The following is a 120,020-nucleotide window of genomic DNA, read 5'->3' as shown; positions in this document are numbered from 1 at the left end:
ACAGTGCTGGTAGGTAGAAAGATGCTTGAGTCTCTTCAGAGAAGGCGTTACACTAAGCTAGACTACTTGATCAATGGCATGTATGCGAACATGTGACAGAGGAAAAACATGAAGAAGTACATTAGTGGTAAATTTGGAAGCTTTATAGATGGATTGGATTTGTCACAGCAGAGAACATGTTATCTTTCCTACAGGGTCAAGTTTAAATGTTTCAGTTCCCTCACGAATGGAGTTCTTATGTGGTATCTTTGCTTGTTTGCAGTGTGTATCATGCGTTGGTTGCATATCGAATCCCCTGCTTTCTGCAACAAGAAGTCTGTGATAGTTTGGCATTCTATCCCACTTGCATAATAAGGGCAACATTTACATTTAGCCAGAGCAGTTTGTGCAGCAGCCAGACTGACAACCTCTTTCTCTGAATGGTTGTTGAGAATATGGCATGCAGGAAGGGGGTAATCAGTCTGCCCAAAAAGAGTGGTGATGTTAGACGTTACGGAAACAGAAGGCAGAACTTAGTTTAAATACTGTCTGTGTCTGACTGTATTTCCACACACAGTAAAAAATCAACACAAACATCTGTGTGATTGGAGACAAGATGCCACACAGCACACAAAAGAGGCTTTCAGAGCAAACCATTTTCCATTTCGCTTCTCACACAAAGTGCTAAGTATAACACTTAGACCAGGCTTCAGTCAAAATGGAGCAGAGCAAAATGTTAAAAGAAACACGGGGCCTCTGCTAAGAATGGGGACTCCCTGCCATGTTCCTTGGGATCTCATTGCATTGTGTGGTAGGGCCAGTGCAACACGCAGTACAGTGATGTCAATTATGGAGAACTTGAAACAAGCATCCCATTTTAGCAGCAGCCCCACATTAATAGCATATAGCTCTGCCATGAGGGTTTTCTTATGGGAAATATTGCGTCATCATTTGCTGTAACAATTAATTTTGAAAAAATGAACCCAAGCACAATTTAGATAACATTTCCCCCTTTAAAAATAATGTTTAGTCACTTGAAGACTACAGCTGCTTCAATGTATTTTGTAATTAGATTAAAACAAATCATATTTGGATTTTCTAAACGGTTTATTGCTGTTTCTGTATGCTTTAAATATAATCATCTGCTCAAATTCTTGGTACAGATACATTCTCTGGACACTTTGATTCATTGGTCTGCAATTCCTGATATCCTACCTAAATCTGCTCGTCTGCTATTTGAATTCATTGCTTCTTCTCTGTCTACCACTAGATCAGCCAAAATCAGCTTTTCACAGTAATATAGATAAGTGTTAGCTAATGCTTGCAGGAACACCACCACCCCCATATTCTGCTACTGAATGTGGGTTTTTCTACTTTAAATTTGCTTACAGATACAGTGGTACCTCGGGTTAAGTACTTAATTCATTCCGGAGGTCCGCTCTTAACCTGAAACTGCTCTTAACCTGAAGCACCACTTTAGCTAATGGGGCCTCCTGCTGCCGCCGCACCGCTGGAGCACGGTTTCTGTTTTCATCCTGAAGCAAAGTTCTTAACCTGAAGCACTATTTCTGGGTTAGCAGAGTCTGTAACCTGAAGTGTATGTACCCCGAGGTACGACACTACTATTTCTTGAAGGGGGGCCCCTGAACAGCGGGCAAAGTTAATGTTCTATGTGAACACCAGAGGGCAGCAAATATGCTAACATGCAGGCTGCAATCCTAAACCCACCTTCAATGGAGTAAGCTACTAGGTCAGTGTGCTGTGGCACCCTGGGCTGCCTTGAATACTGGCCTCTGTCCCTTTCTCCTTCCTCCTCCGATGCCCTCTCACTCTCACGCCTCTGCCTCCCAAAGGCTTGCACAGCTGTTTATTGCAGCAGCCCTGGCTACAAGCTCCCCAGGGGAATGGTGCCTGGGGCTCCCAACATGGCAAGCAAATATATTCACTCTGCTGACACTGAGAGCTCAGAAAGATTAGCCACGTCCCAGTGAGCTCAAGAAGGAACAATTTATTGCCCCACCATATATATACGGCATTTATATGTGACTAAATCATTAGCGTACATAAAAATAACTCTGCAGAGAATAAAAGAATAAAAGCAAAGCTGAGAATATAAAAAAGGGGAAAGCATAGGTCCATGTTTTCCATTTCAGACAGTGTCCAGTATGGTGTCATCGGTCAACTGACTTCTGCTTAAATAAAAAATAGATTAAATTGCTGTTCTGCATACAGGGCTTTGCTTATGTCAGGGTGGTCAGCAGCCATCTCCAGCAGTGGCTAACGGGAGTCCAATGGTGGAAACGGAGAAATTGTTTATTACAAGAGCTGAAGCAGGTAGGAAAATATTTGTGGCTCTCATCCCACTATCATCTCTGGAATTATGTGGAACTCTGGAAATTGCATTGCCAGATTGATCAGAAGCAATAGTGAGACAAACTGGGTGGTATTGCTTTAGCATTCCACATTGCAATCTTTTAAAATATAGTCTGTCTTCAGACATAATTCTGTTTTTACTGCTGAATCCTTTGTTGTGGCAGGGTGCACACTGCCATGTTACAAGGTACAAATTAATTCAAAACTGAGGAGTTTCATCCACTGAAGAAGTTATATGTTTCATTCCTGTTTTATTTACTGCTGTGACCCTGCCAAATTCTAATCCGTCTGGATTTTGCAAGTAGAAGAAAGCTTCAAATAATTCTGCAATACTTCTGCATCGAACCTGATTAGAACTTTCAATATTTCAATCACTCCTGATTAAAAGATAAAACATTCTCGAATACGTTTGCCCATTAAAATCTCTGAACAGATCATATCCAGTCAGGAGACATACTCAGCACTGTGATTTATGCTACACAGGGAGGTGGAAAGTTGTTATTATTAAATTTGTATTCTGCCCTTCATCCATAGGTCTTGGGGCAGTTCACAGTTTGTAGTCACACAGACTTGGGATATGAGAGATATTGAGATATTGCTGTGAGATGCTGTAGAATATAACATAATCCACTATGTTTTGTCCCCTTTTTGTGTTCAGTTTTCATTTCTGTCACTGGGAACCGAAAACGTGGATAATTTATACTTTTTAATGTGATGTATGTAAAATAATTGGGACGTGGGTGGAGCTGTGGTCTAAACCACTGAGCCTTGGGGTTGCCGGTCGGAAGGTCGCGGTTCGAATTCTCGCAACAGGGTGAGCTCCCGTTGCTCGGTCTGTTCCTGCCAACCTAGCAGTTTGAAAGCACGTAAAAGTGCAAGTAGATAAATAGGTACCGCTCCAGCGGGAAGGTAAATGGTGTTTCCGTGCGCTGCTCTGGTCCGCCAGAAGCGGCTTAGTCATGCTGGCCACAAGACCTGGAAAAACTGTGGACAAACGTCGGCTCTCTCAGCCAGTAAAGTGAGATGAGTGCCGCAACCCCAGAGTCATTCGCAACTGGACTTAACTGTCAGGGGTCCTTTACCTTTTTATGTAAAATAATAGAATCGTAGGGATCCTGAGGGTCATCTAGTCCAACTCCCTGCAATGCAGTAATCTAAAGCAACTAAAGCAACCTTGACAGATGGCCATTTAACATCTGCTTCTAAACCTCCAAGGAAGGAGAGTCTGCCTTTGCCACCTTCTGAGGGAGTCTGTTCCATGGTCAAACAACTCTTAATGATCGTTAGTCAGAATCTCCTTTGCAGTACTTTCTAAGGCTCATTTGACTTCACTCTCCAGGATGTCTGGCTCAAGGTCAGCAACCCCACTACCTGGGGTGTACAAGACATCCATATCTTTCTGGTATAATTCCTCTGTGTATTCTTGCCACCTCTTCTTGATGTCTTCTGCTTCTGTTAGGTCCTTACCACTTTTGTCCTTTATTATGGTAATCTTTGTACGAAATGTTCCTTTCATATTTCCGATTTTCTTGAACAGATCTCTGGTTCTTCCCATTCTGTTGTTTTCCTCTATTTCTTTGCATTGCTCGTTTAAGAAGGCCTTATTGTCTCTCCTTGCTATTCTTTGGAAATCTGCATTCAATTTCCTCTATCTTTCACTATCTCCTTCACATTTTGCTTGCCTTCTCTCCTCCGCTATTTGTAAGGCCTCGTTGGACAGCCACTTTGCTTTCTTGCATTTCCTTTTCATTGGGATGGTTTTAGTTGCTGCCTCCTGTATAATGTTGCGAGCCTCCATCCATAGTTCTTCAGGCACTCTGTCCTTCCACTGTGTATTCATAAGGGATTTGGTTTAGATTGTATCTTAGCGGCCCAGTGGTTTTTCCTACTTTCCTCAGTTTGAATTTTGCTATAAGAAGCTGATGATCTGAGCCACAGTCAGCTCCAGGTCTTGTTTTTGCTGACTGTATAGAGCTTCTCCAACTTTGGCTGCAGAGAATATAATCAATCTGATTTCGATGCTGCCCATCTGGTGATGTCCATGTGTAGAGTGGTCTCTTGTGTTGTTGGAAAAGAGTGTGATGACTAGCTTGTTCTCTTGGCAGAACTCTATTAGCCTTTGCCCTGCTTCGTTTTGATCTTCAAGGCCAAACTTGCCATTTGTTCCTTTTATCTCTTGACTCCCTGCTTTAGCATTCCAATCCCCTATAATGAGAAGAACATCCTTCTTTGGTGTCATTTCTAGAAGGTGTTGTAAGTCTTCATAGAATTGGTCAATTTCAGTTTCTTCAGCACCAGTAGTTGGTGCATAAACTTGGATTACTGTGATGTTAAAAGGTCTGCCTTGGATTCGTATCGAGATCATTCTATCATTTTTGAGATTGCATCCCAGTACAGCTTTTGCCACTCTTTTGTTGACTATGAGGGCCACTCCATTTATTTTACAGGATTCTTGCCCACAATAGTAGATATGATGGTCATCCGAACTGAATTCGCCCATTCCCGTCCATTTTAGTTCACTGATGCCCAGGATGTCAATATTTATTCTTGCCATCTCATTTTTGACCACGTCCAGCTTACCAAGGTTCATGGTTTTTGCATTCCAGGTTCCTATGCAATATTTTTCTTTACCGCATTGGACTTTCCTTTCGCTTCCAGGCATATCCGCAACTGAGCGACCTTTCGGCTTTGGCCCAGCCGCTTCATCAGCTCTGAATCTACTTGTACTTGTCCTCTGCTCTTCCCCAGTAGCATGTTGGACACCTTCCGACCTGAGGGGCTCATCTTCCAGCCTCATAACTTTTCTATGCCTGTTGTCTTTGTCCATGGAGTTTTCTTGGCAGGGATACTGGAGTGGCTTGCCGGTTTCTGCTCCAGGTGGATCACGTTTGGTCCAAACTCTCCACTATGACCTGTCCATCTTGGGTGGCCCTGCACGGCATAGCTCATAGCTTCTCTGAGTTATTCAAGCCCCTTCGCCACGGCAAGGCAGTGATCCATGAAGGGGAACCAAAATCCTAGCATTTATTAATTTCTAGGTTTATCCTGTCTATAACAGTACTTAATAATTTCAAAAGCTATTGTCTAAAGTCATGGTTCCTTGTGCAATTTTCCTCAGCTTAAAGGTATTATTTATAAGAGACTTTAAAAACAATTTATTCAAATGTTGATTAATTGAGTTTATTTAAATGCCACTTTTCCACAATGAGCTGTGCCTGAAGAAGTTTACAGAAAACATTCAAAACACCGAAATACAGAGCATTAGAAATACAGATATACAAAATGCAAACAGGTCAGTAAACTAAAAAATGACCAAAAAAAATGATTTTGTAAAGACAGAATAAATTACAAAAACCCCACATTCTAGGCCCACACACTCCTCCTTCAGAAAAGAGATCCAAATGTTTGTGATTATCCAATGTATCTTGGGTTTGAACTAGTCTTTTTAATATGAAGCATAAAATGAATATTCAAACAAGGATATATAATAAAGCAACACTGGCTGAATGCTGAACAATAGAAAATGGTTAGTCAACTAAGTTTTACTCAAATAGACCTTGAGTAACTTTTTCTGTTAAATTGTGTATATGTTTGTGCACCCCCCCCCTGCTATAATTCATAGCTCATTGTCCTCATTTCAAGTCTGCTGGGTGGAAGAGAGTTGTTCAAAATGAAACTTTGCCCCAATGGGGTGCAGCCCTAGACTGGTGGAGAAGTTACACTACTAGAGCAATATCCTTGTGTGGGTGAGAAGCAGCCACTGCACAGCCCTGACAACCTGGATTTGCTAAGGGGGGAGGGGGGAGGACATCCCACCCAGGGGGGGCAACACTGCAAGTTGAAACATTCCAATGAGAGTAAAGAAGGAGCCCCAGATTGCTGTCCTCACAGTTACAATCAAGGATAGGATTTTGACAGACTCTGTGGCACATAATGGCACACCATCCTACATGGTTGTGTTGCCATGTGCCCGGAATTTCCCGGACACAAGGGGGAATTCCGGGTGTGAAATCGACATCCTGGCGGCTTTTTCTGGTTTTTGCAAAATGTCCGGCTTTGGTTGGCAGCACCGTGGTGACAGCGGAGCGAGGGGGAAGCCCGCAGGCCGCCCCTTCCGGCTCGCCTCTTCCTCCTGGGGGCGGCGAGAGGCGGAGGCGGGCGGGCGGGGGGGAGCAGCGGGGCTCGGCCGAGCGGTGGCCCTTGGGGGGAAGGGGAGGCCCGGGCGGCCAGCGAGGCCGCGTCTCCTGCGCCCCAAGGAGCGCCGCCAGCTTCCCGGAGCCAGGAGGAGGGCGGGGTCGCGATCCCCGGAGCGGAGGGGGCGCAGGAAGGAGCCCCCGCCATCAAACTCTCTGCTTAAAATGGAAGGCTTGCGTCGGGGGGGGGGCGGGGAGTCTGCGCGGAAGGAGCTCCCGGCCGGGGCGAGGCAGGCTCAGCCCAGCAGCCCAGGCGGCCTCGGAGGGGAGCAGGAGGCGGGGCGGGGGCGCCTGGAAACTTGCCCCTCGCGACCCTCAGCGGAGGAGAAGCGGGACGAGCCCGCCGCTCCCCTGCCGAGCCAGGCTCTGCCAGACTCCCCGCCCTCCTTTTTGGTCTGGAAGATCTGGCAACTCTCATCATATGGAAAATCCAGGGGAGAAAAACGGCTTTCCTCCTCGAAGAACCAGAAACGCAGTCCCACTCTAGGCTTCTATGTTTATATGAATGGAACATCTGCCCAGTTGTGGGGCAAGGCAGCACTGGGTGGTTTGGGCAGCGAGTCCCATACTTTTCCCCTCTTCACCTGCAGCCCTGTGGTAGTTTGCCCAAGGAGTAGCCCTGAGACTTTCCTGGCTGCCTGGTTCTATGCCATGTGAGAACTGGGTTAGGTAAAGTCCTGGGTCCATTAGGCCACCATAGTATATTGATGGGTGTTTTCTGCACATGGCTACTATGATGCACCCGTAAACAACATTATATTAGTGGGTGGTGTGGGGAGTTTCCAGAAATGTGGTGGGGCGGTCTGCTGGCACTGCAATGGTGGCCTTTGTTCTGCAGTGAATGCTTTCCTTACTGCTAAGAGAGCACTGGGAATCAGGATTGGTGTGACTCTTGGCATAGCAGCAGACTACTCATAGCAGGATCTGAGGCGCATCCTGTCAATCAGTGTTCTTGGAAAAATCTTTTGGCCTGGCAAACTGCTCGAGGCAGACCTCACTAAGAGTCTCTGTATTTGTGGAAAGTTCAAAAGTAATTTGATTATGAAACATGGACTTGAAACAAGTGAAAATGGTTTGCTTGACATGCACACTCTTAAATCTGAGCAGTGTGTCACAGCATGCGTGTGGTACTTCTAGTCACCAGACCACAGGAACATGCAACTTCCAAATGTCCAAATGAGAGAGGGGAAGAATTCAGCAATGAAAATGCAGGCTATGTTACAAGAAGTTCAAAGAGACCAAAGCTCCATAGCATAAAAGGCATGTGCCAGAGGTAGCTGGAGGGAGTCGCTGTTTCCAGTGGCTTATAATATGCTAATGCTAGAAGCCTCTAAGCCAGAGATGAAGAACCTGTGGCAATACACATGTTCACTGACCTAAGCTCTGTAAAGGCAAGGCAACAACAAAAAATGTTTAAGGTTTTATTGAATTCTAGAACTGAAGGGACCAAGCAAACATTAACTGGAAGAATTAAGACCCTGTCCCATATGCTCACCAGCATAACCAATACCACCTAAGAATCAGATCTTTTTCAAAACAAATATGTCTTTATTTATAAAATCATGATTTACCCAGAAATAATAATTTACACGAATAAATCTGATATTACTAAAATCAGCATCGCAATATATAAAAAAATGCCCAAATTATGTTTTGTAAATTTGAATTATAGAGCATATCATTCCTCTTATAAATCAAAAAGGTCAATTTGTCCATTTCTGCTCATGCAAGACACTTCCTTAGCCATTCCCATCTGGTTGGAGAATCTTTCCACTGCTGCAGTCAAGAAAATCTTTACTGATTCTGCAGATACCTTCTCATTGATCCAATTAAATAAAATCAACATAGGATAGAGTCTCACATTATGCGATGCAAGACTCATCTCCAAAATTCAGAGGTAGACTGGCAACCACACCACATATGTGTTAGATGCATGTTTACTGCAAAACATGTCTAGCATTCGAACCTAGAATCTTTATACATTCCATTCAGCCTGATGGGACTTAAATACCAACAGCAAAAGTTTAAATTGAGCTTAACATATTGATCAACTTGGTGATATCTCACAAAACACTACATCCAGAGTTGTCTTGAGTCTTAGGTGGTGAAATCCAGTTGTCGCTCCCCACCTTAACCTGGCTACTGACTCCACCAACAGCCCACAGGGGGCTTGGGGTTCTTTTGCTAGCAGACCCTTCAACTTATTATTTTTATTAGCACTTCCCATGCTGCCATCTTCATTATCACCCATGTAGGACTTATAGCTGCCAAAAGCAATACTCCTTTGCTGGAAATATTGAAACCATGGTGGTAACCATCCTTCCACAATTTGAGCTATCTCATTCCGGTTACCATTCTTCTGTTATCCTTTAAATCCTTAAATTTATGCTCCCACTTTTCTTAAATTAGCAAATCTGATGGTTAATTTCCTATTAGAAATCTATTATCTAAATAATAATTTGTTTAAATTTCCTCTTGGAAATTTGTGTGTCTTAGAATATATTCTAATAGCAATACATCCGGGCTTACAGTAACACTGATTTGTATTCTATGTTTTCATTATTTGGAATGGTATTAAATTTTGTTTTAGCTAGTCTGTTTCAATTTATATACCCCACAGATGTTTCTAGTGCTTTGATGTTAAACTGTTGTAGCTGGTACAAAGTCTCATACACTCTTCTGTGTTATCCAGAGAGTTATCCAAGCACAACTTAGATTATGGGCAGAGTCAGACATGTGCAGGCTGTCCTTTAGGTAACCTGGTCCCAAACCATTTAAGGTCTTAAATATTAATAGATGCCAATGCAATTGACCCAAAATTGGTGTCACATATCCAGTCCAATCTGCAACCTGCTTCAACAGCTGAAGGTTCTTAGCCATCTTTAGAAGCAGCCCCAGTTAGTTCAAATTGCAATAATCCAGTTGAAAATAACAGAGCAGAGGTGATCAAGGTCAGGTTATGCCACCCAAGTTAGGGCAGCAGCTGGTGGCCACAGGGGATGAACAAGCCTGAGATGATAGAATGCGGTCCGAGCCACTGCTACAAGCAACAAGCTCAAGAGCACTTCAAGCTGCAGACATGGTCTTCGAGGGGAATTGCAGCTCCATCTATAAGATCAAAATTATGCCATAGTTCTTAACGTTGTGGTGAAAAATCAAAATCCCACAACTGTTACAAAGTGCTGATTATATATTTCCCTGTATTCCCGCAAGTGTGATAGACCACAAGTGCCTACAAATCAGTGGGTGAGGGGATTGTTATGAAGCTTTATGCTGAAAAGAAGAAAAACTGAATGTAAAACTTAATTGTTCAAAGGCAAAATCTCTTAATGTGCTGTGATTAAATAGATATTTTGTTCTGTGTAAGCTACTTTGAGATCATCTTAAAGGTATTATGTTTTTCGTAAACACTAAAATGAGAAAAATGAGCAAAAGTTGCTAGAAAACATAATCAAAACTATTATAAGAATGGAATTCTAAGGTTTAGTCCAGCCTCTCAACCTTGGGTCCCCAGATGTTGTTGGTCTTCAACTCGCAGCACCCCAACTAGCAGGAGCAGTGTTCAGGGATGATGGAAGTTGTAGTCCAGTATCTGGAGACCCCCCCCCCCAAGGTTGAGAAAGCTGGTCTAATCATTCATTTTCTCATAAATTATAATGTGCCTGTTTTAATTTGATATTGTGATACATCCCCTGGTAATGACAAGATTTGATTATTGTAATGTGCTCAACATGGGATTTCTTTTGGAAAATGCAACAGGTTCAGAATTCAGTACCCTGAATTTTATGGTACAGAATATAGGGGTTATAGAGGGGTTGCTTTCCCAGGCTCAACTGAAATAGATGGTTTTGATTGTATAAAAAGTTTAGGCCTGTCGACACATGCCTCAGGGTCATGTGAGGCTGTATTTCAGGTGTCTCATATCTAGGCTGTTTCTGCTGCCATCCCCCATAAGTGGAAGCCAATGAAACTGATCCGCCACAGTGAATTTCACAGCACCATGGTGCCATGTCATGTGTTGTTTATTCATGACATTATTAACAGAATGAGTAGGAAGCCAGAAGGCATGTCCAAAGCCTTTGGCTGCTGCTTTGCTATTTTGTTTCAAAAAATAAATGATCACATGCATATGTACATAATATATCTGATGCCCCCTCCAATTAATAAACACCTTAAAAATAATTTCAAAACAGCTTGGAGAGTTGATGTTGAAGAAGAGGTAGGTAGTGTCATGGCACTTGAAAAGATGAGTTCAATACCACCACCACCAGTGTATAGATCTTGATCTTGAGCAGAAAAATGTCTGTGTGTTCCAGGAGTGTGAAGGTACACTTTGGACACTTAAAAGTATCATGTCTGTCTTCACATTTAAACAGTGGGTTTTACTTCTGTAAGGTTAAAAGATAAAGGTAAACGTAAAGGACCTCTGGATGTTTAAGTCCAGTCAAAGGCGACTATGGGGTGCGGCACTCATCTCACTTTCAGATTGAGGGAGCCAGCGTTTGTCCACAGACAGCTTTCCGGTTCATGTGGCCAGCATGACTAAACCACTTCTGCCGCAACGGAACACCTTGACGAGTGCAAGAGCGCACAGAAATGCAGTTTACCTTCCCACCGCAGCGGTACCTATTTATCTACTAGCACTGGTATGCTTTTGAACTGCTAGGTTGGCAGAAGCTGGGACAGAGCAACTGGAGCTCACTCCATTGCATGGATTCAAACCACCGACCTTCCAAACAGCAAGCTCAAGAGGCTCAGTGGTTTAGATCACAGCACCAACATGCTTAATAGGATTGATCTGCAAAGCTGAGAGGCGTGGACTTCCACCATTGTTCCGATCTAAGTATACTACAATACTAGAAATAAATTACAATACATATATAATTATTTCATTTTAAAGGTGGAGTCTACAGTCTCCTGAGATGTGCAGGGCAGAATGTTGAATTCCTCTATAGAGTTCTAAGAAGAAAGCTGTTTGCAGTTGCTGTTGTTTAAAAGGGACTCGCATGATAGTTAATGCAACCCATGTGCTGAATGTTCTTGAATGTTCTGTAAGCTCAAACAAATAATGTTTCAGGGCTTGGTGGTTAAAACACGATCTCATTAACAAACAAAAAAGTATGTTTTGCCAATGAAGCCTAAAGTAATTCCAGTACAATAATAAGAAATTTCTTCAGATGTTTTAATAATTCTGCTGAATAATTTAGCAATTGAAAAGCAGTTGCCTGCCCTACGTACAACTTTCTAGCCAGGACTTTCCTTTTTCAAGCCTATTTCTTATAACCTTTTCTAGCTCTTGGGATGCCCTCCAGCCCTGTGATGTTATAATATAGCTGCAGGAGTGGCTTATGCAGAAGAGGAGGATGGCTAAAATGGGCAATCCAGTTCTTTTGTGAAGTAAACAGCCCTTGCCAAATCTGTTAAGCAACCCCTTCTGAAATGCAAGCTAGTGGCTGTAGCCACTGAAACTAAATAGATGGAGGCATTTTAGGAAGCTGACAGCCAGTATGGCAAAAGAAGCAAGGACTTCCTTCCCACCTCCTCCTGACTGGTTATGTGCAAGAGAGGAAAATAGATTGGTAGTTTTAGGAGACCCAGAGTCAAAAGGAGAGCGCAGACACAAAAGCTGAACCATCTTGAACAGTGCTGGAAACTCCCTAGAAAACTAATGGGTGAACAGGATCTTTGGGGCTGCTAGTACTATGATTTCACCTACATGAAAGAAATGCCATAAACCTTGTGACCTCACTCAAAGGAAACAGCAGGGGTATAGACTGGAACCCCTGAATCTTCTCACTGTTCTGAGATTGGGCCATATATAACACTGGTGTTAGAAACGGAAATCTGACTTACTTTGGCAGTACAGACCTGCCTGCATCTCTCATATTGGGTAGAAGAGTCAATGGGGATAAGAAGAGAGCCTCACCCAGGCTGCTGGCTGCTGGTCCTCCAATATGCTAATGGGAAGCCCGCAAGCAGAACTTGAGTGTAACAGTACTTGCCCCTTTTGCAGTTTCCAGCAACTGGTATTCAGAAGCACACTTGTCTCCAACAGTGGAGGAAGAACATAGCCGTGTAGGAGCAATCCCATCAGGTGGTGCAGGTAGGACTGCAGCCAATAGCCTAAGTCCATGGCCATCCCGCCCCCACCCCACCTGTGGCTGCCCAAAGAGCAGCAGATGAAGCAGACCCGGCATCAGTGCCTGGGCCAGCGTAAGCATCTTGAGGACTTTATTTTGAAAAGCATGTTATAGTTGGAGGGAAACCAGCCTGGCATGTACATGGCAACAGAAGCTCAGTTTATTATTACACATTACATAATAAAAAAGTAAAAAGAAAGTAAAGGACCCCTGGTCCTAGGTCCAGTCAAAGGTGACTATGGGGTTGCGGGCGCTCATCGTGCTTCAGGCCAAGGAGCTGGCGTTTGTCCACAGACAGCTTTTGGGTCATGTGGCCAGCAGGACTAAGCTGCTTCTGGTGCAACAAGTGCCAACCATGACAAGTGTCAGAGCGCACAGAAAAACCATTTACCTTCCCACCACATTGGTACCTATTTATCTATAGTGGTACATTGTTTCTCGAACTTAATCTGTTCCGGGAGTCTGTTCGACTTCTGAAACCGTTCGAAAACCAAGGTATGGCTTCTGATTGGCTGCAGGAGCTTCCTGCACTCAAGTGGAAACCGCGTCGGACATTTGGCTTCCAAAAAACGTTCGCAAACTGGAACACTTATTTCCAGGTTTGTGGCATTCGGCAGCCGATTTGTGTGGCAACTAAGCCATTTGAGAACCAAAGTATGACTGTACTTGCACTTGGGATGCTTTCGAACTGCTAGGTTGGCAGAAGCTGGGATAGAGCAATGGGAGCTCACCCCATCAAGGGGATTTGAACCGCCAACCTTCTGATCAGCAAGCAATAACACCATAAATGGTGTTTATGGCTAAGTAAGGCTACAGTCTTACCCCAGTTTACCTGAGTATAAGCATCTGTGTAGACATGGTTAGGATTGTACTGTAAATCTGTTTAGCATCAGGGCAGCACAAACAATTTTATTTCTGGTGTTTTAAGTAAGTTAAAAATATAGAGCCTTCCTGAATCATGTCATAAGGAAGCCGCTATATAAATTATGGAAGAAGTATAAAGATTTACTGGAACCAAAAACTCCCTGGTGGCTATAACCCTCTGGAGGCCATTGCAGTGGGGAAAAAAAGTATGGAAACAAACTGGGCCACCTATTAAAAGATAATCAACTGAAAGTGAAAAAAAATCAAAGAAATCAGACATTACCTAAAGGACTGGCTACAATATTATCAATTAAACGAGGCTTTTAAAACAGACAGGAAAAAGGGTTTTGCAACGGAAGAATCAAAAGTAGATAAAGAATTAATACAAAATAAGAAGAGTAATATCCAGAATGTACAGGATTCTTTTAGAATGGGAGGCGAAAAATGAAGAGGTGTAAGAAGTAATGATTAAGTAGGTGAAAGATTTTGGTAAAAATATTCAACTATCAGCATGGGAAAGATTATGGAATAAAGAATGGCCTGTCATACACTAAAGGAATTTTTTTGGAAGATGTCCTATAGGTGGTAAATAAACTCCCAGCAAACTGCCTAAAATGTATAAAATTAGAAATCTAATGCTTGCTGGAGGTGTAAACAGGCAGAAGGGACACTGTTTCATAAGTGGTGCGGCTGCAAAAAAATCAAGAATTTCTGGGATACTATTTATGAGGAATTGAAAAAAATGTTCAAGCAAACCTTTGTAAGAAACCAGAAGCCTTTCTCTTGGGCATTTTAGATATTCCAAATGAAAAAAGGAGAATATTCTTATATGCTACAACAGCAGCAAGAATATTAATTGCCAGAAAATGGAAAGGAGAATTAGTACCAACAAAAGATGAATGTCAGGATAAATTATTTGAATATCTCAAATTGGCAAAAATGACAGAGACAATTAGGAGACAGCCAAACCAAAATTTCAGAAAGGAGTGGGAAACTTATAAAACAGTGTCCTCACGTCCTTTAAAAAACAGTGTCCTCACGTCCTTTAAAAAACAGTGTCCTCACGTCAAAACCTGGACCATTGTAATGATAACTGTGAGACTGCATATGGACTGCTGATAACATTTAACATTGGATTTATCATCCAGAGTGTAATTTTTTAGTGAAATTGTTGGGTTTTATATAATTTTTATATAATATTTTAAATGCATTCATATATTTTTCTTAATTTAAAAAAAATCTATTATTATTATTTAATCTTAGTCTTCTTTTTATTATTTTAATTCCTTTTCCTTAATTTTTCAAAAATATTTTTTAAAAAAATCTTTCCCCTTTCCCTTCCCCAAATTTCTAACCTCCATTTTCCCCTAACTCTTAAGAATCAAAAGGGTAGTGCCCAGAAGGGAGCCCTAAACCAACACAGGCCACTTCCTGAGATCGCTGCTTCAGCCCTGACTTCCTATTTATTTTTTATTGCTCATTTTTAAAAATTAAATAGGAAAAATAAAGAAAATAGAAATAAAAACCTGATTCCTTTCTTTTTCTATTTTTATTTTTTAAGGGGGGAGTCCTCCCTCCCCCTGCCCTCCCATTACTATTGTAAGGTGGGAGAGTGGTTGCTCACAAAGATAACAGCCAGGACTCCAGCCTGTCTTTTCAGATTTTATTGAGTGCAAAACATATGTGCAGTGTAGAAGCTTCAAAACCATGTCTCCTTCACTGGCCTCACGAGGAGAGTGAGAGAATCCTAGGAAGGCACCGTTGTACTCTTCTATGTCCTCAAAAACCGCCTCCCAGCCCTCCCACAGCCCCATTAGCTTGGGGTAATCCTTGGGGTGTTCTTCTGCATCAAAGCTTTCAGCGATCTCCTCAGGTGCCCATTCGTCCCTTTCTGAGGGTGGGAAGCTTTCGAAATCCCCCTCCTCCTCTGTTGAACCAAACACTTCCCTAAAGAACCTCCCCGGGGGTTTCGGCGTGTCTGGCAAGAGGGCATGGAACTCCTCCACTAGAAACTCCTCTGTGATACAACCCTCCAGAATCCAAGCATTGTCCGAGCTGGGTGCCCCCTCCCAGGCAACTAGATACTCTAGTTGCTGCCCGTTCCACCTGGAGCCCAGTATCTCCATGACCTCCATTGCATTTCTCCCTCTCCACTACGTCTGGCATGGTGGGCATCACCTGCCCCCTCCCCGGGCAGCCGCCCCCTCCCTGTAAGGCAACAACAGTGACCAGTGGAAGACTAGGTGGATCCTCATGTTGTCCAGCAGCTTCAACTTAAACGCCATGGGATTGACCTGTTGGATGATCTCAAAGGGCCCCATCCTCCTAGGCTTCATCTTCTTGCACCTTCCCCTCTAGGGCAGCCCCTAAATTGACAACCACGCCTTATCCCCCACCTGGATTACCTCCCCCGGTCTTTGATGCTTGTCTGCCTCTGCACACCTCTTTGGCCCTCTCCAGGTTCAATTTGAGCTGTTGGTGTTGTTGGAAATTCAAGCCTTATCAGGAGAAACTGGCCACTCTCCAGGCACCCGGCTTGATCTCCTTGTTGACCTCCCTGTCTGCGTTTCCCGGCAGGATACAGGCTAGGTCGCGATCGGCGATCCTCCTCAGCGTGAGAAGGGACACACCACTCTTCCCTGCTCCCTGCTCCCCCCAGGGAGGGGAAAGAGATAGACAGAAATGTATTTACATGCCTTTATTTCTGTCTTTGCAGCATTACAGAGAAACGCGTCTGCTCTCTTCAAACTCCAACAGCAGAGAGACAAACTCCACCTCGTGTACTTCCTGTACAGGTCAAATTACACTCTGAACTAATTCCGGTGCTCAGCACAGTGAATAGACTGTCCCTTTCTTCCCACGGTACAGTCCTAACATTCCCATCAAGTTTTGCTTTCCAGCCAGCTGCAGCTCGCTGCCGCATTGCTCCTTTTGCGTAACAGGTGTATGGCCTCCATCTCTTCCGCAAATTGTTCTGCGGCCGGCACACTCCACGTCTCTCCCCCCCCGGAAAAGCCCTGAGGTGACATCCATAATTGGCAAGAAAGGGACTCATCCCTATGGACACGTTTCCAGTGTTGTTGTAGGTGAATTCTGCCAGTGCTAACCTCTCCACCCAATCATTCTGTCTCTGACTGACACAGAGCAAAATGGCATTTGCTCTCTCGGCTTGTCCATTGGTTTCGGGGTGCCTCGCTGTTGAGAAGCTCACTTCAATGTGCTCCATGAACATCTTGGCGGTCTCCTCCACTGTCACTGCATGGAAACATGCCACAAAGTGACACATCTTGGTCAACAGATCCACCATGACTATGACTGCCATCTTACCTCTGGATGTGGGCAGGTCCGTTATAAAGTCTATGGACACCACCTCCCATGGCCTCCTGGGTGTGGGCAAAGGTTCTAGTAACCCAGCCGGAGCCGCCCTCTCTCCTTTCGCCCTCTGACATGTGTCACAACCTCACACATATTCCCGCATGTCCTCCCTCACTTTGGGCCACCAAAAGTCGCTCATAAACAACAGCATGGTCTTGTGTTGCCCAAAATGCCCTGCAGTAGGGTTGTCATGGAGCTGTTTGAGACCTTTGGCCCTTAGGGACTCTCCCAGCACATACAGTGCCCCCCAGTAGAACAACAGCCCCCCTTTCTCCTCAAAGCCCCCCTCTGCTCCCACTCCCTCCTTGAGTTTGCTCAGCTTCCTCTGAGCAAAGGCATCATGTCTGGTCAGTTGCATTAGTTCAGCTTCCTCTGCCAGTGCCCCTCCACAAGTCCATTTGTCCTCTGGGAACATGAGCCTGGCCACGGGAGGTCTCTCTTCCTCCCAGTACTACAGTTTGCGAGATAGTGCATCCGCTGTCATGTTCTGCTCTCCCGGGACGTACTGGATCCTAAAGTTAAAGCTGGGCAAAAAAATCCACCCAGCATATTTGCCTTTGGCACAACACGCGCGTGATCCACCAGTACTCCAGGTTCTTGTGATCTGTGCACACCTGTATCTGATGCTTTGCGCTAATCAGGAAGTGCCTCCACTGCTTAAAAGCTGCAAAAATAGCCAGCAATTCTTTGTCATAGATACTGTAGTTTTGCTCCAATTTGTTCAGTTTCCTGGAGAAAAAGGCGCATGGCCTCCAATCTCCCCCCCCCCCCGCATCTTGCTGCAACAGGACCGCTCCGATGGCCCAATCTGAGGCATCAGTTTCCACTCACAACGGTTTGTTGGGGTTCATGTACAATAACTGCCCCTCTGATGCAAAAACCTTCTTCAGTTTCTCAAATCCCCTTTGTGCCTCCTCAGTCCACAAACTTCTTCTTCCCATTGAGGCAATCAGTTATAGGCGCTGTCAAATGAGCAAAGTTCTTGATAAACTTTCTGTAGAAGTTGCTGAAGCCCAGGTACCGCTGCACAACCTTCTTTGTCTTGGGGCTTTCCCAGTCTAACAATGCTTTCACCTTCTCCGGATCCGTGGCCAGACCTCGGTCCGACAGCTGGTACCCCAGGAACTCAACCTCCTGAGCGTGGAACTGGCATTTCTCCAGCTTCACCCACAAGCGATGCTCCTTTAGCTTCCCCAACACCTGGCACACATCCTTCACGTGCTGCTCTTCGTTCTCTGAGAATATCAAGATGTCGTCCAAGAAGCAAGTGCAGTTACGGTACAGTAGCGGGCCCAGCACGTGGTGCATGAACGCCTGGAAACATGGGCTTTCGCTTTGTAATCCGAAAGGCATTACGAGATATTCAAATACTCCAAGGGGGGTAAACATGGTTGTTTTCCATTTGGCCCCCTTCACACCCTGATGAGATTGTACACCCCTCTGAGGTCCAGCTTGGTGAAAACCCTTCCCCTTCGGACTCTTGCCAAAATGTCATCAATTCTCGGCATGGGGAAGGCTACGGGTTCCGTCAATGAATTGATCATTCTGAAATCAACTACTAGGCGGCGTTCTTTCATCCCCCTCTTAGAATCATAGAATCATAGAATCATAGAATCATAGAGTTGGAAGAGACCACAAGGGCCATCGAGTCCAACCCCCTGCCAAGCAGGAAACACCATCAGAGCACTCCTGACATATGGTTGTCAAGCCTCTGCTTAAAGACCCCCAAAGAAGGAGACTCCACCACACTCCTTGGCAGCAAATTCCACTGTCGAACAGCTCTTACTGTCAGGAAGTTCTTCCTAATGTTTAGGTGGAATCTTCTTTCTTGTAGTTTGGATCCATTGCTCCGTGTCCGCTTCTCTGGAGCAGTAGAAAACAACCTTTCTCCCTCCTCTATGTGACATCCTTTTATATATTTGAACATGGCTATCATATCACCCCTTAACCTCCTCTTCTCCAGGCTAAACATGCCCAGCTCCCTTAGCCGTTCCTCATAAGGCATCGTTTCCAGGCCTTTGACCATTTTGGTTGCCCTCTTCTGGACACGTTCCAGTTTGTCAGTGTCCTTCTTGAATTGTGGTGCCCAGAACTGGACACAGTACTCCAGGTGTGGTCTGACCAGAGCAGAATACAGTGGCACTATTACTTCCCTTGATCTAGATGCTATACTCCTATTGATGCAGCCCAGAATTGCATTGGCTTTTTTAGCTGCCGCGTCACACTGTTGGCTCATGTCAAGTTTGTGGTCAACCAAGACTCCTAGATCCTTTTCACATGTACTGCTCTCAAGCCAGGTGTCACCCATCTTGTATTTGTGCCTCTCATTTTTTTTGCCCAAGTGCAATACTTTACATTTCTCCCTGTTAAAATTCATCTTGTTTGTTTTTGCCCAGTTCTCTAATCTGTCAAGGTCGTTTTGAAGTGTGATCCTGTCCTCTGGGGTGTTAGCCACCCCTCCCAGTTTGGTGTCATCTGCAAATTTGATCAGGATGCCCTTGAGTCCATCATCCAAGTCGTTGATAAAGATGTTGAATAAGACCGGGCCCAAGACAGAACCCTGTGGCACCCCACTAGTCACTCTTCTCCAGGATGAAGAGAAACCATTGATGAGCACCCTTTGGGTTCGGTCAGTCAGCCAGTTACAAATCCACTGAGTGGTAGCATAGTCAAGACCGCATTTTACCAGCTTCTTTACAAGAATATCATGGGGCACCTTGTCAAATGCTTTGCTGAAATCAAGGTAGGCTACATCCACTGCGTTCCCTTCATCTACCAGGCTTGTAATTCTGTCAAAAAACGAGATCAGGTTAGTCTGACATGACTTATTTTTCAGAAATCCATGCTGACTATTGGTGATCACAGCATTCCTTTCTAGGTGCTCACAGACTGTTTGCTTAATGATCTGCTCCAGAATCTTCCCTGCTATTGATGTCAGACTGACTGGGCGGTAATTATTTGGGTCCTCTCTTTTCCCCTTTTTGAAAATAGGAACAACATTTGCCCTCCTCCAGTCTGCCGGGACTTCGCCTGTTCTCCAGGAATTCTCAAAGATGACTGCCAGTGGTTCTGAGATCACATCTGCCAGTTCTTTTAATACTCTTGGATGCAGTTCATCTGGCCCTGGAGACTTGAATACATTTAATCTAGCCAAATATTCTTGTACTATCTCCTTAGTTATTCTGGGCTGTGTTTCCTTTGCTGAATCATTTGCTTCAAATTCTTCAGGTCGGGCATTGTCTTCTTTATCGGAGAAGACTGAGGCAAAGAAGGCATTGAGTAGTTCAGCCCTTTCTGTGTCCCCTGTTTGCATTTCACCATCTTCTCCTCTGAGTGACCCCATTGTTTCTTTGTTCTTCCTTTTGCTACGAACATACCCATAAAAGCCTTTTTTGTTGCTTTTAACCTCTCTAGCAAGCCTGAGTTCATTCTGTGCTTTAGCTTTTCTGACTTTGTGTCTACACGTGCTGGCTATTTGTTTGAATTCCTCTTTGGTGGTTTCCCCCCTTTTCCATTTTTTGTACACATCCTTTTTTAATCTTAATTCAGTTAAAAGTTCTTTAGATAGCCACCCTGGTTTCTTTAGGCACCTTCCATGTTTTCGTCTCATTGGTATTGCCTGACGTTGTGCTTTTACTATCTCCGTCTTAACAAACTCCCAGCCATCATGAACTCCCTTTCCTTTTAGTATTGCTGTCCATGGGATCTCACCCAGCACTTCCCTAAGTTTTATGAAGTCGGCTTTCTTAAAGTCAAGAAATTGAGTCCTAGTATGCTTGGCTGCTACTGTCCGCTGTATAGTAAACTTCAGAAGAGCATGATCACTCGCGCCTAATGATCCTTCCACATCTACCCCACTAACCAGGTCATCAACATTGGTTAGGACCAGGTCTAAAATGGCTGTTCCTCTTGTTGCTTCTCCCACTTTCTGGACAATGAAGTTGTCTGCAAGGCCAGTGAGGAATCTGTTTGACCTTATGCTCTTGGCTGAGTTTGACGTCCAACAAATATCCGGGTAATTGAAGTCCCCCATTACTACTATCGGCTTCTGAAAAACTTTCGAAAACTGGAGCATTTACTTTTGGGTTTTTGACGTTCGGGAGTTGAAATGTTCCAAAAGAGAGGTGTTCAGGAGCCGAGGTTTGACTGTACATGCAACTACCACTGTGTAAGGGAAAGAGCTGTACTGCACTTGCTGATTGTGCAGGAACCTACAATGGGGGACTAGCAAGAGGAAGCCTCTCTCTTCCCCTCATGCAATGGTAACAGGCAATACTGCTTGCCTAGGGTTCTGATCTGCTCCCAGCTGGGCTGGGAGAAAAGTGCCTGAAACATCCCCTTTAGACGCTTTGCTTTAGGCACAGAAAGGGCAGGCAGATGGACAACTGTAGGTGCCTCTGCCCCGCCTAGGCTGGCCTTCAGGAGTGCAGCCTCTGGAGACCACAGCAGAGCCCATTCGCTCACAGGGACTTGAGCGGTTTGGCTGCCCCTGCTCCTCAAACACTGCACACACTCTGCTTGGAACAGTTCCTCAACAACCGCACATTTCAGTCTGCAGGCAGTAAACTAACACACATGTCAACAAGAAGCAAATCTGCTCTAAGTGCCAACTGAAGTAGGTCTTTGACTTTGGGTCAGCATATCAGTTCATTTCAGATCCAGGAACTCCTCATCACCCATATCTGGGGAAACTGAAGCACACTGCACTGGACCAGAACAGCAAGAATTCTTTCCTAGCCACTTTCCACTTCACCAGAATGTTTTGGTTGCTTCTTACTTCCCAAGGGCTTGAGAGTGTGACAGAGGCAGGTCAGCAAGTACAAATTGATACAGGCCTATCTCAGAGATATTGGGAATTTGGTTCCAGACCACTGCAATAAAACAAGTTACACTTTGTTGGTTTTGTTTCCCAGGGCATATAAAAGTTATGTTTATACTGTAGTCTATTTAGCCAGGCCCCACCTGGCTGCAGGGTCGGGAGGGGGGAAACCTAGCTCTAGCCCTAGCCAGCTCCACTCCCATGGCCTGAAGAGGGGCAGTGGGGGGGGGGCTTCCTTCCCCTGGAAGTGGCCAGGCTGCCTGCAGCTGTAAGGAGCAATATCTGTGAAGTGCAATAAAGCAAAGTATAATAAAATGAGGTGTGCCTGCATGTGGTCACATAGAGTCTACTGTTGACTTTTGCTGTGAGAGGTGCATATATGGTAAGTGATCTGATGAATGAGTAACTGGATTGGCCACAAGCCTGTCTACTTTATTGCCCCACCTATTTTTATAAAGCACTGGAGCGCCTCAGCTAAAAATATTCAGCCAGAAAACCAATGGAATATTTTTGGCCCCAAAACGGCACCCCATCAAAACTAGACAGGGACACTTCTGGGTTTGGGAGGGATGCTCTTCCTGCTGTGAACTCCACTTGCTCAGTGGCTCCCTCCCTTTGGGCAGTGGCAACTGGGCTCAGAAAGCAAATTCATCACTATCACCTAGAAGAAGGAGGAAGCAAGCAAGCAAGCGGAGGTAAGTAAGCAAGCAATTTGCAGTGGCAGATGCTTTGGCAGGGAGGCATGTGAACAAGCCACAGCAGAGCTGTACGGAGCAGCAGTGGCTCTGACCCCCCCCCCTGCATCTGGGCAGGCACACATGCAGAGGAGGAGGGCCCACCAATCCAAGGGTGCCCAAATCTCCCAGGCAGTCCAGTTGTAATTGATGGTGGCTGGTCCTCAGCAGTGGTTGCCCCAACGGTGTCAGCTCTAAGGCCAGGTCCTAAGCACCAACGAATCCCATCCTACTCCCACATTTTATACGTACGCACTGCCTGTGACTGCCCCTCTTAGCTCTGCCCCACCTCCAATAACAGCTATAGCTTGAAAGGGCTGCATCTGGCACATGAAGTCCTGGGCTTGTTCACGCTTAGCAGGGTCCCACCAGATTATAGTCAGTAAACACAAAGTGGGGGAGAAGGTGTGTGCCTTTAACTGCTCAAGGGAAAACATCTTGTCCACAAAGAACACGGGACTCCCTCCAACTGCCTTAAGACTCCCTGATAAAATCTCTTCTCAAGTTTTTGTCGAAAAACTAATTCAAATCCTGTATTTCTTGGACGGACATTGAGTACAGCTTACCTGCTTGGCCCCTGAAACCAAATTGATTTGGCAATCGTATGGCCGATGAGGCGGTAACGTGTCAGCCTCCCTCTCGCTGAACACCTCCTCAAAGTCCACGTATCACAGAGGGATATTGCCCTTCTCCCCCAGACATACCGTCGCCACCTGGGCCTTCCTTTCCCTTGGTTCCCCTCCTCCCAGACAGTGCTCTAGGCAGTGGGTCGACCCGAAGGTCAGTGACCGCTGGCGCCACGACACCACTGGGTCATGCAACACCAACCAACTCATCCCCAGTATAATGGGTGGCCCTGCCAATGTGGCCATGTGAAAGGTGATGGACTTGGAGTGCGTGGAGATCCACATTCTCATGGGAGGGGTCTAAAGTGTGACTCCTCCCCCAGTAACTCCCTCCCATCAATCGTAGTAATTTGCAGGGGAAAGTCAAGCGGCAGCAGGTGCAGCTGGTGCTGCGCAGCAAAGTCCCTGCTAAAAAAGTTCGCACTTGCTCCCAAATCAATTAACGCATGGACCTCCATTGCATGGCCATTGAGGAGCTCCAGCAACACCCCGACCACTATGCCTGCTTTGGGGGGATCTGGTTGGGGCTCTTCCCTGTTGCTCCTGCCTGGCTATTGCCCCGGTTTCCCACCAGCCAGGCTTTCCCATTTCCGTGTCACTTGGCCCCTTCCTCCTCCTCCTGTGGGATGGCCCCTACTATCCCTTGCCAGCCTTGACACTGCGGACAAACCCTGGCAAAGTGCCCTGGCCTTTGGCAAAGGAAACACTTCTTGGTTGTTTTCCACTCCTTTTCCTCAACTTTTGAATGCTCCCGGGCGTGGGCTGCTTCGATTTCCATAGGCTCTGGCTGAGCACGACCTTGAGAAATCCCGGCTGGCATCTCAGGCATGGGGTTGCCATGGAAACCCTCCCCTCTGCTCTCCAGCACATGGGCTTCCTGACGCATACCGATGGCCAAGGCAGACTTAGTAAGTTCATCAATATTCCTGGGTCTGGAACCCCTTGCAAGCTTATCTTTCACGTCTGAATTTAATCCTGCCTTAAAGAGAGCCTGCATGGGTAACAGTGCTCACGTCCCAGCCCAGCTTGTGCACAAGCATCACAAATTGCAACCAGTAACTGCGGACAGTCAAACCCCCTTGTTTCAGAGTCAGTAATTGCTATTGAGTAACATCACTCAGGACATCACTAGTAAACATGGCATCCACAGCCTCACAAAACTTCCCCAAGTCCCGGAGGGCATCATTATCGGTGGCAATCGGTGGCCATTCTCTAGCAGCCCCTTCTAAGTGATTGACGACAAAGGCGACTCTTGCTGCATCGCTGCCAAATTCTCTTCTCTGCAAATCCAGGGCATGCTATCTTAAAGGCCAAATACTCCTGGAGGTTGCCACTAAACTTGCTAACCAGGGACGGTACCTTTCTCCCCACTGGAATGGTTCTGTCCTCCTGGTCCTGAGTCCTGCGTTCCTCCAGCCGGATTCTCAGCTCCTGAACGTGCCCTTCCAGCTCTTCATTTTTCTTTCTTAGAGCTGCGACCTGGCATCTCGCCTACTCATCCATCACGGAGCTGTCTTTCTCCCTCGCAAGCAACCTTCAAAGACTTCCGGAATGCTGTAAGGTGGGAGAGTGGTTGCTCACGAGGATAACAGCCAGGACTCCAGCCTGTCTTTTCAGATTTTATTGAGTGCAAAACTTATGTACAGTGTAGAAGCTTCAAAACCATGTCTACCTTAATTGCTAGCAGATTCCGGAAGTGCCTTCTTCCTATTTCCCCTCCAGCATAGAAACCCGGGAAAATCCCCTCTCCGCCTCTTTTCCTTATGTGGAAAGCTATGCAACAGAAGCTGCACATTCCCTTCCCTGGTAGCAGTGTTTTGGCTCCCCTTTCTCTTGTCTTCCGTGTCTCCTGAAAGCTCCCCCTTCTCAGACTCTGACGAAGTGCAGCTGCTCAACGGAGGAGGAGGCTCTCTGTACGTTTCTGTCTCTCCCCCCTCCCCTGCAAGCAGATCCCTGACAACTATCATAATCTTTTCTTAAAAAACAAACAAAAAAGCTTTTTATTCCACATTTTTGTTATTTTCCCTTCCTCTCTCTCTCTTTCCTCCCCGCTTACTTTTTCTCTTTAAAGAGAATACACACACACAAAAATTATATTATCTTTTCCTCTCATAGGGGTTTTTAAATATCTTTTTTATTTCTTACTTTTATCATTTGATATAAATATACTTCTTCCTTTGGGGGGGGGAGTGTTACCTTTTGTTTTTTTGGTTCTCTCCTTCTTTCTTCTCTTAAATTACCGCCCAGTTTCAAATCTTCCATATCTGGGTAAGGTAATTGAGAGAGCGGTAGCTGAACAACTTGGTAGGTTTCTGGAGGAAACATCGGCTTTAGATCCATTTCAGTCCGGTTTCCGTCCTGGTTTTGGGACCGGCACGGCTCTGGTTGCCCTAACAGATGATCTCCGTAGACAACTGGATCGAGGCTGGTCAGGACTGGTGATCCTTTTAGATTTGTCAGCAGCCTTTGACATGGTTGATCATGATCTTCTGGACCACCGCCTCACCAACATGGGGATACACGGCATAGCCCATAAATGGCTGTGCTCTTTTATCTCTGGTCGGGGACAGAGGGTGGCACTAGGGAGGGAGATGTTGTCGCGCCACACCTTGGTGTGTGGAGTGCCGCAGGGCGCAATCTTCTCCCCGATGCTTTTTAACATCTTTATGCGCCCCCTTGCCCAGATTATCTGGAGCTTTGGGCTGGGCTGTCACCAATATGCTGATGACACTCAGCTCTATCTGCTGATGGTTGGCCACACGGACTCGGCCCCGGACACACTGATCAGATGCTTGGAAGCTGTGGCTGGATTGTTTCGTGGGAGCCGATTGAAACTAAATCCTTCGAAGACAAAGGTCCTATGGCTTGGTCGGGATGGCATGGGGATGAGGGACCAACTCCCTTCTCTTGCAGGGGCCCAATTAGTGCCATTGCCTTCCGTTTAGAGTTTGGGTGTAATCCTTGACGCCTCCCTTTCCATGGAGGCGCAGGTTACAGCAACAGCCAAGGCGACATTTTTCCACCTTCGCCGCATCAAGCAGTTGGTCCCTTACCTTTCCCGCCCTGACCTGGCCACAGTGATCCATGCGACTGTCACCTCCAGGCTTGACTACTATAATTTATTCTACACGGGGCCACCCTTAAAGCTGTTCCCAGAAGCTCCAGCGGGTGCAGAATGCAGCAGCGAGGCTCTTCATGGAGTCTGCCATGGGACCATATTCACCCAGTGCTTTTCCAGCTGCACTGGCTCCCGGTGGAGTAGAGGGTCAGATTTAAGGTGCTGGTTTTGACCTTTAAAGCCCTTCACGGCCTAGGACCCTCGTACCTATGGGAACGCCTCTCCTTGTATGCCCCACGGAGAGCCTCAAGGTCCATAAATAGCAACACCCTAGTGGTCCCAGGCCCTAAGGAAGTTAAGATTAGCTTCAACCAGAGCCAGGGCCTTTTCAACACTGGCTCCGGCCTGGTGGAACGCTCTGCCTCATGAGCCCAGGGCTCTGTAGGATCTGACTTCTTTCCGCAGGGCCTGTAAGACAGAGTTGTTCCGCCTGGCCTTTGGCTTGGAGCCAATCTGATTCACTCCCCCTTTCTTTTTCCTTTCTCCTCCTGTGATGAGGCTGCATTTTAATATTTGTATTTTTTGTATTTGTTGTATTTTAATCTTGTTTTTAAGTTGTATTCATTCAACTTGTTTTTATTATTGCTTGTTAGCTGCCCTGAGCCCAGCCTTGGCTGGGGAGGGTGGGGTATATATAATAATAATAATAATAAATTCCCCCCTCCATCCCCCCTCTCCTCTCTTTTCTCCCCCAAATAATAATAATAATAATAATAATAATAATAATAATAATAATAATAAATCACATACCTACCTACATAAACCTCCCCACCCACTTTCAATAGTAATGCCCCCCGCGGTGGTCCTTTAAAGGTCAAGGACTCCTGACAGTTAAGTCCAGTCACGGATGACTCTGGGATTGCGGCGCTCACCTCACTTTACTGGCCGAGGGAGCCGACGTTTGTCCACAGGGCAACCCAGACGAGTTGGCAGGGAATCATCCTATAAAGTAGATAAGCAAAATGGCTAGCTTAAAAGCAATTACATTAAATGTGGGGGTTGGGAAACCCTATCAAAAGAAAATGCATCACCTCATATGTAAACACCATGAAACCACACATTGCCTTCCTACAAGAAGTACACAACCCACCCAAAGGAAGCAAACTCCTTAGCGACCCCCTCTTCAGTCAGCAATGGCTCAGGTAAGGCCCACAGAGTTGCCATAATACTCAAACCAAGACACTATTTCCGGTTTTGTGGAGTTTGTAAACCAAATCATTCTTAAACCAGAGCGTTCTTAACCCGAGGTACCACCCTGTTCCTCTCCTCTCTGCATCCAGCAGTGGATGCAGACATGCCTCTACTTGCTCCACTTTAAACACATGCCTGAAGCTGGTTATAGGGTGATATACTGCAAAGTATAAGTATTTTGCTTGCATAGTTTTTACTGCTGCTGCTGTGAACCAATGCACGGTTATAAGCAAGTAAATTATATATTTTTTAATTTATTTATCAAGTTGTTGCTTGATTCTTTGTTAAGTGAAGTAAGAAAGGGAGAGCTAGCTTATTTCATAGCTAGACTTGCTCAAAACAAGGTTTTACAGCCTAAATCCTATGCTTTTAATTTTGCTCCCAAGGATGGGATTTCAAAACTGTGTGCAACCCACGCCTTGGAACCTGGAGGGATAAGTTGCAATTAATATATCTTATCCCATCCATTAAAACCCAAAAGAGGACAGCTGTACAGAACAGGGAAATTCTGTAGATTGCATGTTTACCATTTATATAGCATTTTCAGTACTGTTCAAGATTCATATGCATATATGCAGTAATCCTTACACGGATCCTCTTAAAGATAAGCCAATATTATTGTCTTAATGTCCGAAGGAGGGAGGTGCTGGTCGTGGTTTAAGCCTGAGAGCAGAGCAGCCTTGCTTGAGTTTGGGTAAAGCTGATGCCAAGGCTGCTTCTCCCGTTAGGGTTACCTGCGCAGTACTCTCCTTGAAAGCAACCCTGCCAGGTGAGCGGCTCCAGCCCCCTCCCCATTTCGAAACGGGGCGCTGCGCCCTCCGAGACTGAGGGGGCCGGGGGGGGCAGGCGCTCGGGCGCCCCTCGCAGGGAGGCCTTGCCCGGCGGGGGGGCGTGTGTGACGTCATGCACACACGACCACCCCCCCCCGTGTTGGGCCCCCCTCGGCGCGTCCTTTTTCCGTCCAGTTATGGAAGCCGCCTGCGTGGCTGGCCAGGTTGGAGCCTGAGAGAGAGAGAGAGAGAGAGAGAGCGAGAGAGAGGGAAGCCTCCGCCTCCTCCTCCTCCTCCTCCTCCGCCGCTCTTTGTGCCGCTCTCGCCGCGCAGCCCGTGTCCCCGAAAGTAGTTCCGGCATTCCTCCGGTCCAGAGCGCGAGATTCTGCAGCGCAGGACCTGATTCCCTGCTTCGCAGCGAGAGCGAGCGAGCGAGCGAGCGAGGCGGCGAAGGAGTCCCTGAGGAATGCGGCTGCCGCGTCGCCCCCTTTCCCGGGGCAGCTTCGCGGGGCGGCCTTGGGGGCGTCTCTTCCCAGAGAAGGGGGCCAGGGGCGCCGGGCAGGGGGGCTCTTCGCGGGCCCAGGTGTGAGGCGCTCCAGAGTTGCCGAAGGTGGAGGAGGAGGAGGAGGGATCTTCCCTGGCTTTGCACCGGGGAGCCAGGAGGCGGCGGCGGCGGCGGCCGAGAAGGGGCATCTGTGCTGCTGCGCCTCTCCTTTCTCTGGGCTTCCCGAGGAGGAGGAGGAGGAGGAGGCTGCCTGAGGAGGAAGGAGCGCGGCCCGAGGGCATGGAGGACGAGGGCTTCCCCCCGCCGCCGCTCTGCCCCTCCTGGCCGGGGCCGGGGGCCGAGGGCCAAGCGGCCCTTTAAGAGAAACAAAGAGGGCCAGGTTGGGGGCGGCGGTTCCTTTTGTGCGGCTCCCTCGCTTCCTGCCCGCCTCCCCCCCCCCGCACCCCGAAAGTATGAGAGGGCGGCCGAGGTGCTGCTGCCCCCGCTCGCCGCCCCCGCTGCTCCCGCCGCCGCCTCCTCCGCCTCCCCGCTGCCGCCGGTGAGGGCCCGAGGAGAGAAGATGGGCGCCGTGCTGAGGAGCCTCCTGGTCTGCGGCTTGTGCTCCCTGGCGAGAGGTGAGGCGGAGGCCCAGACGCGGCCCAGGAGCTTCGGGGAAAGGAAGGTCCCCGGCCCGTCCGCGTGTCGTGTGCTTGTGTGCACGGCGCGCATCTCCGGGGGAGGGCAAGGCCTGGCTGGCCTGCAGACGAGGCCCCGGGAAGGGGCGCAGCTCGCTCGCTCCTTGCCCGAATCCTGGAACATGGAGGGATTTGCACAGGGGAGAGCTTGCCAGTGCACACAAACACACGGAAGACAGTTCTCTCTCCTTCAGTTTCATGGAGGATTGCTTTTAAGTCTGTCTTTTAAAAAAGAACAGCATACCAGCCTTTATTAGATTTTGTGGTTTTGGGGGAATTAGATCTTCGGAAAATTGTCTCAATTAATTTCCAAGAAATGTGTGGCCATCTGTCTGCTGGTGCTATTGATTGATAGTGGTGGGACTTCTTTACAATGAATCATGTTTAGAATCGCGGACTGGATAGTCTTGGTTTGGGAGTGTTGATTTTCCCTTAGCAAGGTCTCCGATCCTAGCTAAATAGTTACTTGGGAGTAAGCCACGTTGAAATGAGTGGAACTTACAGCAGTCAACATAGTTAGGATCAGGCTGGAAGCTGTAATTAATAAGGCAATCCTGTACACAATTACCTGAGAGAGGCCTATTGAACTTAATGGAGCTTACTTCTGTGTAGACATGTACTGTATAGGATTGCACCGCTGGCAAATAACACATTTTAGATAGCAACTGTGTGGTCTGATCCACCAAGTTTAATGGAGTTTGCTTCCTTGTAATTGTGAGATAATATTTAGCCAGCAATCAGTTTGGAAAAGTTGAGTGACTCCTGAGCACACCTGTTTTCGGACATAAGTTCTGATGAATAAAGCAAGTGAAATTTACAGCTTGATCATGACCATGCATACTCAGAAATAATATGCAATTAATATCCCTTTATGCAAAAGGTATGAAATGTTCAGGTCTCCTGCAAAGAACAGGTTTTTTATTGCATCTGTGAAGTCTGCATATATTAAAAGTATTTTCAGCCATATGAATTAGTATGAGTTCATTTTGGGCAAAATGAAAAGGCTCCCCATATTTCAGGAAATGTTAATTTCCATTTCAGAGACCAGACTGGAATAGATTTTTATATTTTTGTATCTGAAAATAAAATAAAAATAGGATATATTGGTCAGTTTATTCAGTATTTTATTTCTTTTTTGTCTCTTCCCTCATCTCCCTGTATTGTGGTGAGCAAAAGCTTCAGATACTCTACAGCTGATTTGCTGAAGCTGTTTCACATACTGTTTAGAAGAAATACTTGTTCACAGACATCTCACAACTATTCTTTTTGCTGCAGTGGAAGTAGAAGAATGCTTCTTGTATTTGTGTGTGAAAAGGAATCCTGCCTCAATTTTTTACAATTCCTCTGCATTTGCTTGCTTTGATGAACATTTTGGGGAGTTGAACTGGATTGGAGGGGAGAACTAGAAAGGCATTTGATAAAAACAACAAAAAACCCATGTGCAAGTATATTCTTGAACTTCAAGCTTTATGCATTTGTTTACCATATTGCATCTTCATAGGAAAATAATATGCGCATGTAATACCAAATATTCCTTTGAGGAAGGATAGTTGATTTATATGGCTCTCTGATTTTCAAAGGAAAAATGATTGTTTAAGTTCACTTTTTAATGCATAAAGTTTAGTCTAGTTCTGCTGTGTTGTCCATAATCAATAACCTGACTGAGAGTACAAAAATTAGCAGGATTTTGCCACAAATTATTCTTTTCTCCAAATGTTATGCTATACTTCCATATTTATGAGAATTTCTACAGACTTCCTCATGTATTGTAGAAAAAACGTTTCTAAAGAGGCTTACTTTATAATCAAATATGGATTTAATATGCTTACCTTACAATCAAAACTAGGTATATTGACTGCAATCGGATGATCGTATCTTGGATTAATAATAATAGAATCAGAATCATAGAAGGGGGTCACCCTGAGTGTTAGGAATATAATAAAATATTCATGCTGGATTGCTGCATCCTTTTTCTGCTGTACTGCTAGGGCTGCTAGTTTTAACTTCAATGAAAATCAAGATAGGAAATTGCTTTCAAAAGCAACAGTAATTACTTTGCCATTAAATAAGCAATCTGTTGGGACTGTATTTGCCAGATTGGCTAAAAACAGTTTTTAGACAGTCTTTTTTTCGTTTGGAAAATATATTTCCTGATGTAAGGCACCTAGGTAAACATACCAGACGTGGGAATGCTCTTTACTAGACAAACTGACAGCTCAATCCTAGGTATGCTTCCTTTTTAGTGAGTTCCAGAGTTCATTAGGGCTTTCTGTACTCCAGAGTGGGTAGTTGTGTTAATCACCATAGCCTTGTGGTACTTTGGAGATTAGCATGTATTTTGTGGCACAAGCCTTTGTGCATTACAAACGATCGGATGAAGTTGGCTCTAGTCCATGAATGCTTATTCTGTTAATTCTCAAGGTGTCCACAAACTTAGTTATTCCTTGCATAATTACTTGGAAGGAAGTCTCATTGAACTAAGTGGTATTAATTTGCATGTAAACAAACACAAGGTCAGCTATAAACCTGCCAGGGTAATATATATGAACATAAAAGGTGTATAAGGATAATGTTCCCAGGGGGTAGGATTCTTTCTATCAGTTGTTAATTTGGGAATTCACTGAGATTTTTGTAACCACCTTATTCCTGAGCCTGTGAGTGCTGTTGCATTATCCAGTAATAAAGCCTGAGTTGCCGCTGAATATATGTAACAGAGAAACACAGCAAATCCTACCTGTCCCATGAGTGGTACTATATAGGTGTCACATTCACACTGGATACTATTTTAAAAATATCAATGCTCCAATTTTCCTATGATGGTATGTTGAAAAGGAATTTCCATTATGCCCCTAAATAGTGTTCAAAATTCTGTAGGCTCCAGGTGCATTTTGCACCTGGCTATAAGTTACTTGCGACCAAGTGGAGATGCCTGGGTGCCAGGATGGGGCCTGACCTCTCCACCTGGAGGCGCATGCCTGGGGATCATTGGATCTGGACTGTTTTCACACGCTAATACCACATCCTGTAAAATTCTATCAGTTATATTTTATCTGCACATCAGTGAATTTCAGGAACCAAAATGCTGCTTCTGTGCAGCCTGAGCAGGAGCAGTGAAAAGGTTATTAATGGTTTTCACTTGTCTTCACTTACCCCATCCCACTGACCTACTCACAGTTGTGAATAATACTCTTATGTTATGAATGGACCATTAAGAAAAAGATTTAGGAATCGGCTTGTATATATGTGGACTGTCCCTTGATCAAGTAACTTTTTTAGGTTAAGGTCTTAAAGTTCTTAACCTAGCTCACGCTTGTCATCTGAACTAGCCAGATGTTTAACTGATAATCGATCACAATCAGTCCATAATTTGAAAAATAAGATTCTAGATCCGTCTTGCCCCAAAATGACAACTAAACATTCTGTTTTGGCAACTGCAACCCCAGTTTAAGGTGCCATTTGGCACCTAGCTTCTATATCTGAGTTTCTAACACTGCTCCCAAAGCCCCACAGCAAATTTATAGTAATTAGGTCATTCTTATTCCAGACCTTTTGCTGTCTCCTTGAGGTAGCGGCTTCTTGAGCTGTTACTTGTAAGCATAAGTGGGGAGTTGAATGAAATACCCAAATACTGAAAGTTTCACAGCTAGAAATCATGACCAGACCCTGGAGAGTTTGTAGGTTTCACCTTTTCTCCCCTCTTAAAAGTGCTGCTCATGCAGATCACGCATCGAGAGACTATCAGATATTAAAGGAGCTTGCAGGTGTGGCATTATTTCTATGAGCAGTGCAGCTAGGATGCTGGAGCAGGGATACAAGGCATTAAAATGTATTTCGCACAAATTACTCTCTGGCTATGGTACTCTCAGGCTATGGTACTGTAACAAACATTTTTAAAAATAAAAATGGAATGGCGTTGATTGTATTTACGCAATGTTTTGATTTCCAGCTAGGGGCCAGAGGATGCTCATTTCACTCCAGTTTTATTTCTTTCTTCTACCATTTTAAAAAAGCACAAAATAAAGAACAAAGGATGTCTCATAAAACATCAGGAATTAAAGGTTTCAAATATTGAGTTGACAGATTGAGAGAGCTCCCCTTCTTTTTATCCTGTATGAACACTTGTTTGTATCTGGTGCTGTGTGAACAGAGTTCCACTTGTGTAATGGGACTTCTTTAACCTCTCCTCCCACTGTGTACCCCAAAATCTGCTGCAGTTTATGAGAATTCACAGGGAACTTGGGGAGGATGTTCCATTGCTCAAGTAGAAGTCTGCTGTGCAAGCTGTCACTGCTATTCAGTGATTTAAAGTAGAACTGCAATTTCACTTTATTTACTAAAAGGTTCTGAGATAACTAATGGCAAAATTTAAAAACAATCAGCTTAAAAATCAAAATCAGTAGAACAGCAAAATCAGAAACAGCAATAAAAGTAAAAATGTCTGTGAAAGAACAGCCAAGGTAGCAAAATGCAGCAGTTTATTAAAAGCTTCAGAGAATAGGATTGTTTTACCTGGTGCTTAAAAGTTAGGAACTTAAGTGCCAGCTGAATGCTCCATGATCTTCATGCCACCACCAGAAAGTCCCTATATTGTGTCACCATCCACTTCACCTCAGAAGGTGCACGTGCAGAAAGAAGGGTGCCTGATTAAGATCTTTTAGAGTGAATGAGTTCGTTTGGAACTTTAGACTTCCGTTGTTTAGAATTGTGTAGATGCTTGAACCTTGTGCATGCTGTGTGTTTAGATTTTTTTTTAACAGAAGCTCCATTTTTATGAATATAAGTTCCATAAAACTTAAAATTGTAAAGCAAAGTTTTTAAAAGAAATTTCCCTCAGTATCTAGTTCCTTTCAGGATCAGGGTTATTTCGAAAACACTTCTCTTCTGTCCCCTCCACTCCACCAATAACACCATTCTAATAATTATTTTTATTCAACGTGGATGTGTTTTACTGCCACAGCAGTACAATTTGTCTTGAGTGTGTGCAACTCTGTGTACAGAGACATGGAATTGCTGCCAGAAGATGTAAAGATGGGCCACTGCCAGTTGTAATGGCTTTAAAAAATGAGAATCAGGAAAAAATCATAGAGTGGAACATCCTTTTTCAAACACACTGTAGCTCTCATTACACTTTTGGGAACAATCTTCCTTATCCTTTCTTTTTAACTCCTTTTCCCTCTTGCCACACTTCTCTAGTGATATGGGTTGGAAAACGTCCAAGTACAATATTTTTCCATGATTTTTTCTCTAATTTTTGACATATGTCGTTTCATAAAATTAATTTTTATCATAAAAAATTGAGCACAATGCAAGTCAAATTGGTCAACTGTAAAGGTTAGAATTGTAGCAAAACCTAAAATCAATGACTGACATAAAATAGTGCCATGCAAACAGGGCAAGTTTCAGAGTTATTTGAGACAGCTGTCACTGTCAGCTGCAGCACTTCTTCTGCAGCAACAGCACAGCTTGCTTCTCGGTGACCCAGCTTCCATTTTTATTTCCCATAATCTATTGCATGTAGAGTTGTTCTGAGAAAAATAATCTTGGTTTGATATCTGGGCTGCTTTCAAACAAACCACAATATACTGGTCATGTTAAGAGATTTTCCCACTTCTTAAACCAGGGGTTGGCAAGATTTTCCTTGCCTGGGCTGGTTCACTCCAGCGGAGATCCCTCCGTGGGCCAGATCGTGCGTGTGCATGAGCGCACACGCCCACAATTTCCAGCGGCGGCATCTGTGCAGACACGATTTTCGGTGTCTGCGCATGCGCAGACACAATTTCTGATGCCACAGAGGTGAGTCCTGGCACTGCGCTGCGTCAGTTTAGCACAGTGCACCGGTTAAACGACCCCTGTGGGCCGCTAGGTTGCCTACCCCTGGTAAACCATGTTTTTTGAAGCAGGATGAGTGTGGTGGCTCCGTGCTACTTTTCTTGCCTGTCTCTGCCACTAACCACCACAAAACTACTTCAGCACAGGGATCCTTACTTACATTGGTGCACAGTTTACAATTACATCTGAACTGTGGAATTCTGGTTTAATGTCAGTTAAAAAATCAACATCCTTTCTGATTATCCTGGTTTGTTTATTAAACCAGGGTTTTCTGATTTGGACATAATGGGGAAATCTGTATTAATGTAAGCCCGGATCTCTGTGTCGAAGCCAAGATATGATGAGAAGAAGGGAGAGATGAGGGAGAGGTTTTGTGTCCTTGATGCTTATCCATTGCCTCATCAAACTGGCTTCTGAAACAGGTTCTAAAGACTCTCTTTTTGATAAATATTTTTTATTGATTTTCTAATATTGTTTCAATAACAGCCTCATTATAACAATGCCAATTTTACCCAATTAATACAATTATTAAAACCAATTATTTATATATCAAATTATACAACTTAGTTAAAGTGACATCCTCATGTGCTAGTTTTGATGGGTTTCTCTTTGTTTTTTATTTTATTTTGTGTCTTCTAAAATCTTAATAATTTCAGTTACATACCCTTCAAGATAGTAATCCTTTAGACAGTAGCTACAATCGTATGTTTTCAATTCGTGTTTATATATTAAGTAAGTTATAAAGTTTCAAGTGAAGTACAGTGGTACCTCCAGTTACGAATGGGATCCAGTGGTACCTCCAGTTACGAATGGGATCCCGTCCGTATCCCAAAAATTTTGTAACCGGAGAACTGCTTCTGTACACACATGCGGCGCCGCAGAACACTTCTGCGCATGCGCGAAGCGGCAAACCCACTTCCGGATTCGTCGTGGCCATAATCCATCAACATGAGATAAAGTATCCCCTGCCACTCTCTGAAAACCATTTGGATCCATTAAGTGGTGGGGGCGGACCATCCAAATCAGTCCCACCTCCTTGCAGAGGGGAAGAGTTGCAGAGAAGTCCATTTGCACCAGGAAGTGATCTGACCATGGCACTTCTTTTGTTTCGCTTTTACTTAGTGTCAGATCACCCACATCTGTAGAGGTGAACACCAGGTCTAAGGCATGTCCGTGGCTATGAGTTGGGTCAGACTTATTCAGGGACAGCCCCATGGAGGCCATTCTTTTCACGAAGTCCCGAATGACCCCTTGTAAGGTCGTGTCGGCATGGATGTTAAAATCCCCTAGGATAACCAAACTAGGTATCTCCAGGAGAACATCTGCCACGACCTGAAGCAGCTTGGATAGGGAGTCCTTGGTGCAGCGGGGAAGTTGGTACGCCAAAAGGAATCCTGTATTGCCCCTATTGCCCAACTTCCAGAACATGCACTCTGAAAACTGGGTCTTCCCAATAGGACACCTGGTGCAAGCTAATGACTTCCTAAAAATCTCTGCAACCCCCCCTCCCCACCCACATGACCTGGGTTGTTGTGCTTAAGAGAAACTTGGTGGACAAGCAGCGGCAAGGACAGGCCCATCTGCTTCATCCAACCAAGTCTCTGTTACACATGCCAGGTCAAGTCCTCCATCCACGATCAAGTGCTACTCACAGTATGTTTTTGAACTGTTAGGTTTGCAGAAGCTGGGACAGAGCAACAGGAGCTCACCCCGTTGTGCAAATTCAAACCACCAACCTTCCGATCTGCAAGCCCAAGCTTCTCAGTTGTTTAGACCACAGCACCACCTGCTCCTGCTATTATGGCACCAACCATATTAATAACTTTATTATTGAACAATGTTTATATACTGCTTGATTCCAAGAAACCCTACAAGCAATTGCCAAAAATATAAAATGTTAAAATTCTTGATAAAAAGCAGTTAAAAACAACTATTTAAGAATATTCAAAACATGATTAAAATCAACAGTAGCTAAAAAGAAATAGACAGGAATAACTTCTATATGTCTGGGTAGGATTGACTAAACAAAAACATTGTAATGAAAAAGTACACGAAAGGTCGGTGATGTCTGATGGCAATAGGTAGGGAGTTCCATAGGTAGCTTCTACCACACTAAAATGTCAATTTCTTACAATTGCAGAATTAATATTATGTGGCACCTGTAACTATGCCAGTTCTATAGGTCAAAGCAGCAGACGGGTTGTATATGGACTAATTTGCCCATCATGTGATGTGCTCTTATTACCTAATTGCAAATGAGCTTGTGACATATTCAATGTGGTTCCTGAAACTGGAAAATTTGCTAGGGAATAAAGAGAGCTGTCTAGTTTTGGATGAGCATTGTTTCCAGGCAACCAGGCAGAGAAACGTATTTTGGCCCCAAATAAGATAGGTGTGAGGTTTGTGCATGTGCGCCCTCGCATTCTCTTGTGTGTTGCTAACTTTTGATGACTGCATACAAACAAAATTGCTTTGCTTCATGAGACATTCAGTTTTCATCTGGGGCCAACCAGATGTGTCTGGAAATTCATAAGCAGCTTGTGGGTCATCAGAAGTATAGTGCCTCTAAATGTATAGGCTCTGTTCAGCTATCCTCCTTAGTAAAGCGCCTTTGACAGATCTATTCTCTGTGAATTTATCAAATCCCACTTAAAACAATCTAAGCCAGTGCACATTTTTACTATTTGTGGCAGAACAACCTATCATTTAATGATGTGTGGTGTGAAGAAGTGCTTTTTGTCTTGTTGTCCAGACCCTAGGGCTGGTCAGCTTAATTGTGTGTCTCCTGTGTTGTTACCTTATGAATGGAGGAGAAAGACTATATCCATTCTTACTTGCAAAGCTCTTATAGTGTTAAGAGTGAGTTATTGAAGTTGTTGTAACTATGATCACGATCACCTGTGATTTCAAATCCCTCATATTTTTTAGAAAGGTGATAACACTGGAAGTTCTTTTTTAATAAAAATTAAATATTAACTTGCTAATTACTTCACGTTGTGACTTGATGTCTGTTGAATCCTTAATTTGTGCATAGCCCAGCTTAATGCTTTTCTCTTCTTTCCTAGGTTCTCCTCTGTTGCTATATGCAAATCGGCGTGACCTGCGACTGGTAGATGCTGCACAGATGAATGAGAATGCTACAGTTGTAGTGGGTGGCTTGGAGGATGCAGCTGCTGTGGACTTTGTATTCATCCACAGCTTGATATACTGGAGTGATGTAAGCGAAGAAGCCATTAAGCGAACAGAATTCAACAAATCAGGGAGTGTGCAAAATGTGGTTATTTCTGGGCTTTTATCACCTGATGGGCTAGCTTGTGATTGGCTAGGCGAAAAACTATACTGGACGGATTCTGAAACAAACCGGATTGAAGTTTCCAATTTAGATGGATCTTTGCGAAAAGTTTTATTCTGGCAAGAATTGGATCAACCCAGAGCAATTGCCTTAGATCCTGCAAGAGGGTAAGTTTTATTGTCCTTTAAAACTCTTGGTTGAGTGTGGGGCACCTTTTGCTAGCTTGGTAGAAGTTCCTAGGAAAAGAGTACAGATCAAAATTCATTTTGCTACAGCATTAGCTGCCAAAGCCTATATTCCAGTTGCAGTGTAATGGTGCTTATTACTAGGTGAACCTTTCTTGCAGAATGTCCTCTTTCTGAACTTCTGTTTGTGTCCTGAAAAGCTGTTCAGTTATCAAACAAACTAATACGACTAAATATGTTAGTATATTATTTACTTGAGGGGTTGTCATGCACAGTGTCTATTCTGCGTGTGTCAGGAGTCACGCCTTTAGTATATCAGGACCTGCACTTTGGAACTTCATGCCTATTGACATTAGGCAGGTGCTATTATTGTATTCTTTTTAAAGCTTGTTGAAAATGTTTCTCTTTTGGGAGGCCTATTCACACACGATTGGCCACATATTTTATTGTGTTGCATTGTTTTTATATGTTTTTAACAAGTTTAAAATATTTTTAACATGTTTTGTTTCATTTTTTATATTATTTTTATTACAGGAGTGTTTGCCACCCTCGGCTTCTTTGGTAATAATAATAATAATAATAATAATAATTTTTTATTTATACCCTGCCCTCCCCAGCCAAAGCCGGGCTCAGAGCGGCTTACAAGCAATAATAAAAACAAGATGAATGATTACAACTTAAAAACAAAAATAAAATACAACATTGGAACATTAAAATATTAAAATGTAGCCTCATTGCAGGAGAAGGAAAAGAAAAAAGAAAATGGGGGGGAGGGAATCAAATTGGCTCCAAGCCAAAGGCCAGGCGGAACAACTCTGTCTTACAGGCCCTGCGGAAAGAAATCAGATCCTGCAGGGCCCTGGTCTCATGAGACAGAGCGTTCCACCAAGTTGGGGCCAGTGCTGAAAAGGCCCTGGCTCTGGTTGAAGCCAATCTAACTTCCTTAGGGCCTGGGACCACTAGGGTGTTGTTATTTATGGACCTTGAGGCTCTCCGTGGGGCATACCAGGCGAGGCGGTCCCGTAGGTACGAGGGTCCTAGGCCGTGAAGGGCTTTAAAGGTCAAAAGCAGCACCTTAAATCTGACCCTGTACTCCACCGGGAGCCAGTGCAGCTTGAAAAGCACTGGATGAATATGCTCCCATGGCAGAGACCCCGTGAGGAGCCTCGCTGCAGCATTCTGTACCCGCTGGAGTTTCTGGGACAGCTTCAAGGGCAGCCCCACGTAGAGCGAATTACAGTAGTCAAGCCTGGAGATGACTGTCGCATGGATCACTGTGGCCAGGTCGGGGCGGGAAAGGTAAGGGACCAACTGCTTGATGCCGCGAAGGTGGAAAAATGTCGCCTTGGCTGTTGCTGTAACTTGCGCCTCCATGGAAAGGGAGGCGTCAAGGATTACACCCAAACTCTTAACGGAAGGCAATGGCACTAACTGGGCCCCCTCAAGAGAAGGGAGTTGGTCCCTCATCCCCATACCATCCCGACCCAGCCATAGGACCTCTGTCTTCGAAGGATTTAGTTTCAATCGGCTCCCACGAAACCATCCAGCCACAGCTTCCAAGCATCTGGTCAGTGTGTCCGGGGCCGAGTCAGTGTGGCCATCCATCAGCAGATAGAGCTGAGTGTCATCAGCATATTGGTGACAGCCCAGCCCAAAGCTCCGGATAATCTGGGCAAGGGGGCGCATAAAGATGTTAAAAAGCATCGGGGAGAGAATTGCGCCCTGTGGCACTCCACACACCAAGGAGTGGCGTGACGACATTTCCCTCCCTAGTGCCACCCTCTGTCCCCGACCAGAGATAAAAGAGCACAACCAGTTACGAGCTATGCCCTGTATCCCCACGTCTGCGAGGCGATGGTCCAGAAGATCATGATCGACCATGTCAAAGGCTGCTGACAAATCTAAAAGCATCAGCAGCCCTGACCCGCCTCGATCCAGTTGTCTACGGATATCATCTGTTAGGGCAACCAGAGCCGTCTCCGTCCCAAAACCAGGACGGAAACCGGACTGAAATGGATCTAATGCCGATGTTTCCTCCAGAAACCTACCAAGCTGTTCAGCAACCGCTCTCTCAATTACCTTACCCAGGTATGGAAGATTTGAAACTGGGCGGTAATTGGATAGGTCTAAGGGGTCTAATGAAGTTTTCTTTAAGAGTGGACGCACCACTGCTTCCTTCAGTTCCCCTGGGAATGTCCCCGTGTCAAGGGACAAATTGATAATTTCAACCAGGGGGGTCCGCGCAACATCTGGACACTCCCTAATCAGCCAAGACGGGCACGGATCAAGGAGGCAGGTGGTGGGCCTACCAACTTGGAGGAATCTATCCACATCAGTAGGGAGTATCCGATCGAAATGGTCCAACACTGGACCTGAAGTCAGTCGAGGGGCCTCCAGTAGGAAGGGCGGGATATAAATCTGATAAATAAAAATACAGTGGTACCTTGGGTTACAAGCACTTCGGGTTACAAACACTTCAGGTTACAAACTCTGCTAACCTTGGGTTAAGAACTTTACTTCAGGATGAGAACTGAAATCGCGCAGCAGCAGCAGCAGCGGGAGGCCCCATTAGCTAAAGTGGTACCTCCAGAACAGACCTCCAGAACGAATTAAGTTTGTAACTCGAGGTACCATTGTATTTTAAGACTATTGTATTTTAATATTTTGTTGGAAGCCGCCCAGAGTGGCTGGGGAAACCCAGCCAGATGGGCCGGGTATAGATAAGAAATTATTATTATTATTATTACTACTACTACTACTACCACCACTGTAAACAACTCCTATCAACCAGCAAGGCCAGGGTTCTGGAATGATATTATAGTAGGAGGGCACCACACTGGCTACCCTTGCTCCAGACAATTAATTTTTAAACTATTCAAAGAACGGTGTGAATCCTTAGAGGTAGATTGCCACTACTTTTTAATGAACCTAGAGACATGTTTCTGTTAAAGTCTGCTGGTGCATCAATGAGCTATCTACTTCTATAATGAGAAACGAATGAAGGATTGTTGATTGTGTGTCTAAGGCAGAGCTTTCCAAACTGTGTGCCACGGCACGTTAGTGTGTCGGCTGCAGTGTGTAGGTGTGTCAGGCGAACGCTCCCTGTGCTCCTCTGAGGGCTGGAAAGGGGTTAGTTTAACCTCCAGTTTGCTAGTAAAACTGAATTACTGTGTTGTGAAATGATGCATGTCTAAAAAGTATGTCACCAACATGAAAAGTTTGGAAAACTCTAGTCTAAGGCATACTCTCAGTTCATGGTGACCAGTATGAAATGTGTGCATGCTTTTGCACAGTTCCTCAAATCCTTATCATTGTACAGGGATTCCTTGGCAGAGTAATCAAAATGGAAAATGTTCCATGACATTGGTCAAGATGTGAGTTGCTTTCCATGTATGTTTTTTAATAAGAAGGTAAAGGTAAAGGTACCCCTGCCCGTACGGGCCAGTCTTGACAGACTCTAGGGTTGTGCACTCATCTCACTTAAGAAGCCGGGAGCCAGCGCTGTCCGCAGACACTTCCGGGTCAGGTGGCCAGCGTGACGAAGCTGCTCTGGCGAACCGGCACCAGAGCAGCACATGGAAACGCCGTTTACCTTCCCGCTATAAATCGGTACCTATTTATCTACTTGCACTTAAGGGTGCTTTCGAACTGCTAGGTGGGCAGGAGCTGGGACCGAACGACGGGAGCTCACCCCGCCGCGGGGATTCGAGCCGCCGACTATGCGATTGGCAAGTCCTAGGCGCTGAGGTTTTACCCACAGCGCCACCCACGTCCCTGTAATAAGTTGGTTAGACATCTTAATTACTGAGCTAAAAACGTTTTGTGGTTTTTTTGGAGAAAAAAGTAACATAGTTTTCTGTGTTTATCTGCACATCAATTCCTATGTGACTACAATACTATCCCTTATTCGTATGGTATTAATTGCAACTCATAAAACCTAGTGTGGGCTACAAGATTTATTAACTTCCTTGAAATTGTCATTTTAAGTGTTGCCAGCAGCTCATTAGTAACATTTTTGGGGCTTCACTCAGTTTTTTGTGTCTTCACCTTGTTGTCACTTTGACACTGAAGTGGTTTTGATAGGTGAAATGCTAAACTTGTTAAATGGCTCAAAGATTGTGTAGAATTGTGTATTACTTTGCATGTATGGACACTTACCAAGTTCTGTGAACTTTGCATTGAATCATGGCTAAATGATCTATTACTTGCACATATGTAGCTGTACTGTCACATAAACATTTTGGGAAGCAAGTTCCACAGATTTACCGTACGTGGAATTTACTTTCAAGCTAACATGTTACTTCGTTGGGTATTCATTTCAGTTTTGTTCTTTTTTGTGTTCATTGCTTTAAAGCTGCATTAAGAACAAGCCTTGGTTCCTGAATGTAGGGTGCAAATAATAATTGTTGGACTTCTAAAAGTTGTATGTGGTGTCTTGGCTGTTTCACAAAAAGAGTGTGTACTAAGGATGTGGTGGTTTCTGTTTTGCAGCTAGGTTTACCAAGTGGATGAAGCTACTGATTTAGCAAAGTCCAGTTTCTGTTCCTCACCCAGACTTGTTAGCATGTCCTCCAAAGTTTCTGGCGTTCAAACATTTTACTTGCCTGCATTTTGCACTTCATAACCCTTTTTTTAGTAGAAGGCAGACAAGTAAAACATTTTACAGGCAAGATTAGAAATGCAGAAGACTGTCCAGCTCATTCAAAGTGGAGGAAGAGGCTTTGCCTCCTCCGAGAGAATGCAATGGGCTGACAGACATATTTAAATGGGTCTAGGAAGACTCCCTCACAGAGGGAAGCATTCACTACCTCAAAGAGCCCATTGCCCAGCCCTGCCTGTCCTTTGGTTTTTTGGGAAATGTGAGTTTTGGAATTTTTTTAAATTGTGTATGGAACATTTCCCAATACAGTCTTGTACCTTGGCTGTCAAACGGAATCCGTTCCGAAAGTCCATTCGACTTCTGAAAACATTCAAAAACCAAGGCACGGCTTCCAATTAGCTGCAGGAGCTTCCTGCACTCAATCAGAAGCCATGGAAGCCGCGTCGAACGTTCGGCTTCCAAATAACGTTCTCAAACTTTAACACTCACTTCTGGGTTTGCGGCGTTCGGGAGCCAAAACAGACGAGTACCAAGGTGTTTGACAACCAGGGTATGCCTGTATTCTCTAGCATATTTACATGACCACCACATATGGATCAGTACAGCATAAATGAGACCCTTTTTTAACATTTTCACTAATTTCCTGGGTGTCAAGTACCACCTGTACATCATCTTTTGTCGGTTTTCCTTAATAAGATAACAGGTAGAAAAAATCATGGTTTCCCCCCCTATTTTTCCCCATGTGGACAATTTCATGCTGTAACCAATATCTGTGGTTCATTTTGTCATTGTTGCCTTTACCATTGCAGCTTTGGTCTCTCACTCCAGTAGAAATTTATAAATTTTCAAGATTAATTCATCATCCTTTCTTCTTACAAGTTTTTCAAATTCTGAACTCATTTCTGCAAATCCTTTTTCTTTATTATCTCTTTTAAATAACTCGTTCACCTGAAAGTACTGAAACCAATTACTGTATGATCCAAAATCTGTTCTCTTTTTTTCAAGCAAACTCCTCCTTCTTTAAACTCTATAAGATTTTTGTAAGTGGTCCACTTCTTGTCTATGTTCAACCTTTTCAACTGAGACCACCTCAGTTGGTGATATCCATTTTGAGGTTTTCCCCTCTAAAAGATCTTTGTGTCTCTGCCAAACCATGTATATACTTCTTCCTATGACATGGTTTTGGAAACGTTTGTGCACCCTTGATTTGTCATAATGCAGCTTTGCATGCCATCCAAAGCGTAGGTCAAAACCTTCTAGGTCTAAAGTGTTGGTATCCATTCTTTCATCCAGCAGAAGCACACTACCTCCTCATAAAGTCTGAGGTCAGGAAGGGCAAAAACCCCTCTTCCTCTTACGTCTTGTCAGATTTTTATGATTAATTTGGGGGTTTCTCCCCTGCCAGATGGAGTTTGCCACGTCTTTCTTCTGCTGTTTGAAACATTCTAGGCTATTTATCACTAGCAGTGTTTGAAATAAGAAGATCATCTTGGGCAAAACATTCATTTTGACTGCAGATATTCTTCCTAACAAAGGAAGGTTGATTCTGGTTCAATTTTCTAGGTTTTTAAAAATTTCGTTCCAGATTTTAATATAGTTATCTTGGAAAAGGTTTAAATTCTTAACTGATATCCATATCCCCCAATATTTAATCCCTCCCAGTTTAATTCCCGTAATATTCTTTTGCCTGTGAGTCTAGATTTTTAACTATCATTTTTGTTTTTTCCATATTTATATAGAACCCTGCTAAGTTGCCAAATTTTGTTATAGTTTCTATTGTCCTTGGGACACTTTCCATTGGATTTTCCAGCGTCAACACAGCGTCGTTCACAAAGGCGTTCACTTTGTACTCTCTCTGCCCAAACTTAATTCCTGTTATTTCATCATTTTTTCATATTTCTCTAGTTAATACTTCTAACATTAGGATAAACACAGTGGTGACAGGGACATCTCTGCCTTGTCTCCTTCTTGATACTACATTTTCCCATAACATTACTATTTATTATTAAGTTTGTCCATTGCTCTGTATAAACTGCATTTATCTTGTTGGAGAATGCTGTTCTGAATGCTATAATCTCTATTACTTTCCTCAGGAAGACCCAGGACATGTTGTCAAAGGTCATTTCAGCATCTGGGAATATTAGTGCTCCTTCTTTTACATTTCTTTTTTCGAAGTATTCAATCACATTTAATACATTTCTAGTATTATTCCTTAGGTGTCTCCTTGGTAAAAACACACACACACACCAACCTGCTTGATCCTCATGAATATATGATTCTAAGAACACCGTCAGCCTTTTTGCTATTATTGCTGCATACAATTTATAATCATTGTTCAGTAAGGAGATCGGCCCATAGTTCTTGGGTTGGAGTATATCCTGATCTTGTTTGGGAAGAGAGTAATGTAAGAATTCTTCCACAATGTTGGTGTCATTCTCCCTTGTAAAATTTCATTCATAAGATCTTTAAGGGGAGTGGATAATGTTTCTCTTAATGTTTTGTAATAGCGGCTGAAAGTCCTTCTGGACCAGGCTATTTGCCAGACTTTGCCTGCCATATTGATTTGTATGCTGTTGGTGGATTCTTGTTGTTTTATTGTTGGGCAGTGTATGTGATAAAGGGGAGCCATGCCGGAGTTTTGATATGCTAAAGAGACTCCATAAGCTAACTTTGCAGGAGACAAAGCTAGTTTTGTAGGAGACAAAGCAAACTGGCCTGCAATCCAGCAGATTCCGAAGACAGTAGCAAGCTATTTTTGACCCACCCACCTCCACCTCTCCCTTTGCCCCCTCTGCCTTTGCTCAGCTGTTAATGAGGCACACATTTTAGCTAGCTTTCCCTTCCTTGCTTCTAGATAGGAGAGGGTGAATTGATCTCTCTCTCCCCTTCTTCTCCTCCAAGTGGTCATCTTCTTATTTCAGAAGAGAAGGGGTGTGTATGGATGTGCTTTTAAGCAAAGTGAGCTTTGCTTCTGGAGAGAGGGAGAGGGAAGGGAATCAAGGAAGTGGGGGTTGCTTTCTTATTTTGACAACTAATTTACTTCCTCCATTTGTGGGCATTCCTGTCTTATTTACATAATGAGACACTGGAAGTCTGGTTTTGAGAGGTTTGTGACCTCTTCTCTTCCCCTATTTAGGAAAAATATCATGGAATAATATTTAGGAGGATTATATGACATTTTAAAGATTTAACACATTTAAGCCCACTTTGTAAGTCTGATTTCTCCTTCTTTTATTGTAATGAATCTCATAATATTGGAGTCCCATTGCCTGGGACAAGAAAACACTCATGATAGGACATGGTGCCCATCAAGGGACAGTTGGAGGATGGTGCTTACATTAATCTTTTAATGTTTTAAGAGAGTCGCAAATTCTTGATATTAAAAGGAAGGCCTGCAAAATGCATTAACATTTGTTTGCTATGTTAAATGTGGTACCCCAAAACCTTTCATGTAACAGGATTTTTGAAAGCTCATCTGTACAGGCAGTCCTGCAAAAAAAGTTATCTTGTGGTTGGAGAGGTACTGCTCAAAAATAATGAAATAGGCTGCAATCTCAATCCCATCTGTCTGGATCTATTTCAGTAGGATCTATTTCTGAGTAGAAATGGTTAGGATTGTGCTGTTAGGCCTGTTCTTCTAAGAAGTTGGATATAATAGACATATTTAACTGCGACTGCAGTACCTGCTGAAGCAGTGACATAACATATTGAGCTGGCATTGAATAGGGACAAAGTGAGTGCAGCCATGTGCCAACACAGCTGACGCCCACTCTGCGATGAGCAGCAACAACATGAAGCCTTCTTTCCCTCACTCTCTGCACAGCCCCCTCTAAGTTACACGAGGGTCTGGTGCCCTTGTATGTGAGCAGTTGCTGTGGAGATTTTTTGGTTTGAACATTAAAGTTTTTGGGATGACCTTGTAAAATGGGTGATAAAAAGAAACGGATGATCAAATCATAACATAGAGTATTTAATCTGGAGTGGACAAATAGATAATTACCGTATTTTTCACTCGATAACACACACCTGACCATAACACGCACATAGTTTTTTAGAGGAGGAAAACAAGAAAAAAACATTCTGAATGAAACAGTGGATGTATCATTTTTGTTCTTCATGCTGTGGCCACAGACATGTGATTTGACGGTGAGTTTGGGGTAGCCCAATGCAAAAATCCTGAGAATCCATGTGGATCTGTGCTTTGTAACCACATTTTTGTACCATTGCAGCCCCAGGCAACAGTGGGTGCGTGATTTTTTTGGTGCAGGCTGTAGCCATGGACATGCTATGTGATCTGATGGTGAATTTGGGGTGACCCAATGCAAAGATCCTGAGGATCCATGTGGATCCGTGCTTTGTAACCACGTTTTAAGTGGGGAGGGAAGGAAAAACATAGCTGGCTTAGAATGCAGGAGAGGGGTTTTACCGGAGGGAGGAAAGGAAGGCAAAAGTTCCCCCAGCCACCCACCCAAGCCAGCCAGCTCGCTCTCGCTCTCTCCCCCCCCCCCCAACCTGCATGTTGCCTGTGAGTCCCTAGACGCAGCAGCACCGGAGCACGGAGAGGAATTATAGTAGAAGGAAGGACGCTCTGCTTTCTCCTCTGCTTGCCTGGAGGGGAGGGGTTTTCTCTGCTCTTTGTTCCGTTTGAGCAAACACAGTAATGAAACAGAAGCGGGTGGGCAGTAAGACCCTGAGGCAGAATGCAGGAAAGCAACAGCTTTCTCTCTCTGGAGGCTCGAACGCACGTGTGGCTGCCTGCAATCAGTTTACCACACCGAGAATGAAGATAAACTGGTAAAATAAGGGAGCTGGGTTAAAGCTAAAGGGAAAACCTCAAAGATCCCTCAAGAACAAGGCAGGGGTTCAGGGCTCCCAAAACCGAGCTGCAGCCTTAGAAGGGGGAAATGGGGCTTTCGGAGGTGGTTTTTACTGCCCCGCTGCTTCCAATTTTTTAAAAGGCAAATTGCAGAAGAAGATGCAGCAGTCAGTCACTCTCTCACTCCCTCCAAGCACCCACGCTAGCGAACAAACACACAGGCAACCACACACTCACAAAGCACACACACTAGCAAACACACAGTCGCACTGCAGAGTGGCCAAACCTCCTAGCAAGCATTCCCTGGCTTCTGCTGACCGCAACGAAGACGACCCTCGAAGAAAATGTGTGATGCACTCGGGCCAGTCGGTTCCAGGGACCACACATTCGCTCAATAACACGCATAGACATTTCCCCTTAGTTTTTAGGAGAAAAAATCTGCGTGTTATAGAGGGAAAAATATGGTACTTACTTACACAAGATACAAAATATTGTGCCTTGTTTGCCGAGAATAATAGCCGTTCTGAAGGAATACTGTCATTGTCGCCATTTCGAATTGAACCATCCTGACTTACGTAAATTGGACTCCAATGAAAAACAGATTAAAGCATCCAATTTGTTGAAAACTCTCAGTCGGGAACAATGGTTTTTCAAGAAAGCAAAGTCAGAAAATGAGGCAGCTACTAAGGTTAGTTTTCAGATTTTTTAAAAAATTGCTGCTGCTGGGAAGTCTTTTACTGAAGGTGACTTCATAAAGAAGTGTTTGCTGACTACACTTTCTGGATTATGTCCCGATCAAAAATTGTTTTTGAGAATTAAGTTTGTCCCGTATGACAGTGCAGCGAAGAGTAGCTGATATATCCAATAACTTTAACAATCAGTTTATTTTTTTTATATAAATAAATTTTTATTGGTTTTACAAAAAAATTTAAAACAATACAAACATACAAAAAGACATACAAACACATATAATTTCATAACTTTTTTTTTCATAAACCTTGTTTCTCGGACTCCCCCATACCTCCCCTTTCTGCATCCCAATGTCCAAAATTTCCCAGCAACCTCTAAATAGTTCTGTCAAACATATGTCCTCTTAGTCTTTCCTTCAGTCGAATCTTATATCGCTGTAACCCTTTCTTTCTCAAAACCTCGACATTCTAACATTCATCAAGTTTATAATAGTCTTTAAGATAAATTTTAAATTTCTTCCATTCTTCTTCTGCCGTCTCCTTCCCCTGGTCGCGGATTCTGCCAGTCATCTCAGCCAGTGTCATATAGTCTATCACCTTCGTCTGCCATTCTTCCAGAGTGGGTAGATCTTGTGTCTTCCAGTACTTTGCGATGAGTATTCTTGCTGCTGTCGTAGCATACACAAAGAAAATTCTATAACAATCAGTTTAATCAGAAGGCAAATGAATTCAGCTATTGGCAAAATAGTTTAATCATTAATTATACCTTTACTTGGAAAGTGAGTTGCTAAAAACCTAACTGTCAGGGGTTCAGGGACAACGGCACAGGGGAGGCAGGAGATGGAGAGCGATTGAGAAGAATCCCAGGACAGCGAGGAGGAAAATGGGGGTGGCCCGAGGGATTCCATGAGCCTCTCCAGCGAATCAGAGGATTCCCAGAAGGGGGCGCCTGTGGTCAGAAGAAGGGGGGTCCCAGGGGGGACGCATCAGGGACAAGGGTCCAGCAGGGAATCCCAAAGTGGCAGCTGGAAATCAGGACCAGCTTCCCCACCAGAGCGTGGCGAGGGGGGGGGAGTTCCAGTGTGTCGGGGGAAGCAGCTCCGTCAGCAGGAGCGGAGGGAAGGTCAGAACAAGCCATCCTCCCGGAAGGGGAGGGGAGCAGTGAAGGGAGTAATGTGACGATCAGAAGGAAGGTTGGAAGTTGGGCGCGCGCGCGCCAAGTTCAAATGTACAGGCGCGCGGGAAGACAGAGAGCCCGGAAGGGGAGCCAGGTCCTAAAGCCCGCAGGAGGGAGGGGGAGCAATCTGGGGATTCGGCGTCAGAGGAATCCAGGAGGGGCGAAACCCCAGCGGGCAGGAAGACCCTGCGGAAAAGGGAGGAAAGAAGGAGGTGGAGCAGAGCAAGGCTCTTAAACTGGTGCAGGGGAGGGTCTGATTCAGAGGGGACTTCAATGGTCTAGCGTTACAGACGTAGAGCTGCACGCCACGGCTGTGAAACGGACAATGAACTTCAATAAACATTTCTGTATATAAAGAGCAACTGGCGTTGGTCCTTTGTGAGCTGGGACCTGAGGCAGCTCTGACACTAACTTTGGTCCAAAGAAGTTTAGCCTATATTAATTTTTGCCCCTACCTACAGTGGTACCTCGGGTTATAAACACCTTGGGTTACAAATACTTTGGGTTACAAACTCTATTAACCCGGCATTAGTACCTCGGATTAAGAACTTTGCCCCAGGATGAGAGCAGAAATCATGCAGCGGCAGCGGAAGGCCCCATTAGCTAAAATGGTACCTCAGGTTAAGAACGGTTTCAGGTTAAGAATGGACCTCCGGAATGAATTAAGTTCATAATCCAAGGTACCACTGTACTGCCAAGTTGTGCGTTTCTGTTCTATGGGTTGACTTTTGAATGGTATTGCCTAGTTTACCCTTTCTCCTGAAGCTTAGCAATCAGTAAGTGAAGCTATTCAGCATACTGGCTTTTTCTGTCATGGCTATTCAATTACTGAATGCCTAACCTCATTAGACTGAACTGTTTACTTTTGCTGGTCTTCAAAATGAGACAAACAGTGTTATTCTCCTATACTTTTGTAAGCAGTACATATATTTGTTTTCTAGTGTGCATTTTTTAGAACATGTGCCGGAGTGCCAGAGGTAAGGTGGTGACAAGGCGGGGGGTCAAAGCTGGGAAGTCAAAGCAAACGTTTTGTGGGTGCCTGGGCCTCCAGGGTCTCCGGAGCTGGCACCACTGCCATGGAGTTTTGAAGGTTGTGCTTCACATAATTGTTTTCAAACTCTTCTCACAATGTGGTCTACAAACCGGTGTTGGACAATGTCTTGATACATTGCCCTATTAATCAGGGTTGGGAAAATAATTCTAACTTCCTAGGCACCACCTGGAACCAAACTATTAGGTTGTTAGCATACTTAGGAATCAAACGTTTTGTGTCTCTTTTTGTAGGAAATGTATACTTTTTGTGCATTCTGCAATTTCCATTTTTATTCAATTTATTGATTTGTTTATTTGCAACAAAGAGCAGGAGAATTTGCATAGACTACCAGTGCAGCTTCAGACATTGGTGGGAGACCCCTGTATGAATGAACTTGGACTGTCACCTTTCATTCTCCTCTCTGATCCCTTTCTCATATTGCACTGTTGATCCATAGGAATTTGAGCACTCTGGGGAATTCCAGTTTTCCCTCTTTGCCAGGGCTCCTCTTGGTTGGTAATTAACAGTGTGATGTGTAAATAGTTCCTTGTAATATGTTTCTTCTTTTTACAGTTATATATTGTTTCTAAAGACACTAGACACTTGGACTGGGGATGAATCTGTTTCTATTAGTCTGAATAGAATTGTGATAGAGCAAATGCTTTGCATACTGTAAGTTGCTGATTCAGTCTTTTGCATCTCTAGTTAAAGGATCTTGGGTATCAGATCTGGGGAAGAATCTTTCCCTGACAACTTGGAACACTCCATGATAAAAGGAGTAGGCCAGTTCAGACTGTAATTCCCATCAGTCCCAGGCAGCATGAGCAGAAGTTGCAGTCTGAAACATCTGGATGGAATGAGGTTAGCAAAGGCGGGAGTAGCCAATACTAGGCTAGATGAATCAATTATCTAACTGACTGAAAGCAGCATCATATGTTTGCTTTATTTTTAAAGAAACATTTCTAACCCATTCTTCATCACAAGCAATATTCCTCCTTTGACAAACTTTTGTGGTAAATTCACACTAGTTGCTCTCATTAGCAGTGACATCTCATATTTCCCCACTATATAGAATTAATTTAAGATGCATTGCTATACTAATTTTGCTGATCTATTACTAATATTCTGCTGCAGTCTTCAATGGGAGTGGCAAATGGCATATGTGTTGTTGCTTCTTGGCAATGGAACAGGATGGGAAGTTGGAACTCAGAATCTGGTTCTCATTTAAGCAAGTTCTCTTTCCTCTGACATTCCCTTTTGAAGTTGAAACGAATGTTCGTAGTTTGAAGGTTCTGACAAGATTGGCTGCTTAGCCTGTCTCATAAGGAGTTATGCAGGGGATGCACACAGTTATTGGCATGCATTTGGTTCCCTTCCCTTTTATTATTATTTTTCTTTCCAGATGACTTTTTAATATCTCCCAGATCACTTCTCTCAGCCTGCTATTGAAAGTCATGTGTTACATTAAGAAATCTTACACCATTGGTGAACATACATATAGCAGTGATATATAAACATGTTGCTCAATAGTTTTAAGCCTGTGGGTTTTGGTGTATCCTCATCTCTTGCTGGCCTATCCTAATCTTCTATTCATTTTACTGCCTCAAGCACAGTCACTCTCTTTGTATATTTGCAGTGGTACCTCAGGTTACAGACGCTTCAGGTTACAGATGCTTCAGGTTACAGACTCAGCTAAACCAGAAATAGTACCTCAGGTTAAAAACTTTGCTTCAGGATGAGACAGAAATTGTTGCCGCCGCGGCGGGAGGCCCCATTAGCTAAAGTGGTGCTTCAGGTTAAGAACAGTTTCAGGTTAAGAACGGACCTCCAGAACGAATTAAGTGCTTAACCCGAGGTACCACTGTACTTTCTTTTCTTACAGTGACCACAACCTGGTATGATCCAAAATGAAGAATATGCTTTTAAATAGGGGGCAATCTGCTTTTGCATATGTTTATGTCCTCTTCAACTACAAGTCAAGGTGACAGATATTGCGTTAAACCCAATTTCTTCTTGTTGGTTGTTTCACAGATATTTTTGTCTTGTAGATATGTAGTAACTCCTGTGAATAAATTTTAAAGGTAGAGAAATGGCAGCTGTTAACTAGATTAGTTTCTACTCTGGAGATCTAAAAAGTCTAGAGTGAGGCGGTTGGAGTAAAGCCCAGATGAATCAAAACAAACAATGAACTAAATCAGTTTAAATGAATTTTGAGAAAGATTTGTATATTGTAAAGATACATATTACATAATAAGATTAATTTTTCTGGTACAGTTTAAAATGCAACTGGAGCAATGAACCTTATAAACAAGGGTACAACAAGACATGCAGCGCTTTGTATTCATCAGTCGTGAGATCACTTGAGCCCTTACCTTCATTACACAGTCATTAGATGGATTTAAACAGATTTTTATAAGAGGAGGTAATGTGAGAAATGGCTTTTTGGCTTTGAAGAGAAATAATATTTTAGGCCCACCTTGTGTTGTTCAGTTATAATAGAACCAGAAAGAAGACAGAACAAAAAAGGGGGGGGGATGCAGCTGAGTATCTTCTTATAGAAGGCACCTTCATTTTCACAAGAGTCTACATAGATATCAATGAATTCTTGCCATATTGCTGTGAATTTGTCCCTTTTTTAGGGTTGCCATATGTTAAGAGGTCAAAATCTGGACACAAAAAGTCGCCGAACTGTTTTAGGGCAATCGTCCAATGGTCTCTCTGCTGTAGCCGAGCCAGAGCCTGAACTAGAGCCCTGGCTGCCCACGCCAGAGCCCAGGTTGTCCAGAACCTGAACCAGAGCCCAGGTCACCTGTGTGTATGCATGTATGTGTGTGTGTGCGTGCGCGCGAGCATGCACACGCACACACACACATATATATATGTATATATGTATTTGCTTTCGTAGATTTTCACGGGTACAGGAATGCAGGTTTTGGTGTCTTCGGGTGTCTTCCCGTGTAAGAGTCGGGGTGTCTGTGCGACGTTTCGACGAGGTCTCACTCGTCATCTTCAGGCTGGTGCCAGCCTGAAGATGACGAGTGAGACCTCGTCGAAACGTCGCACAGACACCCCGACTCTTACACGGGAAGACACCCGAAGACACCAAAACCTGTATATATGTATATATACATATAAAGATCCACACACAATGGACATGTAGGACCCCCAAGAGAAGACACGTCCAGGAATTCCTGGGTGTATGGCAACTCTGCTTTTTTGTAATTTTTATCTGCTGCCAAAGCTGGCATGTCCTGAATCCATTTATTGATGGGCCTTTTTGTTTATTATAAAGGTACTGTTATGTTTGTCTGTGCCCCCCCCCTTAAACTGATTCTCTCCATGTTTGGAATGGGAATAGAAGGGTTCTCAGTCACTCACACCCTTAAGAATATGGAGGTTTTTACTCCTCTTCTTGCCTCAACAAGAACTTAGTTTCAATATCCATTTAAATGTTCACTTAAACATCCCGATCAGAACATCCCGATCAGGAATGTCGTTCCCCCATCTGTAAACTGAAATTCACAGTAATAAAAATTTCCTTCTTTTAAATGCAAGAACAATAAGCCTGCAAACAACATTCAATAAAAGTACCTTAAAATGGAGAAAAACACAACTATATATCACAAACAAAACTGACAAGTGTACAAAAGAATTAAAAGTCCATTAAAGCTTGGGTAACCGCTTAAGTTTTAAACAGCTATCATTACTGTCCTAGCTGCAGGAATTAACTGAGGTAGGGCATTCCAAAAGGTGGGTACTGCTGCCAAGAAGGGCGTATTCCTGCGCTGTCACCAAGTGACAATTCACAATTCTATTATTCTATTGTATAATTTAGTTGAGATTCCTGTATCACAGCGGGTTGGACTTGATGACCCTCGGGGTCCCTTGCAACTCTACAGTTCTATGATTCTATGTTGTAGAATGAGCAGCAGGGTCTCCTTCGCTTTGCCTTTACCTGGGGGAGTGCAAGTTGTGCAGGGCTTTAAATTACAGCAAAACCTTCAACATCCCTTGGGAGCTAATAGACAGCCAGTGCAGATATTTCAACACTGGTGTAACATATATATGTTACTTATAACTTATAACTTCTGCACATGTGCATGTGGCGAACCCGGAAGTAAACACTTCTGGGTTTGCCGCGTTCGTAAGCTGAAAGTCCGTAACGAGTGGAACACAACTGTGTTTTCAATTTGGATGCCGTGTGCATTTAATATTGAAAAATTGATGGCTGCTTAGTGATAGCTGTCAATGCACAGGATCCCTTGCTCTTTCCTTACATAAAAACCACATCATTTATTTTGCTACCTGTTATATTCCTTCATTGTTCCAGAACCTTTCCAGAGCTTCCCACTTAATGGGGAGTGGAAGGAAATCAATGCACTTTGAGAAATGTATATGTATGATACAAATAAATGCAAATTCATTTGCTGTGTGTATCCCACATTGATTGCATTTTAAAGTGTATCTTTAAAATATATAGAATATAATGCCTGAAGAGATTAGCTGTATTTCCAAGAGACTGCCATTTTCTCATTAAGAAAAGGCAGAATATTAATAAATAGAAGGTAGAACATACAGTGATGACTCATTGTTGTTTTGCACTGCTGTCTAGGATATTGTTCAAGCTAGAATGATTTGCACCGTGTGATGCTGTACATGTTTCTAATAGCCTAAGTGTGGAGACGACTTTGTGCCGTTTATGTCTGGCATATGAAGTCTGAAAAGGCCCCACTGAGGTATACTGAGGTATATGAAAAAGCACTTTCTTAGAGTTCCTGATGTTGGAATGTTGTTGCTAAGATATTTGTTTGCTCTCAGCACTCCAGCCACTAAGACCAAGAGCATAGTTGCCTGTTTCTTTCTTAAAATTTATAACTATACTGTACTTCTGAATACCTAGCAGGTAGAGAGTACCTTACTTTCATATTCATAGGACCATGTTTGGCGCATCCTATTTTGCCTCCTTGTCATTCTGCTGCCTGCTGCCAAAGCCTCCCTGGATGGTGTGGGAGTGCCCATGAAGTGGAGACCATGATGGTGGGTTCTGGCAAGATTCTCCACAATCTTGTGGAGTGCGCAAGATCTCGGAAGATTTCAGTGGAAGCTGGCAACGGCGGGGTGGGCGGGACACCCGCAAGGGCGCTGCACCTTGTGGTTCTGTTGTTTGAGGCAGCTGCCACACCCTACCTTATGGGTGGGCCAGAGCTGCATAGGGCCACCCAAGTTCGGTGGTATTAGTGGATGAAAAGATGATAGAGACTTTCAGCAGTGTTGTCCATATTATAACCTTGCCGTCCCAGTTGCACCTGAAAGGCCCATTCACTTGGCAGTGGTTCTGAAAATGTGTTGATTTTTATGTTTTAATGTTTAATGTTGCCATTATTTTCAGTCTATTACTACCTAATAATTTTTCCACAGTTTTATTTTTCATGTGACCATATTATCTGCCACTGTGCAAAGTTGGTTTGAGTACTGTTTGGCAGAAAAGTGGTATAAAAGCTTGATTAAAATGTCTATAATATAGCTCAGGGTGAAAGAGAATTGACATAATCCGAGTATTGATTATTATTTGTTCCTCCCGTTGATTGGAAGAAGGTCTTGAAGGGTATGGGGAAAATGTGCATAATATCTTATTTTCCTTTAAAAAACAATAGGTTCATGTACTGGACAGACTGGGGAGAAGTGCCAAAGATAGAACGTGCTGGGATGGATGGCTCAAGCCGCTCAGTTATAATCAACGCAGATATTTATTGGCCAAATGGATTGACCTTGGATTATGAAGAACAGAAGCTCTATTGGGCAGATGCTAAACTGAACTTCATTCACAAATCAAATCTGGATGGAACAAATAGGTAAGAGTTGTGTTTTGCTTTAAAAAAAGAAAAAAAACTTTGTGAGATTGTATTCTAAATAAATGCAACAGTGGTACAAGTATATGAACCAATTGAAGCCCTTGAATACCAAGTTTATAGTTTGTTAAATTTCAGATGTTTGAGTTTAGAAGCATAATGTAGAGAGAGATCATAATGCAGAGAGAGATCAGACTGCAATTTGCTGAGAATCCCAAAGGGAAACTTCTTAACTTGCTTTATTCAAAAATGAGCCTATATTAATCTTCATAAAATGTAGTTCTTCAGAGTCTCTCCTACAGTGCTGTAGCAATGGTGCCTTTTAAAAGTACCGTATTTTAATCCCCTGCTTGGAAAATATGTGCCTGTTGATCAAATGCACAGGAAAAAATAATGTAGGCAGTGCTCTGACTAAATTGGTTTGCTGGGGTGCCCAAAGTGTACTTTAGGTGGGGTCCAATAGCTTGGGCAAGCTCAGTGGAACTTTTGGTGTTTTCCTTTTGAATTGACAGATCTCTATCACATACCACAACCAACCTTTGAAAATTCTTCAGTTTCAAAAGATGATTGCCATGTATTATTGGAGGCGAGAGATAAAACTTTTGTTCAGGAAACACAAGGGAGGCCCGCACATTTTGGCCTGCTTATGTAGCCAGCCAAAACCAAAATCTGATCTCTAACATTACACCACACTTTGGAGCTACTTGTAAAATATTAAGAACTTACTGCTGCCTCCCCCCCCCCCCCCGCAACCAGTGCTTCCAGTGTGAATGAAAGAAGCAGCCCCACTTTCCTCATTAGATTAAAATATGCGCTGGCATCTGGCAAGTATCTGTAAATTTATCCATAGCAGAGTTCTGAAATCTACTACATTGGTTGTGCCCTTTAAAGACTCATCTAAGCTGAGACTGTCAGAATATAAAATGATAGCCTTCTGCATTACAAATTGCAAACGAAGGGTGGTTTTTCTTGGAGTTATGAAATAATAATAGTTTGCATAACTGTGGCAATGTTCAGTTTGTTCTTGACAGCTGATTTTTCTTTTTGAATTGTAAGTTATTTTGCAACCCAGATATTCGAGCTCTGGAAGATTGGTGTGGCCTCATTTGCACATAACACTAAGATGAACATGGCTTAGTGAGAATGAGCAAACATGCAGCTATATTGCCACTTTACTTCCACTGTCTTGCTGCTACCACACAATGCAGAGCTAAGCTATGACTTGGCTTAGCATTATGTGCAAACTTGGGGTCATGGTTTATCTTGCTCCCAGTAAATCAACAGTGGTAAACCAAGGGCATACCTTTATATGCTGGAAACAATACAAACCATGAACCTAGGTTTACATGTCATGCTAAGCTAAACCATATCTTAGCTGTGGGTAGTGTTGCAGCAACAACTGGGCAGGAGCACAGTGGCCACAGTTTTGCTCTGGGTACCCACATTCTTGCTTGTTCTTGCAGTGCTGTAGTTTGCTTTTGTGTGAACTGTGTTGAAAGTAATGTTTGAAAGACTGTACGTTTGTAAATGAATGGTGCTGTCCATCACATATATCAAAAAATGGTGTTCTTGGGGACATCTCTAGGCAGTAGCTTAAGGCTGAGAAGGTGTGAATCAGCTTAGTGTGCTTAAGATTGAGGTTTTTGAGAACTTTTAATAGTGGTATGATACTGACTTAGTACTCAAATTCACTGCCAACCTTGAAAGATAAGTGCTGTTTTCCTATACAGTGGTACCTCAGGTTACATACGCTTCAGGTTACAGACTCCGCTAACCCAGAAATAGTGCTTCAGGTTTAGAACTGTGCTTCAGGATGAGAACAGAAATTGTGCTCCAGTGGCACGTCAGCAACAGGAGGCCCCATTAGCTAAAGTGGTGCTTCAGGTTAAGAACAGTTTCAGGTTAAGTACAGACCTCCAGAACGATTTAAGTTCTTAACCCGAGGTACCACTGTATCACATTTAAGCTACAGCTGCAAAGGAAAAAGATTGAATTTTGTTATTTGTTTAGGTTTTTCGGTTGGTTGGTTTTTTGGTGTAACCTGCCTTGTGATCTCATGTTGCCGGGTGGGTAGCAATAAGAATATTTGAATTTGAATTCAGAGCTCAAATTGGGGGTGCAAAGGAAAATAATGGTCCACTTTGTCCTAGGTATTCATTTTAAAATTAAAACCAAATGCTACGGGTCTGTGTGGTAGGGAGAAGCAGTTCCTGTTTAAATCATGACTTAAGACCCAGGGCTGTGACTTGAATATTTATTATTACGGCCATACTGAAACCAGAATTTCTGTACAGTTCTTTACAAAAATGATAAAAACAACCAGAGTGGAATTTTACAATCAATATACTAATTAAATAGACTTAAAATGTATATCTAAGGAAATAAGAACTCCATTTAAGAATTTAAAGAATAAGAAAAATTATCTCTAAGCTGTAATGGTTTATGACTGTGCAGCAGCTTTTGCTTTCTTTGACTTATGGCTATTGCACAAAATCTAGCTGCATTTCTAGTGACATATGGATTCCAGTCAGACAAGAGCTAATTTAAATAATATTCCTCCATTTTTCCTGGTACTTTTTGTACAAGTGGGGTTATGAGAGAGGCTCTGGGATCTGTATAAAATCTGCAGTGGAATGGAACACGGCCCACTGCTTCACTTTGACCCCTCTCACACGGGCAGACCCTCTCACCATGAGGAATCTTTCTGTATCTGTCTTCCAATAGTGCAGATGGCAAGACATTGACTTTAGCTTGCTTAATGCCTTTCTAAATTTGGGGATGTTCAAATTCGTCAAATAATTTGGAAGTGCCGGGACCATTCTGTTTGTCCAAAGCATAGGATATAGATCAGCTTGAACTAAATGGGTTTGTAGTTCAATATTTCTAATTCTTTGTGAAATTTTCACTTTTGCTTTATCGTATCCCTGAATTAGGATTTAAGTCAAAAGCTTTCACAGACGACATGGTCCTGACATCAGAACAACCTCTGGAAAGTACCCCAGAGGCACTGGAGTTTGGGAAATTAGCAGGCTTTAAACTAAATAAAGATGAAACGAAGATTTTAGTTAAAAAAATGGATGGACAATCAAAAAATAATTTAGAAATAATCAGTGGACTGAAAATAGAGAAAAAAGTGAAGTATCTGGGAATATGAATAACGGCTAACAACCATAATATTTTTAATGATAACTATGTGAATAAATGGAAAGAAATCAAGAAAGATCTGAAAATACGGGGTAGAATGCAATTGTCCTTTTGGGAGGGAAATCTCTACTACAGTGGTACCTCGCAAGACGAACGCCTCGCAAGACGGAAAACCCGCTAGACGAAAGGGTTTTCCGTTTTGGAGGCGCTTCGCAAGACGAATTTCCCTATGGGCTTGCTTCGCAAGACGACAGCCCATAGGGAAATATCCGGGGCAGCGGGGAAGCGCAGCGCGTCTTCCCCACTGTCCTCGGACCTCCTCCGAAGCCGGGCGGTGGGGCGGGAACGCCTCCTCCCGCCGCCGCTGGGCTTCGGAACGCTGCTCCAAAGCCGGGCGGGGTGGGGGCGGGAAACCTCCCGCCGCCGCCGGGCTTCGGAACGGTGCTCCGAAGCCAGGCAGGGGGGGCGGGAACACCTTCTGAAGGCGGGCGGGGGGGCGAAAGTCTTTGTCCCCCCTGCCTGCCTTCCCAGGGGCTTTTAAATCGCCCTGGACAGCGGAGAAGTCCTCCGCTGTCCCGGGGTGATTTTAAAATGCTGGGGGTGGGAAGAAAAGCCCTTGTCCCCCCCCCCAGCCTTCAGAAGAGGTCCGGGGACAGACTGTCCCCGGACCTGGTCTGAAGGCGGTTTCCCTAGGAACACATTAATTGATTTTCAATGCATTCCTATGGGAAACCGTGCATCGCAAGACGAAAAACTCGCAAGACGAAGAGACTTGCGGAACGAATTAATTTCGTCTTGCGAGGCACCACTGTATAGAAATGAATGTTCTCCCAAAAATACTGTTTCTGTTTCAAACAGTACCAATACTTATTGATGCACGATGCAGAAAGAACAATCCAATTTTATCTGGCAGGGGAAGAAACCCAGAATAAAGCATATGATTATACTTTGAGGCATCGTGTTTGTGCCTGAAGAACACCCAACTGCTAGATTCGGGAGGGCATGTTGTTAAATATGGACGGCACAGGTGTATGTGGTATGGCAAAGCCCAAATTTACAAGAGCTTCTCCAACTATTCTCCAACAATTCTCTCCCTGATGCTTTTTAACATCTTTATGCGCCCCCTTGCCCAGATTATCTGGAGCTTTGGGCTGGGCTGTCACCAATATGCTGATGACACTCAGCTCTATCTGCTGATGGATGGCCACACTGACTCGGCCCCGAACACACTGACCAGATGCTTGGAAGCTGTGGCTGGATGGTTTCGTGGGAGCCGATTGAAACTAAATCCTTCGAAGACAAAGGTCCTAGGGCTTGGTTGGGATGGCATGGGGATGAGGGACCAACTCCCTTCTCTTGCGGGGGCCAATTAGTGCCATTGCCTTCCGTTAAGAGTTTGGGTGTAATCCTTGACGCCTCCCTTTCCATGGAGGCGCAGGTTACAGCAACAGCCAAGGCGACATTTTTTCACCTTCGCCGCATCTAGCAGTTGGTCTCTTACCTTTCCCTCCCTGACCTGGCCACAGTGATCCATGTGATGGTCACCTCCAGGCTTGACTACTGTAATTCGCTCTACACGGGGCTGCCCTTGAAGCTGTCCCAGAAGCTCCACCGGGTGCAGAATGCTGCAGCAAGGCTCCTCACGGGGTCTCTGCCATGGGAGCACATTCACCCAGTGCTTTTCCAGCTGCACTGGCTCCCAGTGGAGTACAAGGTCAGATTTAAGGTGCTGCTTTTGACCTTTAAAGCCCTTCACGGCCTAGGACCCTCGTACCTACGGGACCGCCTCTCCTGGTATGACCCACGGAGAGCCTCAAGGTCCATAAATAGCAACACCCTAGTGGTCCCGGGCCCTAAGGAAGTTAGATTGGCTTCAACCAGAGCCAGGGCCTTTTCAACTCTGGTCTGGTGGAACGGCCTGGTGGAACGCTCTGCCTCATGAGACCAGGGCCCTGCGGGATCGGATTTCTTTCCGCAGGGCCTGTAAGACAGAGTTGTTCCGCCTGGCCTTTGGCTTGGAGCCAATTTGATTCCCTCCTTCTCTTTCTTTTTTCTTTTCCTTCTCCTGCGATGAGGCTACATTTTAATATTTTAATGTTTCAATATTTCAATGTTGTATTTTAATTTTGTTTTTAAGTTGTAATCATTCAACTTGTTTTTATTATTGCTTGTAAGCCGCTCTGAGCCCGGCCTTGGCTGGGGAGGGCGGGGTATAAATAAATATTATTATTATTATTATTATTATTATTATTATTAGATCAGAACGAACTTGATTAGAGTCTGGGCAAACACAAAAACCTACTGGAAAGAAAGACACCACTGTGGTTATCCCTGACAGAAGCAATAGCTAGGAAAAAGATTAATATGGAGAAACAGTGGGGTACATACAGAGATCTGTTGGATCTTGTGGGGGACGGTACCCAAAATGAAAAAAATAGAAGAAATTAAAGAGTATGCACCGCCTGGTAAACTATTACCAACTTAATGCTCTATTTTAGGTAGAGAAAAAATATGGTTTTGCATGCTCCATATAGCAGCTGAGCTAGAATCTTTGCTGTAAAAACTTGAATAGCAGAAGGGGATGAATTGTCCTCCACTTTTAAAGAAGAACGAGAGAAGTGCCTTTAAGCTTCTTTGTATATTTGCAACAGCATTTTTCAGTTGTAACTTCTATGTACCTGTTGAGAGCTATATCATTCCTAGATACCTATAGGAAGTTACCTGCTCTATTTTATGGCTGTTCATTTGCCATCTGTATTTCATCCTTTTCCTAGAGAACACAATAATCTTAGTTTTATCATAATTAATTTGTAATGATTCCTTTTTGCAGTAACTCCCCAAGGCTCTCAACAATCACCTCAAGTCCGCTTTTGTGAGAGACAAGAGTACTACATCGTATGCATATAATATAATTTGCAGGGCTTTGTTTGACAGACTAGGATATTGAATGTGTTGCACTTGTAAGCTTCCTACCAAATAATTTATATAAAAAATAAAGAGAGTAGGGGCAAGGGCACATCCCTGTTTTACTCCATTGAGAGAAGGGGTGGAGCAGGATAGATGACCTTTGCTATTACATCTCAGCCGCAAACGAGTGTTTTCATAGAGGCAGCGTATCAAAGTCAGTAAATGACAGTCTATATTTGTCTCTTCCATCTTGTCCCACAGCCTCTGTCTTGGTATAAGGTCAAAAGTAGATTTAAAATCAACTGGGGCTGTGTATTTCTCAACCAAGTGCTGTAGGACAAGCCCACTGTGGATTGATCCTTCCTGGAGCCTGCCTGCTCGTCATTTAGAATTTTTTCTTGTTCAAGACAGCCTGTCGTTTCCCCAATAGATGGCTGACGTACAGTTTCCTAATAATGTTGGGTAGACATGGGTCTGTAGTTTGCAGGTTCTGTTCTTTTCCCTTTTTATATATTGGAAAGATTAACACTAGGCCTCAGTCCTCAGGGATACATGCTGAAAGATCAATGCTTGTGAATAAAGCTACCAACACGGGCATCCACCAGTTGAAGCTGGATTTAAATACTTCAGGTGGAATACCATCGTTTTTTGGGGCCTTGCTTCTTTTGCGCATAGAGATGAGACTCTTAATTTCCAAGATGGTTACTGGGGGCCAGTTTGGAAGGTGACATGTATTTACCCTTTTATTCTGTGCTACCTCTTGCCCTGTTTGCCCAGTAGCATATATACTATTAAGATGGGATTCCCAAGTCCTTGCAGGGATACGATACTCCACTCTGGATGTAAGGTTGGGCAGGCCTTTGGCAACCAGCTTCTAAAAAGTCTCCATGTCTTTGCCCTTTGCTTCTTTTCTTAAATTCCACCAAGCCTCTCTCTGGGCAGGGCCGTGACATAGTTACCTGAAGTTTCACCTTTCCCACAAACCCGCCCAGCAGCTGATAGTTATTAGAGGCCTTTCTCTAGTTGCCCCTTACTTCTGAGGTTTCCAGGAGAACAGAGCAGAGGAAACTATTGAGGGCAAAAAAGTTCCTTCAGAAACAAGAACTCTTGCTCAAATAAGGAGAACAAAAAGAACCACAATATTCAGCAAAAGAATTTTGCAGACAAAAATGAAATTAAAAAATGAAGAATTATACATTTGATGAATGTATAATTGGAAATAAAAAATTACTTGTACCAGAAACAGGAAATTAGCTAGGGAAGCAGCTGGACAGGAGACAAGGGAGTTAAAGGAATGCTGAAGTATTATAAGGAAAAGCTGAATTATTTGTTTGTTTATGTCCTCTTTGTGGAAGATGTAGGGCAGAAACCTGTGCCTGAACTAAGTTTTTCAGGAAGGGAGTCTGGAAAGCTGAGGAATATAGTGGAATGGTTTTATTCCTCTTAGTTTTATTGCATTGTTGGTTAAGTAGATTCATAAATTTAAAATTTTTAAATTTCTTTGCATGTTGTCCTGAAATCCATTTTTGAACACAAATATACTGGTGACACTATTAGGTGGCCTTATGGGCAACTAAAAAAATGAACAAGTTGATAGCTCTGGATGTTACCCAGCCAAAAGTTCTTAAGAACTCAAAGGTGAAATTGCTGATCTTCTAACAAAAGCATGTAACTTAGTTGCTGAAATTGGCTGTAGTAGCCCGTCCAATATTATTTTTGAAAGGGCTCTGTGGTGAATTCAGGAAACTTTAGTCCTGCTTGCTTAATGTCTGTTCTGTGGAAATCACTATTAAATATAATCAGGTATATAGGAGAGCATGTGTTGCTAAAGAAGAATTGGCATGTCTTCTGCAAAAGCCTGTCTACCTTTCTGAAAAAGTCATTCAATAAATGCTGCTGAGTAATGTGATCAGCCATGGCATAAGAGAATGAGTTATGTTATGGATCACTAATAACTTTAAAAAACAACTGAAGAATAGGAATAAATTAACAGTCCCTCACAATGGAGGGATGTTTTGGGCCAGTGATTTTAAACTTGTTCATCAATGACCTAGAGTTAGAGCAAAGTGGGTATTGCTGACACACAATAATTCAGGGTGGTAAAAACAAAACTGGGTTTGCAAAGAGCTCCAATTCAAGCTTCCTTCAAGGAGCTGAGTGTGCTGTACGTGGTTCTCATGAAGGGATACGATCATGTTTGTTCAGAAATCAACATCTCTTCCTTAAATCATAAAAAAGCACAGCTGAAGTCCATTTGGGTGCCTTGCAAGCTCTTCCCTGCTTTTCCACATAGTTGCACTCAGGCAATTGTGATTAGTGTTTAGGAACAAACCTGTGTGCTTTTATAGCATGATAGTTATTGATGAATTTGAAGTTTTCAAATTAAAGGCTGCCCTGTTGGAGAATGCAGTGTTGATAATACTAGTGATTTGCATATGTGGTGGGAACATCAGGTTATAAAATACGAAAGCATGCCATTGGGTGGTATAAGTAAGTATAGAGTGCTGTTGAAAGCCCTCATTGTATTATTGAGATTTAGAAAAGATATTGAGGAACCACAGGAGTTGATGCTAATCTCATTACTACTTCTTAAATAGAGCTAGCATGTGCACACACACGCGTGCACACACACATTCTTGTGCACCAACCACAAGAGTCAGTTTGGATCCCGGTTCAACATGTTGAAAAATTGCCCAATTTAATCCAAGGTATTGTAAGGGCTCTCTAGTTCAGATCAGGTCTAAATCCCAACCCCCAAAAAGACAGAATTGTGACTAACCAATTTATTATTATGGGGACCTTTTTTTTTTTAAGGCTATAATGTGTTTTTTTTACTCTTGATAGAATTGGTTGACATTTGCAGACATAGTAGCCCTTCTTAAGTGAATGAAGCCCGCCAAATAGGATTATATATTTAATTAATTTGGACCCTGCCCTTCCTTCCAAAGGAAGCCAGGGAATTCTTGTGCTGATCACCTTAAAAGGTTTAACAGGTTTAGGGAGGAAAAGATGAAGCTTCTCTCATTCCTGCCACCCTCACAGGGTGAGGAGGGGTGCATGAGAGGGCTTTCTCAGGGGTTGCTCCCAGACTTTGGAACTCCCTCCCTGGAGAAGATGGACTGGTTCCCTCCTTGCTGTCGTCTGCTGTCAAGTGAAGACTTTCTTGTTCCAACAGGCTTTTGGGAACTGAATGAAAGGGTTGGTGCTGTTTTTATTGAAATTATCTGTATGTTTTTAATACATGATAGGTAGGTAGGTAGGTAGGGAGTTTTATTCTATCAATGTTTAATTGGTTTTTAATTATTGTTTTCCTCTCTATGTGTTTGGCAGCTAACGGATTGAGGTTGAATCCCAACAAGACAGAAGTACTGTTTCTGGGGGACAGGGGGCGGGCAGGTGTGCGGGACTCACAGGTCCTGAATGGGGTAACTGTGCCACTAAAGGACAAGGTGCTCAGCCTAGGAGTCATTTTGGACTCACAGCTGTCCATGGAAGCTCAGGTTTACCAGCTCCATCTGATACACCGGCTAAGTCCCTTCCTGCTTGTGTACTGTCTCATCAGAGTGGTACATGCCCTGCTTATCTCCCACTTGGATTTCTGCAGTGGAACTCTACATGGGGCTGCCTTTGAAGGTGACCCGGAAACTACAACTAATCCAGAATGCAGTAGTTAGACTGGTGACTGGGAGCAGCTGCTGGGACCATTTAACACTGGTCCTGAAAGACCTACATTGGCTCCCAGTATGTTTTTGAGCACAATTCAAAGTGTTGGTGCTGACCTTTCAAGGCCTAAACGGCCTCAGCCCAGTATACCTGAAGGATTATCTCCACCCCCATCATTCAGCCCGGACATTGAGGTCCAGCTCCAAGGGCCTTCTGGCGGTACCCTCACTGCAAGAAGTGAAGTTACAGGGAATCAGACAGAGGGCATTCTCAGTAGTGGCGCCCAGTAAAATTGTTGTTGTTGTTGTTGCTGTTATTTATTTGGTAGATGACTTTTATCCAAATGCCCTCTCCTTCTGGATAGAATTTCTATGACTCCTTGTTATATATCTGTGCTGGGAGCAATGAAATAAGACGGGAAATGGCTAGAGCACAAGTAGAGGAAGACTCATGCCTCATGTTGTATCTGACCAAACACAGGAGCATGGTCATGTGCGCAGGGTGTGCCTGGGCACAGCCTAATGTTGTTGTTTTTTTTTAAAAAAACCAGGAATCATGGCAAGGCGGGAGAGAGCACACAGCAACCTGGCTCCCTCGGCTGCCCAAGCAACTCACCATCATTTGTGGAGAGAGCTCAGTGGGAGTGAGGGGCTGCTTTTGCGGTGCACAAGCAAGGAGGAGGAGGAGGAGCCATCTGCCCTCCAGATCTGCCCTCCCTCTCGTCAGCCATGGGTCTTTTTCTGTGCATGAAAAATATATTATTTTGTCATCTTGACCACTCTTGTTGTGGTTGTTTTGCGAGCTTTTTGACTCTTTACCTCTTTCTTGTCCTCATTTGCCTTGTCATTTCCCCCGCCTTCCTTCCTTCCTTCCTTCCTGAAATAAATAAATGGAAAATTCCCCCAGTTGAAATGTGCTGTGCATGCCTATGCACAGGATAGAGCTCATCGTTGACCCTATTCTAGTGGTGGTGATGGTGAGATTTAACTGGATTAAATATTATTCTCTCTGGCTAGAATCTCTGTTAGAATATTAGATATCAAAATGCATCTCCTAAAATTCTCTTGTTCTGAATGTTTTATCACGTTTTTCTTTTTTGAAATGCACCTCTTTGCAGTCCATAGTTAGTGCGACCTCTCTTTTCTTTCAGTGCATTTTGTATACTGATGTATAAAATATTAATTCAAATGTCAAGACTGCAATCCTATGTGCAGTGAATTGCAAGTGTAAGAATATATGTAACCCTGCGGCATATATAAAGTAGTATTAGAGAGAGGGACAGCAAAGGTTGGAGTCTGCATTGTTGAAGTTGACAGAAAGAGAAAGTGTATTTGAGAAGAGGTGCAATACTGGGTGGAGGAAGACTAATCCTGGATGATTTCTGTAAGGAAATTTTACTGTATATATTCCGTAAATGTGTAAAACATTGAAAGTGTACTGTATTAGCTTCCTAGGTTGTTTTGATTACAAACTGCTTTTTAATGCTGAAATATTGACACGTTTCATGACGTTCTTAGCAAATCACGAGTTTGCCTCTATGAGTTACTTCAAGCAGTGTGCAACCCTAAAACTATAAAATCCTCAGTTAAGATTTAAAATAAACCTATTCAGGTTCTCTTAGCCGATTAAGGGAAGATAAGGTTGTCCTAATTTTTAAAATAAATTTAGGCAATTTAGCAGTTCAGACCTAAGAAAAAGGATGGTTGATAAGAGTCCAATTAGAGCTTCTTTCCTAGATCTAAGGACTTTGCTTGTAGATTGAACATACGTTTTCCATTTGTTTTCCAACAGGCAAGCTGTCATTAAAGGGTCTCTTCCACATCCTTTTGCTCTGACATTATTTGAGGATACACTGTATTGGACTGACTGGACCACACGTTCTGTCCTGGCTTGCAACAAATACACTGGGGAGAACCTGCGTGAAATACATTCCAATATATTTTCTCCCATGGATATTCATGTGTTCAACCAACAACGACAGCCCAGTGGTGAGTTCTCTGTTCCCCCACCATTGCTAACTACAACTTTGAACAGATTTGTAGAAGTCCCAATTTGCCTTAGAGTGGAAGAGTTCAGTACAGATGCTTTCCTTGGTACAATTTATAAGGCAGTGAATTAAAAATATATCCCAAGAAACACTGGCACCAGTTCAGACAACACACCCGGGCATGGTTAAAGAACCTTAGCTATGATTAATCTCTGCATGATGGCCAAATAACAAAATTATGATTCACATGGACTGGTGAGTGAATCACCAACTCTTAATGTTTTTGATCTGAGTAGTAAAATCGTATTATTTTGTGTTTGTGTTTTCAGTTTGTGGCAGGTAGCCAGGTTGCTTTTTCTTTTACAATTCTACACAGAATTGCAGAATTAGAAGGGAACCCAAAGTTCATCTAGTCCAGCCCCCTGCCACGCAGGAATCTCAATTAAAGTATCCATGACCAATAGCCACTTTCTGAAGGAGTCTAAGTTCTTCCTGATGTTGAGTTATGCTCTCCTTTCTTGCAACTTGAATCCACTGGTTTGAGTCCTACCCATCAGAGCAGGCAAAAAGACCACCCCTTCCTCTTTCAAATGACAGCCCTTTAGATATCGTAGGCGGCTATCATATCAGTTTTCTGTCTCCTCTTTCCCAGTGTCATCTGCAGATGGGAAGAGCATCTCCTCATTTCCTTCATCCAAGTCATCTGTATAGATTTTGAACAACAATGGGCCCAGGACAGAACCCTGCGGCATCCCGCTTGTCACTTTCCCCCAGTATGGCGAGGAACTGCTAGGCAGCATTGGCCCAGCTCCTAAAGGTGTAGGGTGAAATCCATCCCAGCACCTAGCGGACCAGGGCCGTCTGGTGCAGCAGATTTGCATCTAGTAAATAGGTGTCTACTCAGAAGAAAGCCGCACTGAATTCAGATAAGGGTGTGTGGGGCTATAGTTTTTTATCTAGGCAGCCAGGGCTCCTCCGAATGATAATACCTTTTTGCATCAGGTGAGTGAGGACCACTTGCTTTTTAAAATTCTCTGATACATACAGAGCTGTGTGCCATTTGGACTGTACCTGTAGGTTTCCCCTTCTGTGTCAGTTAACTGGGGTCAAATCAGTATTGTTTACTTTTTATAATACATGGAAGATGGATCTCCCTTGGGAGTTTCTGGACTCTCCTTCCTTGGAGGTTTCTAAGCAGAGGTTGGGTGGCCATCTGTCATGGATGCTTTAGCTGAGATTCCTACCTTGGAGGGGGCTGCACTAGAAAGATGACCCTTGGGGTCCCTCCCAGCTCTATGATTCTATGTTTTTCTGCTTCAACAATATTTCATTGTGTTCCTATAATTTTATAGAAGTCATGTTTCACCTTTAATGCTATTTTAGATTCAGCTTCTAACTTAGCTAACAGGACAGTAAAATAATCCCCCCCCCCCCGAGATAATTTGGACCCATGTGCTTTTGGCACAGATGTAGTACACACTTTCCATTGTGGAGGAGTAAAATGTGTTTTTATAAATAAAACATATTCTGTTTACAGACAGAACATTTAAATAGCTCCCTTTCTACCGGTGGCAGCGGGGGCCACAGTCAGAAAAAAGTTGAGAAACACTGTCATGGGGGAAAAGGGAGACTGAGGGAGAAACAGCTTGTCAATTTAACTCCTCAGAGAGACAGAGGTGGCATTTATGCTTCTAATTATTTTGATCCTATGAAAGTGGATTTTCCCATGGTCAGATGGCTCCCTGGGATCAAGCTCTAGGAGGGATTGCTATTTAGGCTATTGCTTTATGTTCCTGACAAGGCAGGTCAGAGGATGAAATGTGGTGCAGAGGAAATGGAAATAGTTCCTGTTAACAGTAAGGAGGTTTCTGCTGTGCCAGAGTTTTCTGTGCAGCTGTCTTTGCTTTGCATATCTCATATCATCTGTCTGTGTGAAGGCAGACCAGTCATTACGATAATAAAGTCAACATTGGGTTTTATATTTATTTATTTTATTTATAAAATACTATGCCCCTTAATATATTAAAATTTCAGAGCAGTTTACAACAGAAATACAATAACAACAAAAAAATGCAAATAGCATACAATAAAATTACCTCAGAAACTGAAAAAAATAAAATCACAACTGTATATCACAAACAAAACTGAAGGTTGTGAAAATGAAATTCTCAATACAGCTTTTCTTCAAAAGGATGAAATGCAGCTTTGGAGGCTAACATTATTTTGCAGATGTGAGGAGGGAGGCTTGGGTTGGTGTGCAATGCCTTCTTTGTATTTCCCCCCTCCTGTGTACACATAGTTCCCCATTCACATAAATATACACATATTCAAGTCACATATACCCTGTGTATGTGCACTTCCTGACTTATTTTGCTTGTTTCTGCTGTCCATGTTTCTCTTCCCTTAAAAACATGTTATTCTTGATGTGCAATGTAATGTTTTTTAGTATTACTACACACTGATCTGCATGGTCTCTGTACTTGACAGCTACAAACCCATGTGGAACCAATAACGGTGGTTGCTCCCATTTATGTTTGATGTCTCCTGTCAAGCCCTCTTATCAGTGTGCATGTCCCACAGGCGTGAAACTCCTTGAAAATGAAAAAACCTGCAAAGATGGTATGTTATAATTTTAAAAGTTATTCAGATAATAGAGTTTAAACTGGCAAAGAATTTGATCTGTTAGCATAATTGAATAGTGTACCTTTCTGGCAAGGATGCTACAAGTCAAGTACAAAGTGTACACTGACACTTCAGTGTATGTTACAACAGTGGTTTCTCAAATTGTGGGGAGGGTGCAAGATAACCTGGAGGAATGTGTGTGGAAAGTTCTAGGGAGGAAGAGTTAGTACCACATTAGACTTCATACATAGAGCTTTATGGGGGGATACTGTGTGCTCACATGCCAAAGAACCTGTTGGAAGCGCATTGGGGGCTTGAAAAGGAGAGCAAGCTTAAAAGGGGGTAATTTCTCATTTAATTTGATGGGCTTCAAGACTGGCAGCAGTGCTGTGTGGGAAAGGCAGACAGGCCTGATTTAATGCCATTGCCAGACTCATAGGCCATTCTGGGCGTGTTATAAACACACCCTGACTATGGCACCCAGATGGCTGTCACCTCTAATCTGTCACTTAATGCTAAGGAACAAAATGCTTTTTCTGGAACTAACTGATAACCTGTATGAAGTATTTATCCTAAAGTTGAATTAATATGTTATGAACGCTCACACTTTTCACAGTGGGCTGCGATAATAATGTTATTGTTGTTTAAACCATGTTTTGTTCAAAGAACCATGGATCATCTCACAGACCTCAAGACTGGACTGTTGTAATGTGTTGAAGATTCAGAAACTACATCTAGGACGGAATGGAGTATCCAGCCATGCTACTTATGAGCACTGCTGGCTGGGCACATATTACACTAATTCTTGAAAGACCTGCACTGGTTGTCTTTGTCCTTCTGAGCCCAATTTAAAGTGCTTATATTGACATGCAAAGCCATAAATGACTTATATGCCTCTCTTGGTATATATGTTTATTGTTCAATAAGAAGTGCAGGTGAAAGGGGGTAACATTAACCACTAGGCTTGCAGGGCTGATTCACAATGATGATCATCATCAAGTGTTGAAGATGTGTGTGTGGTTGGAATTTTGATGTCACCTCTGATCACATCAAACACAATCTAACAGAAAAAGCAAATCCGTGTTTTCAGGAGATATAAATCCAAACAATGTTTTCTTTTCAGGTACGGAACAATCTATGCTGTTCTTTCAGTTAATATATCTGCCAAGAGCCAGTGCGATATAATGAACAGACTTAAATTGAAGAGACTAATGTCCAAATCCTGTCTCTGTCATGAACCTTATTCATAGAATCATAGAATCATAGAGTTGGAAGAGACCACAAGGGCCATTGAGTCCAACCCCCTGCCAAGCAGGAAACACCATCAGAGCACTCCTGACATATGGTTGTCAAGCCTCTGCTTAAAGACCTCCAAAGTAGGAGACTCCACCACACTCCTTGGCAGCAAATTCCAATGTCAAACAGCTCTTACTGTCAGGAAGTTCTTCCTAATGTTTAGGTGGAATCTTCTTTCTTGTAGTTTGGATCCATTGCTCCGTGCCCGCTTCTCTGGAGCAGCAGAAAACAACCTTTCTCCCTCCTCTATGTGACATCCTTTTATATATTTGAACATGGCTATCATATCACCCCTTAACCTCCTCTTCTTCAGGCTAAACATGCCCAGCTCCCTTAGCCGTTCCTCATAAGGCATTGTTTCCAGGCATTGTTTATTGGGTGACCCTGGGGCCTGAAATCCAGGACAAAACTGTATCAATAGAGGATATAGCATATTATATGGAAATACAGGACAATCCTGTATAGGTACGATGGCAACCCTACCTGTTACAGACCAGATTGGTGCTTCTGGACCACATGGCATAACTTTTATATTATTTCTCTGTTGTTCATCCCTGTTATTTATGAAATCAATTTATCACTTTTTTATTTCAATAAATTCCATATTTGGCTTTGGAAACATATCAGCACAACATTTTCAGTTAGGCTTACATTATGTCCCAAGACTTTCCTTGGTAGTCAGAATTGCATAAAGCAATCAACATAAAATATTACCAGTGAGAATATGCTAAGTAATAATCCTGCAGAAAATTTACAACTGCTCTATAGATGCTGTAGATGATTGTTGCATAGGTTTGTCGCAAGGACGGAAGGTCTGGTCTTCTTCTGTGACAGATATGACTTGCTATGCCAGCAACAGTACCAGAGCTTGATGAATGCTAGATTTAGGATAGAGAAAAGAAGGTACCGTATTTTTCGCACCATAGGACGCACTTTTTCTCTCCTAAAAAGCAAGGGAAAATGTGTGTGCGTCCTATGGAGCGAATGCAGGGGGGAGGCAGTCGGGAAAAGCCCCCAAGAGCCGCACACAAGTTCCGTGTGCTCTTGCGGGCTTTTCCCCAGGAGGGAGAAGGGACTGACTGGCCACATCAGTTGCTTCTCCCACCTCCCAGAAAAGCCAGGAGAAGCCGCGATCTTTTTAAAGGGGTTGTACGGCTTCTGCGGGCTTTTGCGAGAGGTGAGGGAATCCCCCCACCTCCCAGGAAAGCCAGGAAAGCCCTGCGCAGCGTCTCCCGGCAAGGAGAGGCTGCACGGGGCTAAAGGGGAAGCCAAAACAGCGAGCGGGATCCATCCCGCCCCCTGCCTTGGCTTGCTCCATAGCTGCGCGCAACCCCTCCGGCAGGGAGAGGTTGTGCGCAGCCTGTACGCTGCTCTTTGGGGCTGGGGGGGATTTTTTTCTGGATTTCCCCCCCTAAAAACTTTGTGCGCCCTATGGTCCGGTGCGCCCTATGGTGCGAAAAATACGGTACTTCTTTATCAAATACTTCCATAAACTTAGGAATTGCTGTAACAAACTCTGGTGATGGTCACTGGCTTAGATGGCTTTTTGAAGGGGATTAGGCAACTGCAGTTCCGTCAGTGGTGGCAAGATGGAAGCTCCAATGTGCAGAGGAAGTATTTATCTCTATAGCATTTGTCTTTGGGACAAGCATGTGCAGAGGGCCCATATCCTGCTTGTGGAATTCCTGGTACCATCTCACTGGCCACAGATGGAAAGAGGCTGCTGGAATAGGCAAACTTGAAAGGCAATTCTTATTTTGTTAAGTAGCATAGATGACTAATGGGTAGCCAAATTTGAATTTACTTCCCATTCTTCTCATCTGCCAATCCTTTGCACACCTAACATAGCTTTGAGTTATAAAACTGTAGTTCTTTATAGATAGGCAGACTGCTTCCCATGTGCTATTTAATCAACTCAGTGAAGTCAATTAAACTTATCTTATTTCTTTACAATTTGTTTTATTTAAATCAAACAATAAGTATGGGAAGATGCAGTATGTTTCCAAGCACAGTTCAAAGTATTAGTGCTGACCTTTAAAGCCCTAAACGGTCTCGGCCCAGTATACCTGAAGGAGCGTCTCCAACCCCATCATTCAGCCCAGACACTGAGGTCCAGCTCCAAGGGCCTTCTGGCGGTTTTCTCACAGTGAGAAGTGAAGCTACAGGGAACCAGGCAGAGGTTGGTAGTGGCACCTGCCCTGTGGAATACTCTCCCATCAGATGTCAAGGAAATAAACAACTATCTGACTTTAAGAAGACATCTGAAGGCAGCCCTGTTTAGGGAAGTTTTTAATGTTTGATGCTTTACTGTATTTTTAATATTTTGTTGGAAGTCACCCAGAGTGGCTAGGGAAACCCAGCCAGATGGGTGGGGTATAAATTATTATTATTATTATTATTATTATTATTATTATTATTATTATTATTATTTATTTTATTATTTTATTATTTTATTATTATGCAAAATTGAAGACCGCTGGAAGAGAGGCGAGTGCTGAAATATTTTTTATTTTTAACCCACATAAATTAAATCCAACTGACCAATGTTGGTGCCTAAACAATACCAACATCCATTTTCCCAAATGAAATGAAAATGAAGAGGAAGGGTTCTCAGTGAAATACGGGTAACTTAAATCTTATACTGGTTTTACTTATGTGATCACAGCTTTGCATGGGGGGGGGGGCTTTAAACAAATAAACAAAGAGTGGAGGAAACCCACTCTCTATTTGCTTATTTCCATACAACTGTCAGGCTGCTGTCAGCAACTCCCATGGCCGGTTGCCCAGGAACGTACAAAGACAAGGAATGTTTTTACCGTCTGCTTTTTATTCAGTATTTACAGAGAGAGGCTATAGAACCCAGCCTCTTGGATAATGGCGTTGACCCAAATGAATTTCCAGCCCGCCCACCCCGTCTCTCCCACTTCCTCATTTGTTATCCTCATCACCTCCTCTATGGGTACTGGCAAGCGACCTCTGTCTTTGAGCCATTTGCTCTCCTACTTTCAAGACTTGCCAGGTTCTGGGAGATGGTGGGTCTGGAATGCTTTCTAAAGACACTGTCCATCAGCTGTTGCCCCCCTGGTGCTCCCTCTCCCTCCTCCTCCTCTCCCATTATTTCCCAACTTTTCCCCTCATCTGCCTCTGAGCTGTGACCTCCCTCAAACCTCTGTTGTAAATCTAAGCTGTCTTCCTCTCCCTCCTCTCTGGAAGTGTCAGGCTGGGGAGGCGGTCTCCACCGTTCCTCCTCTGCCCAGTCCCTGACAGCCACCACCTGTGCTGCTTGAAGGCTTCGGCAGCATCCCAGAGCTGCCTTCCCAAAGCTGGTTAAGTGCAGCACTGTGCTTTGTTAACGAGGCGCGAGGGCTCTGGCAGGGTTCTAGAGGTTCCTTCCCAAAGCTGGGCAGGTGCTTACTGGGCTTTGAAAGGTGGCAAGAGGGCTCTGGCAGTGTCTGCCTTTCTGAAGCCGGGTAGGCAGCCGTCTGCCATGGGGGGGGGTGCAGTTCCGAGGGTTCCTGGCTTTACCCATTTTTACGTATATGGACTCCCGGAACCAAACCCTTGTGTAAGACCTAATAGCATTTTTTGCAAGTTTATGGCAAGCATAATTTTTTAAAAATTCAAGTGTTCTGATTCTTTAAGTAACAGGAGTATTTTATTCTTCGGTGCATAAGGCTGGATCATCATGAAGAGGATTGGGAGTGAGGGAACACTCTGTGAATTACTACAATTTATAGTGCCTTGGCATTGACAGATGATCCATATAGCCAAAGGTGAACCTGGCTGACCCCAGCAGAGTAGTTTCCATGTCAATTAACTTTTGCTTTCTCAATTTGCAGCATATAAAAACCACCTTGTATGCATGTGTATTTTAATTGTATCTGGGAGAGGCAGTTGTAAGCAATCACTTTCCCCCCTAGTTTCCTGTTTCTAGCCATTTTGGAAATCTTCAAAATAAATCTTCATCAAGGAGCTGAAATTGCAAATGGCATAGTATTACTTAAATGCTATGTGAATTAATTCTTTTTGACTGATAATAACTGAGTTGGGCACCTAATTTCAGTTTCCACATGTATTCAAAATAACACTTAGCAATGGATGTAAGCCAAAAATCCTAGTTCATTAGTGAGCTGAGTCAAAATCATAGTTCAGTACTCCTCCAGTGCCTCAGCTCGAAAGTGCCAAAACTCTTGTGCAGAGCAACAGAAATAAACTGAGTGTGATAGAGAAGCCAAGAGCAAGCAGTGTGTATGAATATGTGATGGCTACTGCTGACAACTTCATTTTACATAGGCTCTCCCTTTCATTGTACCAGATGCCGCATAAAGCTCTCCGGACTTTCCTCATGCCATGTTAATGCGGTAGTGCTGTTGGGTGTGAAATAGTCTCTACCATAATAGAGGCTTGCAAAGTCAGGAATGGTATTGATCAAATAGATACAGAGACATTATTTCTCCGTCTCTCATAAAGCTGAAACTCTGGCCATTCTCACCCACTGAAGTAGGTTCAGAAAAAAGGAAATCCTAATGAACACAAACTTCAACTAAGCTTACAATTTGTTTTATTTGTGCGTGAACTATATTTGTGCGTGAATGCATTTTTAATGGTTCAGATATATGAGGGAATGTCTTGATCATTATGATACCAGAGTGCTCTTCTCATCTTAGCTTCTGAATGCTTAACACTATTCCAGACTTGTAAAGAAAACGCCCTTAATGTTCTTTGGGGTGGATTTTCTATTTTAGGCTACATTCCAACACAGCTTTGGAGTACTAAAGTGTCTCCAGATTGAACCATGGATGTGATGTTAGAAGAAGAAGTCTGTTTTTCTGGATCAATATTTGTTTGAGAGACATTTCAAAAACCCCAATACATTAATAGTGGATGAGAGAAAAAGGCATTCCAGTGGCAAAAATCAATAATTTCTTTGAATCCCCCCCCCCAGTTTCTTTCTGGGGTTTTTTGCCCATTAACAATCCTACATTTTTGATGGATGCGGGGAAATACCCCAACATGCTACATTTACTGGGTGCACATGTTAACCCATGTAACATTCAGCTGATTTTCCTGGGATTTTCTTTGTCTCAGATGCTTTATGTGTACAGAAGATAACTCGGAATGGTGAGCAGTTGAAATTTCAAGAAACCATTTACATCTATGCATTTAACTATGTTCTAGAAGGATGGTAATGTAAACTTCGGTGTAAACTCTGAAAAGGAAGGGGCAACAGGCTGTAATTTTTACTCCTTCTCCCAAAAAACTATGGTTAACTGGTTCTGAATTGTGTTCCTTTAGGTTCTGAACTGAATTTTTCAGACAGGTGCTGCTTTTGTTCATGTGTTGTAGCTGCAAGAGATGATAATATTTTACTTTTTGAAAATAAAAATGTTTAGTTGTACAGGGTGGTCTTTGGCAAGTGACAAATTACCCAATCCATCTAAACCACAGAGCCTAGGGCTTGCCGATCAGAAGGTCGGCAGTTCAAATCCCCGCGACGGGGTGAGCTCCCGTTGTTCGGTCCCTGCTGCTGCCAACCTAGCAGTTCGAAAGCACGTCAAAGTGCAAGTAGGTAAACGGCGTTTCCGTGCGCTACTTTGGTTTGCCAGAAGTGGCTTAGTCATGCTGGCCACATGACTTGGAAGCTGTAAGCCAGCTCCCTCGGCCAATAAAGCGAGATGAGCGCCGCAACCCCAGAGTCGTTCGCAACTGGACCTAATGGTCAGGGGTCCCTTTACCTTTACTTGCTTGTGAAATGTGTAAAATTGACACATTGAGCGTTTTAGATTAAGGGCATGGTACAAATGTAAGAACTTCTAAAAAATTATTTGGATATCTTTGTTCTAAGTTTTTTTAAATATATGTATATATATCTGTACAGGTGCCATGGAGCTGCTTCTGTTAGCCCGGAGAACTGATTTGAGACGGATATCATTGGATACTCCAGATTTCACTGATATTGTTTTGCAACTGGAAGATATTCGACATGCCATTGCTATTGACTATGATCCTGTAGAAGGGTACATCTACTGGACAGATGATGAGGTGAGGGCCATCCGGCGCTCTTTCATTGATGGGTCGGCTAGTGAGTTTATTGTCCAAGCACAAATTGCACACCCTGATGGCATTGCTGTGGACTGGATTGCCCGTAACCTTTATTGGACTGATACCGGCACAGACCGCATCGAAGTAACAAGGCTTAATGGAACCATGAGGAAGATCTTGATCTCAGAAGACTTGGAAGAACCTAGAGCTATAGTTTTGGATCCCATGGTTGGGTAAGATGCACTAATTTGCTATATCAAACCAATTCATTTCATGGGTTTCCAGCTTGCCCTGATTCAGAAACAGGTATCTCAGTTCTGCATTACTTAGATTAAGGATAAGCAGTTGGAGACCTCAAGGCCACATCCATTCTGAAAGGATTTCCACTGTGTTTACAAATAGCCTGTCAGTCCCCTGACACAATACACTGTTATGCATCTCAGTCACTTAGCTGAGATGCAAGCAGAGGACTATTCTACAGTGGAAACAGCGTTGGCCCTTCTTACACACCTCAGCTACTTCCGTGGGAGAACTGGTAAATAGTGATGAGTAGCTGACATGACTGAACTAAGCAAGAGGCCAGCCTGGAGATTTGGACAATTCTAAAGAGAGGCAGCTTTGATTTTCATGTGGACCCCCTGCCTATGTTTCCTAGTCAGCTTCCTAAATAGTTCTTGCAGTCAATCAATCTACAAATGATTGGCTGAGTCTGTAAAGAGACAGTACCAGAAAAGTCCAGGCAGAGAATTGATCTGGTTACACAATCGCCAAGTCATTTGTGCGCTGTTTCTGTGGGTCTAGGTGTTTTTCTGGAATATGGGATGCTTTAATATGCAGGCAATCCTTGTTAAGCATGCCCCACCCCTTTTCACGATGTCTTTGGGGCGTGTGATCACGCCTCATTTAGACGCACCTAAATCGGGAGTTGCCTGTTTTCTATTGTAATAAATCTCTAGAGTGGTTTAACAAAATTTTAACATTGATGCATTTTTTTCTTTTTAAATTATTTTGATCAATTTTTAATCCTCATTTTATTTGTATGTTGCCTTTCCATAGTTAAAATCATGCTCAAGGTGGCTTACAACATGAAAAGATTTTAAATTGCCCTGAACCTTTTCAATAGATGACAAGTTGACCATGTTTTAGGACAATATGGTGTAATTCCTGAATTACTTTTCAGTTAGTGTTTGAATAGCTACTCACTTGATCTCCCATATGCTTTATATGTAGTTTCATTCTTTCTGTCTTTAAAAATGTAAACATAAGCAGATGTAAGTCTCAGCCTGTAAGCATTAAATATTGTTCTATTTAAAACACTTTACTTTCCATTTGGGAGACTCTCCCCCCCCAATCTCTCGTGTGTTTAAAAAGTGAAAGAACTGCATCTAGTTCTTGATATCCCTTTCAGTGTGTTCATAGTGATGACCACACAATGCTCAATGCGTATTCACTTCTAGGTTATACATTTATGAGAAATTTACATCAGATTGCAAAGCAGTTTAAATTAACTAATCTGTTTCAGTGAATCTCTTTAGCTAAAGAAAGCAAAGGCCACAGCCGAAATTCCTATCAACCCTGCTAAAATGCAAACAAATGACTATTTGTGTGTGTGATGATAGCATTTTCTTGCAACCTTTCTGTTTCTCCTTACAGCTATATGTACTGGACTGACTGGGGAGAGAATCCAAAAATTGAGAGAGCTGCATTAGATGGATCAGACAGAATTGTGTTGGTGAATACTTCTCTCGGCTGGCCAAATGGCTTGGCTCTGGATTATGTTGAAAACAAGATATACTGGGGAGATGCCAAAACAGACAAAATTGAGGTCTGTTATTTCTGTTTTATATCAGTCGAAAATCCCAGATTTGCTGCTAGCTTCCTGAGACAGCCTATGATGAATTTGTGTTGAAAACTCATTAATCAGTACAACTAGAAATAGCTAGTTCAGGATCATAATTAATTATTGGTGAATTTTAATATCAGCATTCTCTGTTGCCTTTCTCCGAGCCCTTTAAGGATTATCTAAATTATATTTTATTTTCTGTTGAATAAAAGGTCAGTGCTGGTGAGTCAGAACAAATATATAAAACACAGAGTGTATTCACAAGGAAAGTGCTAGATATTACTGTCATTTCACAGAAATACGTAGCTTTTACCTGCTGTAGCTGTTGTGCATTTTTTTCACCAGCTTGGCTCCCAGTTCTGAACTTCATTGCTTCATACACACAGCTCTTAAAGCTGTAGACTATAAAACCACACATTGACTGAAATTCTGAAAGTAGAGAAGCACCCCTGGGATAAACACAGAAATTTCCCGAGTTCTTCTGAAGGTTCAGAAAGGTTATCATCATCTTGGAAGCCTTTCCTCCACCTCCACAGAAACAGATGGCTCCATTCATTCCCAAAGGAGAATTTGGCAGTCTTATAATACCCTCTTCTTTTGAGGCATGCTTTTATAAACCCCAAAGTTCTTTTTCAAGCTTGGCTCAGGAGAACTTCGCTAGCAATTCCTATTGTTTAGTTATTGTAGGTTTGCTTCTTACAAATTCTACTTTTGCATATGAAGCAATCTGCTTGCTCTTCCTGTGTTCCTGGCTGAATGTTAGACCCCCCTTAATATATGTTCATATCTACGGCTATGTCCACAGCTACTTCCATGCCATTGAAAAAGCACGCAGGGTTTTCCACTCCTGTGGTTACTTCTGACAATGACCTGGTCTGCATGTCATGAAACCATAGTTAGACTGAACTATGATTTAAGTGCTGATGCATGCTACTGAAATCACAAGTGCTTTGATCCACTCCTGCTGCTGTTGGGAAACAAACCATACTGGGGGGCTTGGTGTTGCATCTGCACCAGGGTCAAGTTCAGACAAAAAGCTGAATGGTGGTTTAGCTTGTAGCATCAACAGGTGTTTCTACACATTTATTTCATGGGGCACTGGGAACAGTGGATTGGGTATATCCTCTCACATGACCTCAGGCAGGAGCAAATGACTATTTGTGTGTGTGATCTCATTTTATTGTTGCTTTATTTTATCTAGTCTTCCTTAGTTTTAACTCCTGCCTTTGAGTCTTATGCAAATATCTATACAGTGGTACCTTAGTTTACAACCTTAATCTGTTCCTGAAGTCCAGTCTTAAACCAAAGCGGACTTAAACCAAGGCGTGCTTTCCTATAGAAAGTAATGGAAAATGGATTAATCTGTTCCAGACTATGGAACAGCAACCCCTAAAACAGCAATTAGACATGAATTTTACTCTCTAACGAGGCCATTGATCCATAAAATGAAAGCAATAGACCAGGCTGCAATCTACTACCCAGTATAAAAACCCTTACTGCATCCTGCCCACACCGTCCTGTGCCTGTGAGGGAATGCCGGGGCAGTCACTTCTGGGGCTGAGCCGCTTGGCGTTGCTCTGGTACTGGGGAAGGGAGTGGTTGCTGCAGCAGCACAGCCTTTGATGCGGCAGTGACAGCAGCGGCAGAGGGACCCAGTGCCGGAGAAGAAGAAGGGAGAGAAAGAGAGACACGCACAAGAGATGCCAGCTGCCGTGCGCCAAAGCGCACTTTGGAGAGACCCCTGTTGGGACTTGGAGAGGAACGCGAGGGGGGTGTCACTTGTCCTTAGGATCCTGTGGCGGATAGAGCCGGGAGGGTGCAGGGAGGGGAGTCCGTGGCAGCAAGCCCAATCCGGGTTGAGTTTCCTTTTGCTTTGCGCACACCTCCCTCCCCAAGGAGTGGAGATTATCGATCCGCCTTCGGCCTCCTTCTCCCCCGAGGTGTGCTGCCTTTAGGGACCTCCTCGCGAGTCAGCCTGGCGACTCCACCGTGCACACTGTTGCCGATGTGGACCGGCAGCAGCTCACCAGGGGTTTGGGCAAGGGATGGACTCCCTCTTTTCCCACCAGCCCTGTTGGTCTAGCCTCTTCGCCCGAAGAGTCTCCCGGCTTCTTGATCAACTACAAAAAAAGATGCTTGGCTCCATCACAAAGGATTATTCACCTAGGAGCCTTGCTAGATATATAGTTCAGGTCTCGTGGCTCTTCACCAGAGCAGATCAGCAAAATCTCCGCAGCGGCAGCTTTGATCTTATAGACAAAAAAGATGAAGGTCAAACAACTGTCAACAATTCTAGGTCTCTGCATGTAAGCCTCTCAGATTATGCCTTGGGCGAAACACCATGCAAGAACCTTGCAGTGGTTTTTACTTCTACATTAATGGGTGATCATTCACAATGGCCCCAGGTCTTTGCTCTTTATCTCCTCAACTCATTCTATGGTGGGTGCAAACCTCCAATCTTTGGCAAGGCACTCCATTCAGAAATCTGTGGAACACTCAGATAATCACGGATACCAGTTTACAAGGATGGAACATTGTCAATCTCTCTACACTCAAGGCCTGTGGAGGCCACTCACTCCATCAATTGGCTAGAGTTGAGAGCAGCCAGACTGGCAGTTGTTTCCTTCTCTCATCTTCAACTCCATCACGTCCTCCTTCAAACAGACAACTCAACAACAAAAGCCCACATATCTCGTTAAGGAGACACCCATTTGGAATCTCTCCAGAAAGAATCTGCTCTTCTCTTCAGTTGGGCCTGAGTGTCACCTCCTCAGCCTCACGGCAGAACATATCACCAGTGACAGCAAGCAGTTTGGTTGAGCAGATCCCAGGTAAAACAAGGGGAATGGAAACTCAACGAACAAGTGTTCCTTCAGATTCAACACTACTGGGGTCCTCTACAAGTTGATCTCTTTGCTCACAAGCTAAACCGTCAGCTACCCTGTTACTTCAGCAGGTTCCAAGACAACCAATCAGATGCCTGGGATGCCGTAATGACAACATGGCTGAAGGAACTCTTGTATGCATTCCCTCCTCAGGCCATCATTCCGAGAGTCCTCTGGAAGATCAGGTTGGAAAAAGCTCAGGTGGTTCTTGTTGTTCTGGCCCCACAGGCCTTGGCTGTCAGAGATTGAGGCTCTTTCAGTGGCCCCACCATTTCATCTTCCATATTGTCCAATTTACTTTGCCAGGAACCATTGACTCATTCAGTCCTAGAGGGGTTGAAGATGACTGCATGGCGTTTGAGCGCCATAGACTGAAATCTCGTGGTCTGGATGAGAATGTTATCTCCACCATTCTAGCTTCCAGATGTCCATCCACAAGACTTATTTATCAATTAACGTGATCAGCCTTTACCTCCTGGTGTAAAGCTTCTCATCTATGGCCACACAGAGTAACGGTTCCAGATGTTCTCCACTATCTCCAACATGGTCTTCAAAATGCCCTACGGGCTAATACATTAAAACACCACCTTTCCAGCATTTCTTTGATTTTAAGTTCTGCTGGCCGCTCTTTGCTGTCACAAAATCTTCTAATCAAACGTTTCCTCAAAGGAACTATGTTACAGCATCCTCCAGTGACACACCATTTTCCATCATGGAACTTGCATTCTGGCACAGCAACGGCCTCCATTTGAACTGCTATGCCAAATCTCCTTAAAGAACCTTTCTTTTGAAGTCCTATTTTTGGTTGTGATAACTTCGATGAGACGAGCTTCAGAACTGTATGCCTTGTCGGAAGCAACACATTTATAAGGTGGTCTTGCGTACATATCCCTCCTTTCTACTAAAAGTTCTTACAAAATTCCGCATTCAACAGGAACTCATTCTCCCGTCTTTTTGTGCTGATCCAAAACATCCGTTGGAAAAGGCTTGGCACTCCTTGGATGTCCACAGAGCCTTAAAAGTGTTTATATACCGGACACAAATCATTAGAAAGACAAATTCTTTGTTTGTATTTTTTCATCCTTCCACCTTAGGAGGAAATTTAAATTTGATTCACCATGATCTGTAGGCCTACTTGTGCCTCTGCTACTTAAAGTTCAACATTTTTCTTGTTCTATAACAGAGCATAGCTAATCAATCTAATAAAGATTAATGCACAACTACCGTACTGCTGAATTTCCTACTCGTATGATTCTCACAAGCTTGAATAAAAACTAGGTGCATTTAGAGATACATGAGGATTTTGTCCAACCTGCATTATTAAGTCACCCAACCAAACTTCCAAGACTAATACGCGGATCAGAATTCAGTTTTATTACATCTTCATATTCTGCGCTATAGCTCTTGTTAGGGTTTTTTTTTTAAAAAAATGCTCATTTTATGATAAATTGCTTTGAAAACAATGTGAATTGATGTTATTGTTTTAAAACAATGCAGATCAATGTAGAAACTGAAATAACACACATGAATCTGGCATCAGGTATGGATTTGGGGTAGCACGACTGGTTCAGTTGCACTGGGCGCACAGCCTCGGGAGTGCTGAAACTATAATGTAGAATGGAGGGGGGGCACAGGGCACCACTGAAATTTGAGACCCCAAAGCCCACCACTGCTGGCATAGTCCATAAATAGACTGTCCAGAAATAGGTGATGACTAGGTGCATTGCAGAACTACTGGATGATAGTACACAGCTATTACCTTGTAAAAGGAATATCCCCTTGAATCCCCGTTTTACCACAGCAGGCTGGTTGAAGCCACATACTGCATTATGTCTATATCACTCTGTGGTTTTAAAGGGTCTTGGCATCAAAGTCACATGGGGGGAGCAAAAATGAGTAGGATGAGTAGCTCCTTTTGCCTTAGTTTTCTTGGTGTGCAAAAATGGTTGTAGGATTAAAAGAGAATGAAAATTTATTTCAATTTACAAAGGCAGAGCATCATCTCAAACGCTTGTTATAATGCATAATTTAACCAACGTTAAATATAGCAACCAAGTTGCTATATTTGGTTAAAGTAAGCATTATAACAATGTAACCAATGTACTACAGTGGTACCTTGGTTTGCAACCGCTTTGGATTACAACCACGTCAAACCCGGAAGTGCGTGTCCCTTTTTTTGGATTACAACCCATTTTGGAGGGGAGGCCTCATTAGTGAAAGTGCGCCTTGGGTTACAACCTGTTTTGGTTTTACAGCCGGACCTCCGGAACGGATTATGGTTGTAAACCAAGGTAAAGGTAAAGAGACCCCTGACCATTAGGTCCAGTCGTGGCCGACTCTGGGGTTGCGGCACTCATTTTGCTTTACTGGCCGAGGGAGCTGGCGTACAGCTTCCGGGTCATGTGGCCAGCAGGACTAAGCCGCTTCTGGTGAACCAGAGCAGCGCACAGAAACACCGTTTACCTTCTCGCCGGAGTGGTACATATTTATCCACTTGCACTTTGATGTGCTTTTGAACTGCTAGGTTGGCAAGAGTAAACCAAGGTACCAATGTATTGATTCTGAAAACCTATAATGAACCTGGAGGCAGTTAAGTTTTATATGATTTTGCATGTAATATATAAAATCTTGGAGTGCTATAGACTAGAACGATAGGAAGTTATTTCAAAATACATAAAGTCACCTTTTTCTTTGCACATGCAGTATTACTCAGATAATAAGCTTGCCATATCACTAGAAAAACGGGGATGTCTCTTGCAAATCCAGATTTTGCGTGTGTTTTTTAACTGCTGCATATGTGGTTTTTTTATTATTTTCTTTCAGCTTACTGATTCATGCTGCCCTGTTGCATAGCCCCCAGATAGTAAAGCACCAGTGGGGGTGTGGGGGTGCTAATGGAGGTTCAGCAGGGAGCTTTTGTTTCCATTTTATCTGGCAGCCTGCAGCAGGCAGAGGAAGGCTGTGGCTCAACTGCTTCCTCATTTATCTCGATCAGGTTTCACTGATAAACGTCTATTGAATTGGATGGCTGCTATTGTGCTTACCAGTGGGGAAGATTTCTCATTGACTTGCTACAGGTTTAAAGCATATTTTCCCCTGCTGTGCCATGAGGTTAAAAATGTATGATATGCTCTGTTGAATTGACTTCATATTTATTCATTCCGTGCTCTAAGTTGAATATGAGTCAGGGTGAGGTTTTCCCCCTTTGCTTGTGCTGGTCACGTATGCTACCCATCTTCAAAGTATCCAGCACTGGTGTAGCATTTATATGTGTATTGTGCATCTTTGCATATTAAGAGCAGGCTATATACCCTTGCAACTAACTTCCCAGCTTTTTGCATATGCATATGCTTTTGCTTTTTCTATTTATTATCTAACCATTCTCTGTTTTCTATTAATTACTTTGTTCTTCTCTCATCCAATCAAGATAGAAAACCATACACTAACACACCAACCCCCATTGTCTTTAATTTTTAGTACTTTTAGCAAGGGGTTTTTCACTCAGATGTCTGAATCTTGCTCTGCCATTCTTTTCCTCAGCTTGATGATTATACACAAAGAAAGTGTTCCCCCTCAACATATGCATTCAATCCCTCAGAGCCAGCTCACTACCCTACTGCAAAAACCTTTCCTTATAAATCCCCTCCCTGAAAGAGGGTCTTCCACACATTGTACTCAGAGAAATAAGGGTTTGCTTAAAGGTTAAGTCTACTGGCAAGTGCACCCTTATTCATGGTCAGAAATTTAAACTTTGCAAGTGCTTATCCATTTCTTGTATGCCAGATTTAGGAAGCCATCGACTGCCAATCTACCACCTATAGCTTATCAGTCCACTTCAACAAAGTGTTCTCCTATAATTGTTCTGGGTTCAGTTGAGATTTCACACAACAGTAATTTGTAGAGCAAGATAATTTTTGCACCAACTTTCTGTTTTTATTAATAAAGCTACTGCTTCTACTAACAGAACCACATTGGCTCGTAACATACGCAAATATATGGCCTAAAGTAAAAAATAGTGATTCTTAGACTTTACAAAGTCTAGATATTCACATTTCAGTAGTTCAAAACAAGAAGCGTTTTTCCATGACTAGGTCTTGCCAGCTGCTGTAAGTTGTTGGCCAGCATAGGTTCAGGCTAGTGAGCGTTAGGAGCTGGTATAGTCATACTCCAGAGCACATTTCTATAGCTTATGAAATAGTAAAATAAATAGTTTCTGATAATCTAAGCATATGAAGACTCCTTTAAAACAGCACAATTCCTTTTTGAACAAGGATGTTTTGGGTTGCATCTGCTGGTTCTGCCTTTGCTCTGGGCCCTAGATGGGATTATGTGAACCTACAGACATCAAGGGTAGGGCCAGCAATGAATTACAATTTTTTTAAAAAAACAATAACTAGGAGGGACAAGATAGATATCATTAATGTTCCATTTACTATTTTCCAAGCGTAATTGAAATTTCTCTTTGTAATGCAAGGCATTTTATGTTTCCCCAGCTCCGTAAATACTAGACTGTGTAGTGAGGAACAGTAGTGTGCAATGATAAGGATCAGGTGTGCCTTGAAAACTGAAGTCATTATGTTTTTGCATCTAACATCATGTGTTCCTCAGAACACACTCTTAATATTCATCATTAGTTCCCACATTCTCTGCCGAAATATGGACAGTGACTTAATTCCAAAGGATAGAACTTGGACACACCAGAATTCCCAGTGCTCCCTAAACCGTAGCAGACTACTGTGAGGGAAAATCAGAAGCCTCGCCATTGCACCATGCTGCTTCTGAGTCTTGACTTACTGGGTTAAGGGGAGGGTGAGAGGCAATATTAACTGGGCTGCCTCACTGTTGTAGGAAGAAAGTCTTCACTCGCACTGAGCTAATCAAGAAATCAAAGATACAAAATTTTAAGAGTAGAGTGAAGTGTGCCTTTGCCTCCTATTTTAGTCCACCCATCCCCATATCAAGTATTTGGGGAAATTGTCCTGATTTTTAGACTTCCCCCACCCCTTATCTCAGAGACTTGAATTATGATGCACCAAGATTGATCCCACGTTCTACCTACTGTTCTCTGTTCCATCCCCCTCTCTCCACAACCCTTTCCAAAAAAAGAGATGAAAATGGATAGGCCAGAGCAGTTGACTCATTGCCAAACTGAGAGCAGACTGTTACACAGTTTGGTTTAGTAGGGGGCCAGAGCTTCTGCAAGTATTAAGGGAAAAATGCAGACGAAACAGATACTCTAAACCTGCTGACTATTGTAATTCTAGAGCTGGTCAGACTATTTTGAAATGAGCAAATGAGTTTGTATATAGTGTGCATATTAGGTTGTGATTAGGTAGGCATTTCTCCAAATTATTTAAAGTCCCCCTCCCCTGCAGTGGTCATAATCCTAAATCCATTTGCTCTGGTTTGCATGGGTTTACTGAAATCAGTGGTCTCTTTGACTAGTAATAATCACTCATGGCGGGACCAACAGACCTTGAGATTTTGTTGGATATTTAAAAGTTTTGCAGTTGAAGGTGGGGAACAAACCAAGAATGAATTTTATAGATTCAAATATCAAAATTGTCAATATTGAAGTTCAATTGAGACAATCCATATGAACCCCCTCCATCCTCCTGCACAGCAGGAGACTGCAGCTCACACATGTTCCTCCACATCATGGTATATTTAGGCTTTGCTTCAGTTGGAGACAAAGGAGTTAAGCCAAAGGATTCACATAAGGGGTCCTAGGAAGGAGATCCAAGCACAGGGATACAACATGAAAAATAGTAAAGTTATTTAAGGCAGTATTTAGACTTTGGGTGGCTGATAATAATCAGAATTGCAGAAAAAATGGTTGTGGACAGGACAGAACAGATGGGGCATATCATGAAGGGCTGTGGGGGTACTTACACTTGCTTGGAAAAGAACAGGAGGCAAATAAAAAAAATTGAGGAGTATAACTGAATTGTATGGATAATGGGAGAAGAGAATGATTAAGTTCCAATGAGAAATATTACATGGAAAATGATTGTATGCTGTTAGCACATGTATTTCAGAGCAGTTTTACACTTACTTTATGTTACAAACCTGAACTGGAACTTTCAGTTCCTTCTCCTGCTTCTGCTGCAGATGGATAGGACCTGAACCAATGGCTTAAAGTTCAAGAAAGGAGATTCCAAGCAAACATCAGGAAGAACCTTCTGACAGTAAGAGCTGTTTGCCAGTGGCACAGACTCCCTCAGGAGGTGGTGGACTCTCCTTCCTTGGAGATTCTTGCATTGCAGGGGGTTGGGACTAGAATGACTCTCAGGGTCCCTTCCAGCTCTACAGTTCTCTGATTCTAGTTGTAATGTCTAAAACAGGCCATTTCCCCCTTGTGGGGAGCTTAGTCACTCTAGGAAGAAATGTAGTGTGGTGAAGTCACATCTGTTTTCTGTCTTAGTCTGTATTGTTGCTGTGGTTTGAAGGGTTTTAGGAGTGGCCTCAAAATGTGAAATCCAACCACATAGTGGTTAAAATGAGCAGAAACCACTGGAGACACCAGCTGGATGTAGAAGGGTTTCTTGCAGATTGAGAGTTTTTCATTTTTATTGAAAAAGTAACTCTGCCTAGCACATTTCAAACAAAGTTACTGAACATTCATAGCTGAGCCTGTAATATTAATTTACTGAAGTGTATTTATTGTCTTCTTTTCTTCCCAAATATTCTGTGAATGGACAGACATTTTGTCACCCTGGACCCACTCTTTTTAAAAATATTATGGGATAGCACTTCCAATTCAGGTTAACAGCAGATTGCTGCAACCTAGTAACCCAATTAATTGCAAGGTTCTCAGTGGCCCCTAGTAAACCTTAAATTACCTATTGGGGGATATCTATCTGTCTTGTCTGTCCACCTACCTACCTTCCTATCTATCTATTTCGTATACACATACTCTTCTTTTCGGCTGAAAAGGGGAGGGATTCAAAGTGTCATGATTCTAGGATTCTAGGATTCTAGGAAAAGGGAAAAGGTACAATAAAAGGAAACAGAAGAAGACCAAGCAGCTTAGTAGACAGCTTTTGAAGCTAACTGAGGTGCCAGCCAGTCAAAAGAAGTGTGTGAAAAAAGACTTCCTGTTTTTAAGTTAATCATTACTTATGCTTACATTCCTTGAGGGTATGGATATATGGTGGTGCAGTTCAGCACTCTGGTGATTTTCAGTGAATTCTGAAACATGCCATGGATTTGTAACTTCTGCAAAGGGCAACCTGTCCAAACGCAAAAAAGTGTGTTAGACAGTGCGGAGGGTGGGGTGGGCATTGCTGCCTTTCCCTTGCTAGAGGCATGAATATGTCACCCCTATGACATAATTTTGTTAGCATTTTCTGTAAAGGTGGTGTGCGTGTGTTTAACGTTTATGAGGAATTAAAGCCGAAAGAAGGAATGGCAGAGCATCGTACGTATGTTCAGTGGATACTTCTTCTGTAGATGGATACTGTTACAGAAGCCCGGTGCCCGCCCGTCTCTCTGCCAAGCAGTGGCAAGAGCGCACGGGGCCACAGGCTCACACGCAAGGTGTGTGTCCCTTTGGAGAATGGAAGACCCAGGGGAGACTGTCATTCTTAAGAAATATGGTTTATTCACCCATTTACACCTTCAGTCTGCATGGAGGGGGTCCGGATCTTACTGGCTTGGCCAGGCTACCCAAGAATCCCTTTGCAGCTTGTATTTCTCCCTTCATACCACAAATACGCAAAATCCTAGCATTTATTAATTTTACCCACATCTATAACAATACTTTGGACTTACATTTAATTTATAAGGTTGAGTTGCACAGTTTGAGATTTATTGATCTAAATGGTCTGATAATCATTGCTTTCTAGGTACTATCACTTATATTTGTATGTTTCTTTGTACCTGTGAAGGTCATGAACACAGATGGAACTAGCAGGAGAGTCCTTGTGGAGGATAAGCTTCCTCATATATTTGGTTTCACTTTGTTGGGGGACTATATTTATTGGACAGACTGGCAAAGGCGAAGCATTGAGCGAGTTCATAAGCAGACAGCGGAAAGGGAGATCATCATAGACCAGCTTCCTGACCTCATGGGTCTGAAGGCTGCAAATGTCCACCAGATACTTGGTGAGTATCCTAGAAATCGGAACTGTACACTATTAGGCTAAAGAGGGTGTTTAGTAATCAGTTGAAAAGGGAGGTGTTTCAATTGAGGAACCTTTCTGTGTGTTTAACCATAGAGTGAGAAAGTGGGGACTTACTTCATATTTTTTTAAAAGCAACAAACTCGCTCAAAAAAAGTCCACGTTAACTTTGGTGAAAAGTTCTTTGTACCACCTCAGTATCTAAGATAAGGGACTAGATCTAATAGCAGCTCCAAACGGCAAACTTGATATTTAATTCACCTGGGGATACCCACCCTTTTCTCCATTCTCCAGATAGAGAGTGCACGTTATGTTGTACGACAGCTTTCAGTTAACACTGGGTTAATGCCCCAGGGATAGTGTGCAAAGCAAAAAAACCCATTGGGTTCAATATCAGGTGGGATTGCCAATGTCTCTTTTGCTGGACGCCCACCCCCGTTCCGCTAAATGCATGCAAGTTGCGAGTTACCTGTACAGTTAAGTCCTGGGATTGTTTTTAAACAGCTTCCATAATTTATGCATGAAAGAGAAGGTTCCATAATTAATGCCAAAGAGAAGATACCCACTGCTCTAAGCAGCTGATAAATGAAACTAAAAATGCAACCCTCAGATTATTTATTTATGTATGCAGTTTTTATAGGATTTCCCCTTAAAAATATATGCTCAAATGGGACACAAGGTAGCACTAGCACGGAATGACAGTAGTTTGAGCCATCTGCCCCTAGGGGAATGAGGAGGACCAAATGTTGTTTATTGTCAGTGGCCTGTAAAAAAATGGATTCAGAAAGTATCCTCCCCCCCCCCCCGGTCATCATTTGGCAAGGATAATTACTCCCATATTATCCTCAGCCGCACGGAAAGGCTCCGCTGGTCTGGGAACAGCTGTACGCCATGGCAGCCAGACAGGAAGTGAGTCTGAATTGGTTCAGTCCACTTGCGTGTGTGCGCAGATAACGTGAGTTAACTCTGTATTGCTGCACTTTTGGGAAACTTTGTGAGCACCAACAGTCCTTCAGAATCGTGTTTATATTAGTCTCACATCAGAGAAGAATCCTAAATGGTTTTCCCCTTCTGTCTTCTTAGGTACAAATCCCTGTGCAGAGTCCAATGGGGGTTGTAGCCACCTTTGCCTGTACAGGCCTCAAGGTTTGCGCTGTGCCTGCCCCATAGGCCTGGAGCTTATCAGTGACATGAAGACCTGCATAGTCCCAGAAGCGTTCCTGCTGTTTTCTCGCAGAGCAGATATCAGGCGGATCTCTCTTGAGACGAACAACAACAATGTTGCCATCCCACTCACAGGAGTTAAAGAAGCTTCTGCTCTGGATTTTGATGTAACTGACAATCGCATATATTGGACAGACATTTCATTAAAGGTAATGCAGTCATGCAGTCAACACCCATTGACTTCAGGAAAAATTGAGCAAAGCCGCAACATTTTACTAGGTACTTGGAAGAGAGTTTTATCCCGTTGAAAGTTTTGAGAACCAGCCCAAATGTCTGCTGCTTAAGGGGAGTAAAGACACTGAGGATATTGGATGCACCCACTCTTCTGTCCCTTTGGAGTAGGGCAGCCCCATGCAAGACCAGCCAAATACATTTTGGCACCTGAGGCAAACCACGAAACAGTGTCCCCCTCCCCGCCAGGGAAGAAGGGGGGAGTGAACAAGGGGGACTAAAGGTCAGGGTCAGGATCAGCTGCCCCATGGATCCTGCCACCTGAGATGGTTGCCTCACCTCTTGGGTGGAGCACAGATACTTCCTCTGTTTGTTGATACAGTGACATTGCAAGCAAGGGAGTATAGATGTACCAGGGTTCCTTGATACAGTCCATATTACAGCTGGTAGCTGTGGGGAATCCTAGAAATCTTTTCTGGCAAGACAAAGGGGGAGTGGAGGATGCCAGGAACGTTTACAAGGAGGATATGTCCCCTAGAAGCTGCTTGAGAAAACTTAACCCAGTGGCACCTGGGAGAACCTGTGCACTAAATGCTGTGTAAATCAGATGGGGGGGGGGAGAGAGACTTGACTAAGAAGAGCAACATTGCACAGGACCGCACTGGAGCTCTAAATAAATGTACTAAAGGAGTGTGCTGTTTACTAGCTTGCCTTCCCTCTCTCTTCTGCTACTTCCCATTGCAGACCATCAGCAGAGCATTCATGAATGGTAGTGCCTTGGAGCATGTAGTGGAGTTTGGCTTGGATTACCCGGAAGGCATGGCTGTGGATTGGCTTGGAAAGAACCTGTATTGGGCTGATACTGGAACAAATCGTATTGAAGTGTCAAAGTTAGATGGGCAGCATCGCCAGGTTCTAGTGTGGAAGGATTTGGATAGTCCTCGGGCATTAGCACTGGATCCTGCTGAAGGGTAAGGTGCTTGCTTAATTTTCTGTGTTAAGCTGTTAAACCAGATGCTGACTCAATTTCAGCAAGGTTTGAGGAAATGCTGACTGTGCTATGAGAATGATCATTTAGCCAGTGATTTCAAACCTTGCTACCTTTCTGTTCTTCACATGCGTGCTGATGAATCTCTGTATGTCAGTCACAAACCCCTTACATGCTGCAGTGTTCTTGGTTATTTCCTACAGTGCATTCTCAGTCCACATGTGGTGCAAGCAAGGCCTGCTGGGTCTCATCCTAGCCCTGGATGAGTTGAGAGTATATCCTGTTACATTGATCATGGCGGGAAAATATTAATTGTGGTAGACAAAAAGGAAGTCTTCTTTACTTGTTGAATAACCCCTGGTAAACCCTAACTCATCAAAAACAAGGTTTGCCCATGCCAATGATTTTCAAACATGTAATGCCAAGGAATAATTAGAATAAAATAGGCAGTATAAGGGTATGATAATGTGATCCATAGATAGGAGCATATGTTGTTACACCAGAGGTAATGGACATTACTGTACTACAGTTGCCATCACCCCTTCGTCTCTCACCATTGGCTGTGTTTGGTGGGAGTTGGAGTCCAACAATGTCTGGAGGGTCACAGGTTAGTCATCATCACTGTCCTCCTTACAACCCCATGCCATGACAGAAACAGTCTAGATCCAAAGCTACAGATTACTTGGCAACTAACAAGCTGTAATAGCTTATTAAATCTTCAGTTTATTTCGCAGTATAAAAAGATGTTGAATTTCCCCTATACAGTGGTACCTCAGGTTACATACGCTTAAGGTTACATACTCCACTAACCCAGAAATAGTGCTTCAGGTTAAGAACTTTGCTTCAGGTTGAGAACAGAAATCGTGCTCCAGTGGCGCGGCAGCAGCAGGAGGTCCCATTAGCTAAAGTGGTGCTTCAGGTTAAGAACAGTTTCAGGTTAAGTACGGACCTCCGGAACGAATTAAGTACTTAACCCGAGGTACCACTGTACATTTTTCAGGCAAAACCATTAAAAGATGAGTGCCAATAAAAACAATGTATCTTACTTAATATAATAACCAGGGCTTTTTTTCAGCCGGAACTCACTAGAACTCAGTTCTGGCCCCTCTCAGGTGGCCTCCATTGCCATTCTAAGAGAACAAGGGAAGCGTTCACAGTGAGTTCCAGCACCTATTTTTCTAGAAAAATAGTACTGATAACAACTAAAACAACCAATAAAAATACAATTAAAATCATCCAGCATAGTGGATTGTAATTACCACAACAAACAGAAAAATCATTAGGTGGTCTGCCAAGACTCTCAGCAATTTTCAAGTGGTCTGTGGGGAAAATGCTTGAGAACCACTTGCTCTGGTCCGTTGCCTGCTGCCCTCCATGATCTTACTGTATAGTCCACTTTTCCTCTAAGACACTCAGACCGATGTACATATATTCCTTCTTTATCGTCCACAGCAGCCCTGTAAGGTAAGTTAGGCTGAGAGTCATTAGTTACCCAAAGCTACCCATTGTTTGCAATGGCTGGGTGAATATTTAAGCCTAGGGATCTATTATACACAGTACAGTGAAACTATTTACCTCTCAAAAGAAATGAAAGTTATGTTGTGTGCTAAAACAAATGTTTAAGCATTATAGTTCTGATATATTTCTATGTTTTGTCTTTGGTTCTGTATGAGATGAATATGGAATATTTGATCTATATTTTCAGATTCATGTACTGGACAGAATGGGGTGGAAAGCCCAAAATTGACAGAGCTGCCATGGATGGTAGTGAACGTACAACATTGGTGCCAAATGTGGGACGGGCTAATGGGCTGACAATTGATTATGCTAAAAGAAGATTGTACTGGACTGATTTGGATACCAACCTAATTGAGTCTTCAAATATGCTAGGTACATTTTTGCTGGTTTAGCTAGGATTCTTGAAGTCAGCTGAAGTGGGGATCAGGGTATTTAAAATACTGCCTGCTCCAGTAAACCCAACTGCTAAGGTCTCCAGTGAAATCTGACTGGCCGGCTAGTTGGCTGTCTCTTTCCCCCTCTTCCAATCTACTGTATCTGATCCTTTCCTCTTGATGTTTCATTGCCTTGTGAAGACTGTCATTCTCCAGTGTGCTCTCATGGTTAGTTATTTCAGTCCCTGTTTTGTGATTGACTGGTTCTGATACTAATTTAGTGCCTTTGTTTTCTGCTGACCCATATTTTGTTTTCTTACTTAGTTTTTAATGGTATGCAGTGTTTTGAACTGTGGTGCTTTTGAGAGACAGAAAAGGGGATATGCACATTTATTGTAAAATGAAAACACAAAAAGTGCTCCCAGCTACAAAATGTACAGTCTCCAGATTAGAGTTGAAGTCTGAATGCCATGAACCAACCAGTTATTCATTAGTATTATATAGACATAAATTACTGTCCTATGAAAAAAGATTTATGAATATAACTTTTTACATTGTTAGAATTACTTTGTTCTGGTGTGACTAAAAGGTTTTCCTATAAATTTCTCCATTCATTCATTTGCAAAGTTTCACTTACCGTATTTTTCGCTCTATAGGATGCACTTTTCCCTCTCCAGAAATTGAGGGGAAATGTGTGTGCGTTCTATGGAGCGAATGCAGGCTCCTTGGCTTCAGCGATAGCAACGCTAAGCCTCCAAAGTGCAGAGGAAGCGCTCCCTCCACACTCCGGAGGCTTCGCGTTGCTTTCGCTGAAGCCTGGAGACCTAGAGGGGTCAGTGCGCACAAACCCCTCTCTCTCTCTCCAGGCTTCAGGGATAGCCGCCTGAAGCCTTCCAAGCGCGGCGCAAGTTCCCGCTGCGTTCTGGAGGCTTCAGGTTCCTTTCGCTGAAGCCAGGAGAGTCTGCACTTGGAAGGCTTCAGGGATAGCCGCGTGCAGCCCCTCCAGCAGGAAGAGGCTGCATGGGGCTATGGCTCCTTTAGCCCCACGCAGCCTCTCCTGGCAGGGAGAGATTGCATGGGGCTAAAGAGGAAGCCAAGACAGCGCCGGAAGGGAGAGGTTGCGTGCAGCCTGTATGCTGCTCTTTGGGGCTGGGGGGGGAATAAGATTTTTTTTCTTGATCCCCCCCCTAAAAACTAGGTGCGCCCTATGGTCCGGTGCGCCCTATGGAGCGAAAAATACGGTAGTACTTGTTCATCAAAAGGAGGTGGCATTCATTATTCTCCTTCTTCCCATTTGTCCTTGCAGCAAGCCTGTGAGCAAGGTTAGTGATTGGATCAAGGTTACGCAGCGTAGGTTTGAAACTGAGTGCAAATTTGAAACTGAGCTCCCAACTTGTAGTCCTACTAGCTAATCACTGCACCACACTGGCTCTCATGTTCATTATATCTATGAGTTACTGTAGATGCATTTGATTACAACTGTCCTTCTGAGTGTGGGAGAGGTGGGGAAATCTTGACATCAGTATATATTTTTTCTTTCTAAAACAGGTCTTGACCGTGATGTTATAGCAGATGACTTGCCTCATCCATTTGGTCTGACTCAGTACCAGGATTACATCTATTGGACAGACTGGAGCCGGCGAAGCATTGAACGTGCCAACAAGACCAGTGGCCAAAACAGAACTGTCATCCAAAACCACTTGGATTATGTGATGGATATCCTAGTATTCCATTCATCTCGTCAAGCGGGGTGGAACGAATGTGCCTCCAGTAATGGGCATTGTTCCCACCTCTGCTTGGCAGTGCCTGTTGGTGGTTTTGTCTGCGGATGTCCAGCTCACTATTCCTTGAATTCTGACAACAGAACATGTAGTGGTAAGCCATAAACACAGTTAGGTGGTGCAGAGAGCAAAGGGCTATGTTTTCATGGTTCGTCTCAAATATTACAGTAATGTTTGAAATTCAAACCAAAATGAGCTATAGCTGTAGTGGATGGAGCAGGAATATGCCAAATACTGAGCCAGTTCCACTTGTAACATAGGTTTGTTGATATAGCTTGAATCATGCAAGATTTGAATATAGGTTGCATGTGTTAGGCTTTTTGTTTTTTATTCATGGCTGAAAAACTCAGTAATTTTCTATTTAGTTGTTTCCCTAAATGCTCAAAACACATTGTATGAATTAGTTCTCTAATCCTAACACTAATCATAGGCCACTAGTAATATACCTATATTTCAGATTGCAGAACTCAGGGAGCCTAGAGCCTTGTTGGAGGCTATCCAGCAAGTTCATGACTGACAACATGCTTGAATTTAAGATTTGAGCTTAATTCTTAATACTAAAGCCATAATGGAGACTATCAAGATATCCAGAGCAAAATAGATTTTAAAAATTGTGTGTGAAAAACAATTTGTATGTCACACACCCCTCACTGTTTAGTTAGTTTAGTTTTGTTTTTGCCAATTAATTAAAGATAGCAGCCCTAATTTGCTAAGTAGCATAAACATGTTTTTGTTAAATGAATAGTTTAATAATTGCTTTAGAAAATGACCGGTTGGCTTTTTTGTATTTATGTTTAAGCACCTACCAGTTTCCTGCTCTTCAGTCAGAAGAATGCAATAAATCGCATGGTGATAGATGAGCAGCAGAGTCCAGATATTATCCTTCCAATCCATAGCCTCAGGAACATCCGAGCCATTGACTATGACCCTGTAGACAAGCACCTGTACTGGATTGACTCTCGGCAAAACATTATCAGGAGGTCACAGGAGGATGGCAGTCAGGTATCTTAAGTGTGGGTTCTTTGGGTTTCCAAAGTGGGGGGGGGGGGAGGAATAGGGATCTTTAAAATGGTATTCATGTTCTAAATATTTTATAAATGAATTTTGTATACTAAAATCTACTGAGTACGTGTTTGCTGGTGGAATATGGTCATAGATGGAGAACAGATGTAAATAGTAGGAATACCTCAATTTTGAGGAGGAGATCATATTATTTTTCAAACCTACCTATCTCTTAGTTTTATGAGTCTTTGGCGAATTAGCTAAAATTTGCACAAATGCTGTAGATTTGTGAACAGACATCCCACAAAACTAGTAAAATACAACATTTGAGAGACCTTGCTTTAGAAGTAGAACCACAGTATATGTTATATTTTTTCTGTCCCTATTAAAATGGGCATGAGAAGTCAAGCTGATGTTTAAATATTCTGAATATATGTACTAAACTTCCTTCTGATACCTGAATATTAACTGTAGATTGTGTGTTACAAACAGTGCCAACCTGGTGAATTAAATATCAAAGACTGCATTTATCTGGACAGTTATTTTACTTCCTTGTTCACTTTAAAATGAAATGAAATGAAATGAAAGACAACAGCAGGGGTGCATTCAAATGCTTCAACACACGCTAAATTGGGGAACATTTCCTGTTATATTCAAAAATGAACTCATGCATGGATAGATACATGGCACCAACTGTGGGAACCACGTACAGCTGACACAGCAATCTCTCTCTATTGGAATTACAGTAGAAGCATGAAAATGAGAAGTGCTGCACTTTTCATGGATTATTGAATCTTGCTTGCTTGCTTGCTTTCTAAACCGCCCTATACCCGAAGGTCTCAGGGCAGTACTTATATTTGATATAAGTTTATGTGACTTTTTGTATTGTATCAGATTGTTAATGTTTGAGGTTTTATTATGCTTTTAAATGTGTTGGAAGCCACCCTGAATGGCTGGGGCAACCCATCTAAATGGGTGGGAAAGAGAGAGAGAGAGGGAAAGAAAGAAAGAAAGAAAGAAAGAAAGAAAGAAAGAAAGAAAGAAAGAAAGAACATTATTATATTCTGTTTCAACGCTTGGCTGTAACTTGAGCCAAGGAACTTTGAGGCTCTGAATTATTGTAAACCATTGCTTTCATATAATAATTCTGCATTGTGTGGCTAATTCTCTTCTGGTTGCTTCCTTGGATCAGTCTTCAATCTTTTTCTTCCCACCCCAGAGCTTTACGGTTGTGATGAGTCCAGTTCCAAATCAGAACCTAGACATACAACCCTATGATCTGAGTATTGACATCTACAGTCGTTATGTTTATTGGACTTGTGAAGCCACAAATGTAATCAATGTTACACGCCTGGATGGAAGGCTGATGGGGGTGGTGCTGAAAGGAGATCAGGATAGGCCCAGGGCCATTGTTGTGAACCCAGAAAAAGGGTAGGTAGAATGTTGCATGGAATATACATGCTTAAAACTCAGCAATTAAAGCGCCAGGTTCTCTTTTTCATCAGCTCACCTTTTTGAAATAGAAGGTGCTTCTGTGACAGAGTAACTAGGTAATGGAAGAACGGTTGACAGCAGAGTGGAATGACATGTTGGGTGGACTTAGAGACTGGTAGAGGGATGGCAGTGGGGAGTGTGGCTGTGTAAGAGAGAGAAAAACGGGGTGGGGGGAAAATGAGAGAGATTGCTATAGTTGAATAGTTAGGGTATAGCTGTTATGAAATCTGACATTGATCATTATTGGATCAGGGAAGTACAACTTTAAAATATATATACCATATTTTTCGCCCTATAGGACGCACCTTTTCCCCTCCAAAAATGAAGGGGAAATGTGGGTGCGTCTTATGGGGCGAATGCAGGCTTTCGCTGAAGCCTGGAGAGCCCAAACGCCAGCCCCACAAGCTCGGGGGACAGCGGGGAGCGCGCCATCCCGCTGTCTCCCAACCTGGTTTGGAGGTTGGCGGAGGGCTTCCCCCTCCCCCAGCCCCGCAAGCTCCCAGAGCGACGCCAAAGCTGCGTGCAGCTTCGGCATCGCTCTGGGTCCCGTTCTGGGGTCGGGGGAAGCTCGGGCTTCCCGCGCCCCAGCCTCGCACCTGGGGGGAAAAATAAATTCCCCCCTTTATTCCCCCCCCAAAAAAAAATCTAGGTGCGTCCTATGGGCCGGTGCGTCCTATAGGGCGCAAAATATGGTAATATCAACATCTATTATGCTCCATAAATAAATATCTGGGGAAGGACAGCTTTTAAGAAAAGGACCTAAATGATCTAACTCTGTTTTTATAGGTACATGTATTTCACCAATCACCAGGAGAGGTCTCCTCCTAAAATAGAAAGGGCTGCATTAGATGGAACTGAACGTGAAGTCTTATTTTCCAGTGGACTGAGCAAGCCTGTAGCCTTGGCAATTGACAACCAGTTGGGGAAGTTATTCTGGGCAGATTTTGACCTCCGGAAAATTGAGAGCAGTGACCTTTCAGGTAGAGTAAAACAACAACTTCCTTTTACCAATTTTAATCAGTGTTGTAAGTATTTCATAAACTGGTAGGAAGGAATGGGTATTCTCTCTTGCTCCATTGCTGGTTTCCCCTTTCCTCTTTATATTTTCATTGTAGTGAATTTGCAGAAATTTCTGTGAGGCAAGAGCAGACTACGCTCAGTTTAAATATACAGTCATACCTCGGGTTAAACATGCTTCAGGTTGAGCATTTTCTGGTTACACTCCGTGGCGACCAGGACGTAACGGAGCATGTTGCTTCTGGGTTTTGCCGCATGCACAGACACTCAAAACGACGTCACACAAATGCGCGGAAGCGGCGAATCGCGACCTGCAGGCGAGGGTTGTGTAAACGTCAGAATGCGAACAGGGCTCTGGAACAGATCCCATTCGCATCCAGAGGTACCACTGTACTAAAAGGATTGCTAGTGTGCCCATTGAGCATTTTCTTGCGCTAAGCTCTATGGAATTGGGTGATAACCAGCTCTGTAAAGCAGCTTATCAATATGTTTTAGACTATTATTATTTTCCAGGACTGAGCTCTGCATTAATCTTGAGAGTGTCAACTAAGGGATGGATTGGATCTTCTGGCTAGAATCCAGAACGGACCTACAACTAATTGGAAACACCAAATTTTTTCCTTGGTATCCACTAATTGGAAACACCAAATTTTTTCCTTGGTATCCACTCCTGAAAACAGTATTTTAGAGTTCATTATCTGACCAAACTCTCACTGTTTTCCTTAGGAAGTGCTTATATTGAGCTGCATTTCCAAGTGATGCCCATTGCAGTCTTGGATGGCTGCTATATATACAAGGTCTTCTCCACAGACAGAGCGTGCATTTGTAGTCAACTTCAGGTCAACACTCATTATCTGTTAGCCTGTCCCCTAGGGCTGGGCAATATTTGGTTTTCAGCATCACAATATACCACCAGCTAAACATCATGATTTTTCAGTATATCATGTCTGATAGCATGCTTCAACTCATACATGCCAACTTCATGGGTCTGAGGACAGTTCAGTGCCCCAAAGTATGCTGGGATGGGGCTGAGTGCCCCCCCCCATGTTGAGGGGCTGGCTCCAGCTGGGCCTCCCCTGGGCCTCACAGCCTCCTCCCAACATGTGTAATGTTACATGTGTGTGACATCATGTGCATGCAGTGAGCCCCCCCCCATGTCGCGTGGAATTCTGCGCCTCTATGCAATTTTGTGGGCATTTTTACAATTTAAGTAAGTAGTTGATTTAATAAAAATATTAAATAAACTTCCATATAATATCTTTAATATATTTTAAACTAAATTAAGAGTAGTTCAAGTTGCATCTGTTTCCGTACTCTAAGTGGAATAAGCCCCATTGAATTCAGCAGGGCTTGCTTGTGAGTAGAGACACATTTTCTTGCACTGCTTACTGACACTCTCCCCATCATTCTCACCTCATGTCACATAGTACCCAACCTCCTATTTCAGCATAAGGCCGCTAGTTAAATCTTTCTCCTCCATTTCCCCCTGCCACAGAAGGACCCCCCACAAAAAAACCATCTCAAAGGGAGGAAAGGAGGGAGGGAGGGCAAGCAAGCAAAGAGATAGTAAAGGTAAAGGGACCCCTGACCATTAGGTCCAGTCGTGACTGACTCTAGGGTTGCGGCGCTCATCTCGCTTTATTGGCCGAGGGAGTTGGCGTACAGCTTCCGGGTCATGTGGCCAGCAGGACTAAGCTGCTTCTGGCGAACCAGAGCAGCACACAGAAACGCCGTTTACCTTCCCGCCGTACCTATTTATCTACTTGCACTTTGACGTGCTTTCGAACTGCTAGGTTGGCTGGAGCAAGGACCGAGCAACGGGAGCTCACCGGGATTCAAACCGCCAACCTTCTGATCGGCAAGTCCTAGGCTCTGTGGTTTAACCCACAGCGCTACCCGTGTCCCTTCAAGCAAAGAGATAGCCTCCTTTAAATAAAATTTAAAAACCTTCATTTTTAATATGAAGGGTAGCTATTTATTGGGAACCAACAACGTAAACACCACCAGAAAATCAAAATCAAAATACTCCCCCCTCATGGGTGTGGATCTTTGATTGTCTAGCCGTGGGGGGGGGGGTTTCCTCCTGGATAGTTAGCAGGCTCTGCACAATTAGCTAAGTGCTGAAGAGTTTTGGGGGTGAGAGCAGGCAGTTCAGCTTAAAGCGTTTGTGCTGGTTTGTGTAAGTTTACAGGTGAGGGCTTATTGTCATCACGAGAGGAGGGAGGAGCAGGGAGAGATGGTGCCTGCTCTCAAGAAAAGTTCAGCTGAGCTGTCCCCTGGGAAGCTGTCAGTCTCCACCTTTTGTTCATATTTCACTCAAGTGTTTCAACCAGGCAACATGCCTTATCATGATGTCATTTCAACATCAGTATTCAGCGGTATAGCAATTTATACAGACCCAAGAGATGGCCTTCTGAAACTTCCATTTGCACAAGCAAGCAAGTACACCCCACAAAAATGGTCCCGATTGTCTCTTTTGAGAGACAAGAATAGCTTTGTGACATGCAAAGTGGCCCCCTATGCACTGGCTGTCAAAAAAATAAAAACAAGGAAAAGGAATTAAATAAAATCACTATAAATTGTTGTGGTGATTGGGAGGTTCAATATGAAATCAAGCTGGATTTGCGTTTGTTGGTGTCTTTGGTAACTTTTCTCTTACATCATGAGTGTTGTCATGGGTGTATGATCTGCGTTATTTTATTAATACTGTTACTACAAATTTGTCAAGGCCGTGGGCAACAATCCTATGAGCATAAAAATATAATTTCTCTAAGATGTAGTCTTTAAAAGTTGTTGTTTTTATTATGCTGATATAGTTCAATTTTAATTGATGAAAGCCACTGTGATGGACAGCAGAACCAGACCAGAGCCTGACGATGCAGCCCCCCTGAAATTCCACCAGAGGGCTGGCGCCTCTCTCTGATTGGCTACAGAGTCAGACACGGAAGGGGGAGGAGCAGCACTCTGGGAGGGAGAATAAAAGGAGCCGTTTCTGAGGGAGAGAGTTAGATAGATAAGGCTAAGGTTCAGGGAAGGTTGAGAAGAGAGATAGGGCTGGATTTGAGAAGAGATAGGGCTGGATTTCAGAGGAGAGCTAGGGAGTAGGATAGGATTTGACTGAGGGAGACCTGGTTCTGAGTTGAGTTAGGCATCCGCCCTGAGGAGACCATCTGGAGCAAGAGGACACTCTCCGGAGTGTTCTGGGAGGTGGAACCTGAGGGAATTCGGCTCCTGGGTCTCCGTCCAGCCAGGAGGGGAGAGTTCTTCCGGGTCCAGAAGACTCCCAGGAAAAGGGGGGGAGGGGACCCCCTGGGTCTGCGAGACCATTGGGAATACCTCAGGTTGTGAAGAGAGGGGAAAGTGAGGGAAAGTGCCCCTCACTCACTCCTAGGAGGGAAGCTGTGCTGCTTTAAAATTATTTAACTGCCAAAACTAAGTAACAGAAGCTAAAGTTTAAGAAGAGCTATACCCATAGAATTGTGTTTAAGCCTGTGTCATCTTTTTACCTCGTTTTAGTAATAAGTTAACTTCTACTTGAAAGAACACATTTCCTGACCTGTTTGGTTTCACAGTCTTCTTTTTTAATAAAACTTTTCTTGTTTGCTTGATCAGCTGCTGCCTGAGACTCTAAATCATTAAGTTTTCCGTCACACAAGTCCCCCACATGATAGCCTGTGGTAAATTGAACAACTTCATGTAATTGGCATGCAGTGAGGTGTGTTGCTCTGTATTTAATTACAGTGGTACCTCGGGTTAAGAACTTTGCTTCAGGATGAGAACAGAAATCGCGCGGTGGTGGCGCGGCAGCAGCGGGAGGCCCCATTAGCTAAAGTGGTGCTTCAGGTTAAGAACAGTTCCAGGTTAAGAACGGACCTCCGGAACAAATTAAGTTCTTAACCCGAGGTACCACTGTATTAATTGGTGATAAGTGGTAGGATCTGCTACATATTAGCTATGTAATTCAACATGTATATTAGAAAGACAGGTTGTACACACCCAGACCCACCCACCCGCTGTCCTGGATCAGGCAAACAGTTCACCTAGTACAGGATTCTGTTTCCCACAGTGGCCCACCAGAAATCTGTACGGTTGAGGGCAACAGCTGTCTCCCCCTGCTGAAACCTGGCACAGTGTCTTGTAATCTAGAGTTTGCATATAGCATACAGGGGGTGTTGAGGGCTTTTGTTCCGCCTTCTGGCTGTTGGCCATTGGGGTGCCTCAGGATGCGTCTTTTCCTCTTGTTTGTCTGAGGGAGGCTGTGAGGAATCCTGAACAGGTATGGAGATTGCTTGCTTCCTTTCAGCCCAAAACTAATGTAATCCAGATATTAAGATGGGAAATTTGTTCATCTGGATAGAGACTTGTAATCCGTTTTGGACGGGGTGATTTCATGAGGTGACGTTCTCCTTGGAAAACCAACCAAACACGTGGGGGGGGGGCAGTGAGTAGTGCATTATTGGTGCATTATTTCTCATTGAACCCTTGTTGCCACATTTTTCAACTATATTTCTTCTCCACTCCATAGGAGCCAATCGGATAGTCTTAGAAGATACCAACATACTACAACCAGTAGGGCTGACTGTGTTTGAAAACTGGCTGTACTGGATTGACAGACATCAACAGATGATTGAAAAGATTGACACAACACTTCGAGAGGGACGTATGAAAGTTCAGGCTCGTATTACCCAGCTCAGCGATATCCATGCTGTTAAGGAACTCAACATACAGGAGTACAGTAAGTGTCAAGCAACGTAACAGGGAAGAAAAACTAAATGGCCCATATCACACATGGTTAGGATTTGGTTGGTTTCTTTATGATGCTGTTCACTACCATTGAGGGATCCCCCAGTAAACTCCTAATGAGCCGTAGGGTTACCTTGAATATAATTTGGAAACCACTGATATATGCTGTATTTTATTTTTTAAAAACAGTTTTAATACATGAACAATAGGTTTCCACTCTTATTTTGCTCCGTAGGACAGCACCCCTGTTCCCAAGATAACGGTGGTTGCTCACACATTTGCATTGTCAAAGGTGATGGAACGACACGTTGTTCCTGCCCTGTGCACCTTGTCTTGCTTCAGGATGAACTTTCTTGTGGAGGTAAAGCTTCTTTATATTTTGTTTCCATTTTTAAGTGGCATCATTCCCCCTATATAAGTCAATACACGGAGGGATGCAGGTGGTGCTGTGGTCTAAACCACTGAGCCTCCCCTTGCTCAGTCCCAGCTCCTGCCCACCTAGCAGTTCGAAGGCACGTCAAAAGTGGCGGGAAGTGGGAAGCCCAGGTAGTGCTAACCACGACTAAAATCATATCATTCTAAATCATGATTAAAACAGAGCTGGCTTGGGGTGGGGTGGGGGAAAGATTTGCACTAAAGAGGGAAGAAGGAGTGCACAAGCTTGCATCTTGCTCCAAACCATTGTTAAGAGAGATGCCTCTGCAGTCCAAGGCTAGACATTTAGGGCAGTTAACATTTTTTCTCTGTCTCTGATCTTACAGAGAAAGTGTGAGGATTTTGAAGTGTTAAACCAATGTGAATTAGTTAGCTTATTTCCACAGCAAACATGTCTACATCCTAGAACAAGGGTATTTCAGCAATGCTTTCCTAGACATTTAATGCTATGCTAAAATGTAAGTGTATGTGAGAAAGAGAAAAATAGATATCTCCAAATTTATGCTCCATTCAATCAATAGTAACTACAGTTTTGCTAACTAGGGTGGAATCTACACACAAATAAAAACAGTTCTGAAAATGTTTTTTTAAGTGTTTTTTAAAATACATTGAATTTTTTATAAGGCTCAGCATCACCATCTAGTGTCACATTGTATATTTCACTTAAAACACACTTTGAAATGTTTTATTTGCAGTTGTATAGCTGAGTCCTAGGTGTGAACAGCTGCATTGAGATTGTGGTGGTGACTGGAAGGAGCTTAAAAAGCCCTCACTCTGAAACAAGACCTATTGAAATGCATTTATAGAAAGCACATAACTAGACACTGAGTCACTGTGGTGCACCCATCTGCTGTACATTATATCCCTTTTTAATGTTTTCATATAGACTTACTGTAGAACATTGGAACATGAGCTGCCTTCATGAACACAACTGGATTGCACTAAAAACAGAACTCTTCATGTCCAACTGAAACATAAAGGCATAATAAGGAGCTTATTGCCCAGGCATTATATGACCCATAAGAGCAGCAAAATAACCAGACTGTACAACAGTGATGGGATAAAATCAGGCCAAAACTTTACTAGGATCAGTTCATAATTCCACAAGCCCCATATTGATGGAATGAATCCACTGGGTTTGGACTACTCCAAACCTGTTCCCTAAGAGTTGGCCAGTGCTGAGTTCCCGTGGTGCAAGCCAAGCAAGCAAGATCTCACTGGGGGACCAGGGTGCAGATTCCAACCAGGCAGATACCCAACCCAAGCTTGGTCAATCCCCCACTCAGGCCCCTGTGTCCATCCTGTCCAATGCCATTTCCACCCTCATACAACAATGTTCTTCCACCTAACAAAGGAAGGCCATAATTTCACTGAGGGAAACCCAACGAAGTGCCAATCAGGTTGAGGGGGGCAGGAATCCTTTCTGGCCCTATCAACCAGCAACCCAAAATTGCTCAGTGTAGGCTCTAACCTGAGGGTGGGCAGGCAGGATGCTCTCAAAGCAAAATGGCTCTGAGTTCCAGGGAAAGCAGCCTTATATAGGCTTTCTCCCTCCCCCTTGCAAGGACTCATAGTACAGCTTTTCCCATGAGCCATTGCACAGAGAGGATAGTGGGCAAAACCTTGCCCAGTATTTTTCTGCAATCTATAGACCACAGCGCCGCCAAGCAAAGGCACTTACTGGGCATGGAACACCTAGCAGAGGCAAAGGAGGATTCGTGTGTGTGTGTGTGTGTGTGTGTGTGTGTGTGTGTGTGAACTTAACAGCCTAGTGCAGGGGTCAGCAACCTTTTTCAGCTGTGGGCCAGTCCACAGTCCCTCAGACCATGTGGTGGGCCGGACTATATTTTGAAGAAAAAAATGAATGAATTCCTATGCCCCCAAAATAACCTAGAGATGCATTTTAAATAAGAGCACACATTCTACTCATGTAGAAACACCAGGCAGGACCCACAAATAACCCAGAGATGCATTTTCAATAAAAGGACACATTCTAATAATGTAAAAACATGCTGATTCCTGGACCGTCTGTGGGCCGGATTGAGAAGGCGATTGGGCTGCATCCGGCCCCCGGGGCCTTAGGTTGCCTACCCCTGGCCTAGTGAGATGAGTAGAAAAGACACAACTCAGCAGATTAGACCCAAGTGTTCATTGTTCCCAACAGTGCCCAACAAAGCAACTGTTGCCCTGCTTATAACCAAGTATTTCAATTAGTGTATTGCCCAGAAGTACCCTAAAATACTGCAAAGTTTGTATGCTAGTTGGCATAAGAGTAATGGCTCATGGCTTTCAGTTTATATATCCAAATGGCCCAAAGTACAACTCATCTGTGCCATAGCTTGACAACAGGCTAGTGGATTTCTCGTTTTAAAACAAAGGGAGGAGAGACAGAGAGGGAAGATTTTACAAAGAGTTGTGTAGCTGGACATGGGATTGCCCACTCCCTCCTCAGATTGAAATCTACCTTCTTTCTTTGGTTGTGGCACTTTCAAAACCATAGTGAGAGTGGCTGGGAGGGGCAGTAGGAGGGAGGGGTGAGGTGAGTCAGGCATCCTCACAATATCTCCTTGAGGATAATCATAGAATCATAGAGTTGGAAGAGACCACAAGGGCCATCGAGTCCAACCCCCTGCCAAGCAGGAAACACCATCAGAGCACTCCTGACATATGGTTGTCAAGCCTCTGCTTAAAGACCTCCAAAGTAGGAGACTCCACCACACTCCTTGGCAGCAAATTCCACGGTCGAACAGCTCTTACTGTCAGGAAGTTCTTCCTAATGTTTAGGTGGAATCTTCTTTCTTGTAGTTTGGATCCATTGCTCCGTGTCCGCTTCTCTGGAGCAGTAGAAAACAACCTTTCTCCCTCCTCTATGTGACATCCTTTTATATATTTGAACATGGCTATCATATCACCCCTTAACCTCCTCTTCTCCAGGCTAAACATGCCCAGCTCCCTTAGCCGTTCCTCATAAGGCATCGTTTCCAGGCCTTTGACCATTTTGGTTGCCCTCCTCTGGACACGTTCCAGTTTGTCAGTGTCCTCCTTGAATTGTGGTGCCCAGAACTGGACACAGTACTCCAGGTGTGGTCTGACCAGAGCAGAATACAGTGGCACTATTACTTCCCTTGATCTAGATGCTATACTCCTATTGATGCAGCCCAGAATTGCATTGGCTTTTTTAGCTGCCGCGTCACACTGTTGGCTCATGTCAAGTTTGTGGTCAACCAAGACTCCTAGATCCTTTTCACATGTAATCCCAGGGACAAAATAACAAAATATAAATAGACCCATTATCAGCACCAGGTTGCAATTTTTTTTTATTTAACACTGATTTTGTTTTGAACCCGGAGTGTCTATTGCTCTTGAAACCATGTAGATCTTGAGTAGAAAAGATATTACATTAGAGGCTGTTTCTGTTCTGCTGTGTAGATTCCGGAGTTTAGTTTGACTGTACATCATTGCATCACCAAAGTTCAGTCATTGCAGTGGGAGAGGCAGAGGTTGGTTGTTCACAATTCAAGCAGAGCCTTAGTTTTGGTTTTCCATAAATATGGCTTCTATCTTCCCATAGATATTTTTGACACTTGATCAGACGTTTATGTGCTGTTACTTCACAGTTTCATTCTTCTGAAAAAACCCAAAACTTTTTCGTAACAGAACCACCAACATGCTCTCCTCAGCACTTCACATGTTTCACAGGGGAGATTGACTGTATTCCTGCGGCTTGGCGCTGTGATGGGTTCACTGAATGTGAAGATGCCAGTGATGAAAAGAACTGCCCTATGTGCTCAGAGTCCCAGTTCCAATGCGAGAGTGGCCAGTGCATTGACAGTGTCCTTCAGTGCAATGGAGAAGCAAATTGTCAGGATAGCTCAGATGAAAAGAAATGTGAAGGTATTAATTTTTCCAGCTCATGAAAGAAACTGGAAAATTGATTTGGAAATGAAAAGGAAGAGGAACAGTGGCAACTTTTTAAACAATCTTGATATACATATTTCAAACAACAAAAATCTCTTTAAAATGAATTGTCTGTTCTAACAGATACCTACTGCTGTATGTATTCTGTGCAGCAATAAGAAGTACAATTCTGAGCTTAGGAAATCCAGTTTCTTTACTGAGAGAAACTGAATTCTGAAACTTACTGAAACCTTGCAAATTGAGTGAATTTGCATAGTTCCTGTTCTGTAGTTTTACCAGTTTGTGTATTCCAATTTTGTTTGCTGTTGGGAAAAGCAAGGAGTCACATGGGACAAAACTTTTAAGCATATATTTACAGCCCAAAGGATTTAAAATTTGCAAAACTCAAATTCTTGAGAAGCTGAATTTTGCATTCAGTGCCATAGACTCTCTGACTTGTGAGGAGTGATACCTGCCCTCTTCCCATTGGCAACTCCCTTTGTCCCTTCTTCCTTTATGAAATTTTCTGAAATGGATGGAGGAAGGGAGAGCTAGAAAACAAGAGTGATTTTTATCTCTCACACTCTCTCTCAAGAGCCATCTCTGCTCTCTTCTTCTACTAGTGGAGACTAGCCTGTTCCCCACATGCTTGAGGTTTTAGGTAACATATAGTGGGCTACAATAGTGGTTTCTGAATTGCTGGAGGGTCTCTAGAGAAGGTGGATTAGGGTCTTATTGATTCTCCCTATTTACACCTGCTACAAAAAGCAGTCACCTGCCAGAGCCCCCAGGGCCTCAAATTTCTACATTGTTCAAGTCAAATAGGCTTGATTTGCCTCCTGATTTAGAACTCTCATAATGATAGGCTTTGATACTATTCATTGTCTTGATTTTTATGCTGAGCAATTGGCTAGTTGTTTCAGAAATTTGTGATACTAAGTAAACACATGTTTGCTTTTATCCTCCTCCAGTGCTTTGTTTAACAGATCAGTTCCGATGTGCCAGTGGGCAGTGCATTGGGAAAAACAAGAAATGTGACCACAACTTTGACTGCAGTGATAGCTCTGATGAACAGGGATGCTGTAAGTATGAAGTTTAAATACAAAACAACTACTACAGTGGTGCCTCGCAAGACGAAAAGAATTCGTTCCGCGAGTCTTTTCGTCTTGCGATGTTTTTCATCTTGCGAAGCACGGCCCGTCGCAACTGCGCCTCCTCAAGCAGCTTTTTAAAAAAAGCGCAAGACGTTTTCGTCTTGCGAAGCAAGCCCATAGGGAAATCCGTCTAGCGAAGCAACGCAAAAACGGAAAACCCTTTCGTCTAGCGAGTTTTCCATTTTGCGAGGAATTCGTCTTGCGGGGCACCACTGTATTTTGATCCAGTTCATAAGTTATCTTGCTTGTAGAATACAAATGATAGAAGTTAGCTTTATATTAGTTGAAATAAAGATAAATAGCTTACGCTGCTGTTATTCTGGAATTGAAGTGAGAGAATGAACAGAATAAACAGAATTAGGAACCAGACAGCATCCGTATATCACATTATTTACCCCTAGCTACACCTTACAGACTCTCTACCATGCAGATGGCTCTTATCATGTGGAAAGAATTAGTCTTCCTGCTCAACCTTCATGACAAACTAGGACACGAAGACTTCCCACATGGTTGAGACCATCCATGCAGTAGAATTTTAATGGTACAGCTGCACAATGCCATTTTTGCAACAATCCCATGGCTCAAAAGGCATGTGCTTCAGTTCTTAACTCTCATCATCTAGTTAAAGAATACTTTTATCCATTCTCAGGAGAGCTAAAATGTCCCCTTTCAAGCATCTCTGTACAATTCCCTTAATCCCATCAGTTTCTTGCTACCTCACTTCTCACTTAAGCTAGGAGCAGATATTTCATCACATCCTACATCTCCCACTAAATATGTGTGGCAAGTTAAGATTCATAAGGGATCAAGGTATTCGATTTCTGGGAATGGATGTGAGAGATGACCTAACCTGGGGAGAAAACAGCAAAGACCTGATGAAGAGAGCACAGCAGAGGTTATATTTTCTGAGAATCCTCAGGAAAAACAATCTCTCAAAGGACCTGTTGATGGCATTTTACCATTGTACTGTTGAGAGTGTATTAACTTGTGGTCTGTGTGTGTGGTTTGGGAGCTCACGGTCAGGGGAAAAACAGTGCTCTCTAGGGTTGTAAAGACTGCGGAGAGAATAATTGGGTGCACTCTTCCCACCTTGGATCAAATCTATGCTTCCAGGTGCCATAAGATAGCTGCAGAGATAGCGCAGGATAGTGTGCACCCCGGAAATGATCTCTTTCAGCTTCTGCCTTCTGGAAGAAGGTATAGGGTTATAAAGACTAGGACTAGCTGCCTGAGAAACAGTTTCTACCCCAGAGCCTAGGACTTGCTGATCAGAAGGTCGGTGGTTTGAATCCCCGCGACTGAGTGAGCTCCCGTTGCTCAGTCTCTGCTCCTGCCCACCTAGCAGTTCCAAAGCACGTCAAAGTGCAAGTAGATAAATAGGCACCGCTCCGGCAGGAAGGTAAACAGCGTTTCCATGCGCTGCTCTGGTTCGTCAGAAGCGGCTTAGTCATGCTGGCCACATGACCCGGAAGCTGTATGCCGGCTCCCTCAGCCTGTAAAGCTAGATGAGTGCCGCAACCCCGGAGTCAGTCACGACTGGACCTAATGGTCAGGGGTCCCTTTACCTTTAAGGAGTCTCTATGGGAGTTATTGTAGTTAAAATGGGGTATCAGAGTTTTTAGGGGGCTAACCAGGTTGGGATAGCTGGCATAGCAGGCTTGTTGGGTTTTGAATGTTTTATGTAGATTTTTCAGTTTCGTTGTTTCCGTATGGGACAATGACAATAAAGATTATCGTAATCGTATAGAGTGGCAGGACTCTAAGGTTCAAGTTATTTAAAATGTGTATTTGTTATCTCCTTACTTTTAGACACAACAGAGGAACCAGCCCCGCAAGCCACCAATACAATAGGTTCTATCATTGGTGTGATTCTCACAGTTTTTTTGGTTGGTGCCATGTACTTTGTTTGCCAGAGGGTATTGTGTCAGCGCATGAAAGGGGATGGAGAAACCATGAGCAATGACTATGTCGCACATGGACCAGCTTCTGTACCACTGGGCTACGTTCCTCACCCAAGCTCTCTCTCTGGATCTCTTCCTGGTTAGTCATCAGACATACAAGCATTTTGGAACTTTGTTGTCTCTTATGTTCTGTCTGAATGAAGCTTCTCATAGTTTTGCTGATGTGTGCCAACAAAACAACGTGAATTCTGGCTTCTATTTTTGGCAACTGTACTTGCAGAAGCTGCAACTAGAATCCTCAAACATTATTTTTATAGTCAGTTGGAGTTTTATGCACCACCCGCTTCTTCCACTGACATAAGTGTGGCAATTCCTAGGCTCAAATATATCCCAATTAACAGTTTACTGAAGCCCTAATAGGCTGATAGGTGTGGTGCTGAAAAGGGATTAGCGGTAGACCCGGTGGTGTTATTGTGAACTCAGAACAAGGGTAGGTGGAGTGTGCCATGTGGAAGTGTATGTTTTAAGACTTGCCAACTAAAACATCCACTCTAACTTTCACCAGTCTGGTGCTTTATTGGACTGCATCTTCCATCACCCCCGGCAAGCCCAACTGTCCAGTATAGCTGGAGGGCACCCGGTTGGTGATTGCTGGTCTAGTCCTTTTGATTGAGTGCTGGCTTTCCTCCTCCATCTTCAGATCTTCTTGGCAGGAACGAACTGCCTTTCAATAGCACTGTGTGTAGTAATCTTTCCTAAAGTACAAGCATACGCCAGACCTGGACACATTATCTAATAGCAACTAAAGCTCAATTATGCAACCTGTGTAGGTTATGCAAATTGAAAACGTTTGTATGATTTCTTAAACTTTGAATATTTACTTTTGCCGTCATTACCTTCCTAGTAAAAGTGGGTGTCCAGTGTGTGGGTGATAGGACAGACCAGGAGGGATCTCCTTTATAGACATTTACAAACAAACGAAAAGCCCAAGCACAGGAACTGAGGGCTGTCAGCAAAAGTTGATAGCAGAGAGACTGGCAGGCAAATTGCTTCCCTTCAACCCAGGACCCCAATGGAAGAAGGGTCATGTAAGCCGTGAGGTGTCGCTTTACAGTTACTGTATTGTGTGAATAGTAGGAGTGGCCATGCAAGCAGGAAGCCCCCACAGAGCTGACCTCCAAAGCAGCAGGGTGGGCAGGGTGACAGTGAGGGTGGGGTGGCATAGGAGTGCTGGACTAGCCCCACCTCTGCATCCAAACCACTCTACCCCCACCCCATCCCGAAAAGTGGCAATGGCCCGTGGCCCACTCAGTGGTTTAACAAATGTGTGTAGAAGTGGTACTTGTTGGAGATTCTTTAAAATGTGTAAAGCCTCCCCAAAAGAGTAGTTATTCATGTTATTTGGAGAAAATATGGGTGCTATTAAAGCTTGCTTGGGCATATGGTCCCTGTTATCCAGAATACTATTGTATTCTATATTGTCTTGTATACTATCAATGTTGTGAATGTTGATTAGTTTTCTTTCTGTTTTAGGAATGTCCCGTGGCAAATCTGTGATCAGCTCCCTCAGTATTATGGGTGGAAGTAGTGGACCTCCATATGATAGAGCCCATGTTACTGGGGCCTCATCCAGCAGTTCTTCAAGCACCAAGGGCACTTACTTCCCTCCAGTAAGTCACTTCTGATAAACTATTCTTTCTGTAATTTGTAGCCCTGCTGAGCCTAGCTCTGGAAACTGGGCCATAAAGCCTCTTTTTGCAGCACAAGAAAAGGACAAAGTTAGGTCAATATTCTAACAAATCTGTAATGTAATATTGAGCAGGAAAGCTAAATATTAGATAGAAACTTATTATATAAATATTTTTTCTCCTTGGAGCTTTCAGTTTGAAGGCATAGTCTGAAGGTACACAATATAGCAACTTTTCTGAATCTAAGAAGATTTGAATCTGATCAGTGCCTTGATGGGAGACTACCATGGAATTCGGGGTACACTTTCTTAAATTCCACTATGGAAATAAGACATAAAAATTAAGTGAAATAAAAGCAAATGCTTCTGAGCAGTAAAAATGAGTAGTATGTAAAACACTAGCATTTCCATATACCTACAGGATCACAATGCCTTACACGTGCCCCCTTGACTGCTTTGATTGGCAGAATTGGCACTACTACAGGTGCCACATAATGCCCATTCTGCATTTGTAAGAACGTGATTGTTTAGTGCCTGCACTTGGGAACTCCCTGCCTATTGCGATCAAGCAGTCACTCTCACTGTACTCTTTTCTGTGCCTGCTAAAAACGTTCTTGTTTAGACAAGCTTAGGTAAAGGTAGAGGTATCCCTGACCGTTAGGTCCAGTCACAAACGACTCTGGGGTTGCGCGCTCATCTCTCTCTGTAGGCCGAGGGAGCTGGCATTTGTCCGGAGACAGCTTCCGGGTCATGTGGCCAGCATGACTAAGCCGCTTTTGGCGAACTAGAGCAGCGCACAGAAATGCTGTTTTCCTTCCTGCCGGAGTGGTATCTATCTACTTGCACTTTGACGTGCTTTCGAACTGCTAGGTTGGCAGGAGCAGGGACCGAGCAACGGGAGCTCACCCAGTCGCGGGGATTCGAACCGCCAACCTTCTGATTGGCAAGCCCTAGGCTCTGTGGTTTAGACCACAGTGCCACCCGCATCCCCCTTAGACAAGCTTAGCCAGATGCTTAGAAAGTTGAGGTAATCTTAACCTGTTTTAGTATTTTAACTTTTGTATGTTTTAAAGTATGGTTGTGTTTTTTCTCAATTTTATTGTTTTATAGCTTTGAGGGTTTTGGTTTTTTTTACAATCAAGCAGTGTATAAATTTAATTAAGTAAATATATATGACACTGCTCAAAATTCTAAGAAACCAAAAAAATTAAAAATCAGTACACTTTTGAAAGGTTCAATCGTGATTCAAAATGGTGTTCAACAGTAGACAAAAACCTGCTCCTTGATCTCAGCAACTGTCAAAATGGTTACAATATATTATGAGGTGTCATAAAGAACCGACTGCAGGCCTAATCTTCCATGTTTTTCCAGTGGTTTTGCTGCTCCTTTCTCACCTTTATTCCAACTCTAGGTGGTTTAACAAACTTGTGCGCACAAACAACTTTCCAAAATACATACTAAATGGTAGAAGCTAGTGCTGTGCTTACTAAGGATTGGCTTACTACTGCTGTGCTTAAAATATTGCTTTTAAACTTTGTTATGGTTCTGTTAAAATTGTCTCCCCTCCTCTCCCTCTCTCTCAAAAGATTTTGAATCCTCCTCCATCACCAGCTACTGAGCGTTCACATTACACTATGGAATTTGGTTATTCTTCAAATAGTCCATCTACCCATCGATCGTACAGGTAATTTTATTATTTGCATTCAATGGCACTGTAGTGTGGCATTTCAAATAAGTCTACTAAACCTGTCTAGCCCACAAACATTTTTACTCCATACATGGTGTGCATGTAGTCATTTGTAGTACATAAATGTCACACGGAAAGAAAAGGGTCCTCCTCCCACTTCACAAAACTCCATCTAGAGACTACCCTGGCTTACAGGGTGCTGTTTACAAGCTTGCCCCTGTGCCAGCTGCTTTCTTAGCAGTGAATCAAAGGCACCTTTAATTCCCAATATTTGTAAGCCCATGGGCTGCCTTTGGGATGGCCAACTGGGTTGTCTTTTGGGGTGTGCATATATGCTTCCCGAGCCAGGACAGTATCAAAATGGAAGGCAGAAGAAGTGAATGAATATACCACTCCCTGAGCAAATAAGATTTACTGAAATGTCATGCAAAGCAGGTCTTGCCTTGCACTGTGGAGGCTACACAGGGAGCTGCCTTCATTTTTCATTTAATGCAAAAGCTGTCTAAGGAGAAAAACTTAAAATGTGTTTGGACTTTTCCAAAATGTATTTTTATTGTGCATTCATGATTATTTGTTGTGCTAATAATAGGATCAAGGCAGTTAAGCACAATCTCACTTCCCATACTGTTTGTGCCTGCAAAATGCTCAGGACTGACATACTGCTTCATTTTCCTATCAGTGCATGTCCCATAGTTTCCTGCTGAAATCCTGTAACTTTTTATACCAGAAATAGCTCTGGTAGCTCAGTTGGTTAGAGCATGGTCCTGATAACGCCAAGGTTTGATCCCTATAAGGGACAGCTGCATATTCCTGCATTGCAGAGGGTTGTACTAGATGATGCTCAGGGTCACTTTCAACTCTGTGATTCTATGAAATGTTCTGGGTTATGTTGCTGCCTTTGTTGGGCACATGTTTCCCTTCCAGATGGCAGTAGTGCTCTAACATTGGGGAACCATTGCAGGACAACTAATAAAGTGAAATTGATGTGTGAATGGTGCAATATCAATCAGCCATCAATGCACTTTTATTGCATCAACGGCATGTTGCAAGAAACACCCACACCCACAAAAACAACCCTTTGCCTACTGATCATATTGGCATGTTGCATGGTCAAGGAAATCTGAGATTCCTTTCAAATGTTGATGCATCTTTCCTTCCTAACTCTTTTTTCCCTTCCCATCCCAGTTACAGGCCATACAGCTACCGGCATTTTGCCCCTCCCACTACACCATGCAGCACAGATGTTTGTGACAGTGACTACGCCCCCAGCCGTAGAGTGATGACAACTGTGGGAAAGGGTTACACCAGTGATTTGAACTATGATTCTGAGCCTGTACCCCCACCGCCCACACCACGCAGCCAGTACTTATCGGCAGAGGAGAACTATGAGAGCTGCCCACCATCTCCATACACAGAACGGAGTTACTCTCATCACCTCTATCCACCGCCCCCTTCTCCTTGCACAGACTCCTCATGAGAGACTCCCTCCCTCCTTTGACTGCCTCCAACCCACCAGTGTAAATACTAACTGTCCTTATCAAGAGGGGGGAGGACATGAGGCAGGCTATAGTGTGTACAGCTGAAAATTATTAAATGAGGGTGGGGGTTATATTGCATATATCTTGTACAGAAAGGGGGTGGGGAGAGAGAGAAGGTTATTTATATATTTTCCTAAAACAGTTTGCTGCTTTGTGCCATAAGAAAATTTTAAAATTTGTATACGAAGTTTGTTGTTTATTTTTCCAAATGGAACACAAGAAGATGCCTTAAAATTTGTGAAGTGACTGAGCACATAGGGAAATAGAAGGATCAAGGTTGTGTTGCTGTTCAATGAGCCAAACACCAAAAAGGAGAAGAAAAGAGCTTTTGACAAGGAATAGAACTAAGGGAACCGACCCTAAAGCAGTATGTATAAACGTCTTCAAAGAGCTGAATAACCTCTGGCATTTGCTCTGATGGGCCAGCAATGCAAATTAAAGCTGAAGAAAACTGATAACTAATGGTACATAAACCGGACAGATAACTAATGGTACATAAAGGGCTTTATTCTCAGAAGTGAAATCATGGATGCTTATACACTTTTGAAAATGGCACCTTTTTGTTTAATTCACATTTTCTGAAGTAGCCAAGTTGCATCATTTCTGCGTTTGTCCCTTTCTAGGTGTTCTGTCATTTTCTTGGCTGTGGTTATGTTTCAAGTCTCTGTGTGTCTGCTAAAAAGAACAATATAGGTGTTCAGTGGATTGTGGCTGTTTATTGGGTGCCACAATAACCTTCTGAGAGGAGAATAAGGAGTGGGCCTCGGGCTTGCTTACTTCTTCCCTTATGTCTCCCTGCTCCATTTTGCAGGGCCAGGAAGGTCTCTTTGTTAGCATCTGTCTGCTGTAAGAGAATCAAGAGAAGGAGTGCACAAACTTGAGGACTGTTCCTAGTTCCACCACCCTGTTAACTCTTTGGAGCTGAGTAAAGAATGAATGGGCCTTTTGTGAATATGTAAGTGTGTGTGGGTGCATGTGTGTGAGAGGAGTCTCCCCCCCCTTCCTTTCCTGGCAGTACAATAGGATTATGTTCTACCAGGTCAGAGCTATTCCCATCATAAAGACAAGGGTAATTATACCTGAATACCTTTTCCTGCCAGCTCTTTAAAATGTTTCAGTGCCCAGAAAAGGTGTTGTTGTATAAAAATATAATGGCATCATCATCATCACCATCATCTAGATGTCATATTTATAAACTATAAAATTTTACTTTCAGTTCTTAGTTTAATGTAAATGAAATGTTATGTTCTTGCAGTACTTTCAGTGTCTAGTGAATACCGCAGTATACAATGCTTACATATATATTTTAAAATGATATTTTTCTTTATTAGGAAACATTTAAGCGTTTTTCATTCAGGATGCACTCTGGACCTCCTTGGTTGTTTGAAACACGTCTTCCTGTTGAAGTTAAGTAACCCAGTCTTTGCAGTGCGATTTCCACTTCCTCTTCTATGGCAGAAATTCAGTTCTTAAGCATAAACTGGTGTGAACAACAGGTTTTTTTACCATCATTCTTTGCCAAAGTATTTTGTTATCTATCTATCTAGTTAGTTTCATTTTCTCTACAACCCTTCCCTGATTTGAAAGGGGTGCCAGGGCTTCATTTTATGGTAGCTGTACATGCTGGCAAGAAATCAACATGTGAAAAAGGCTTTTCTGAAGTTCAGGCTTTGGAACTTGGACAACTATCACAAAGAGGCTACAGAGCCTTTCTGCTAGAATAAAAATAATAGTATTGTTACACTGATTGTAAATAGATGTCAGGAAATCCCATTATTTTCACCAAGAGCTGTTTCATACATTTTGTGGAAATCATATTAGCCATGATTGCACCTGCATTACCACATTGGATGCTGAACTAAATGAGAAAAACACAAAATTGAGATGTGTGTTTTCAAAAACTTGGGAATACAGAACAGACATGTCCCGAAAAGTTGCAATGGGCTACTCCTCCTTAGAGCCTCCTGTATTTAGAAATAAATCACAATTTCATGCTTTGTGTCATGTAGGAAATACTAGTATAATATCAGCATAGGCATGGCAGCCACAACAGCTATATAAAAGAA

General features: G+C 43.3%; 2 protein-coding genes across 6 annotated transcripts in view; both read left to right on the top strand.

The window, feature by feature from the left end:
• Positions 1-1,082, top strand: part of MANSC1 (MANSC domain containing 1) — a 6,318-nt gene extending 5,236 nt beyond the window's left edge. For all 4 annotated transcript variants that reach the window (XM_082223256.1, XM_082223259.1, XM_082223258.1 and 1 more), the window contains exon 3: positions 1-1,082. This exon is cut by the window's left edge and continues 725 nt beyond it. In XM_082223256.1, coding sequence (XP_082079382.1) covers positions 1-96 — 96 coding nt within the window. In that variant the 3' untranslated portion in view covers positions 97-1,082.
• Positions 1,083-29,172: 28,090 nt separating this feature from the next.
• Positions 29,173-119,465, top strand: LRP6 (LDL receptor related protein 6). 2 transcript variants are annotated; one of them, XM_082223043.1, is made up of 23 exons: positions 29,173-29,301; positions 38,256-38,649; positions 56,637-56,834; positions 68,337-68,533; positions 71,020-71,151; positions 78,329-78,725; positions 80,146-80,317; positions 91,110-91,326; positions 92,427-92,716; positions 93,483-93,709; positions 95,432-95,616; positions 97,167-97,493; positions 98,199-98,401; positions 99,621-99,832; positions 100,682-100,875; positions 105,438-105,647; positions 105,891-106,016; positions 109,748-109,984; positions 110,959-111,069; positions 112,951-113,181; positions 114,576-114,712; positions 116,316-116,413; positions 117,602-119,465. In XM_082223043.1, the coding sequence occupies exons 1-23, from the start codon at positions 29,247-29,249 to the stop codon at positions 117,891-117,893; spliced, it is 4,842 nt and encodes a 1,613-aa protein (XP_082079169.1). In that variant the 5' UTR covers positions 29,173-29,246; the 3' UTR covers positions 117,894-119,465. The 2 variants fall into 2 exon arrangements, with proteins under 2 accessions (XP_082079169.1, XP_082079168.1); XM_082223042.1 differs by having other exon boundaries at positions 29,174-29,301; positions 109,790-109,984.
• Positions 119,466-120,020: the final 555 nt, after the last annotated feature.

The sequence above is a fragment of the Podarcis vaucheri genome (genome assembly GCF_965113315.1).
Source record: "Podarcis vaucheri genome assembly, chromosome: 5".
NCBI lineage: Eukaryota > Metazoa > Chordata > Lepidosauria > Squamata > Lacertidae > Podarcis > Podarcis vaucheri.
Note: the sequence above shows the minus strand (reverse complement) of the source record. Positions and strands in the feature narration are given on the sequence as shown.

Coding starts and splice junctions, on each gene's coding strand:
- LRP6 (XM_082223043.1), top strand. CDS start 29,247: ATGGGCGCCGTGCTGAGGAGCCTCCTGGTCTGCGGCTTGTGCTCCCTG. Junction 92,717..93,482: donor GGACAGACATTTCATTAAAG/GTAATGCAGTCA, acceptor TTCCCATTGCAG/ACCATCAGCAGAGCATTCAT. Junction 106,017..109,747: donor GGATGAACTTTCTTGTGGAG/GTAAAGCTTCTT, acceptor TTTTCGTAACAG/AACCACCAACATGCTCTCCT.